This window comes from Ylistrum balloti, unplaced genomic scaffold (genome assembly GCF_031769215.1).
Source record: "Ylistrum balloti isolate Yb309-2 unplaced genomic scaffold, AGI_CSIRO_Ybal_v1 Utg370346, whole genome shotgun sequence".
Lineage (NCBI taxonomy): Eukaryota > Metazoa > Mollusca > Bivalvia > Pectinida > Pectinidae > Ylistrum > Ylistrum balloti.
In genome coordinates, this window is record NW_026782248.1 from 214,491 (window position 1) to 322,500 (window position 108,010).

At 34.8% G+C, this 108,010-nt stretch overlaps 3 protein-coding genes across 4 annotated transcripts; 2 read left to right on the forward strand and 1 right to left on the reverse strand.

Moving 5' to 3' along the window:
- The first annotated feature begins 2,358 nt into the window (after nt 1-2,358).
- Nucleotides 2,359-50,351, forward strand: LOC132553745 (E3 ubiquitin-protein ligase TTC3-like). 2 transcript variants are annotated; one of them, XM_060218017.1, is made up of 37 exons: nt 2,359-2,422; nt 7,700-7,837; nt 9,781-9,949; nt 10,956-11,043; nt 11,498-11,625; nt 12,649-12,728; nt 13,586-13,662; nt 15,137-15,240; nt 16,055-16,117; nt 16,430-16,484; nt 17,478-17,788; nt 19,878-19,935; nt 20,297-20,371; nt 21,863-21,925; nt 22,226-22,402; nt 22,998-23,078; nt 24,322-24,431; nt 24,899-25,022; nt 25,867-25,989; nt 26,643-26,750; nt 27,486-27,575; nt 28,252-28,322; nt 28,723-28,886; nt 29,912-30,015; nt 31,236-31,387; nt 33,375-33,491; nt 35,420-37,319; nt 37,648-37,787; nt 39,582-39,650; nt 40,210-40,315; nt 40,922-41,025; nt 41,513-41,615; nt 41,993-42,154; nt 42,572-42,957; nt 45,025-45,169; nt 45,687-45,881; nt 47,715-50,351. In XM_060218017.1, exons 2-37 carry the CDS (start codon nt 7,750-7,752, stop codon nt 47,802-47,804), a joined length of 6,180 nt encoding a protein of 2,059 aa, XP_060074000.1. In that variant the 5' UTR covers nt 2,359-2,422; nt 7,700-7,749; the 3' UTR covers nt 47,805-50,351. The 2 variants fall into 2 exon arrangements, with proteins under 2 accessions (XP_060074000.1, XP_060074001.1); XM_060218018.1 differs by having other exon boundaries at nt 41,993-42,112.
- Nucleotides 50,352-52,658: 2,307 nt separating this feature from the next.
- LOC132553734 (retinoblastoma-binding protein 5-like) lies at nt 52,659-76,849 on the reverse strand. Its single transcript, XM_060218006.1, has 15 exons — nt 76,802-76,849; nt 76,508-76,533; nt 75,225-75,397; nt 73,908-74,048; nt 71,433-71,520; nt 70,022-70,093; nt 69,473-69,585; nt 67,862-67,981; nt 64,391-64,544; nt 63,472-63,543; nt 62,161-62,278; nt 59,733-59,791; nt 55,942-56,065; nt 54,676-54,797; nt 52,659-52,984 (listed from the first exon to the last, which is right to left on the reverse strand). Exons 1-15 carry the CDS (start codon nt 76,818-76,820, stop codon nt 52,979-52,981), a joined length of 1,407 nt encoding a protein of 468 aa, XP_060073989.1. The 5' UTR covers nt 76,821-76,849; the 3' UTR covers nt 52,659-52,978.
- Nucleotides 76,850-80,149: 3,300 nt separating this feature from the next.
- Nucleotides 80,150-94,363, forward strand: LOC132553752 (cytochrome P450 4F6-like). The gene is made up of 13 exons (XM_060218024.1): nt 80,150-80,311; nt 81,019-81,223; nt 83,367-83,494; nt 84,027-84,151; nt 84,842-84,904; nt 85,757-85,883; nt 86,048-86,183; nt 87,135-87,258; nt 88,998-89,168; nt 90,517-90,599; nt 91,119-91,184; nt 91,512-91,569; nt 94,315-94,363. The coding sequence occupies exons 1-11, from the start codon at nt 80,150-80,152 to the stop codon at nt 91,145-91,147; spliced, it is 1,353 nt and encodes a 450-aa protein (XP_060074007.1). The 3' UTR covers nt 91,148-91,184; nt 91,512-91,569; nt 94,315-94,363.
- Nucleotides 94,364-108,010: the final 13,647 nt, after the last annotated feature.

Below are 108,010 nucleotides of genomic sequence, written 5' to 3' on the forward strand. Positions count from 1 at the left end.
CCCTGATTGTCCATATCCTTGACAGAAGAGATGACACTTTGTTCGGTGGTAGATATAATGACTTTGCCTTGTGAATTGCATCCAGTGCAACTTTGGGCTAGAAACCTAAACAGTTCTTTCTTGTTTACAACATTCCGAAGAAAACCTGGCCAATTCGTTGGTATCCTTGTATCAGTATAAACACGGCGTCGTGTGTCTTCATCCCTTGTCTGCGCCTTGAGACTTTCGTGGAGATACACATCACATACGATGTCCACTCGTGAGGTACCAGGACTGTTAAGTTCACGCATGACATAAGGTAGAAACACTTCACTAGCATACTGTCCAAACGTTGTGGCTGTTCCTGGTGGGAGGAAATGGGCAACTGCAGGACCATCAAATACCTTGGCACTCAGTGGAGGAGCTTTTTCCGGAATTGAAACATCCTTCTCCATGCATTCAAGGAGGTGGGATTTATCACCTTGTTTAATGTTACCTTTGTCAGAAAGGGATGGAGGTGCAGGCTGGTTTTCATGGCGAAAAAAATTTGCAAGGTCCCCTTCCCGTCGCTGACTTGCAATGTCTAATCTAGAAAACAAAGCTCGGTCATTCTTCTGTTCAGACACTTTTCCAGTTAGCTTACTTTACTCATTTCCAAGTCTGCTGAACAAGGGCATTTTATTCCGTGGAATTGTGGCATTGATCGATTTTGAGCTTGTTTTGGGACGCCCCTCGATGTAAGAATCATACTGAGATTTTCCAAGATCCTGTATTTTCCTGACTGTACTGATTACCTTCTCAGGCACTATCACCTTGGAATTCAAATTCAGCAAGTCTTTTCTCTCCTCTTTAAATGGATTTCCCATTTGGTCAATGGTTGTTACTAGTGAGCGTAGATCTTTGGAAAATTGCTCTTGGATACTTTTAGTCTACTCGTGGTGCCATCCAGGAACCTTTGTTTTTGTATCAAACCCACTCTCGAACTTGGAACATTAGATTTTGTCACATAGTACTAATTAGATAAATGGTTATTTGGCACCCCATAGACATCACCAGTAAGGGCCAAAGGTCTATAATCTACCGAGAATGTAGGCTTATCCTTATATCATGAATTATTTTGAGGTTTATGAAAGAACTGTTCTTATTGTTTTAGTCCAATTTGATTTGTTTCAAAGTGGAAATCATTTACATATGGGGGGCTGAAGCAGACAATATTTATACACTAATCCTATGCAACTGTGTCATTTGGAGGTAAATGTGATTAAAATATGGTTAACGGAAGCCAGGAAATAACTGACATTTATTTATAACGTGACAGTATGATAAAGTGGCCATCTTGAAATTCAAGATGACCGACACTATTGCGTCTCAATAATTATCTCCTGTTAAATGTACCTGCACACATACGGAGAAATCAAAATCTTGAAATACAAGATAGCGGACACAACAGGGAGTCATGAGTAGTTTAATATGATTCTCTGGCCATGAAAACATGGGGTAGCCATTGAATATATGCCTGTATTTGCCTTAATAACGGAGTAATTGAAGAATACATACACCAGTTTGCCGCCATATTGAATTCCAAGATGGCCGCCACCAGGGGGTGTTTCTGAAGTGGGTCCTAATCGAAAATGACTTGTATTAGGATGTACTACCCACAAAAAAAGTTTCATGCTTTCCCCACAAAGTGAAGTATTGCTTGAAATATGGCTCTAAACCGCTGGACTATATGTGCCTAACTTTATATTAAAATCAATCGCCGAGAATTAGGTTTTTTTTTTTTTTTTTAGCGCGCGAGCGTCGAAAAGCGTAAATCCGATAAATATCTAAGGTGTTAAAATGTGCACCGGATGGAAAGGGGAAGAAGACTCGGGAAATGTCTATATGTTTTAGCAGAGACGTATATATCACATGTGATATATACGTCTCTGGTTTTAGTTATGACAAAGTTGTCAACTCGAAGATGAAACCCTAAAGATATATGCTTGCATTATTTACAGAAAATTGAACTCACCGAAAGGATGGCTATTATCTGGTGGGAAGATCGCCCAGTACACTCTACATAAGTAACGGACAGTACATCCGCCGTCCAAAGGTTGAAAGTGAGTTGCCTTTTCTGATTTCAAACAAATTTACTGATATCCTAACTTTGACATGCAGCTAGGCTACCATTCACAATTTACTTGAAGTTTTAAGATTGAAATCTAGGGGAAGGTACTCATCCAACACCATACTTTTGTGATAACATAACCCAGTACCTATATTTTGTAATTTTAAATTCCGCGCGAATTTCCTTCGTCACTTCAAAACGAGGCTTATATCTACTTCCTCAACAATAAACCGAAGTCGCCATTTTGTATTTCCAAGAAGAGCATGTGCACACAGGCGAAAGATATGCGGTGATTTGCATATATGACGAAGAGAGGCATCCATCCATAAATAGGTAAGCTGTCGGAAGTATATTTCTAAAACAATGGCCATTGTTTGAGAAATGTTTCACCGTTTTGCTGCCATGAACAAAGTTCGTAACCAAGGTGGGTGCACTTTTCTACCAAAGCAAAGCCGAAGTGTTGTGAAAATTGATGTCGTGAATGTGATTTCTTAGGACCGTACACGTTGAGAGGGAAATGTGACAGCTTCTTATTACCACAATTCCAATATTATAACATCGATTTCTTTTTGTTTACACGTCGGCTAACCGCCCGTAACCTTTGCAAATCGGATTATTAGGTGAATTCTTTGGTTGGTAATCTCACGAAAGGAAGATTAGACCTCCAGCTTAAATTACAGAAAACATTTGCTGAACCAGAATGAACGCTCGTCTTAGTAAAAATATATAGAAATACCCTTACTACATGGTAAAAATAGGGTATTTTCAAAGATTGAACAACAAAACCACAGGAATCTGAGGTAGGATTCCCGCTAATCTATATAAGTTTGTTATACCTTTATTTCGTATCGAGCATCAGATTCATGTGATAAAACAAGTATGCATGGATCCTAATACCATTAAAGATAGAACAGTATAGATTATTTTTTTGTAAATGAATGATCATGTGAGGGATATTTGAGTTATATTGTTTTCTGTAAAAAAAAATATATAAAAAAAATTATCAAGTGTGCAATGACACTTTAATATACATAGCAATAACAAGGATGCCAACAGATTACTGTAGCCTTCTGATTCATAGATATGAGGAGGGATGTGACTTGTTGAAAATGCTGGGTGGTTAGATGGGGCGGGATAACTGATAGGCTTGTCATGGTATTTTAGGAAGTAAGAAGTTATTGTAGATTATGTTAAGTTGATGACTTATAAGGAGGATTTTAAACTGGTGTTTCAGATGGTAATGTTATGAGCTATACACATCATCTTTAATGTGACCTTGAAATTCTAAAAAATCGTCTTATCTGATTTAATTGATCTCTATCAAAATAAAAAAAAAATAATTGTAAGTTTTGTCATAAATATGTACCAATTATTGAGATACAGAAAAGTTTTCTTCCCTGTATAGATCTGCATTGGTTTCTTCATTTTATTTTTACTCAGATTATTATAGATAATAAAAAAAGTAAAAACATTACATATCCTTAGTCTTATATTCCTGAGTTACAAATATTCTCTAGTGACTCAGTGATCAGTTAAAAAAATATTATCCAAACCCAAATAAGTGTTTCTTTCCCAAAATCTAGCAAAACTTTAGAATTATTTCCCATTTTTTTTTTTTTTTTTTTAGAAAATCCTTCTATATGTTCCCAATCAAGGAAGAGAATGATAGACAGTACAATAGATAGAATGTGAACTTTTTAGTGTTGCATCCTTCATTTGTAGTATTCTAGTACAGCTTGCATTCTATGCCTACAAGGAGGTAAAAAATAATTTATGTAAATGCACATTTCAGGGCTCACCCTGAACCAAAATTATCAGTAGCCAAAAAAAATAGTCAAGTGTGATTTTTAGTAGCCAATTTTGTCAGAGAGTAGCCTTGGCATATTGGCGCGTAACGTTTGATTAACGTTTGAAATTGAATCAACTATATCTAATTAATCTTACATTATGGAAAAATTTTAATTTTAAACTTCTTTATTACAAAGCACCAATGAATAATACTTTACAATACATAACCAATATAAATAACAAAACAATTTTACTTTAATTAATTACACTCTCATTCAATAAGTTACACTTTTCTGTATTGACACTTGTTTGAAATACACTATCTGTCCTTGAATTCATTTCTATATTGCATTGTTCTTGTACAGAAATCACTAGAGTTACTGTTTAGTATTGTAAACGAATGTCACTGTAGTACACCTGTCAAAGTAAAAATGTAGCCCGTCATGTTTACATTGCGTACTGTCTGCTGGTAGTAGATAGGCCTACTCACTACGTAATGAAACAACACGCTTGCTTTCGGATAATTAGTAAGGCTGTGATTTCTAACACCGTCATTACCCACAAAAGTCGAAAGCCGATCGTTTTTATCTGTTGTGACACCAGAAACAATCATCCTATTGTAGACTTCCTCGCCATGCTTGTGTCATTCTGAATCATTAAAGCGCTTTTTCAGGTTGGCTGAATACACATATTCAAGCGTTTAAGTGACATGTGAATGTGGGGAATCCCCACTCGGTTTTAACACGGACCGATGGCCATGGGTTATCCAATTATCTCAGCCATAACAAGTTTAACACTCGTATAATAATATGTACTGTCGTTTGAAACTTCCAGTAATTAGTCTAACAAAGACATGATCGGATGCGCTCAACTGTGAAAGCACTGCCTCTGCCACAGGGCCCCCGGATTATGTAAGCGTGTCAGCTAGTAGGCCTACAATACACACGTGGACACGAAAGTACACCGACTTCACGAAGCGAATTTGTTGGCTTTATTATCGTATTGTTAGAGGTTTTTTTTTCAGAAAAAAAAAACACAGTAGCCAATTTAGTAGCCACTTTGTATTTTGAGTTGCCAATTGTAAATAAAAGCAGTCAATGGCTACTTTGGCTACCGACAACGTGAGCCCTGCATTTGTGTACATTTGTTGGTAGGTGTTGACTGGAAATCCCATTCTATTTTCTATAGTGGGGATTCCCCTTTGGAAATTTTCAACTGTATTACATTGTGCCTGGTATGATATATGGTGTAGGATTAACTCCTTGGCTGCAGACTTTGAACTTATGTTGCACACTTTAAAGGTTTGAGACATGTTGAGAGCTTTGATATCATTTCATAAAATAAAGCACATTGTTCTTATTTCAAGCTTTTCTGAATTAAGTAAGTTATTCAATTAATTGACTTTTTTAAAACAAATTTTACAGCTTGCATCAATTTAAAATTTTAAAAATTGAATCTTGAAGAAGGATTGATATTTATATATATAATGTATTTGTAGCTTCTTAAATTTTGTTGGGGAGTTTTGAGGGTCAGATCTAGGAAACTATATATTATTTGACTCATGATGCAAAGGCTTAAGCTTGACTCATGATGCAAGTTTTTAAGCTTGGGAATTGAAACTTATGTATATCCTGGAATAATAAACACAAAGATAAGATTAGATGTCTGCAGTATTCAGTATTTTGTAGCAACATTTCCAAAATTTAGATGAGTGCAGATACAAAAAGATAAGTGGGCTCTGAAAATTTGAACGAGTCGTACAGGAAAATCATGAATCCAGGATTCGTTTATTTGAGTCCGAAAAATCACAAAGTATTGTTGTATAAAGTATAGTTTTCTTCTTCATCCTTTGTTAGCTTTCATACATTAATGATAGTTTTCGTTTATTTAGAAATTTAGCTACCATGATAAATGATCTAATTTTAAAAAAGTGATCTTTTTCTTATTTAGAAATTTAAAATGTCCCAATGCCATGTTATAGGAGATGGTTGTTGATAGTACTAAGTTGTATTTGATGCAGTGTTCCAGGTAGAATGTGACAGCAGGGTGTAGAGCGATGCCCTCATTTTCTAAAATTAAAATTTTGCCCTGCCCTCTTTCTGGGTGCCCTGTCATACATCTGTAAGCCTTGGTGCACGTTCTGACCAACCTGTCATATTTTGGCTGATATTTCTTTAGATGTAGCAAGTGTACAGAACTTAATGCTGGTATATCTACTATAATAAAGGTCTGTATTTGACTATCACTTTTATATTAGGCGGGTGCTGTCATCATTATAATTCAAACAATGGGTTGTTAGTTGGAGGTGACAATTACCTTCCACTGGTGGGCTCTGCTGACACAGCATCATTCATTCTCATTGAAGAAGGCACTGGTAGTTGATAATTAGTTGATATGTGTTGACAAGAGACATGTTAAACATTTGGAAAAAAGGTATTTTCCTTTCTCCCACTTGTTGAGAAAACATGACTGCAGTAATGTTATGATGGTAGATATAGTCAGTGCTTGCTTTACCTGTGTAGTTCTCCCACCTGTTTACCTGTGTAGTTCTCACACCTGTTTACCTGTGTAGTTCTCCCACATGTTTACATGTGTTGACACCTGTTTACATGTGTTGATCTCCCATCTGTTTACCTGTGTAGTTCTCACACCTGTTTACCTGTGTAGTTCTCCCACATGTTTACATGTGTTGATCTCCCACCTGTTTACATGTGTAGTTCTCACACCTGTTTACCATTGTTGTTCTCCCACCTGTTTACTTGTGATGTTCTCCCACATGTTTACCAGTGTAGTTCTCACACCTGTTTACCTGTATAGTTCTCCCACCTGTTTACCTGTGTTGTTCTCACACCTGTTTACATGTGTTGATCTCCCACCTGTTTACCTGTGTAGTTCTCACGCCTGTTTACCTGTGTTGTTCTCACACCTGTTTACCTGTGTTGTTCTCCCACCTGTTTACTTGTGATGTTCTCCCACATGTTTACCAGTGTAGTTCTCACACCTGTTTACCTGTGTAGTTCTGCCACATGTTTACATGTGTTGTTCTCCCACCTGTTTACCTGTGTAGTTCTCACGCCTGTTTACCTGTGTTGTTCTCCCACCTGTTTACATGTGTTGATCTCCCACATGTTTACCAGTGTAGTTCTCACACCTGTTTACCTGTGTGTTCTCCCACCAGTTTACCTGTGTTGTTCTCCCACCTGTTTACATGTGTTGATCTCCCACCTGTTTACCTGTGTAGTTCTCACGCCTGTTTACCTGTGCTGTTCTCACACCTGTTTACCAATATTCTCACACAATACCTGGATTACACTTTCACATATAGTATATTTTCTTCAATTTAAAACTGATTTTTCTATAACATTTACTGTTTTCATCAGCAAGATCAATAGAAAATAGCAATGTCACATTGACAAAGATGTATATAATATTGTAGAATGCGATGGTTGGAATAATTATTTTTGTAAAAGAAAATATTAAAAAAAAACAATAGTAATGTCTAATATTGTTTACATTATTTTGCTTGATATATGTAATGACAGCGTGGTGTTCACTGCTGGCTGCCATTTTGTTTTTGTCTGTAAGAACATTGCAAAATATGGACCAGAAACAAGTTAGCTTAGTCAGATTTTATGTCAGGAATATTTGTTTCAACACACAAATGTTTAGAAATATCACTTAAGTTATAAAAAATGTAATTAAATCAATTAATTAAAAGCTGAAAGCTGACTTAGTAAATGAAGATTATGAGATATTACTCAATTGAATAGATTGAAATATACTGGACACTTATTAATTGATAAGATTGCATTTATTTTTTAGCAAGTGGGCTCCCCTTCATCTCAACACATTACCCAGATGATAAGAAAATCATGACAGACTCCGACAGTGACGGCATCCCTGAATTGGTGGACTCCTCAGATGAGGATGCTATTCCAAACACACCAGAAAAAACCCTCAGTAAGTCACATACACTCAGTCTGACAGTTTTAATGTTTTCACAGAAAATTTTCTTATTTCATCTGTTAAAGAAGAATGTTAGACAGTGATTTACTGATAATAAGCTGATTACTTTTCATTATTAGTAAACCAGTGGAAAAATATGATTATCAAAACTATTCATATATGAGTTATTACAGAAAATTTCTGCTTGGAAATGCTTGATAGTTATTATTCCCTTTAAACTAAACACATGATTCGTAAATAAATCCCTTCATATTCATATTTGGTTTCTTGTCTTTTACTTTGAAGCAAATGATCGATTAAATTGTATGAGTACTACCTCTAAAATAAGACCTGGAGTCGTAGGATTAGATTACTTGAATTGTCCTTACTTTTTAGGTCACCTGAGCCAAAGGTTCTTCTCAAGAACCACTGAATGGATTTTGACCAAACTTGGCACAAAGCATCCTCATGGGAGGGGGGGGGGGAGGGGTAAAATTAGGTAAATCTTTAAAAATCTTCTTCTCCTGAACCAACAGTCAGATTAAATTCATATTTGATATTTAGGGTCCTTACGGCAAGGTCTACAAAGTTTGCAAATGAAAAAAAAGGGTAATGACGGCCCCATTACGGGGCGCTCAAAAGGGTCAAAAATTCAACTTTGACCGATTTCAACCAAATTTGGTAGACAGCATCCCTTAATGAAGGACATATGAAATTAAGTTGAAAAAAGTGATAATGTCCCCTTTGGGGCCAAAAAGGGGTGTAAAAGGGGCCATATAAAAAAACCTTCTTTAAATGACATTTTCTCAAGAACCAGTGGATGGATTTTGACCAAACTTCGCACAAAGCATTCCCATGGGAAGCCGCTTCAAGTGTGCGAAGAAAAAGGACATGGCCCCAATAGGGGCCCAAGGAGGGGGGAAAAGGGGGTAAAGTTAGGTAAATATTTAAAAATCTTCTTCTCATGAACCAACAGTCAGATTAACTACTGGGTTGATCATGTCTAAACTTGATATGAATGTTCTACACAAGGTCCTGGCAAGTGTTTTAACTATTTGGGGCGATTCAAAATCCAAGATGGCCACCCTGGCCTCTGTTTGGCTAAGACATTTTGGACTTTCTCTCAAGAACCACTGTTTGGATCATGTTCAAACTTGGTACAGATGTTTTACACATGGTCCTGCACAAGTGTTGTTACATTTTTGCAACATTTTAAAATCCCCAGATTTTTGACATATATTCCTCAGGTGACTGTTAAGGCCCCTTGGGCCTCTTGTTATAACAATTTATTTTTGTTGGTAAACCAACAGTTTATATCAATGTTTAATGATCTGTTAGTGTAATTTTTTGAGACAGGTATGCAAAATCAAGTGCCCCAGAAATAGAGTTTTTTAGGATAAACCATAAAATTTAAGACTCACAAAAAATAGGATTTTACACCATATTAAACTGCTTTTAGTCAACATTTATACTGTAAATTAACATGCTTTTGCTTGCAATTTACTTTCGCAAATTTTGCAATGAGAACAAATTTGTGGAAGTTAAACACAAAACTGAATTGAGGTGATAATCAACAGTTACATCATAGCATGTAATGTAGTCTGTTTCATGAAAGATATAAGATATAGTTTGTTTCATGAAAGTTATCATAAAATATAGTCTGTTTCATGAAATTAAATAAATCACCACACACTTGTTCTAAAATGCCTAATTCGTACAAGTTAGTTGCCACTAAAAATAAGTGGTTTACAACAACGTGCAGGTATACAAACTTAATTTATCTCTTTCAATTTTCATCTTGTTAAAAGGAAAGCCGACCTTAATTTGTTTGTGTTATTTACAATACTCCTATGCTGATGGCAGTTCATATCATAGTAATACACAACAGACAATGGTAAGGTTAGTCAATGGTGAATATAACATAATGTCGGATGAACCTTTATCGTTTTACCCCACAGATGATTATGCTGACATTTGGTTGAGGAAGAGTGCCAAGTTTCTAGAGAAACAGGAAAGCAATATTCGGATATTTGCCATGGGACCCTTCCTGTTTGCAGTTAATAATATAGTTCCTGCATCATGGATGGAACTGGTCAGGAGCTCAGGACTGATCAAATACAAAAAAAGGTTGGTTTCTAACACACCAAACAAATTGTGTTAGTAAAAGTACAGAGAGAGAAAAAGAAAGTCTTTGTAACACCACACAAGGGCTTTCCCAGTTTTGATCAGGATAGAAAATCTGAAAATAAAGTTTCCTAATTACACACATCAGAGTTATGATTACTTAGGAGGGTCAACCTTATACATGTTGCAAATAGTTAACGTAAAGGTATCGGGTGGTACTTTCAGGAATCCCTTTGCACCCTCAGGTTGTACTTTCAGGAATCCCTTTGCCCCCTCAGGTTGTACTTTCAGGAAGCCCTTTGCACCCTCAGGTTGTACTTTCAGGAAGCCTATTGCACCCTTAGGTTGTACCTTCAGGAAGCCCTTGGCCCCCTCAGGTTGTTCTTTCAGGAAGCCCTTCGTCCCCTCAGGTTGCACTTTCAGGAAGCCCTTTGCACACTCAGGTTGTACTTTCAGGAAGCCCTTGGCCCCCTCAGGTTGGTTTTTAAGGAAACCCTTGGCCCCCTCAGGTTGTACTTTCTGGAAGCCCATTGCACCCTCAGGTTGTACTTTAAGGAAGCACTTTGCACCCTCAGGTTGTACTTTCAGGAAGTCCTTCGTCCCCCTCAGGTTGTACTTTCAGGAATCCCTTCACCCCCTCAGGTTGTACTTTCAGGAATCCCTTCACCCCCTCAGGTTTTACTTTCAGGAATCCCTTCACCCCCTCAGGTTGTACTTTCAGGAAGCCCTGGGCCCCCTCAGGTTGTACTTTCAGGAAGCCCTTCGTCCCCTCAGGTTGTACTTTCAGGAATCCCTTCACCCCCTCAGGTTTTACTTTCAGGAATCCCTTCACCCCCTCAGGTTTTACTTTCAGGAATCGCTTCGTCCCCTCAGATTGTACCATTTGTCACTGAAGGTTGAGGTTTCTTTGTCATACATTCAAGGTTGGAATCAGTGTGTCAAATCCAATGCATATTTTAGTTTCTAAGAGACTTTTGAGTACTGTAGCTCTTGTTGATATCTTTTACAGAGAAATTGAACTTTCCAGCCTTGACTGGGAGGAATGGGCAATAGCAGATTTGGTGGAGGCTGTTACAGCGTTCATGATAAAAAAATTGGTAGGTAGTGTTGAAATTATGTCACTAACACTCTCTAAGCTTGCCCTTTTCCAAAATATTACTGATAGAATTTTCCTTTTACAAATATTACTAATAGAATTTCTGTAGTATCTTCATATCTTAAGAATGATTCTGGAATAATGAGTGATGTTGCTTGTAACATAAACATCTAGAAATACCAACATGTCAACATAATCATAATCCAAATTCAAGGAAATTAAGGCAAAATATGAACAAAAGAAAGATTTACACTAGGACCCTGTAAAGGTACCTGGTATTTTTGAAAGTAAGTGTCTTCTGCTATATCGACAACACCTGCTACGTAAATATTGGTAAATCCAAGTAAGTAATGTCACATTCCCAAATTAGGTATGTTTGAAAAGAAAAAAATTCCAGAAGCAGAAAGGAGAGTTTGTAATAATCATATGCAAATGTAAACATGCTACTGTTACAGAGGAAGAAGAATTTCCTGATGCAGATTCTTGAGGTTATAAGTGAGATAGACAACAAGAAATCAGAAGCTCTTTCATGTAGTATCTGTTTATCAAGTGCAGAGAGATATGACCTCATCATCAAACTCTGGTAAGTTTCACAAACAGTATCTGTTTATTTTGTACAGATACGTCCTCATCATCAAACTTTAGTAAGTGACACAAACAGTATCTGTTTATCAAGTGCAGAGAGATATGACCTCATCATCAAACTTTAGTAAGTGACACAAACAGTATCTGTTTATCCTGTTCAGACCTCATCATCAAACTTTAGTAAGTGACACAAACAGTATCTGTTTATCAAGTGCAGAGAGATATGACCTCATCATCAAACAGAGAGATATGACCTCATCATCAAACAGTATTGTAGTAGTATCTGTTTAGTGACATCAAACAGTAAGTGACACAAACAGTATCTGTTTATCCTGTTCAGACCTCATCATCAAACTTTAGTAAGTTTGAATTGATATTTGTATTGATCATTGATATTTGTGAGCTGAAATGTTATTGGTCAGGAATATCAATAACTAGTTAGTCAATGAATTTGTTGTTTTAATATTCAGTAAAACATCAACTCCAGTCCCAGGTTCCTGGTTTTGTTGAGGGCTACCACCCATAGATTTAATTATTCTTCTCGAAGGGAAGGCATATAGTTGCCACTTTGTCTGTCAGGAATATAACACAAAAACTATATAAGGGGTATTAACATAAACATCTATAGGTAGATAGATCGCATTAAGAAGTGCAAAGGAACCATAACTCTCTTTTGCATAATATAGAAGTTATTGCCTTTTTCATACTTAATTTTTGTTCCATACGGGGAGCATAACCCCTCTTTGATGACCCTTTTTGATGATTTGCTTAGAAGAAGTCTGCAGTATACAGAAAACTAAACCCAGGACAAACGACTGATAAGCCGTGGATAGAAGTGATTTATTTTGGAGTTTACCGTTTGATGGCCCTAAGGAACTTTTTTGTGTTGATGGGCTGTTAAAAATGGAATAATAATAATAATAATTTTGGAGTCTTTGGGTCAAGTACTGTAAATCTTGTACGGGAATAATCATGTGATTGAATGATTTACTATTAAATACAATATCAATTGCTTTTTCAGGGTTAGAGCTTTAAAAGTGCCACCTAGTAAAATGAGAGAGAAGGAAGCTAAATGTGCTGTTCTGTATGTCGCCAAGCTATGTAAGTGTCACACACTGTAATGATATCTCTGTTGTTATAAAGCTTTCTCCAAGTACCTGGAAATACTGTAGTTACAAATTACGATGTGGATGTTCTCCTTACTACCAGTGGTTCTAGTGATAATCAAGATTTGAAATGTTTAATTCAGTTTATATAAACTTTATTTATTTTACAACAATTGTGAAACAAGTTATGTCAACTTATACTAATCACTCTTGTTGGCCCGGATGTAAGCGCACGAGGGGTCTTATTGTGGGAGGAAACAGGAGTACCCGGGGAAAACCCACATGGTTGGGCAGGTGACCCCTTACCTTTTCACGTCCGTTCCTGGAATGGAGCCCTGGTCGACTAGGTGAAAGGCGAGTGCATTACCACTGCGCCACCCGACCACCCAAATTTAATTAGATATCGAGGTGCACAACAATAACCAATACATGATAAATAATTCATTTCTTTTTGTCAATAAGGTATATCAAACAAGACCTCCTGTACATAAAATGATGTACAATAATATTTCTCCGTAATAAATCTCTTAAAATGAAACTTTCTAGTGACTAGGTTGCTATACACAGGTTTGTATGTAATCGTCTATAGCTTGCCTACCCTTTGATCAATTTAATGAAAGTTGGTCAATGGCATGATTGATAAAAACGTATAATTTGACACATCAAGTGTTTCCAGAACCATGTATGGAGGGTTCTGATTGGTTGAAATTGAAATGTAATCTGCTTTTAATGAGAACTGAATTATAAGGGTTTTACACTTTAACTAAATTTGCACTAAAACAGTATGAAATGAATGGATTAATGTTTTAACTAATACTATTTTTTGTTCACACTTTTATTTGTTACATTCAGATGAAATGGTGGTGATGTGCTTGGCCAAGGAATCAAAAGATTTCTCAGAAGAGATTAAAAAAAATATTCACTCCAGGGTTTGTAATCATTTTCATTTTATTTCATGTTTAGTTGATTTCACAAGATATTAGATGTGTGATGGCTGTATTAAAGTCACTTCATTTGGTAAATTTAGATCTTTTTTGGATCAACGAGCACGTCTTTAGTCATTGCAATCACATCAACAGATATTATGGTCACATCGAAAGATACTGTGGTCACATCCACAGATACTGTGATCACATCCACAGATATTGTGATCACATCTACAGATACTGTGGTCACATCAACAGATATTGTGATCAAATCCACAGATACTGTGATCACATCCACAGATACTGTTATCAATCAACAGATATTGTGGTCACATCCACAGGTACTGTGATCACATCCACAGATACTGTGATCACATCCACAGATACTGTGATCACATCAACAGATATTGTGATCAAATCCACAGATACTGTGATCACATCCACAGATACTGTGATCACATCAACAGATATTGTGGTCACATCAACAGACATCAACAGATATTGAGATCACATCATCAGATACTGTGATCACATCCACAGATACTGTGGTCACATCCACAGATACTGTGGTCACATCAACAGATATTGTGATCACATCCACAGATACTGTGATCACATCCACAGATATTGTGATCACATCCACAGATACTGTGATCACATCCACAGATACTGTGATCACATCAACAGATATTGTGATCACATCCACAGGTACTGCGATCACATCCACAGATATTGTGATCACATCCACAGATACTGTGATCACATCAACAGATATTGTGATCACATCCACAGGTACTGCGATCACATCCACAGATATTGTGTTCACATCAACATATACTGTGATCACATCCACAGATACTGTGATCACATCCACAGATACTGTGATCACATCAACAGATATTGAGATCACATCAACAGATATTGTGATCACATCCACAGATATTTTGTTCACATCAACATATGCTGTGATCACATCAACATATGCTGTGATCACATCCACAGATATTGTGTTCACATCCACAGATATTGTGTTCACATCAACAGATACTGTGATCACATCCACAGATATTGTGACGTTAACCAACTACAGAAACTGCAATTAGAGCAGTCAGGTTTTAGTACAATATGTTCAGCATGAAAAGTGTGATAATAAAATTTCTCATCATCATAATCCATAGATTTTGCCTGATTAAGTTGTCGGTGTGTAGGTACCAAAATGTCACAAATAACTTTTTGTAACTGTATAAAGAAAGTATTGAAAATTACAGACAGATATTTCAGTGACTTTTTAAAGGTTTTGAATCTTGATGAATTTGGGTGCCAAAATCAGCCTCAACTATTCCTTTCTAGATAGTAGTTGTGTTGTACAAATACCTATATTCATACATATGATATAACTAACATGAAGGCAACATTTCATTATATTGGAATTATATTATTTACATGAAAAGAATTATGAGAATTTTAATCATTTCAGGATGGGACTGACCCAATGAAGTTCAAGGATGCTGGTAACGAGCAATACCAACATGGAAAGTTTGAGACGGCTATTGACTACTACACTAAGGCCGCTAAAGCAGAGTGAGTTGTAGGGACAGGTCTCATAGGCTGTCATTTCAGTTGTATTATCTTAGACTCATCATAAGTATCATGAAATATTTTGTTCTCTTAAACTGTGATGATATCTCTGTTGTTATAAAGATTTCTCCAAATACCTGGAAATGTGCTGTAGTTACAAATTACGATGTGGATGTTCTCCTTACTACCAGTGATTCTAGTGATAATCAAGATTTGAAATGTTTAATTCAATATATATAAACTTTATTTATTTTACAACAATTGCAAAACAAGTTATGTCAACTTATACTAATCACTCTTGTTGGCACGGATGTAAGCGTGCGAGGGGTCTTATTGTGTGGGAGGAAACCGGAGTACCTGGGGGAAACCCATGTGGTCGGGCAGGTGACCCCTTACCTTTTCACGTCGGCTAGGTGAAAGGCGAGTGCGTTACCACTGTGCCACTCAACCACCCCAAAATATTTTGTTTGTTCACTGGATTTATCACTTTAAACCAATGTGGTCATTTGAGGCAGACTCTAGAAGTAGCCAGTGGCTATCTCATGGAGCAACATAAAGGAGTTAATCCTAAAGAAATTTGGGTAAAGTGTCCTCATAAGTGCACAGCAGAGAAAGATCAGTTTCACAACTTTTTCTGACATAGAAATTACCCTTAGTAGGAGTTGTCAAAACTAAGTCAAATCATCCCCTTTAGTCACAAATTGCAGCCCAGATAATGGGATGGGGTCACCTGTTTTGAAAATCCTAGTCCCGTTCCAAAATATGTATATTTCGAATAGCCTTCAAAGAAAATCATAGGTTTGTGTTCCTTTTTCAGCCCTTTCAACCACATCTTTTTTGGTAACCGAGCTCAGACCTACAATCGACTGAAAAAGTTCAGGTGAGGGACAAGGAAGTCTTAAACATATGTATTATAAAACATGTAATTTGTTCGATATCTTGAAGCCGGACACTTGATGTGAATAGCTACCTAAAACAAACAATCAGTATTGGATATTAATGATATGCTTTAAGTGAACATTTGCTTATTGTCTATATAACTACTTTATGTATTTTTTTGGTGTATTAATAAGTTAGATAGGTTAAAAACTATATATTTCTTTGCTAGAAATTTTCCTGAGATCGAATTTTCCGTGTATTATTCTCCAGTGAATCATTTGTTAATGGTACCTCTGTGTCTTGTATTTTTTAGGGATGCATTGGCTGATGGTAGAAGAGCTGTTACACTTAAACCTGACTGGCCAAAGGTAGCTTTTCCTTTCCTGTGGATTCATCAATAAGATTTCATTCAACCTTTTTTATACGCCTCTGGAGGCGGTCGTATATTGGCGTCATCTTCTCCGTCTGTCTGTCCGTCCGTCCGTTCATTTGTGAACGCAGCTTCTCCTAAACTAATCATCAGATTTTCACGAAACTTGCTCAATGTCACTACTACAATGGGTAGATGTGCATGAATGGGCAATTTTGTTGTTCGTTGATTTTTGTAAGATTTATGCCATTTTCGACTTTGTAGCTTGCTCATAGTGGAGCCTTGCGAATGCAACTCCTCCTAAAATAATCATCAGATTTTCATGAAACTTGCTCAATGTCTTTACTACAATGGGTAGATTTTTTGGTTCCTTGATTTTTTATAAGATTTATGCCATTTTCAACTTTGTATCTGTAGCTTTCTCTTAGTGGATCTTTATATTTTGTGGCGGCGTATATTGTGTCCACAGCACTCTTGTTGCAGAGGGGTGTAAGGTCTAAGGTCGAAGTATATGGCCTCATTAATGCCCACTCCACCCATCCTCACCCTAACTCATCCCTGCAGTGGGGTGACTTGGGTGTTTGGTTGCATGGGATTTCAAAGAACCTTGGTAGTATTGTCAAAATGTAGAAGTTCCTCTAAGAAATTTATCATTCATGGAGCAAGAATTTGTTCGGTTTGTGATGCGGATGATTTTTTTTTCCAATTAGTTTCTGTTGAGAGACTCATCACAGTGGGTTTACAGTAGCCTGTGTACTCATAAATTGAAAGAATATAGCAGGGTTTCCTGCAAAGTTGGGGAAAATATTCCTGGAATTTGCTTAATTTTGAGAAAATAACACATTTGGCAAAAGATTTTGGTATAACAGCTAAAACAATCAATGCTACAGGTAAAGTATGCAAATAATAAAATACTAATTGTAACATAGGAACTTGTAGTAATCTTAATAAGATTTGAAGCTTTATTTTTTAAGTTTATTTTTGTTTGCAGGGACACTACAGATTTGCTCAAGCTTTTAATGAGCTTGGAAGACTGGACCAAGCTATAACCATAAACAAAAAGGGTCTGGAAATTTGTAAAAATAACAAACAGGCCTCCGACAGTAATATACGTGACCTGGAGCTTCAGGGCAAAGATTTTCGACAGGAGAAGGAAAAGAAATTGACTGATGAGAAACTCCGAAAAGTTTTGGAGGAAAATGCCTTTGGTGATGAAGATGAGGCAAACTTGCCTCCTCAGATCAGGAATCTTCCAGGAGAGAAGCGCATTATTAATCTCTCACGAGCTTTTAAAGCCATGGAGTAAGAACTTCACTATTGTCTTTTGTCTAGGAATGTCTGCTCTTTCATTGCCTTAATATTAAGTTCTGATGTTAGACTTCATTCTCGATTGTATACTTTAAAAATGCATAGTTTGTGATGCTCAATTTTTGTAAAAAAAAAAAAAACAGATCAAAATGCTGTTTCTTGGACACCTTATTTTGTGGAAAAGTATAGCTCAGTAATACTATTTTTGCTGTTTCTATTAATTCAGCAATTTTTTCAAAATGGCTTAGAAAAATTCTGGTTGTGCATGACCTTAATAATACATTGTGGGATAGAATTATTTTTTGATGTAAATGTAATGCAAAATTCCACTCAAATTTCAATATTTATTATGGTGTTTGGGAAAAAATATTTAGAATTCCAATCTGTTGAAAAGTAATCCTGCTAGTTTCAATTAATATATGAATGAACTGATTCCTTAATGTTCAAGTATTCTTGAGTCTAAATATGAATTATGAATTGAGATATAAATTAAGAGTTTAGAAAGATACAAATGAATAGTGAAGATATAAATGTATAGTGAAGATATGAATTATGCATTTAGATAGATATAAATAAAAAAAAGTTAATATGTATGTTATTAGATTACCAAAAAAAACACATTGGTACATTGAAAATACTTTGGAAAAGTAATAGTGTATGTGAACTACCAAATTAATTTATTTCAATGCCCACCAGATTTGATATTTTACTGCAGTTTGTCAGAAACATATTAATAGAAACGACAATTAAGATGATGCAGACTAAGAAAAAACAAATTAAATTTGATTTTAATCATTTTAATGATGAATGTTATTGGTGTATTCAAGTTAATATTTAAAAACTCTTAGAAACATTGCAAAATATGTTGTAGTGGTTTAAAAAATATCGCTATACCAACTCTTGGTTGTGTTTGACATTACCCATATTCTGATATTTCCTGTTTGATATATGACTGTTTACATGATATTTCCTGTTTGATACGCGACTGTTTACATGATATTTCCTGTTTGATATGCGACTGTTTACATATTTCCTGTTTGATACGTGACTGTTTACATGATATTTCCTGTTTGATATGCGACTGTTTACATGATATTTCCTGTTTGATATGCGACTGTTTACATGATATTTCCTGTTTGATATGCGACTGTTTACATGATATTTCCTGTTTGATATGCGACTGTTTACATGATATTTCCTGTTTGATATGCGACTGTTTACATGATATTTCCTGTTTGATATGCTGTTTGATATGACTGTTTACATGATATTTCCTGTTTGACATGATATTTTCCTGTTTGATATGCGACTGTTTACTTATTTCCTGTTTGAGATGTGACTGTTTACATGATATTTCCTGTTTGATATGCGTTTACATATTTCCTGTTTACATATATTTCCTGTTTGATATGCGACTGTTTACATGATATTTCCTGTTTGATATGCGACTGTTTACATGATATTTCCTGTTTGATATGCGACTGTTTACATATTTCCATATTTCCTGTTTGATATGCGACTGTTTACATGATATTTCCTGTTTGATATGCGACTGTTTATGTGATATTTCCTGTTTGATATGCGACTGTTTATGTGATATTTCCTGTTTGATATGCGACTGTTTACATGATATTTCCTGTTTGATATGCGACTGTTTACATGATATTTCCTGTTTGATATGCAACTGTTTACATGATATTTCCTGTTTGATATGCGACTGTTTACATGATATTTCCTGTTTGATATGCGACTGTTTACATGATATTTCCTGTTTGATATGCGACTGTTTACATATTTCCTGTTTGACATGTGACTGTTTACATGATATTTCCTGTTTGATATGCGACTGTTTACATATTTCCTGTTTGATATGCGACTGTTTACATGATATTTCCTGTTTGATATGCGACTGTTTATGTGATATTTCCTGTTTGATATGCGACTGTTTACATGATAATTCCTGTTTGATATGCGACTGTTTATGTGATATTTCCTGTTTGATATGCGACTGTTTACATGATAATTCCTGTTTGATATGCGACTGTTTACACCATCACTTTAACATGTTACTATGACTTTCCAGTGAGGAGTTGGATCAGCTGCCGACAGACTACATGTCAGAAGATACTTCCTCAGATGAGGTAAACCAACATATAATGCTGAATAGTACTGCATGTTATGTTACCAAATATATAATGCTATTTTTACCCCACAGCCCGAAAGGGTGTTTTGGGTATTGCGATCATGCACGGCGTCTGTCTGTCTGTCTGTCCGTCCGTCCACAATTGCATACCGCTTATTATCTCAAAAACTACATCACCGGTCATCACCATTTTCACTGGGGATGTTGGGCCCATGGACCTACACAACCCATTCTTGAGATAACTAAGTACAGTAGTAAATGAATGTTCTGACACTGAAGATGTAGGCTCTTGGTAATTAGTCTAGACCTTGCCAACATATCTGTTCTGATGATATATTCTGTGTTTTATTGTTTTCCAGGATCCTCCAGATTTAGTAGATGACGACGACGATGATGATGACGATGATGAGGAAGTAGTGATGGTGAAATCGAAGGTTAATACTTTGAACCATTGTATCTAACTTGTTGAAGTTTCATCTCCTTTAGACAGCAAATTGTATCATAGCTATCCTGTGATAGTTCCTTGACTCAAAGTCAGCAGTAGGATTAATTGAGAATAGTGTGAAAAGTGTAGTTAGTAATTCTATTAAATTGGTGTAAATATAGAATAGAATTTCTTATAACACAACCTGTAGAAGATTAGAGTGTGATGTTTCGATGACTACATGGTCACCTTCATCTTATAACACAACCAGTAGAAGATAAGAGTGTGATGTTTCGATGACTACACGGTAACCTTCATCTTATAACACAACCAGTAGAAGATTAGAGTGTGACGTTTCGACGACTACACAGTCACATTAATCTTATAACACAGCAGTAGAAGATTAGAGTGTGACGTTTTGATGACTACACGGTCACCTTCATCTTATAACACAACCATTAGAAGATTAGAGTGTGACGTTTCGATGACTACACGGTCACCTTCATCTTATAACACAACCATTAGAAGATTAGAGTGTGACGTTTCGATGACTACACAGTCACCTTCATCAGACAAATGACCCTTGTGCACTGCCATATGTAGTGTATGAGATGGTATGGAATCTACCGACTTTTTCATCTGCACTTTAATCCTGTGTACGCTAAGGTTGATATTAGTATGACAAGATGGTAAACAGATTGTTGTTGTGAATATGTGTGAGTTTGATACCAGACTTTGACCAAGACTCTGATGAGTATGGTACTTGTGAGTGAGCTACACACAAAATCAGGGCTTATTTCCTACTTATTACAGAATATCTCAGTTATAGCCCTTTGATGGCAGTTTTTGTTTTTAAAATGTATATATGCTGGAAATGTACTCAACTTAGTGGAGACAAATTTTTTGCATTATCCGTTTTTGGCAATGATGAGATTGAGCATCCGCAATAATGCAATGTAAACGACATACTGAAACTGTGATCAATTCTCAAAACTTTCTGTGCTTAAATAAGATTACTGTGTAGAATATTCAGGCTTATTAAAATTGTTGTCACGGTGTTTTGTTCCTCAATAGACATTTAGTGATAATCTAAAGAAGGTGTCAAAATGAAAAATTTTATGCCATGTAGATAGAAGTTTTCTGACATGTATAAAAAAAATTTCATCACTCAAAGACAAAAAATATGGGACATGTGTAAGACTTCAGATAGAAAAAATTTTATCACATGAAACTGAAATTATTTGATATGTATATAGCTTTGCTGTGAAAAAATTTATCACAGAAATACAGGACTGTCAGACATGTATAGTACTTCCGATATCAAAATCACACAAAGACAGAAATTATCAGACATGTATAGGTCTTCTGTCTTTATCACAAAAAGACTGAAATTATCGGACTTATACAGAAATATTTTATCAAACTCAGCACTGTTTATGTTTTTAATGTTCTGTAAGAGCTTATAACACCTTGTTGTTAATACTGCTGTCTACTCTATTAGTTCCCTCGACCAGAAGAAGTGTTGATACCAGATGTGAAACGGAATGGACACACTTCACCAAAGGTATGTACCAATAGTAAAATGGATCAGACACCCTTGATAGATGAAATATAAACACGGGGAAAAAGAAGACTTATATGGCTAGTAATTGTTTTGTATCAAACTATACTTATATGCTGTATTGAGTAATTAGATTCGCAAATTTAACATAAAAAGGGTTTGTTCACCTGCTCTCACAACCATGTTGATAGGTGCAGGTACAGCGAATGATCAATGTCCATAACTAGAATCCAAATCAGCTTTCACTCATTCATGACTATTGCTTTTCGAGACCCCTGGTTAAGAAGACTTTTGGTATTTCAGGTACAGCAAAAGACCAACGTTAAGAAAAAACCTGAGGTTCCTGTCAAGGCAACTGAAGTCCTTGAACTACAGAAGTTTCTAGAGGACGGAAACAATGCATCGTCACGTGGCATTCCCAAAAAAGCAGTTATGAATTATGAGAAAGCACTAGAACTTGTAACCCAGTACAGACCAAAGGTAAATTTATCATAACATTTTAGATGTAGAAGAAGTTGCTATTATATTTACCCAATAATTTCCTATAGCTGTTGATTCACCCATCCATGTTTTATTGTGTTCAGTAGAGACGCTATCACCACATTTCCCTGATTTATCTCATTATCCTGTTGTCATCTTGAGACTTAGAGTTAGATATTGTATGTTTGCTTGCTGGTCTTATTGCAAAGTATAACAATTACTTAAATGTTTGATTTCTTAAAAGTACAAACTTTGATATAACTGTTTTATCATATTTCAAAATGGCTAACAAATGTTTATCTCAAACATTGAAATCTGCAATAATGGGCAAAAGGAGGGTACTGAAAAATGTCCTACCTTTTGAATATAGATTTTAAAAAGACAAACTGAAGGTACAACAAAAGATGTATAAATGTTGAAACCATGTTCTTTGAAAAAGTTTAAAAAAAAAAAAAAAATTTTTTTTGACTAGACACAAATTTTTCTAAACAGAATTTTCAATAAATTATCGATTCCAAACAGTGTGTTTATATCATGATTTGCAAGGACTGCAGCTAGGCATTGTTATTAATTTTTGTGCATACTATTGTTGCAGCACTTTAACATGGATATCCATGATGTGGTCGCTCTTAAGTATGCTTACGCGGAATCTGCTGTGTCTACAGGTATATACAAGGTGAGTTGTTCCCCTTTGATATGTATCTGTTAGAAAATCACTCAGAGGATTAAGTATTTATATTGTAAGATGTGAGTGCACAATTTTGTGTTGGTGCCTTGTGAAATACATGAAATGCTGTTTTCCTTCTCCCAAATGTTAGAAATTCATGAGGGAACTTAAATGTATAAATATTGATGAATGATGACACTAAATCATTTTAAGAGGATATATTATAGTCTGGAGAGAGCATAGAATATTTCGGTGATTTCATAATATGTTTAAAGAATTGTTTCAGAAGTGTCATATGTAGGTGTATGTTGTTCTTTTCCTTTGGTATCTGTGGAAAAGTCGGTGATTAACCTGACATAAAAAGTGATTAAATTGGTGTCTTTAAGATCTACTTTCATTTGACTGTTTTAATTATACCCCCCTGCAACAAAGTCATGCAGAGTATACTGGAAGCAGCATTTCTGTCTGTCTGTCCTTTGAAAAATTTTGTCCAGACAACTTATCCTAAACTAAAAATTTGCCTTTATAAGAAATTTGGGTTGCCATGGTAACCAGGTTACTAAAAAGAGATTTTTATGTACTCTCCGTAACTTATCAATCCTTTGATCAATTTTGGTCATATGGTGTAACTTATCAATGCCTGTAATTTGGCTCATCTGGTGTTTCTAGAACTGTTACTATGGAAACATGATGGAGGCTTCTGATTGGCCTAAATCAAGATATTGTCTGGTTGTGCTGAAAATTGAAATAATTTGAATAAGGAATTTGGGGGAAGACATTTACAGTGGTACCATTTGTAAAAAACACCTGATGTCATTTGGTTGCTATGGTAACCAGATCACTATACTTAAGTTTTCAAATAAAGTGCCATAAGACTTTGCCCTTTAATTGGTTCTTTAATTTTGTTTAAACTTGATCAGTTGCTAAAGCTAGTTATAGCCTATGATTTGACATAGGTGTTCCAAAACCATTACCATGGAAACACATTGTGGCTTATGATTGGTCAAAATAATATATATTCTGATTAAGTAAAAAATTGATATAAAAAGGTTTAGGGCGATGAGAAATAAAATGATAAAAAATGGCTGCCACTTAGTTGCCATGGTGACGAAATGAAGAGGTGCCTTGGAGGAATCTTGTTGAGACGACCCTTCTAAAACTAATTGGGCAGCGGGTGAAGTGGGTATTATTTGGCTATCCGGGTGAAAGTTCTAGTTTTAATTTAAATGGTTCTACTCTTATTTGACCGCAGTTTATTATGGATGGTATGGAGAAGTTTGAGGACATTCTTACTAACCATCAGGAGACAAAGTTCCCTCTTGCCCATTATGGTAGAGCTAAAGCATTTGTTGCTCTGAACAGGTATGTGTACATTTTTAGCCAGGGCTCACAATATCAGTTATTCACTACATCTAGCTACAGTAGATTGTAAAATATTCTTGTCCAGCTTTGTTCTTGTATATCCTAAGTAGCCTTTCATAGGCAAAAGTGTTTCCCAGCTGGTTTTGATGGACAATTTGTGTTAAACAAATAAGTAGACAAAGAGTTCAGCTGGATAGAATTTCATCTGAAGAGAGTAAAAACTTTGTATCATACGTTTATGCCAGTTAAGAATATAGTGTTAAACGGAAATATTTTAAGTATCATAATTACTTTTTGAACACTGACTAATAGATTCTGTCTTATGTCTCAGCCAGTCCTAACACAAAATCTACAGGGGTCATGCCAGTTATGTTATATAGATTTGTTGATATTTTCAGGAACATATTAAAAGGGTTGATGGTTAGGAAATATATAGCTGACAACGATGTGACATTTACTTTTTGTAGATATTCCGAAGCGAAGGCGCCATTGACTGATGCCTGGAAAATAACTAATAATACCAAACTCACACATGTCACTTGGCCTGGCACCAAGAACAAGATTGAGGAGAACACCTACAACGTTCTTAAGGTAAAACAATGGAAGGTGTCTCAACGGAATTATGGCTGCATTGGCACTTGTATAGGGACCTGAAAGATCCTAAGGTATAAAAGGTCATTATTTATTTCAATGCCTCTACTAAGAGTTTAAGCTGAGACTTCTGGAATACTATTCCCATAACCAACCAATTGAGCTAAAAAGAAGTTCTCTCGAGCTGAGTGATATTTTTCCACCAATATATTACCAGGGTTTCATACTTCCACTCCAGGAAATATCTCGTCCTGGAGATTCCAGGAGTTACATCTATATTTGTTGGGTATAGCTAAGTATTATTCTTGAGGCCCTACATGGGCACCAATTTACAGAAATACCTCTGCTTAAACTCAAACCTGGAACCTCTGGATTATTAGTCAAATGCTCAATTTATCACACTAAAGAGAAGTTCTCTTTCAAGCTGAGCAGTATTTTGCAGCTAATTAGGCAGTATTAACAAAAAATATCAGACTTTATTTTACTAATTACTGACTTGGTAAATGTTGCTATATTAGAGGGCTCGAAGTTTTTGCCATAACACCACAAAAAAATAGATGTTTAGAAAATGTAATAAATGTAGAAAAACATACACTGCTTAACATTTTCTTGAATGATGCACTGTTTTTGCTTAAAGATTTTGATAAAGCCACAGAATTTGAACAATAAAAAATAACTAGCCAAAGTTTAATGTGCAAAAAGAAATTCCACAATTGTGGTTTGATAACAGAAATTTGGTCCATTCTATAAGCTATGATTATGAATGAGAAAATTTTGGCTCATTATTTATCACCAATAAAACTTCTCTCAATAAATTCTGGTGATAAAAATTTTTCTTTTCTAGAAACGCATCGAGGAGTTGAAATTGCGATGTAAATACCCACCTCCAGCAGATGCACGCTGTCGTTACCATAGTGATGATGAGGACAAACGGACAGTCATTTACTTCTTGGATCCAGACTTTAAGGTAAAATTGTTTCTTTCTTTATTTGTGATGCATCATAATGAAGTTTTTTATTTTGTGTTTCATTCCTTATGCAGTTTTTTTAAAATAGAAAAATTGGGTAAGATAATCCTACATTATTTTGTCAACAAAGTGATACTTGTGTAAAACATCTTATTGCAGCAAGAAATATTTCTGACAAATAAATAGATTGAATTAAAAAGCATTCTTAGATAGTGGTTGAAAAAGAAAGATATCAAACTTGATACATAAAATAGAATCTTAGATGTTTGAAAGATTACTCTTGGAGGTTAAAAAAAATACATCTGGAAGTTAGGGGACTGGAGATCTAGAAGTTGATCAATTTTGTTTTCTTTCCAGAAAATCCAATTTTCTTGTGACAATTTGTAGATACAGTAATTCCACTCGGAGCATAAAATCCAACTAAGAATTGGAGTTTTGTTGAATGAAGATTTTTGTAGGGAAACCATTTGGTAGAAGAGCAGTTTTAATGGGTTAGTTGTTCATTAATGAAATAGAACTGACTTTTCGGATATTTTGTAGTAAGAGAAGACTTGACAGTTCTTAAGACCTGTATTGACTTTTCCATGTCTGTCAGGATATACATCAAAATTTGTTGTGTTGTTTAAATCAAGCCTAGTTTTTTTTGTCTGCAGGGATTTGTGCGGATCCGCTGTGATTCCAAGTGTGTAATCGAGTTTCACACCCAATGCTGGAAGGTTTACAAATGTCAATTTGGAGACATGGATCGTGTTGCAGATAAGGTAAATTTCTATTTGAAGACATTTTAATGGAAAATTGGAAAACCACCTTTGGCAGTGACTTAATTTTGTGTTTTCAGTATTGTGTAACAGCTTTGTTACAATGTTACAGTCATAAATCCAGGTATTTAGGGCTCTTTCATTTTAAAGTAAGTAAATAAAGTGGTGTTATTCCTTTGTGTAAATTATCTTTCATTATACAACAGTCTTCCATTGGTTGGTTAGAAACATAAGCACGAGTATACATGTGAAAAGTCTACTGTACCTGCGATTGAAACTATTTCTCTGCGATTACTTTTTACACGCCGGTCAAAAGATGGATGTATTGTGGTATGTCGCTGTCCGTCTGTCCGGCGTCTGTCGTAAACTTTTATTTGTCCGGAGATCTCCTACATTTTTCAGCCGATCTTTATGAAACTTGGGAGGCTTAATCACCATGATATGAAGTTGTGTTTTCCTGAACGTGGTTTTGATTAGATGATTTGAATAAGAATTACGCCCCTTTGCTGTTTTGGATATTCACAGGTGTATTTTGTTCCGCTTTGCGGTACTCTTGTTAGCAAAATAATAATCGCCCACCAAATATGTGATAATTGATTGCACACAAAAATAAGTTCCCTTGTCTCTAATGCTGTATTTCTGATACATCCTATTATTTCAAGACATGCCTGTTTAGGATTATTCCTGTTAATATTTTTGAGTCCTTATTTGACAATTATTTGTCATTGTTGATTTCAGGAGATGCTAGACAAGAACTGTCCTACTCCACAATGTCAGGCTGTCATTATTAAAATCATTATTTTCAAGCAAGACAAAACAACAAAGGAGGTAGGCATGCTCCTTTAATGTAGTATACAGTGACAAGTTAATCAGAAATTGAAATGAGTGCCAAACTCTCTCTGACCACCTGAAATGTCTGGTGAAAATCTGTTTGGTCTGGTAAAAATATCCCAAAGTTTTAGAAATACAAAAGGTATGATAATATGAGAATTTTCCTTTTTAGTTTGGTAAGCCTTTAAAAAGTTTGCAAATACTGAAATCACTTTTCCATCAAAACTGATGTAAAGTCATAAATATTTTCATTTTGCAATTATTTGAAGACATGTAAGATAATAACCCTCATACTTGACTAGGAATAGATATACCATGTATATTATCATCTATATCTATTTTAATATACATCACTAGGCTGTTTTTCTCTGGTTTGGAATGAGGCATTTTTAGTTCAATCTGGGAAGAGAATCAATGCAATGGAGGGAAATTTTCAAGGATTAAATTGCAAATTTTGGGAGTTTAGATTCAATATGAATTTATCTGAGTAGGGAATGGGGTCTTATATGGTTCAAATAAACACTCTTTATGTTAATAGCCCTGCACTGAATGACTGAGACCATGATGGACCAGTGCTGACATTTTTTTTATCCTTCAATGACAATTATATCAGAAATAAACAGTTATATTCTATGAAAGAGATATGTGATTCTGTTTGTTTGAAAATTTCCAGATTGATTCTGACAAACCTCACAAACCTCCAGTGAAACCAAGGATTCCTCCCAAAAAACTACCAGCATCCAGGTATAGTGCCGTTTACAGGATTTTAAAGAATTTCTCACCCAGACCAAATATTGATAGTTGTGGAAAGTAAAGACTTCATAGTAAAACAGCTTTCATTACTTCCTCCAATTTGTGTAGGGGAAGTGATAGCTGTTGTGACACTCTACAAGGAGCTGAAGTGATTCTAAGATGTTGGTTTTCTTTGACTTATATTAGCATATACACGCCCTTAAACATTTGTGATTGATAGTTAAAAACGTTTCGGATCCAAGCGATCCGTCATCAATTGGATCCGAAACATGTTAACAACTCTCAGCACGAATAAATCGTAGATTGGACCGGAACTGTTTCGTGTTGTGCCTACTTCTGACGTCTATTCTACTTATTTATAAGATTTATCAAACCGTTTGTTTCGTTACAGTGAATATAAAATCAAGCGTAAGATGGAGAGAAAAGATTTGAGGAGGAAGAGGAAAAGAGAAGTAAAGGAGGAGAGAGATGATTTAATGGAGGATATTGATTCTATATTAGAAGGCGACAGAAAAACGAAGGAAACAGAGGTTAAACCAAAACCAGCTGGGGCAGGTACGGTGAAATATTTCAATTATTTAGAGCACTTTCCTCGAATGAAGTCTGTGTTTATGTATTGTATGTGTCACTTTTAAGACCACTTTTGCAATTTAGACAGGTTTTAAAAAGTCCTTTTTTTATTTCACTTTGCTCATCAGACTTGCTGACTAGTCACATTTTTACCTTGGTGTATCCTTTGGTGTACATTTACCATATGTCAGCACAGTTAGCTATATTTAGGTGTCAACTGGTTAAATCTGTGTACTGTGGTGTACGTCAGCCATGTGTCCGCACAGTTAGCTATATTTAGGTGTCAACTGGTTATATCTGTGTACTGTGGTGTACGTCAGCCATGTGTCAGCACAGTTAGCTATATTTAGGTGTCAACTGGTTATATCTGTGTTCTGTGGTGTACGTCGGCCATGTGTCTGCACAGTTAGCTATATTTAGGTGTCAACTGGTTATATCTGTGTTCTGTGGTGTACGTCGGCCATGTGTCTGCACAGTTAGCTATATTTAGGTGTCAACTGGTTATATCTGTGTACTCTGGTGTACGTCTGCCATGTGTCAGCACAGTTAGCTATATTTAGGTGTCAACTGGTTATATCTGTGTACTGTGGTGTACGTCTGCCATGTGTCAGCACAGTTAACTATATTTAGGTATCAACTGGTTATATCTGTATACTCTGGTGTACGTCGGCCATGTGTCCGCACTGTTAGCTATATTTAAGTGTCAACTGGTTATATCTGTGTACTGTGGTGTACGTCAGCCATGTGTCAGCACAGTTAGCTATATTTAAGTGTCAACTGGTTATATCTGTGTTCTGTGGTGTACGTCGGCCATGTGTCTGCACAGTTAGTTATATTAGGTGTCAACTGGTTATATCTGTGTTCTGTGGTGTATGTCGGCCATGTGTCCACACAGTTAGCTATATTTAGGACAACTGATAACCAATTGAAACATTGACATTTGTATCTGCGGGTGATTCAGGTATATGATTTGATCAGTGTTAATTCACAATTTTTATTGACATTTTTAGAGGCTATAGATAAAGAGGAAAGTAAAAGTGAAGAAGCAGAGAATAATCCAAAACCAACTGCAGTGCTACGCCGAGATGAAGACAACAATCTAGATAAATACAAGGTTAACATTTATTAAGTCTTTATTGATATTGATGTAAACTGTTAGATTTATCCCATTTATTTTCTTTTGTCTCACCATACAAGTAGTGTGGAAGAATTGCTTTCCCTTGAAAGTCTAGTTTTTATGGAAGGATGGTGCAATCACCCTTCACATGAGTTCAAGTTCAATTCTTTATGGAGTCTTGAATAGGAATGAGGTAACGCTATGTACTGTATCCTCCATTAGTACAGTAAATTCTTGTTTAGATTTTACCTACATTCTGTACATTTCTGTACATCAGATTACAAAGTAAAGTTTCCCCTTATTCTTGGCCTCATTAGTACTGTAAATCCTTGTTTAGATTTTACCTACATTCTGTACATCAGATTACAAAGTAAAGTTTCCCCTTATTCTTGGCCTCATTAGTACTGTAAATCCTTGTTTAGATTTTACCTACATTCTGTACATTTCTGTACATCAGATTACAAAGTTAAGTTTCCCCTTATTCTTGGCCTCATCAGTACTGTAAATTCTTGTTTAGATTTTACCTACATTCTGTACATTTCTGTACATCAGATTACAAAGTTAAATTTCCCCTTATTCTTGGCCTCATCAGTACTGTAAATTCTTGTTTAGATTTTACCTACATTCTGTACATTTCTGTACATCAGATTACAAAGTTAAGTTTCCCCTTATTCTTGGCCTCATCAGTACTGTAAATTCTTGTTTAGATTTTACCTACATTCTGTACATTTCTGTACATCAGATTACAAAGTTAAGTTTCCCCTTATTCTTGGCCTAATTAGTACAGTAAATCCTTGTTAAGATTTTACCTACATTCTGTACATTTCTGTACATCAGATTACAAAGTTAAGTTTCCCCTTATTCTTGGCCTCATCAGTACTGTAAATTCTTGTTCAGATTTCACCTACTTTCTGTACATTTCTGTACATCAGATTACAAAGTTAAGTTTCCCCTTATTCTTGGCCTCATCAGTACTGTAAATTCTTGTTTAGATTTTACCTACATTCTGTACATTTCTGTACATCAGATTACAAAGTTAAGTTTCCCCTTATTCTTGGCCTCATTAGTACTGTAAATTCTTGTTAAGATTTTACCTACATTCTGTACATTTCTGTACATCAGATTACAAACTTAAATTTCCCCTTATTCTTGGCCTCATCAGTACTGTAAATTCTTGTTCCGATTTTACCTACTTTCTGTACATTTCTGTACATCAGATTACAAAGAAAGCAAAGCCGAAGAAGAAAAAGGAGCGTGAGAGAACAAAACCTACACGGCTTTCCTTGGAAGTTAACTTCTCAGATGATCATGAGAAACAGCTGTTTGGAGAGCATAATGCTGACCAGGAGGAGGAGGCTCAACATAGAAGGTCAGAGGTCAAGGCTATCAGTTATGTCAGGGTTCAAGGTTTTCAGTTGAATATACTCAAGGGATAAAGAAACAGTGGGTAATATTTGAATATGGTTCTAGGCAAGATGTTGAGTATAATGTTCAATATTTTTAAGTAAGAATGAAGATAAATTCATAAAGAACAATTGATTTGTAACTAGTAAGTGATTTAGGAGTGATTGAAGGGAATTGAAAGAGAACTTTGTTATCTGAAATGGAATTGGACTGATTATGGGAGCTGGCTAGTCAATACTGGGTATGTCCCGCATTCGCTCTCTCCTGGGCATGGAGTATGAGTGAGTTTATCCTCCTCATTGGGATGTTGGCCCATTCTTCCAAGAGAGCTGCTCTCAGGTGGGCCAGAGTAACAGGGAGAGACTGGCGTCGTAGAACCTGAACCCATGAGTAGTCAATAGAGGATAAGTCGGTGCTGTAAAGTGGCCAGTCCAGTGGATGGATATTGATGTTAGTGAGAAAGTTGCGAAAGCTCCTCACTACATGGGGCCAAGCATTATCCTGCTGGAATTTGAGGTTGTTATGCCGCAACAATTGGACAACATGGGGTCAGAGGATCTCATCTCAATACCGAGCAGCAGTAAAATTACCTGCTACCACAACCAGTGGTAATTTAATTCAATGTGAGATTCCTCCCCGCACCTTAACAGATCCACCCCCAAGCCTGTCCGTCTCTACTATGCAGCAGTCAGCAAAATGTTCTCCACAACATCAGTACATGACATCGAACGTCAGCTAGAAACAGGGTTAACTGAAACACATCAGTAAACAAGACCCGACTTATATGCCTCAGTGGAAATATTTCCATATAATTCCAAGCCAGATATCTAACTAGGTGTTTTATAGTGAAAATATGGACACCAAAATATCTGGCAACCTGTATTTGCGTTGGACCGTGCATAATCATTGTATTGGCTTTACACCCCTGAACTTTTGTCAGCCGTGCCATTGTTTAAATTAATCAAAAAATAGAAAAATGATGTGTCTCTATGAAGACTACCTAATGGTATGAAAAGCAATGTAACTGACTCTATGAAGACTACCTAATGGTATGAAAAGCAATGTAACTGAACGTCACAACACTGATGTCAACGAGGTATTCCCCGCTTCATGCTCTCCCCAGAAGACATTGTCACGCAATACAATAATGCAACATTCGATTCAGGACCACATGCATGGTAACTTAGAAAGTTTCTTGACCGATTTTCATTGTTTTTGATCAACGCTTGCAAGATATTGCAAATAATGTAACCCTGTGTTTCTTTATCCCTTGAGTATAGTCCATGGGTCAATATTATAGTTTTTGTTGGTTGGGGGGAAAGTCAGCTGCTAGTACATCGAAAGTCAAGGTTATCAGTTATATAGGCTAGATGTCTAGTATATCAGTTATGTAGTTCAGGGGTCAAGGTCTTGAGTTACATAGGTCAGGGGTCAAGGTTATCAGTGAGACAGGTCATGGTCATAATGACAGAATAGTTCAAATATAGTGTTATCAGTTATATAGGCTAGATGTCTAGTATATCAGTTATGTAGTTCAGGGGTCAAGGTCTTGAGTTACACAGGTCAGGGGTCAAGGTTATCGGTGATACAGGTCATGGTCATAATGACAGAATAGTTCAAATATAAAGTCTTTACTGAAGAACATTTTCAACCAAATTTATAAAATTGTGGTTATGTAAAATCTCCACATAAGAAAATTAGTCTTTCATCAACCTTTGTTCATCCGTATCATTGAATGTGTTTACCTTAGCTACAGTATAATCAAAACGTTTGTAAGGACTTATCAAATCATTTGATTAAAAAAGATGTGACTACTGTAAATCACGTCGTTTCCATTACTTCCAAACTTTGAAATTTATTGTCATGTTCAGACAAACATTAGTTACACATACAACGTCAGTGATCAATCTGCATTTCATTTTTGTTGAGTCTTTGTGTTACAATATCTACAGAGGTGGCCGAGAACCGTTTTCTGTACCTAACAACCTGGAAAACTCTGTAACTGCCTTTGAGCGCTCCTACCACAAGCTTGACGTTCCTTATGATGATATTACAGAAAACCTTTTTGTGTAAGTTAACATTTACCTGTGGTTCTCTCATTGTGACTTATTCATAGACAGCAGTGTCAACATTTGTGTGTAACTCAAAGTTGTTCAATTCGGTATCAACATGATATTTTTCTGTTTCCTACCAATGTTGTTTGCAGTGAAGATTTTAACAAATTTGACTATTAGTTTGACTTTGTTAATCAATAGTTCTGTGTTGAATTTTTTTGTTTATTTTAAGATTGAATAATTTCTTGTTAAGTACATAAGTTTTCAACAAAAACTGGAATGTACTTATTTCTACATATAAGTATCCAAATACACAACTCAGATTCAGAATTTCACGTGAAGATTACTGTGATTTGAACTGTATTATTTGATTGGTCTGTGTTGAAGATTTTCATTCATCTGCGTATTGAGCTTTATAAGCCCACCATCTAATAGATGGTGGCTTATTCAAATGGCCATGCGTCCGTGGTCCGTGGTCCGTCTGTCCGTCTAGGCATCCGTCCGTCCATAAACAATTCTTGTTACCGCTATTTCTGGAAAAGTACTGGATGGATCTTTCTCAAATTTCATATGCAGGTTCCCCTTGGTCCCTAGTTGTGCATTGTACCTTTTTTGAACTGATTCGCATTGTCGGCCATCTTGGATTTTGGAAGTAAAAGTTTGTTACCGCTATTTCTGGAAAAGTACTGGATGGATTTTTCTCAAATTTCATATGCAGTTTCCCCTTGGTCCCTAGTTGTGCATTGTACCTTTTTTGGACTGATTTCATATGCAATTCAAGATGGCCGACAGGCAGCCATCTTGGATTTTGGAAGTAAAAGTTTGTTACTGCTATTTCTTGGAAAGTACTGAATGGATCTTACTCAAATTTCATATGCAGTTTCTCCTTGGTCCCTAGTTGTGCATTGTACCTTTTTTGGACTGATTCAAATTCAAAATGGCCGACAGGCAGCCATCGTGGATTTTGGAAGTAAAAGTTTGTTACTGCTATTTCTTGGAGAGTACTGGATGGATCTTTCTCAAATTTCATATGCAGTTTCCCCTTGGTCCCTAGTTGTGCATTGTACCTTTTTTGGACTGATTCGAATTCAAGATGGCCGACAGGCAGCCATCTTGGATTTTTGAAGTAAAAGTTTGTTACTGCTATTTCTTGGAGAGTACTGGATGGATCTTTCTCAAATTTCATATGCAGTTTCCCCTTGGTCCCTAGTTGTGCATTGTACAGGATGCCGACAGGCAGCCATCTTGGATTTTGAAAGTAAAAGTTTGTTACTGCTATTTCTTGGAAAGTACTGGATGGATCTTTCTCAAATTTCATATGCAGGTTCCCTTTGGTTCCAAGTTGTGCATTATACCTTTTTGGACTGATCCGAAATCAAGATGGCTGAAAGGCAGCCATCTTGGATTTTGAGAGTAAAATCTTGTTACTGCTATATCTGAGGAAGTCCTGGATGGATCCTTATGATATTTCATAGATATTGGTTTCCCTTGGTCCCTAGTTGTGCATTGTACCTTTTTTGGACTGATTTGAGATCAAGGTGGCCCACAGGCAGCCATCTTGGATGTCGACAGTAATACAGCACAAGCATATTGTCCATTATCCACCTGTAACTGACTGCTATCTAATAATACTTTGGGATCTTTTTCAAATGATATTTGCTAATAAGTCCTTAATAAAAATATCTTGTGCCATCATTGAGTACATTCAATGAAGACCAGTTCATGAACATTTACAACACCTGTAACAAACAAAAAAAAATAAACAAATGTTCAAGAACTGAAAACAGATCCTCAAATGGTGGGCGCCAAGATCCCTCTCTGATCTCTTGTTTCTCTTTAAATCTTTGTCAAAACCAAACTTGAAATACATTTTCAGATTCTTATTTTCACCTATAGTTTACATGGATAACATAATGATATACAAATTCATGCTTTTGTTTTAGGTTCTTTGAAGATTTGCTGCGGGCTCATGGACCACTTCATATTGAGGATACTAAAATAACCTCCATGTTTGAAGATTTCCCACCGGAAGCAAAGGAACGTGTAACAAAAGTTGGAGGACTGAGTTCGTTTTTACAGCAATCAAAGAAATTTGCTATGATCGACAAGATTGTGTGTCTGTTGGTGGACGCTGGTAAAGCACGTTCTATCTCTCTGGCTCGTGACAAATCAAAGAGCGCTGTGTTTAGTGGGGGAAAGAATGAAACTTTAAATCCAAATGCTACAGAATTTGAACCTAAACAGAGACAAAATGCATGGAATATCAAGAGAGGGAATAACTCGGATGATATAAGCCTTGCAATTAAAAGTGAAAATGAATTTGGTGTTAAAATGAATGAGACTGCAAGTGAGCGTTTGTTTCCAAACAAGGCAACCTCATATAAGAAAGGTGGAGGTATAGATTCATTGGATGATTTTAATTTAAGTAGTCCTGTGAAACATGCGAAACCTGAAACAAGATTTAATATTCTGGATAGTCTTGATTCTATTGACGATATTGATATTTTTAAACGACCAAAGGGTAAAAACTCTATGGATACATGTGAGGACTTTCGCTGGGCATCGGAAAATGATAATGAGAGTGTGAAAAGCAGTATATCAGACCGGGAAAGTGTAAGTAGTCGCGGAGACTTGTTTGAGGGGAGGGGGTTAGAGGAACGACAGGAACTGCCTAGTAAGGTTCTAGGTTTGGATAGCAAACTGGACCTGATGAGTCGAAGCAGCTCCAGGTCAGATGTGAGCGATATATCAGAGCTAATGACTAAGTCGTATAAAAGTTTCAGTTCCATTGATAAATCAGATGTATCCGAATTAATGGCCAATACTTATAGTGCGCATAGTGATGTGTCATCTCCTCGTATGTCACCTGGTCCAAGTTCCTGGCTGCCATCAGGATCTCCTGTTGTGAAGCAAGGATTTGGCCCCATCGGATCTCCAGTGCTCTCATCTATTGACAGTACATCTGGTTCTGTTGTCATAAACAGACCAGCGCCTATAGGGTCACCTCTGGCTAATGTTCCTAGACGCACTGATGTCTCACCATCAGCATCACCAGGACTGATTCGTCCTCCTCCCATTGGGAATCATTTAGGTCACACACTCAAGGAAGAAGTCACTTTAGCTACACAGAAAGAATGTCAGCGAATGGACAATAAATTTGTGAAGGACTTGGCAAATGAAACAGTGGAGGAACTGGTGATGAATGGCTTTATCCATGAGAATGATCGTTCAAAGACTATAGAGAATGTCAGCCAAGATATATGGCAACATATGAGTGCACAGAAGAACACGTGCCTGCCTCCAGAGAAAACCAAAAAATTTATGATGGATCAATATAAGAGAAATCATTATGACAAAAAGAAAAACTATTCATTGAACATGACTAGCTTTCCATCGGTGACAACCAGCAGTATTTGGTCTACTGGTGACGATTCTGTCAAGAACTCCAACATGTCTTTTTCCTCCTATCCCCCACCACCTATTGAGATGCCACCATCTTTGTCCCAATATGCACCCTACTCACCCCAATCCTTTAGTATGGGTCAGACCAGTTCCCCATCTTCAAGCATATTTACACAGCCCCCACCTCTGTCTCACAACTGCCCTGTCACCAAACCTACCCTTCAACCCTTTACAACACGTACTGTGACAGTTACTGCAGCTGTTCAAGCTTCAGTAGAAACAAAAACAACAAGTACGCTCACTGACCCTTTTGAGCCCTTTAAGAATGACCTGATTCGTGCCTTTGGAGAGAGAGATCATCTCCAGGGGGAGCTACAGGTTGCTACAAAACAACTACAGGAACTAACAGTGTTGCTGCAACAGCGAAATCATGATTATAAAGTAAGTTATCATTTTGTACTAAGAGTGTTCAAAATATTGAATTTACCATGGTATTTTTCATTACTGTACTCAGTCATTTCTAGGGTGGTAGATTTATGACTCCAACAAAGGACGTGGGGGAGTGGGGGGTATTTTTGCAATCAATATATCTGTACATATTCAATGTATACTTTAATTTGTATGTAATACTCTCCTGAAATATGAAGGTGGAAATCTCTGTGGCCAAATGACTTCAGTTCCGTGTATGTGAATTTCTTTGTTTACTGTATAAGGATAGAAAGAAGTATTGTCCTGCTGAATTCAAAACCTCACTTTATTGCTTTGACAGAACATGGAAATCGACCTGAACAACAGGAGCGAAATATTTGAAAAGAACCAGAAAATGTTTGAGGAGAAATTTAACGCAATGATTGGAGAGTTGAGTCATCTCCAGCAGAAGTTGGGTCAGAGCAAGGAGGAAATTGCCAAGTGAGTTTATAATTCTGTGTATGTGGGTAAAACTACATCGCAAATGTTTGAGTCAAACTTGTCGAATCTGCCCAAGATGAATGGAAGCACAAATCAGAACTGTGGTTGATATGGAAAGGAGAAAAATATGGTGCCTCATTGCCTCATTTTCACACAGAAAATTTTTTCAATTTGAAAAGATGCAATTTTAAAGAATAAAAATTTCCTGATTTGGATGAAATGGACATTTAATAGACAGGTGTCTCAATAATTCACATTGTAAATTGTTGCAATCCGCAAAACAATGAAAATGATGTCCTGTGAAAATAACCAGGCTATACAGTAACTTCATGCAGTCCCGAAAAATCTCATTTGTTACTCAAGTGCACTTGGATAAGGTTCTAAGCTTATAGGGACACCATCACCAGATAATAGTATATTTAAATAGGCCTTGTAATCTGTCATTAACCAATTCTTTATTATTATTATTCCTCGATATTTACAGGATAGAAATGAAACAGCTTCCCTTAGTACCTACTCGTGCCTCCTTAATAATGCTCCTCGAAGTCAGAGCATGTAGTGGTTGCTTTGTCTGTTTGTCCGTCTGTGTGTCATGATTTTGTCTGGAGCAAAACTCGAAAACTATTAGAGGTATCAACATAAATCTTCATATGGAGATAGATCACAACAAGGAGAACTGCAGTGCACTAGTACCATTACACTCCTTTGTATAATTTAGGAGTTATTGCCCTTTGCTTTTTTTCATACTTCAAATTTTGTGTGGAGCATTACACTTAAACTGTAAGAGGTATCAACATGAAACGTCCTAGGTAGATTGGTCTCAACAAGTAGGAGGGCAGTGCACAAGAATCATAAATCTCTTATTGCCCTATGTTATCTTTCATACTTAAACTTTGTCCCAGGCAGGGAACATAACCTGTCTCTGATGGCCCTTGTTTTGCTGGATTTTTTTACTGCTGAAATTGGTTATAGCATATATTTAAAATACTTTGGCATTTTTTCCTCAAATCTTGAATGAAGATATCCCCATTCCACAGCAGATCTCAGTCATGTCCATGCAGAAATTCTGGTAAGGAATGAAAATCACCATCTTGACCAGTTTCTAGTGTTGCTAGTTGAACTTCTATTGGAAAACCTGATATTGGTCATGATATAAATGCTGTACTCCGGAAAAAACGTGCTAGGGTCAACTGAGATTTCTTCAATTTTGATCAGAATTCATATATTTCAGAGTCAATTTTTGAAGACATATTAATTGTATTATAACATAGAATGTCTTAAAAATACATACAGATGTGATAGCTATACAATACATACAGATGTGATAGCTATACAATACATACAGATGTGATAACTATATATTACATACAGATGTGATAACTATACAATACATACAGGTGTGATAACTATACAATACATACAGGTGTGATAACTATACAATACCTACAGATGTGATAACTATACAATACATACAGATGTGATAACTATACAATACATACAGATGTGATAACAATACAATACATACAGATGTGATAACTATACAATACATACAGGTGTGATAGCTATACAATACATACAGATGTGATTACTATACAACACATACAGATGTGATTACTATACAATACATACAGATGTGATAACTATACAATACATACAGGTGTGATAACTAATGTTACTTTCAGTTTTGAACAGCTATGAATATATATCACACATGGATGTAGATTTACAACACATCGTTTTTCTTGTAGCCAGACTTTCCTACAGTTATTAAGCAGAGTCTAATGTTTATTTCAGATACCAGAGCAAACTTGAAGAAGCTGAAAAGAAAATGGGCTTGTCTGATAAAATTCATAAAGAGAACAAGTGAGTTTTTCAAGTTGTGAATTGTTTGCTTATAAGTACTTTGTATCATCCACTTTAGATGTAAAATAAAATTTCTGTGTTCAGCTTTAATATACTAACCAACAGCAATTAATTTCAAGAGAAATGTTAATAATGATTACAGGTAGTCTGTTCAGACAACCTATTAAATTGATATCTATTTCTGTAAAGTATATCGTGTTTAGCTGATTGACTTTCCAGCTGCTTTGTGAGCACACTTCCTGTAGAGGTTCTGTAGCATTACTGAAAGAGTGAGAAAAGTGTTCTTTCATTCTTTAAAATGGTACATTTAAAAGTGATACTAGTTTATAAAATTATTAGAATTAGAAGATGAAGCATTGTTTTTGAGACTGAAAAAAATTGCCTTTTTAAAATTTTATTTAGTGGTGGGAAGGATTTAATTCTTGATCTTTCGTTTGATTTCTTTTATTTCTATTTACCAGAGTTACGTCCCTTAGACAATACTTAATATGTGAACAATGAGCATTACTTTGTCATCTTTACCTGGCTCTGTAGAATTAATGATTGTTTTTTGTTATAGAGAACAGATTCTGAAAATTTCAGCAGAGAAGGAAGAAGCTGTAACAAAGGTTGGAAAGTTAATGAAATCACACGAGCATGATTCAGTTCGAGCTAGTGGTGCAGAGGTAAGCTTTTCACTGTTATACTAAATATACTGTGTCCAGATTCCGTCTTTGTTAATGAATAACAAAAACTAAATAACGATCAAAAGGCAAGCAGTATTGAGGTTTTTCAATGGTTATACATCATTAAATTAATTAATTTTATACATCATTAAATTAAACATATTGTTCTATAGAAATTACAAAAATAGTATAGAAATTCAAAATTTTTGTGTGGTTCTAATTAATTATAATAAATAATTGAATTTAGAAAAATGTTGTAACATGATGTTTAAAGAATGTTGAAATTTAGAAAATTTTAAGTGTAATTCAAATTGAATATTAGAATTGTAAAAACATTCTGTGAAGAATGTATGACATGTTCAAAATTTGTGTTTTATATATGACTTAAAATAAAATAGAAAATGTTTCGTTAAAGAAGTTTCTCTAATGTGTTCAGATTGAAATGGATGGATCGTATGACTGATCAAAACCAAATATTGTTTAGATGTGGTTTTGTCATTTTTCTTAATGTTATGTTACCAAATTTTTGATTTTATTGTGGTAATTCTTTTCCGTAGGTTTTGTAAGAAAATTTTACTAATTTGTCATTGAAAACTGTCGTTCCAGATTGAGGTTTTGAAGCTGAGAAAGCAGATTACAGTATCTATGTTGGAAGGAAGTAAGAAGGAAGCTGTTTTCCACCAACGACGGCTTGGCTCAATGATACAGAAGTAAGGAGATGAATAGTATCATTTCTAGACGTGAATACAATATTGTTGATATTTTATATAAGTTATCAGACATAACTATACTGAATCAGTGGTCAGAATGGGAGGCAGGTTGAGAGATCCACCAAAACCTGACATATTTGACCATTTTATCATTCCTTACTCTCCTCAATAGATATGGAATGCTACTAAAACAATTCAAATATACCTAAAGGTTTGTTCCTGTAAGACCTGTCATGCTTTGGGAAAGGAATGGGGTTAACATGTAAGGAATTATAATGAAACTTTCACATGTGTTCTTTACTGGGCTTCAGTTTAGGTTCCTCCCAAACTCGTGTGGAATCACCCTGAGGTTTCAGTATTTTTCTTCTAAGTGCTACAAGTTCATGAAGAAAGATTCTTCAGTTACTAAACAGGATGATTACATGTTTGAAATGAAATGTGCCATAGGTGAAAAAAAAATGTCAATATTCTGTTTGTCTTTTCAAAGAATGGCAGACCAGCACCAAACAATTCCAAAACATTTCCAGCAAGTGATGGATCATTATAAGAAGATCACTCCGAAGTGTGAGGATACCATTGTCAGACTAACGGTAAGCTAATTAGGTCTTTCTTTGCTGTAGTGTCTGTTAAAATCTCTATTTTGCATGATAGTGCAGATTTTTTTCCCGGTTTTTGACGATTATCTATTCCAGACTTCTAACTTAACAACCATTTTGTCCAAAGTTTTTAATATCTTTTCCAATTTGATACATACTAATTTTTTTTTTGAAATACTGATGCCAATTTTTCACTGTCACAGTTATCCACTGTGTGTTCTCATCTTAGTCTAGAATTGTTGAGTTACTTTTTCCATAATGATGAAATCCAAACCTCAGTGTACATATCTATATAAACATTCTTTCTAATTACAGTGATGGAAAGATGTTGGCTATTGGTTGATATTACTTTATGAAATTTTGTTTTTCAGCGTGAATTTGATGAGCAGATACAGCAGATTAGGAATGGACAGTGTCTGTCAGACTTACCAGAGATCCATATTCCACCTCCACCCCCAGCTCCACCTATCCTACAACCACCACAGCTGTCGGTAAGGGGGACTACTAGACAGATTTTTCAAATAGATAATGAGGTATTTAAAATGAGGAAAGAAAACATTACTATTGAATGACAAAAAAGAGCTACATATTAATCTATTTCTAAAAAAGTTTTAAGGTTTGAGTGGGAACTGAAAATATTTTATTTCACTTTTTAGTGGTTTTGACAAGTTCTTAACAATTATTTGTGTTTTGATGTGTTGCTTTCGAAACTGATGACTGTCCAAATTTTAGAAAAAATTTAAATCAGTTGGAATCAATAGATGTTTACCAAATGTAATACAACAACTTATAAAGTATTAACGTTAACAATTTCTGAATCCAATTTCATAGATATGTTTTGTCTTTAGAATCATGCATGTATATCGTTATTGTAGTGCTGTCTATTAAAATCATGAAGTGTTGTAAAATTGAGTTTGGAAGATTATTAAGTTATGGTGCGTAATTAACAGGGAAATACAACATCAGGCTCAACACTGTCGTTGATGGGCATAAGAGCAGGGGGAGACAACTCACCAGATGGAGACAGTCTGTCATCATTTACAATGCCATCTGTCCATGATTACACTATGGAACCAGGAGCTGTCAAATCCAAGTCAATTGAGAAACCTTTGCCACCGAAGCCCCTGGCTACTCCCAGCAGTCATCAGCCACGTCCCCTTGCACCGCCCACAAGGACACCAGGATTCCTTCCTCCCCGTCCCTTAGGACCACGGCCTCCACTTACAGTGGGAACACGTCCTACGCTTAGGCCAGGACTTTCTGTCACGCAGCCGAAACAGAACAGCTTTGAGAAACTCATAGCTAAACTACAAGTAACAGTTCCCAAGTATAACAGGTAAGTGGTGATTGGACCAGAAATGTTAAAGCACAAAAGTTGTTGACTCAGAAATATTTTGTTGTTAGTGCTAATAAGTATAGATACACAGATGTGAGGTCATCAGGTACATTTTTTTTATTTGTATATACATGCTCTATGTTTTGCACATGACAATGGCTGAATAATCGTATTTATTATCAAAATATTTTACACAATGTAAAGACACAAGTTTATTGCAGATCTTTGTTTGGCATACAAATATGATGGGATATGATACTTTAATATGATGTAGAGAAAAAACTGTACTCAAGGACCAGATTTTTTGAGGTTGTACTCAAGCTTTGCCAGGTGCTGAATCTCAAAAATCTTATACCAGAGTTTGAGAAGTTTCTGTCTTTGTCACAAAGGAAAGATATAGATATACTTTTGTAATCCTATGTCCTCAAAATATAGATATGCCTATGCTGTCTTTAGAGAGATTTGGCTAAATTCATTATTGCACGAATAAACCAAATTCAAAACTCCTACTGAGTGTGGGAGGATATTTAGCAAATATCAAAATTTTGCCTGAACCTTAAGCCTTTTTTATACGCCCATCGAAAGACAGGACGTATTATGTTTTCATGCGGGTGGGCCAAGGGCAGGCGGCTGCACATAAGTTTCTGTTCGATAACTAGAGTAATTTTTTAAGTCGCCTGAGCCGAAGGCTCATGGTGACCTATTACCATCATGATTTGTCTGTCGTCGTACGTCGTTAACTTTTCACATATTCGACTTCTTCTCAAGAATCACTGAATGGATTTTGACCAAACTTGGCACAAAGCATCCCCATGGGAAGCTGCTTCAAGTTTGCAAAGAAAAAAGGCATGGCCCCAATAGGGGCCACGGGAGGGGGAAAAAGGGGTAAAATTAGGTAAATCTTTAAAAATCTTCTTCTCATGAACCAACAGTCAGATTAAATTCATATTTGATATTTAGGGTCCTTATGGCAAAGTCTACAAAGTTTGCGAATGAAAAAAAAATCGGGTCGAAAACGGCCCCACAAGGTGGCACTCAAAAGGGTTGAAAATTCAACTTTGACCGATTTCAACCAATTTGGTAAAAAGCATCCCTTAGTGAAGCACATATGAAATTATGTTGAAAAAAGTGATTATGTCCCCTTTGGGGCCCATAAGGGGTGTAAAAGGGGCCATATGTAAAAACCTTCATTAAATGACTTCTTCTCAAGAACTATTGGATGGATTTTGACCAAACTTGGCACAAAGCATCCCCATGTGAAGCCGCTTCAAGTGTGCGAAGAAAAAGGATGTGGGCCCAATAGGGGCCGCAGGAGGGGGGAAAAGGGGGTAAAGTTAGGTAAATATTTAAAAATCTTCTTCTCATGAACCAACAGTCAGATTAAATTCATATTTGATATTTAGGGTCCTTATAGCAAGGTCTACAAAGTTTGCGAATGCAGGAGGGGGGAGAAGGGGAAACTTGATACGAATGTTCTACACAAGGTCCTGGGAAGTGTTTTAACTTTTTGGGGCGATTCAAAATCCAAGATGGCCACCCTGGCCTCGGTTTGGCTAAGACATTATGGACTTCCTCTCAAGAACCATTGGGTGGGTCATGTTCAAACTTGATACAGATGTTTTACACTTGGTCCTGCACAAGTGTTGTTACATTTTTGCAATATTTTAAAATCCCCAGATTATTGACATATATTCCTCAGGTGACCGTTAAGGCCCCTTGGGCCTCTTGTTTACAGATGAATTTGAAACTTCACATGAAGGTTTATTACCATAAAAGCCAGGTCAAGTTCCATAACCAAAATTTTTCGCCCATTAATTACAGAGTTATGGCCCTTGGTACATTTGCAAAATAGGTTTCCCCTCAATAACTTGAGTAATTTTTCATTTATTAATTTGAAACTTCATATGAAGGTTTATTACAGAAAAGTTGCTGCAAAATAACTTGCTTAATAACAGTTAAATGGAATTATCTGCCTGAAATTCATCCAATTATGGTTGGTAAACTTAGGACGAGCGGATCGTGTAACACTTGCGAAACTCTTGTTTAACTTAGTGCTACTTCTTCCAGGCCAGTGTTTGTAAGACTGATCCAGGAGCTCAGGCAAGCCAAGGGAGGGTCGTTGTCAGGGACAACAATGGATGAGATTGTGAATCAGATTGTTGAACTCATTCAGACTTATGAACAAAGACAACAACAAAATACTTCCTCACAGGTAGAGAATTTTTTCATTGCTTTTTTTGCTATATTCTCATGACTGGATGTGTTGTCAGGACAATATATATATAGTGTTGTCAGAGTGTTTACAGAGTTGTTAGAGGCACTTTCAAATGTAACGATTTATTTTGTTAACCTTTTAACAAATCACTACAGGAAAGTATGCTGACCTAGCATGTAACATTTTAGAAGTTCTTACACTCATGTCGATGTGATGTGGAATTTTTTTAATGGGGATTGTCAAATTTTGAATTATTCTACAAGTTCGTAAATTCCATACTACATTAGTAAGAGTGTAAGATTCTCTTTATCATCTAACCCTTATTTCTGAAAAGTAAGAGAAAACTCAAGACAGGACTTTATGGGACATGGTCATTACGTTTTTCACTAGCGAGACAATCATGCGACATCATCAAGCCACAACTTACGATGTCTTTACTATCTGTGACATGACACAACAGGCCAGTTATGTGATAAGATAACTATATTGAAAGTTTTCCTAATTTTGTTGAAAGGCATCATCACAAAGACCTACACCACCAAAGCCAATTGCACCACCTCCTGGGTTAGCAACCAGCTGGGCCTTCTCAGCATCTGATGGTGCAAATGAAGTGTTTGAAGAAGATGAGGATCCTTGTGTGATTTGCCATGAAGAGATGACACCTACAACTACACGTACACTGGACTGTAGTCATAGATTTCATGATGAGGTACCCATTATAACAAACATACTCTAATTTTCTTGAAGTTGTAAGTCAAAAAGATCTGAAATATAGGTATCATACATATATATATCACCTGCAGCTGGTATAGGCAGGCTTGTGAGAAAACTTAAGTATCATATATATCACCTGCAGTTAGTGTTGGCAGGCTTGTGAGAAAATTGAAATTTAGGTATCATATATATCACCTACAATTAGTGTAGGCAGGCTTGTGAGAAAACTGAAATTTAGGTATTATATATATCAACTGCAGTTAGTGTTGGCAGGCTTGTGAGAAAACTGAAATTTAGGTATCATATATATCAACTGCAGTTAGTGTTGGCAGGCTTGTGAGAAAGAGGGTTTCCTACACTACTGCCAGATTACAGTCATGAAAAAGCTATTTCTTTGTACGTCTCTTGAAGTAATGGCCAAACCCATTACTTTCCCATTAAAGAAATAGCCATTTCAAAGTAATTGGCTTATTACTAGTTGCAATTGTAATGGGCATCAAGTATTTTCTGCTCTAGTGTAATGGGCATCAAACATTTTCTTCTCTAGTGTAATGGGCATCAAACATTCTCTGCTCTAGTTTAATGAGCATCAAACATTTTCTGCTCTAGTGTAATGGGCATCAAACATTCTCTGCTCTAGTTTAATGAGCATCAAACATTCTCTGCTCTAGTTTAATGAGCATCAAACATTTTCTGCTCTAGTGTAATGGGCATCAAACATTTTCTGCTCTAGTGTAATGGGCATCAAACATTTTCTTCTCTAGTGTAATGGGCATCAAACATTCTCTGCTCTTGTTTAATGAGCATCAAACATTCTCTGCTCTAGTTTAATGAGCATCAAACATTTTCTGCTCTAGTGTAATGGGCATCAAACATTTTCTGCTCTTGTGTAATGGGCATCAAACATTTTCTTCTCTAGTGTAATGGGCATCAAACATTCTCTGCTCTAGTGTAATGGGCATCAAACATTCTCTGCTCTAGTGTAATGGCATCAAACATTTTCTGCTCTAGTGTAATGGGTATCAGTGTTTATAGCAAACAATGTTGTTATGGCCATTAAAGGTGTATGAAATTAATAGACAATTACAATAAAATACATTCTGATGGGTCATTATTGTTCTTAAAATAATGGCTGAGGATGGTCAAAGGTTACCTGAGACATGGAAGGGCTACTACCTAGGATGTTCTAACATTTCCTTGCAGCATGGGAGGTATTCTGCATTGTTAAAAAATTAGTTGAAGCAAGAAAAGGCTTCTTCGAATGTTCAGATATATCTGATGCATTGGATGACTTGCTTCAAAGTAAAAATATTTATCAAAGGCATGAGAGGACTTTCGAGGATGATCAAACAGTTAATCCTGGAAGGGGAGGATTTTCAGTGATGTATGTGTATTTTCACAGAATATTACATACAGATTTGGCATGAATGTTGGTTTTTTAATTTGCCAGAAACAGTATCTAATAGATTTAAAAAAAACAATGTTAAGTCCATAAGATCATACAAACATGAAATAAAGTTTTAGAATATAGATCACTTGTTGTTTTTATCAATAATAGTAATCTGTCCTGATATTGCGTCTCCAGATAATTTGAAATTTGACACCTCAAACTGTTCTGGTAGAAAGTCTAGTTTGGGTAAATACTGGAAAATTAAAGATTTTATTGGTTGTGTCCTGCCTTCACTGCTAATAATAATGTTAATAATAACATTCGCCTTAAACAAAGCGGGGGAGAGACAAAATGATTTATGGGATTTATCAGCTCGTAACTTTGTAATGAATATTATTTTGGATTATTTTTATCCCACACTGCCTTCTTTAATTACAGTGTATCCGTAAATGGTTTAAGGAACAGAGCACCTGCCCAAACTGTAGGATCCATGCACTCCTGCCAGATGAGTTTCCATCTCTGAAATGAGCTTACGTCACTTGATTGTTTTCGGAAAGAGAGCTTTTCTTCACAAACTACAGAGAAATTATTTATTGCAGGAGGGACAATGAAATAGCTTATATCATTATAACTGAACTGCAATTGACCAGCCTAACTGCAGGCATGGGCTTATTGACAGATTAATTTGTCTCGCAAGACGCCTTCATGACTAAAGGATATCATGATCCTCGAATTATTTTTCATTTGATCTCTTTTAACCTCTATTAATGCTTTTTCACATTTAAGAAACTTGGGAGAAAATCCAAATGGATTTTTTTTTCACTGTTAGATTTAATATTTATTGATTTATGCTACTTTTAAGTTTTCCCATTTTGTAATTGTTCGGTAGTTTTACAATTGCTGTACTCTATTTATATTTTAATATTTGATTTGTTTTTATTATGATCCATGTCTTTTATCAATTTGTATTATATTTGTTGTTCAATTTCAGAAAGAACATCCATTACACAGATTATAGTAGGGACTTCTGATTCTCTTCACTTCAGATTTAGTTTAAGTCGTAAAATCGGGCACTGTCATTATATATTTTGAATCAAAAATTAACATGGAAAATCGGAAGAGGGCATGAATGTAACTGTCTTGGCATTTTGTTTAAAAAAACCAACAAAGTCAATTTACTTTATGATCAAGGGTGTTATTGTGATGCATGCAATCTTGTTGGACATTGGGAGGGGTGTGTGGTAAACTTAATTATTAGGAATCAGTAAACTTCTCATTTTAGAAAGTTTCAAGAAATCAGAAAAATAATACATCAGTATTCCTAAGACAGTTGTTCTGTCTTGTCTCAGACCTTCATTGATCTATAGCATAATTTTTCTAGATGTTATCAGAATCATAATGGAATTTTCATACAAAATAAAAGTTTAAATGTTGTATTAATTTGCTCTTTGTACTTCTAACAGAGGACCATGGTTTCTTTATTTTAAAGTGAATGACTGATAATCCCATTAGAATATCTTCATGAGAAGTAAAAAGTTAATGTCCTATTACTGTATTTATCTGCAAATTAGCCCCTATCCAAAAAATAAGCTCCCTTATTCAGTTTTCAAGAGTATTGATTGTGGAATAGTAACTAAAAGTTAACTGACAAAAATAAGCCCTACCCAAACATTTATACTAAACTTCACAGTTGGGGAGGGGGCTTTATTGAGGATGAATAGAGTATGTTTTATCTAATTTTTTTTTTTTTTTTTTTAACTCGTCCTTCAAAGTTCTGTTGGTTAATATTTAAAGACATTAATCTCGGATTCAGAGAGATAGTGTGTTCACTGGTTTCATGGCTCTGTGAAGGCCCAGAGTCATTTTGAGGGTGGATCTCCTTGTAGTAATGTGGTTGCTATCTTGCAGAACATAATGAGAGAGCCCGTCACATTATCCATAACAATTTAGATGGTGTCTTGCCCTTGGAGAAGGTGGTATGAATTAATTCTTGGAACCTTTTTAAGCTCCCCAAACATTTTCGGGGAGCATGTAGTACTCGCCTTGTTTTTCAGATTCTGAATTAGAGGTTTTGGAAGGAAAAGGAGATTTTTAAAAGGTACATAATTTGGTAGATCCATATTGTTTCGCTGCACTTTCTGTCAATGGCTGATTTAGTTGAGTAGCTGCCTTTGTCAATTAAAATTTTTCATATCAGAAACTAATTAAATCCAGAGTTTTCTTTATCAGATGCAAAATGTATACATAACCGAATTCGAGAGGATTTTGAAAAAATGTCTCAATAAGACTTTATATCGGTTAAAGAATTGTGCACCAATGTGTTGAGACGTTTCTGAAATATTATTTATCTTGTTACAAAATTTTAATGTTGCCCATATTTGTACTACTTAATTTATTCATATTGATTATATATATACATATATCATGACAAATTACACTCTTTGATCATTCTTCTTGTTTACCAGTACAACATAATATTGAAAATTCAGATTTTGATAAAAGTTTATATACAATACTGTATAACCTTTTATTTTCAGGGAACAACATTTTGGCTTTTTCACGGTACATTCATGTGACCACTAAAACTAAATCTGTGAATTAATGATGTGTTTTCAATGTCCTTTTTAAATCTAAATCGCAAAGTTTTTAATTGTTTCGAAAGTAAATGGCGAAAACTTTGACCATCTTTAAGGTAATTCCTTTATCCCTTTTGTTTTATCCATAGCTTATTTAGCACGACATTATCTTGCTGCTGTGTTGACAATTTTTTCAAAACAAATGATGAAAAGAAGATAAGATGTTGTGTGATGTCCATTTAAAATTCTGATCACATTATTATGTACTGCTTGTCTCATCCTGTGTAATTGGTCTCTTGATTTCTATATTCATGTTTTATTAAATCTATGTAATTGATATTCTCCGCAAGGTTAAATGTTATGTTGTAATGTACACTGTTACTGGAGACCTATGGATCTCTGTATTATACAATCATTTGTGTTTGTAGTAAATGTCCTCAGAATGTAATTTAACACATTACTGATTATACATTGTACGGTAATAAATGTTCTCAAATGATTGATAATTGTTGTTAATTTACACACATTTATAACAAGAGGTCTAGTGCCCTTAGCTTGACGGTTACCGGAGGTAAACAATATTGAACATAAAGGTTAAAGGGTAGTTAGCAAGTGCCGTGAGACAGAAATTGTGACACCGAATACTAAGCCAGTGTCAATACATGCATATCATCAAAACTGTCATTCTTTACTGATAATTATTATAAATTTATTTCCAGTGGGAAATAACCAATGTTATACTTAAAAATACAATTTTTCTATGAAAGTTACAGTAAAGTCTAAAAAAAATATTCCTCCCTAGGAAGAAATGTGAAACTCATTTTTGTTATTTAAGCACCTTAAAATGCTTCCATTTATGAAAAGCATTTGATTCTACCTTATCATCATAAAATTTCATTGTGACCTATTCTAATACCCTTCATGCAGCATATTGTGTCTAAACAATTGAACACTTTTGACTTCTTTCACTTCTTTATATGATGCAACATATGTGGTATGGGCGTTGTCCATCCATCAAACTTTCATTTGTACGGAGATATCCCTTATGTCACCATGACATCAAGTTATGCTTTCTCAAGTAAAATGGCAGTTTAATACAACTGTGTAGATCTCATCCGTCAGTTTTCATCTGATCATTTTCAAACTTGGTAGGCTTAATCACCAAGACATTGTGCTTTCCTGAACAGCAGTTCATTTGGAAGAGTTACTTCCCCTTGTTGTTTTCATGATATTAATCTTGTCTACAGACCTCTCTTTTTTTTTTTCCTTGGATTAGGCTTAATCATTGTGACATGAAATGGTGCTTTCCTACGCAGAAGTTTGATTCAACAATTGTGTAAGGATTAATTGCCTGGTTTTTTTTTTGCAGTTTTATTTTCTATAGATATCTGCTCCCTCACTTTTCACCAATTTCATGAAAATGTGTATTCCTCAATGGAAAGTGATTTTACAATTTTGTGAGTTATTGCCCATTGTTTTTTAGCACTTTCATCTTTTCTAAATATTTCCTTTCCCAGCTTTTAACCAATTTCCTCAAAACTTAGTAAGCATAAAAATTACAAATTGAGATTGTGTCCTCTTTAACAGTTTTTAGATTCCACAATATTTCCAACAGTTATTGCCCTTTGTTCTTTTTGGCATTTTAATCTTGTTTAGATATTCTTTTCAATTTTCCTCACATCCTGGCTGCTTTTGCATAACCCGGTTGAAACGGTTCAGGTGCTCTGGAATTATTCCACTATACGCAAATGCACTTATGCCAGATGTTGGACTTCATATATGTAAAGTTGAAAATGCATTGCTTTGGAATTTTCAAGCATAAATCAATTAACTGAAATTAGGATACCATCCATTTCACTCGTACATTATAGCACAATGATCCTGGAAATATGTGAGTGCACCCATTCTAACTTTTATGCTGAAATTCCGAAAACGAATGATTTTCAGCAAATTAGTTTCGTACTGGTAAGACTTGACCTCTCAAACTTCACATGCCAATTATACAAAGTCCAGCCTGGGTCCCAATCTGTACCTGGCTTTTTTCTTACAAGTTCAACTGCTTAGGTGAAAGTGCCCCCAATTTATCAGTAAAATGTATATCTTTCTTGACAATATGACTGATTATTGCCATTTGCATATATGTATTGGTTTTTGATGCAACAAATCCCGAATATTTCTTGGGCATAGGACAGGTGTATACGGTTTCGTTTCCACAATACTCTTGTTGTTCATAATTATACACAATTTGGAAATTCCTCTCAAATTGATAAAGATCTTTAACTTCAAGATGACTGCCTGTCTGCCATTTTGTTTTTCTGATCAGTCCTAAAATCAACAGGGCACAACTATTGACCAAAGGGAACATATACATGAAATCCATCTAGTGTTTCCCAAGAATAGAGATAAAATTTCATTGTCAAAATCCAAGATGACTGCCTGTCAGCCATTTTGTTTTTCTGATCAGTCCTAAAATCAACAGGGTACAACTATTGACCAAAGGGAACCTTCACATAAAATCTGAGTAAGACCCATCCAGTACTTCCCAAGAATAGAGATAAAATTTTATTGTCAAAATCCAAGATGGCTGCCTGTCAGCCATTTTTTTCTGATTGGCTCCAAAATCAAACCGCAACACTAGGGAATGAGGGAAACCTACATATGAAATTTGAGAAAGATCCATCTAGAATGTCACAAGATGTAATGGTAACAAAAATTGTTTGAGGAAGGGTAACAGATGGACGAATGCAGGGTAACATTAGTGTTTGGCTAATAAAAGAATGTACATTTACCAAATATAGAAAGAAAATTGATATTTACAATATTTATTGGATTTGCATATTACATACATCAAATGTACACAAATATACACCAGTATCTGTACATATGGAACAACAGCTATACAACTATGACATTCATAGCTAATCAAGTGCAAGCAAGAACAGTTTGGTATAGACTTTGACTGTGAAAACTTCTCCACGAGACCACTGATGTTGTATGTTTGGCTGCCTTCCTCAATGGGCCCGTTTCTTCTGAATCATTTGGACCTGAAGGCCACCTGCTGTGTCCATGTTCGATAGGCGATGACTGGTACTTATCTACATATTTCCAGCACACAACATCTTCATCTCAGAACTGAAACAAGATAAAGCAAAGTTAAATTACACAGACTTACCTTGTAGCAGTGTAAGCCCAGATACTACCAACATCTGAGTGTAAACAGGAGTCGAGTTTGAACTCAAGTACACATACAAGTTATAAGGAGTTGAGGTAAAACTTCACTTCAGTTAAATTTTTACTTCAGTTGTTGGTGTTATCAGGCCGAGCTAGTTCTCTGATCTCAAAAATATGTTTGATCTATACATATGTGTCACTGAATTGTTGAATAGAAATTAACTGAGAAAAGAAAGAAATTCACGACACACGACACATTTATGACATTAGTTAGGTAAAACAAAAGTGCTGTCGATGTTGAACTGAACATTAACACAATTAATGCTAGAAACTTTTTTATTCATTGTATAATCCCACAAATTATTGGACATAATAGCTCTCAAAAGTGTGAGGTCAAAGCATATAACTTTCACAAAAGATATACACCCTAGAGACCTGGGCCTGTATTCATGAAACCATTCTCATGCTCAAGCATAGATTTTGTGCTCAAGCAAACTTTTTTATAATTCACATAAATCATATAAAATAATACAAATGTCAAATATAAACATTGAATATAACTTTGACTTGAAGTCCTTTCAAAATTAAATTTTTTTTTTTTTGCAAAATTATTTATTAATTTTTAACTTAAACAAGACATAAGGTTTGAGCATGAGAATGGTTTCATGAATTTCAGATGTTCAGCAAAGGTCAAGAAGAGGTCACAGTGATCTATTTCAGTATTTGACACACCATCTTGTCACTAAATTTTAAGGATTTGTCTAACAAAGCCTAGCATATAATGCATTGCTTTTTTTACAATATACTGACCTAATTAAGCTGATGGATGTGAATAATCATATGGGAATTCTTTCACATACAATTCATTCATATCAAATTGGTGATTCAAGATGTATTTGGGAAGTTAATCATTGCAAATTCGAAACCATGATCAACAAACATTGATTCTAAATTCTTTTTTTTTATAAATAATGATACCAGAAAATCTAACTGATGTGCAGTTTATAATAACACAATAACAGTGTTAACAGCTATATACAAGTCTATTCAAACTTTCATTTGATGAAGCTGTATGTCTTAATAGGCATTTAACTTTTATTAAGTCTCATTTTTAATCTGTCTCAAATAATTCATCACTGAATGGCTCATTTAACCAACCTTCTATTTTATGTATATTGTACATCTTATATGTAAATTAGTTGAGACGTAATTATAATAAATTGCAATGTTAGTGAAATTTCAGATGTTCTGTTCCATGGAGAAGTCGTTAACTGACCCCTGTCACTGAAGCAGTACTGAAATACTTCCTGTCTAGGCCAAATCATCGACATGAAAATGAGCTAATTTCTTGCTGATTAGGAAGATTGTGCACTTTGATCCGGTGGTTTTGAATTCAAGAAAGTAAACTACTGCAAAATTGCTGTGTTGCTGGAATTATGAAAGATCTGGTAACCTGTATTTCACAAAATTTACGTCAGAGGGCCAGAACTGATGTCAGTTACTCCTTTTACAGGAATGAAATACCAGGCAATTTCATCACACTCCAGGAATTTTCAAGATGGTTGCACCAAGATCAAAATTTTCAAATGCAGCAAATATTTGTTGAATAGAAGTTTTGAAGCACATCTTAAAAAGAAATGAAAAATACTTACAAAATCTTCCTTTAACTTCTCCTTGTGTTTAGATTTTTCTTTTGGAGGTCTTTGCTTGGGACGAGATTTCTTTCCTGCATTCTTTTCATTTGGTTTTTTGACATTCAACAAGGGATGTATTTCTGAAAGATACAAAGAATTAAAATGGACAGTTAAAGGTTAAGGACATGCTTTGCTACCCGATATCATTGTTGTATTAATGATTAAAAGTACACTGACAATAACAGACGTCTAAAACAGTTAAGAAATCAGAGATTTAATCCAAGGAGGAAAAACATGTACGTCAACATAAATGTAATATTTCAGGCAAAAAACAGAATGGTTCTGCAAAAATTGATACAGGCCTTGTAAGGTTTGTCAATGCTAGACAGAATGAATTTCAAGATTAATAGGTCCATTTGAATTTCATAAACATTGTCAAGGCTAGACAGAATGAATTTCAAGTTTAAAAGGTCCATTTGAATTTCATAAACATTGTCAAGGCTAGACAGAATGAATTTCAAGTTTAAAAGGTCCATTTGAATTTCATAAACATTGTCAAGGCTAGACAGAATGAATTTCAAGTTTAAAAGGTCCATTTGAATTTCATAAACATTGTCAAAGACAGAATGAATTTCAAGTTTAAAAGGTCCATTTGAATTTCATAAACATTGTCAAGGCTAGACAGAATGAATTTCAAGTTTAAAAGGTCCATTTGAATTTCATAAACATTGTCAAGGCTAGACAGAATGAATTTCAAGATTAATAGGTCCATTTGAATTTCATAAACAAACAGCTTTGGTCCAACTGTTCAAAGTGATAAACAAAAGCTGTCTGGTTGATCTTGACTTTTCATACAGTGCTGTAAATCACTTAGATTTCGTGAATACATTATTTTGTGAAATTGCCTCCTCAGACATGTTCACGAATTCATGATTTCATGAACAGTGATCTAGAAATGACTTTAAATTCAAGAATAATGGGTTATTAGACATACAGACTCAAGTATCAGTGACACATCAGCAAGGATATCAGGAATTTGAAATAGTGATTAATTCTTTTAATATGAAAATAAATCCCAAGTGAAATGGAAGTGATTTACAGTAATTAACATGACCTTCACCTCTGACCAAGCGTTACCATGACTATGATAAATATGCAAGAAGGACTTTTTTCTTTTTCAAAACGCTGAACGCATGATCAAAAAGTATGATTGAACTGACTCAAGTTTCTAGTCAAGTATTGTAGATAAAGCCCAATATTTTGATTAGATTTCTCCAAACTTACCATCCATTGGAGCATTAGGGAGATCTACATCTACAGATTTGAATTTCTTTTTCTTTGGTGATGGTGCATGATCGGAAGCTGGGGCAAGGCGTTTCTTCTCCGCTGGTGGAGGCTCTTCTAAAATCTGGAGTTGACAAGAAATGAATGAACGATTTTGTCTTGTGATGGTTTCATAAACATAAATATTCGGTTATGGGGGATTAAATTTTCATACATGTTGTATACCTGACAAACAATAAATTTTCTGAGAATCACAGAGATAATATTTGCTAGGTATGTTAATTTCCTGCTACCCTTAACTACAACAAATATAATGATATCAAATCCCTGGTGATATTTAAGGGACATGACAGTAAAAATATGATTTTGTCATTGATTGTAAGTGTTTTTCTTATACAATTCCATTTGTTTCTATGCTATGCTGATATTCACAGTAGAATTCTAATATCCAGCTTGACCACTCCTTTGGTTCGGGAAACCCCTCCCAAATTATGTGCTGATAACATTACATAATAGTTTTGAAAATGAGGGAGTTCATTTTTTTTGTAAAACCTTCATTGTATATTTACCCCCTCTACGTTCCTAGAACAATAGAGATCTCTGAATATTTACCCCCTCTACCTTCCTAGAACAATAGAGATCTCTGAATATTTACCCCCTCTACCTTCCTAGAACAATAGAGATATCTGAATATTTACCCCTCTACCTTCCTAGAACAATAGAGATCTCTGAATATTTACCCCCTCTACCTTCCTAGAACAATAGAGATCTCTGAATATTTACCCCCTCTACCTTCCTAGAACAATAGAGATCTCTGAATATTTACCCCCTCTACCTTCCTAGAACAATAGAGATCTCTGAATATTTACCCCCTCTACCTTCCTAGAACAATAGAGATCTCTGAATATTTACCCCCTCTACCTTCCTAGAACAATAGAGATATCTGAATATTTACCCCCTCTACCTTCCTAGAACAATAGAGATCTCTGAATATTTACCCCCTCTACCTTCCTAGAACAATAGAGATCTCTGAATATTTACCCCCTCTACCTTCCTAGAACAATAGAGATCTCTGAATATTTACCCCCTCTACCTTCCTAGAACAATAGAGATCTCTGAATATTTACCCCTCTACGTTCCTAGAACACTAGAGATCTCTGAACATTTAACCCCCTTCCATCTTCCTAGAACAATAGAGATATCTGAATATTAACCCCCTCTACCTTCCTAGAACAATAGAGATCTCTGAATATTTACCCCCTCTACCTTCCTAGAACAATAGAGATCTCTGAATATTTACCCCCTCTACCTTCCTAGAACAATAGAGATCTCTGAATATTTACCCCCTCTACCTTCCTAGAACAATAGAGATATCTGAATATTTACCCCCTCTACCTTCCTAGAACAATAGAGATCTCTGAATATTTACCCCCTCTACCTTCCTAGAACAATAGAGATCTCTGAATATTTTCCCCCTCTACCTTCCTAAAACAATAGAGATCTCTGAATATTTACCCCCTCTACGTTCCTAGAACACTAGAGATATCTGAATATTTACCCCTCTACCTTCCTAGAACACTAGAGATCTACCTTCCTAGATCTCTGAATATTTACCCCCTCTACCTTCCTAGAACAATAGAGATCTCTGAATATTTACCCCCTCTACCTTCCTAGAACAATAGAGATCTCTGAATATTTACCCCCTCTATCTTCCTAGAACAATAGAGATCTCTGAATATTTACCCCCTCTACCTTCCTAGAACAATAGAGATCTCTGAATATTTACCCCTCTACCTTCCTAGAACAATAGAGATATCTGAATATTTACCCCCTCTACCTTCCTAGAACAATAGAGATATCTGAATATTAACCCCCTCTACCTTCCTAGAACAATAGAGATCTCTGAATATTTACCCCCTCTACGTTCCTAGAACACTAGAGATCTCTGAATATTTACCCCCTCTACCTTCCTAGAACAATAGAGATCTCTGAATATTTACCCCCTCTACCTTCCTAGAACAATAGAGATCTCTGAATATTTACCCCCTCTACCTTCCTAGAACAATAGAGATCTCTGAATATTTACCCCCTCATACCTTCCTAGAACGTTAACAAACACTTGTATGGGTTTTGTAGTGGTGATTTACCTGTTAACAAACACATGTATAGGTTCTGTAGTGGTGATTAACCTGTTAACAAATACTTGTATGGGTTCTGTAGTGGTAATTTACCTGTTAACAAACACTTGTCTATGTTCTGTAGTGGTGATTTACCTGTTAACAAATACTTGTATGGGTTCTGTAGTGGTGATTTACCTGTTAACAAACACTTGTATGGGTTCTGTAGTGGTGATTTACCTGTTAACAAACACTTGCATGGGTTATGTAGTGGTGATTTACCTGTTAACAAACACTTGTATATATTCTGTAGTGGTGATTTACCTGTTAACAAACACTTGTATGGGTTTTGTAGTGGTGATTTACCTGTTAACAAATACTTGTATGGGTTTTGTAGTGGTGATTTACCTGTTAACAAATACTTGTATGGGTTCTGTAGTGGTAATTTACCTGTTAACAAACACTTGTATGGGTTCTGTAGTGGTGATTTACCTGTTAACAAACACTTGTATGGGTTTTGTAGTGGTGATTTACCTGTTAACAAATACTTGTATGGGTTTTGTAGTGGTGATTTACCTGTTAACAAATACTTGTATGGGTTCTGTAGTGGTAATTTACCTGTTAACAAACACTTGTATGGGTTCTGTAGTGGTAATTTACCTGTTAACAAACACTTGTATATATTCTGTAGTGGTGATTTACCTGTTAACAAATACTTGTATGGGTTCTGTAGTGGTAATTTACCTGTTAACAAACACTTGTATGGGTTCTGTAGTGGTAATTTACCTGTTAACAAACACTTGTATATGTTCTGTAGTGGTGATTTACCTGTTAACAAACACTTGTATGGGTTCTGTAGTGGTAATTTACCTGTTAACAAACACTTGTATATATTCTGTAGTGGTGATTTACCTGTTAACAAACACTTGTATGGGTTTTGTAGTGGTGATTTACCTGTTAACAAATACTTGTATGGGTTCTGTAGTGGTAATTTACCTGTTAACAAACACTTGTATGGGTTCTGTAGTGGTAATTATCTGTTAACAAACATTTGTCTATGTTCTGTAGTGGTGATTTACCTGTTAACAAATACTTGTATGGGTTCTGTAGTGGTGATTTACCTGTTAACAAACACTTGTATGGGTTCTGTAGTGGTAATTTACCTGTTAACAAATACTTGTATGGGTTCTGTAGTGGTAATTTACCTGTTAACAAACACTTGTATGGGTTCTGTAGTGGTGATTTACCTGTTAACAAATACTTGTATGGGTTCTGTAGTGGTAATTATCTGTTAACAAACACTTGTATATATTCTGTAGTGGTGATTTACCTGTTAACAAACACTTGTATGGGTTCTGTAGTGGTGATTTACCTGTTAACAAACACTTGTATGGGTTCTGTAGTGGTAATTTACCTGTTAACAAATACTTGTATGGGTTCTGTAGTGGTGATTTACCTGTTAACAAACACTTGTATGGGTTTTGTAGTGGTGATTTACCTGTTAACAAATACTTGTATGGGTTCTGTATTGGCGATTTACCTGTTAACAAACACTTGTATGGGTTCTATAGCGGTGATTAACCTGTTAACAAACATTTGTCTATGTTCTGTAGTGGTGATTTACCTGTTAACAAACACTTGTATATGTTCTGTAGTGGTAATTTACCTGCTAACAAACACTTGTATCGGTTCTATAGTGGTGACGTCGACTTCAATGTCCTCTTCATCAGGCCCTGGTACGACAAAGACAACTTGTTACACAAATTTTAAAATTTAGAAAACCCGAAAAAAATTCACACAGCATACATCATAATATGGTTTGATCTTGTTTTTGAAAATAATTACACCAACTTTTCAAAGAATGAATGGAATGCATTAAAATGAAGTGACAAAAGCTTGATAGGACAGTGAGATGTACCAATGTGTTAGGCTATCAAAAATTTTTTTTAAGTATTTCTACGTCTCCCTCATCCATAGAAAACTTAGTATCAAAAGCTTACAAACAATCAGACATCTTTATAGGCAGGTCTATTCCTGTCAAACATCTTGCTGACCCCAGGACTACTAAATAAATCATCTTTATTCATGGTTAGGATTGTCAGTTTAGATCCTATGGGCTGTACCGCTAAACTAACTTTCTAGGGTAAGATATATGTTTGATTGGCATTTTGTGGCCTGGTACCTCTAAACAAACCCAGGAGTCCAATGGGGGGATACATGGTTTACTGGATTAGCCCTAAACAAACCCAGGAGTCCAATGGGGGGATACATGGTTTACTGGATTAGCCCTAAACAAACCCAGGAGTCCAATGGGGGGATACATGGTTTACTGGATTAGCCCTAAACAAACCCAGGAGTCCAATGGGGGGATACATGGTTTACTGGATTAGCCCTAAACAAACCCAGGAGTCCAATGAGGGGATACATGGTTTACTGAATTAGCCCTTAACAAACCCAGGAGTCCAATGGGGGGATACATGGTTTACTGGATTAGTCCTAAACAAACCCAGGAGTCCAATGGGGGGATACATGGTTTACTGGATTAGCCCTTAACAAACCCAGGAGTCCAATGGGGGGATACATGGTTTACTGGATTAGCCCTTAACAAACCCAGGAGTCCAATGGGGGGATACATGGTTTACTGGATTAGCCCTTAACAAACCCAGGAGTCCAATGGGGGGATACATGGTTTACTGGATTAGTCCTAAACAAAACCTGGAGTCCTGGGGTGGGAAGGTGTTTTACTGGATTAGCCCTGAACAAAACCCAGAGTCCTGGGGTGGGTAGGTGTTTTACTGGATTAGTCCTAAACAAAACCCAGAGTCCTGGGGTGGGTAGGTGTTTTACTGGATTAGCCCTGAACAAAACCCAGAGTCCTGGGGTGGGTAGGTGTTTTACTGGAATAGCCCTGAACAAAACCCAGAGTCCTGGGGTGGGAAGGTGTTTTACTGGATTAGCCCTGAACAAAACCCAGAGTCCTGGGGTGGGTAGGTGTTTTACTGGATTAGCCCTGAACAAAATCCAGAGTCCTGGGGTGGGTAGGTGTTTTACTGGATTAGCCCTGAACAAAACCCAGAGTCCTGGGGTGGGTAGGTGTTTTACTGGATTAGCCCTGAACAAAACCCAGAGTCCTGGGGTGGGTAGGTGTTTTACTGGATTAGCCCTGAACAAAACCCAGAGTCCTGGGGTGGGTAGGTGTTTTACTGGATTAGCCCTGAACAAAACCCAGAGTCCTGGGGTGGGTAGGTGTTTTACTGGATTAGCCCTGAACAAAACCCAGAGTCCTGGGGTGGGTAGGTGTTTTACTGGATTAGCCCTGAACAAAACCCAGAGTCCTGGGGTGGGTAGGTGTTTTACTGGAGGAATGTGATTATTAAGGATTACCTCATTTTAAGTCATTTCCCTTTGTGTATTGTAAAAACTGGCAATCTGACTATATTGAGATTATGAAGAGAGCAATCATGAGGCATGCCAGGTATTTGCAAATTAATCATCACCTCCCTAGGATTGAGTTCCCCATTTTACCATAACGGGGTGAAAGGTCATGACCCTGTTACAATTATGAAGTTACTATCGCAATGCTTTGCATTGTTCACATAAAGTCTGGGTTATAAATGCAACATCCCCCAGTCGACCTTTGGGTGAGACAAGGAAATTCCAGGCAGTAAAAGCATACCTGTATATGGTAAGAGAGAAGTCAGTGTTATGTCAATGCACATTTGTTGCACTAGTCATTTATCTGATAAATGTGACTGAGTAGTCATTGGGACACCACACAAAGTCACTAACTGCTTGTTATAAGAGAGTGGGAGGGGCATGTGATGGGCCTTCCATATGTTGTTCAATGAAGTAACCAGGAGAAGGAGACCTTGCTTTAAAAGGACCCTGGCTTTTGAGTGACAATAATCCCACCGAACAAACCATTTATATGTAAACTAACCTGAAGAAAATATTGTAAAATATTTTAAATATTGGCATGTTTAGATATTCATTCTGTGACCATACTCATGAAATAAAAGACAAAAACAATGTAAGCGTAGTAAATGATCATTCACTATACAGAAGTTGTGTGACAACATTATTATCATTTTTCCAGTCTTACCTTTTGCTTCCTCCTTTTCTTTATCCTCATCTTCAATATCAAATTCTGACTCTCTCTCTTCATACTCAACATTCTCATCAAGTTCCTTAAAATCAGGGGCGAAGGCGCTCCAGTTTTCCTTAATGACATTCAGTGTAAACATTCAGTATGGCATTTAATAGAATCAATTAACCTATTAGTCTTGAGAAAATCAATCCCATCTCTAAATCACCAAATACAGTCCCAAAACCTCAAGATCAAGATCCCCTGCCAATGTTCATTTGTAAAATATATACATTTAAATTGAGCAATATGGAAACTGGAAAAGATATCAGCCAATCAGGTTAAAGCAGTCCCATAAAAAATGCACAGAATTTGCTGATAATCGAACCTGAACAAGCAATTAAGGTAATAAGACTACAAAGCAAGTTTCCTAAAAATCTGATCATTCCTTCATAAGATAATATGCAGAAAGATTTCCCATAGAGTGACTAATGAAATCAGTCAATCAGGTCACAGCAGCCTCATTAAATATGCACAGAATTCACCATAAACTAAACTTGGGCAAGGGATTGAGGCAACAAGTGTACCAACCCAAGTTTCATTAAAATCCTACCAGTCCTTCAAAAGATATCATGCGGAAAACAGCACCAAAAAGTGATTAAAGATATCAGCTAAATTTTGGTGGGTGGGGGATTTAAAGCACATCTTTATCAGATAGTTTGGAATTCACAACCCTGCTCCAAAATATATCAGGCCGTCGAGAAGGTCAGGAAACCCTTTCCCATATTGCTGTATTTAACAAGCCAAAAATCAAACCCAAGCTCTCAAATATATCAGACAGTCTTGAAACACCATCAAGCATTGTAAATGACCAAGACACTGCAGAATTCAAAGTCAAACTCTCAAATATATCACAGTCCAGAAACCCCATCAAACATTGTAAATATAAATATGACACTTCAGAAATCAAAGCCCAGTTCTCAAATATATTACAGTTCAGGAATCCCATCAAACATTGTAAATATAAATATGACACTTCGGAAATCAAAGCCCAGTTCTCAAATATATCACAGTTCAGGAATCCTATCAAACATTGTAAATAGGTCAGTTTGGAAATCCTAAACCCTGCTCCTATATACATCAGGCAGTCTTGGAACCTCAACCTCTAATATATAGAGAACAAAGTGCACAGTATACATCATACTTAAGAGACATCTGCATGCAATTTAGTGGTGAAGTTAAAAAAATTTAACATTTTAAACAAAGATAAGAATTTCGTACAGTGAGTTGAAAACCTGTCAGTATTGAAGAGGCTGGTCTGATACCTACCACTTGATTCTGAGCCCATATTGACACAAGTCCACTAGATATGGATGCAATGATAGGACGCACAGGATGCCACTGAAACAATACATCACAATTAATGTTACTTATACAATAAAATCATTATTTTTGCATGGTTTTTATATCTGTTGATTTTACAAACTTTTAATCCTGATATTCTTGTATTCAAGAAGTATGCAAGAAAGAGTATTTGTAAGGAAAACTAAAAAGACCCCTGATAGAAAAGTGATTTTACAGTAAAAACAAGAGTACCTTGGACACAATATACGCAGTGACACAAGATATAAAGATCAAGATTGGTCCTTTTAATTATCGCTTTTAACATGTCTGTATCATAAATCTTGCAAAAATCAATGAACCGTAAAATCTCCCCTTCATGCACATCGAACCATTGTATTAGTAACAATGAGCAAGTTTTATGAAAATCTTATCATTAGTTTAGGAGTTGCGTTCACAAAGCTCCACTATGAGCAAGCTACAGATACAAAGTTGAAAATGGCATAAATCTTACAAAAATCAAAGAACCGAAAAATTGCCCCTTCATGCACATCTATCCATTGTAGTATTGACATTGAGCAAGTTTCATGAAAATCTGATGATTACTTTAGGAGTTGCGTTAACAAGAAATGGACGTACGGACGGACGGACGGAGAAGATGACGCCAATATACGACCGCCTCCGGTGGCGTATAAAAAGACAAAGTATTTAGATTTTGGAAAAATGGGAACAGAATATGGGTTAAACTAGTCCTACATATCCCTCAGCTTAACATATCAAACAATTAAATTTGGAACAAATAGAAAATGCAAAGACTAGGCTATACCAGTTCTTTTGTGACTATGAAATTGATTACAAGTTTTCTATGAGAAAAACTTAAATTAAGAATTTAAAAGAGATAGCATACCACCACATCAAGAAGCAGTTCGCCTTTTGTTCCGTGGAGAATTTTGACAAGATTGCCTACACTTTTTTCCCATATGTATAAAGAATGCTGTCGTGCTGATCCAGCCACAATGTATTCGCCATCGCCTGAGAAACAGCATTTCTTCCATAAGGTTCTGTAACAACATTTAAGGAGTCAGACTCAAAAACGTTTCCAAATATCTAACTTGAATCAGACAATATTACAAATACCTAACTCTGACTCAGAAAAGTTTATCAATACTAAACTTTGACTCAGAAAAGTTTATCAATACCAAACTTTGACTCAGAAAAGTTTATCAATACCAAACTTTGACTCAGAAAAGTTTATCAATACCAAACTTTGACTCAGAAAAGTTTATCAATACCAAACTCTGACTCAGAAAAGTTTATCAATACCAAACTTTGACTCAGAAAAGTTTATCAATACCAAACTTTGACTCAAAAGTTTATCAATACCAAACTTTGACTCAGTTATGAGACAAGAAATTTACTTGTTTATGAGACTTAAAACTTACTTGTTCATAAGACTAAAAACTTGTTTATGAGACACAAAACTTGTTTATGAGACACAAAACTTACTTGTTTATGAGACGCAAAACTTGTTTATGAGACACAAAACTTACTTGTTTATGAGACTTAAAACTTACTTGTTCATAAGACTAAAAACTTGTTCATAAGACTAAAAACTTGTTTATGAGACACAAAACTTGTTTATGAGACAAAAAACTTACTTGTTTATGAGACACAAAACTTACTTGTTTATGAGACTCAAAACTTGTTTATGAGACACAAAACTTACTTGTTCATAAGACACAAAACTTACTTGTTTATGAGACTCAAAACTTACTTGTTCATAAGACACAAAACTTACTTGTTTATGAGACTCAAAACTTGTTTATGAGACACAAAACTTACTTGTTTATGAGACTCAAAACTTACTTGTTCATAAGACACAAAACTTACTTGTTTATGAGACTCAAAACTTGTTTATGAGACACAAAACTTACTTGTTCATAAGACACAAAACTTGTTTATGAGACACAAAACTTACTTGTTTATGAGACACAAAACTTACTTGTTCATAAGACACAAAAACTTGTTTATGAGACACACAAAACTTACTTGTTTATGAGACACAAAACTTACTTGTTTATGAGACACAAAACTTACTTGTTTATACTTGTTGAGACTTGTTTATGAGACAAAACTGAGACACAAAACTTACTTGTTTATGAGACACAAAACTTACTTGTTTATGAGACACAAAACTTACTTGTTTATGAGACACAAAACTTACTTGTTTATGAGACACAAAACTTGTTTATGAGACACAAAACTTACTTGTTTATGAGACTCAAATCTTACTTGTTTATGAGACACAAAACTTGTTTATGAGACACAAAACTTACTTGTTTATGAGACACAAAAAACTTGTTTATGAGACACAAAACTTACTTGTTTATGAGACACAAAAAATGAGACACAAAACTTACTTGTTTATGAGACACAAAACTTGTTTATGAGACACAAAACTTACTTGTTTATGAGACACAAAACTTACTTGTTTATGAGACACAAAACTTACTTGTTTATGAGACTCAAAACTTGTTCATGAGACACAAAACTTACTTGTTTATGAGACACAAAACTTACTTGTTTATGAGACACAAAACTTACTTGTTTATGAGACTCAAAACTTGTTTATGAGACACAAAAAACTTGTTTATGAGACAAAACCCTTACTTGTTCATAAGACACAAAACTTCCTTGTTTATGAGACTCAAAACTTGTTTATGAGACACAAAACTTGTTTATGAGACACAAAACTTGTTTATGAGACACAAAACTTGTTTATGAGACACAAAACTTACTTGTTTATGAGACGCAAAACTTGTTTATGAGACACAAAACTTACTTGTTTATGAGACACAAAACTTACTTGTTTATGAGACGCAAAACTTGTTTATGAGACACAAAACTTACTTGTTTATGAGACACAAAACTTGTTTATGAGACACAAAACTTGTTTATGAGACACAAAACTTACTTGTTTATGAGACACAAAACTTACTTGTTTATGAGACACAAAACTTACTTGTTTATGAGACACAAAACTTGTTTATGAGACACAAAACTTACTTGTTTATGAGACACAAAACTTACTTGTTCATAAGACACAAAACTTGTTTATGAGACACAAAACTTACTTGTTTATGAGACACAAAACTTACTTGTTTATGAGACAAAATACTTACTTGTTCATAAGACACAAAACTTACTTGTTTATGAGACACAAAATTTACTTGTTTATAAGACACAAAATTTACTTGTTTATGAGACACAAAATGAGACACAAAACACAAGACACAAAACTTACTTGTTTATGAGACACAAAACTTACTTGTTTATGAGACACAAAACTTACTTGTTTATGAGACTCTAAACTTGTTTATGAGACACAAAACTTACTTGTTTATGAGACACAAAACTTACTTGTTTATGAGACACAAAACTTACTTGTTTATGAGACACAAAACTTACTTGTTTATGAGACACAAAACTTACTTGTTTATGAGACACAAAACTTACTTGTTTATGAGACACAAAAACTTACTTGTTTATGAGACACAAAAAAACTTGTTTTCTTGTTTATGAGACAAAACCCTTACTTGTTTATGAGACACAAAACTTACTTGTTTATGAGACACAAAACTTACTTGTTCATAAGACACAAAACTTACTTGTTTATGAGACTCAAAACTTACTTGTTTATGAGACACAAAACTTGTTTATGAGACACAAAACTTGTTTATGAGACACAAAACTTACTTGTTTATGAGACACAAAACTTACTTGTTCATAAGACACAAAACTTACTTGTTTATGAGACTCAAAACTTGTTTATGAGACACAAAACTTACTTGTTTATGAGACACAAAACTTGTTTATGAGACACAAAACTTACTTGTTTATGAGACACAAAACTTACTTGTTCATAAGACACAAAACTTACTTGTTTATGAGATTCAAAACTTGTTTATGAGACTCAAAACTTACTTGTTCATAAGACACAAAACTTACTTGTTTATGAGACACAAAACTTGTTTATGAGACACAAAACTTACTTGTTTATGAGACACAAAACTTGTTTATGAGACACAAAACTTGTTTATGAGACACAAAATTTACTTGTTTATGAGACACAAAACTTACACAAAAACTTGTTTATACTTGTTTATGAGACACAAAAAAACTTGTTTATGAGACACACTTGTTTATGAGACACAAAACTTGTTTATGAGACACAAAACTTACTTGTTTATGAGACACAAAACTTGTTTATGAGACACAAAACTTACTTGTTTATGAGACACAAAACTTGTTTATGAGACACAAAACTTACTTGTTTATGAGACACAAAATTTACTTGTTTATGAGACACAAAACTTACTTGTTTACAAGATCCTGTAGTTTCTGTATTGGTTCAGGTTCTCCATCTTTTCCGAAAGTCAGGACCTCTCGACTCTCATAGACACGGATGATACGGTCTGCAGAGTTGACTAGAAAACATCTACAAATCAAGACTTCACTTAATATGGTAACAGCTGATGTTCATGTTTTTACACTGTTACTCTCCACTTCGCATCTACAATGTGGTCATATGGTAAAATTTACATCTTCTGAGGACATTGCTAGTCACCTTTTAAAAACAATCTTCTACAAAAACTACCACAGTCAGTACACAGTATATAACTCCAATCCCTGGAAAAAACTCAATTACACCTCACAGAAGCACAATAGGGAGTTATATATTATATACAGTTGAAACTTGTTGTCTCAAAATCAAAATTTCGTTTTAGTTGAAATAATTTCCAACACCCTATTTTTTTTCCATCTTTTAATAATAAATATAATTTTAGTTCAGATGAACCATGATTTGAATTCTATTGAGTCAAAATTTTGTTTGAGTTGAAGTGATTTTTCAGCCCCTTCAATAAAGGGAAAAGTTATTCCTTGTCTCAAAATTAATTTTTGTCAAAGCAGTGGCACGTCTTCTGAAGAAATCAGTCAATACATACACAGAGTAGAAAGTCACCACTGCATAACAGAAGGCTAATTACAGTGTATTGGTCCTTTGGACACATGTATATGGTAATTAATTACCAGTTTAAATATCTTCTTAATTAGTGTCACCATCCTGTAGCAGTGACTTACCTGTACGTTAAACAAATAGCACCTTTACACAAGACATGAAAATATTTAGCTTCAAGAACAATAAAAACGAAAACGTCAAACCGGTACGTGGGTTTTGATGAAATCTTATCCCCACAAATTTTGCGAGAGAACTGTGACCGGCTATTGTGTTCGATTAAGTGCTTTGACAATGAAGTGCTGAAAGTATTTTTCATTGATACAGTCTATATCTGTGTGTGATTTGTCAAGTCTAGTGCTTGTACCATGTTTTCTATAACAGGTAAAGAATTTATTCATAGTTAAGTCATGTTAATATGATCTGTAGCTTCATACATTGTTTCTAGTAGCATTTCAAAAGCAAATTTTATTTTCGTTTTATTTTCGTTTTAATTTCATTCCGTAAAACATATAATCTATATGTGCTTTGTCAGTGATGTGAGTACAAATGTAGATCATTGGTATCGTAATTACATGTTTTGTTATTTGGATGAATAAACAAAACTATCTGACATTTCAAATCATAAATTAAATTACGCTGTTTGTACCACAGTGTACTGTGCTATTGTAGCCTGTACTCCATTCAACCGTATTCAACGTCAAGAAACTGATATTGTCAACTTTATTCGGACACTTTTAGTTGTAATTCGGAAAAGTCATAAATTTTTTCCACAGTCCCCTGACCGAGCAGACTTTATAGATCTGATGGCTGTTGTATACTCACTCTCAACTCCAAGAAAACTCTATAGATGTGACAGCTGTTGTATACTCACTCTCAACTCCGAGAAAACTCTATAGATGTGACAGCTGTTGTATACTCACTCTCAACTCCGAGAAAACTCTATAGATTTGACAGCTGTTGTATACTCACTCTCCCCTGCGGGCAAACTCTATAGATTTGATGGCTGTGGTATTTAATGTTCCTGTTGTTACACGGAAAGAAGCCACCATCTTGCTGAGATCTTTAATTGGAAAAACAAGCACCTGAAAAACAGAAATATATTCTTAATTCTTTTCTAAACTTGTTAAAGTTTCATTTTTTAGTTGTTTTGTTTACATTAAGATACATTGTAATGATAAAACTCAAACCAGCACAAGACAAATCTAACAAATTTAACATTTGTAGTATCCATTGTAACTCCATATTTTCCACAGTGTTAAAATCTTCAAATACCCAAAAAATACTTTTTTATGTACAAAGGAATTTGTATATAAGATTTATTTTATTTCATTTTAAATAAAATGTTCATATTCTAAAGTTTTTCAAAACATGATAATAACTTTGTAAATCAGTCTTAAATGTATTTCTAAATTAAAATCCTATCATTGACTTCTGAATTTTTGGAAAGAAAATATAAAATCATATTTTTGAATTTTAATAACAAAATTTTTCAGATAATTTTTTCTATTTCACACATACCCGTCCTTTGGCATTGCCTGTGTAAATATGTTTTCCACGTCGGTCAAAGGCTGCCACAATATTCAGATCAGACTGAAAAACAATTCAATATTTTGTAATTAGTATTATGATACAAATGTGCTTACAATCTTAAAATATCAGTTGAATTTTATTCTACAGAATATCATTTAAGATACTGTATATGCACTAATTGGAGTACAGGACACATTTATTTAAGCCCTTATCAAAGACTTTTTTGGCAAATTTCTGAAACACACTATAAGATAGAGCAAGTACAAGGTAGTTTTCTGAAACACACTATAATATAGAGCAAGTACAAGGTAGTTTTCTGAAACACACTATAAGACAGAGCAAGTACAAGGTAGTTTTCTGAAGCACACTATAAGACAGAGCAAGTACAAGGTAGTTTTCTGAAGCACACTATAAGACAGAGCAAGTACAAGGTAGTTTTCTGAAGCACACTATAAGACAGAGCAAGTACAAGGTAGTTTTCAGTACAACAAAGTATAAACAAAACTGTGCAAAAACTGCTATAAGATCAGATATTTTTGTGGTTTTCCATAAAAATACTTTTTTGTGGATTCTTGATTCCATAGATCAATACAGCTGGATAAATCTGTTTAAATTAGTTTTAATACTGAATGGACATATGAATTTGTTGTTTAAAAGTAGCCAGGAGATGAACAAAAATACAACCATGAAAATTAATTAATTCTCGGTATATATACAGGAATTTTCCCTTGAAATTACAACTCAATAAATCTGCTTGAATTCATTCTAATACTTAATGGACATATAAATTAGTTGTTAAAAATTGCCATGAAATTAACAAAAATAAAACCCATGAAAATTAATTATTTCACAGTATATATATACAGGAATTTTCCCTTAAAAATGTTTGATGCTATACATTCTATTTATAGATAGATGATGTTTTTTTTCACTATTCACACATACGAATACAGGTCCATCTTAATAGGTCAAATAGCTTATTTCAGTAAATATTTGACATTTTTTCGAAATTTCATTAACAGGACTGAAATGTTTAATAATTTCCATCTTATTTTCATTCAACAATTTTGAACAATTAAGCTCTGCTTGTGTTTATTGGTAGAGAATCTAACCTAACAATGATATTACCATGCTGGGAATATTGATGACTTTATTCAATTACTTAAAACATGTCTTGAAAAATATTTCCAAACTCAAATCATTTACAATTCCAGTTATATTTTCTTTTGTTTGAAATCAAACACAATTTTAAAAAATTAATTTCTATTGTGACTTATTCATGACAATATTCACGATTAAAATTTTGATTTATCCAAAATGTTTTCATTTGCTGTATATATAATCATGGGTATATAGACATCAAAAGCAAATAAAGTTAAATCACAGGTTGTGGTCTTACATCATCATCCATCTGTATAGTCGAATGGGTTCCGTCAATAGACATCATGACAGCAGGGTGTTTCATAGGACAAACAAGGAATTTTTTGCTGCAACAAAACAAAAAATCTAATAGCTTATACAAGAAATTTCATCAACTAATTATTTAGTACACAATGTAAAATCTGAGAACATTGAGACAGGTATGGTCCAATTCATTGAAATAGTATTGCTGTCGGATTTTTTCTTATAAAAATTTGTAGGAATACTTTGTTTTAATCTTGGGATTTTTAATGCTAATTTCAGTTATATATTTCACTCCGAAATGTTACAGGGTCAAACTAATGACTCTGGGCCTATTGTTTATTAAGAAGAAGTTTTTTTTAAGATTTTAACACAGCTGATTTCTGTTCATTTCAGGGCTGTGAATCAGTTGAGTGTTGGGCTACATGCACTCTGGTAAAAATCTGAGACACATGGATTGAAGAGTTTTTTTTCTTATGAAGATGAGAAACAAACCAGTTTGTGTTGTCATTGCATTGTTGTACAAGACACTTTGTGTTGTTATTGTGTTGTTGTACAAGACACTTTGTGTTGTTATTGTGTTGTTGTACAAGACACTTTGTGTTGTTATTGCGTTGTTGTACAAGACACTTTGTGTTGTTATTGCGTTGTTGTACAAGACACTTTGTGTTGTTATTGCGTTGTTGTACAAGACACTTTGTGTTGTTATTGCGTTGTTGTACAAGACACTTTGTGTTGTTATAGTGTTGTTGTACAAGACACTTTGTGTTGTTATTGTGTTGTTGTACAAGACACTTTGTGTTGTTATTGTGTTGTTGTACAAGACACTTTGTGTTGTTATTGTGTTGTTGTACAAGACACAAATTGCTTTGGATTGATTATGTTGGGCCTTCCATATGTTGGTCAGCAAGTTATCCACCAGCTACTACAAGAAGACCTGCTTCAAACTGACCCTGGCTGTTCATGGGGTGATAAACCTAACAAACTAATTGTAAACTTTCAATCCACAGAACTCGTTGTTAAAAGAAAGGGAAGTGTAAGGATAGTGGTATGTTTTCCATATTCCTGCTTCAAATTTTCTTATTACACTCTTTAAGTCAAACAGAACTCCATTACATGAAATGTCACCAAATAAAACAGAAATTGATCAAATTTGTAATATTGCAAAAATCTAAACCCATCCTGAATGATACACTTAATGACTTTTATAATTCTTAAAATCATGTTTTATACTTCAAGTCATCATTAATCTGTCATCAGAGAATTGTACCTGTTCCTGTCGTGGTACTATAAACTGAATATAGGGGAATGTTGACTTAAACTATTTCTGTGGTGGAACTGTAAATTGAAAATAGGGGATGTGGACTTTACCCGTTTTAGGGGTGGAACTGTAAAATGAATATATGGGATGCAGAACATACCTGTTTCTGGAGTGAAACTGTATATTCAGTATAGGAGTTGGGAACTGTACCTGTTTCTGGGGTGAAAATATATATTCAATATAGGAGTTGGGAACTGTATCTGTTTCTGGGGTGAAACTGTATATTCAGTATAGGACTTGGGAACTGTACCTGTTTCTGGGGTGAAACTGTATATTCAGTGTAGGAGTAGGGAACTGTACCTGTTTCTGGGGTGAAACTGTATATTCAGTGTAGGAGTAGGGAACTGTACCTGTTTCTGGGGTGAAACTGTATATTCAGTATAAAAGTAGGGAACTGTACCTGTTTCTGGGGTGAAACTATATATTCAGTATAGGAGTTGGGAACTGTATCTGTTTCTGGAGTGAAACTGTATATTCAGTATAAAAGTAGGGAACTGTACCTGTTTCTGGGGTGAAACTGTATATTCAGTATAGGACTTGGGAACTGTATCTGTTTCTGGAGTGAAAATATATATTCAATATAGGAGTAGGGAACTGTACCTGTTTCTGGGGTGAAACTGTATATTCAGTACAGGAGTAGGGAACTGTACCTGTTTCTGGGGTGAAACTGTATATTCAGTATAGGAGTAGGGAACTGTACCTGTTTCTGGGGTGAAACTGTATATTCAGTATAAAAGTAGGGAACTGTACCTGTTTCTGGGGTGAAACTATATATTCAGTATAGGAGTTGGGAACTGTATCTGTTTCTGGAGTGAAACTGTATATTCAGTATAAAAGTAGGGAACTGTACCTGTTTCTGGGGTGAAACTGTATATTCAGTATAGGACTTGGGAACTGTATCTGTTTCTGGAGTGAAACTGTATATTCAGTATAAAAGTAGGGAACCGTACCTGTTTCTGGAGTGAAACTGTATATTCAGTATAAACGTAGGGAACTGTACCTGTTTCTGGGGTGAAACTGTATATTCAGTATAGGAGTTGGGAACTGTATCTGTTTCTGAGGTGAAAGTGTATATATTCAGTATAGGAGTGGGGAACCGTACCTGTTTCTGGGGTGAAACTGTATATTCAGTATAGGAGTTGGGAACTCTACCTGTTTCTGGGGTGAAACTGCACTTTCAATATAGGAGAAGGGAAACGGAAGGTCTTGTCACATTCTCCAGCCATCACATCCCATACTGACACTGTGTTATCTGTAGCAGCACTGAGTAACTTGTGTCCATTCCGACTCCAGCTAGTAATGATATATTCAACAATAACACATTCTGACAAGGTTTCTTTCATTTTAGATAAAATGTACTTACGTTTTATTCAGTCTACCTGAGAAATTATGAAATTCAAAATCTTAGCTGAAATATACAAAGAATCAAGTTACAAAAAACCTAATTAAACACTTTATTTAAACATTTCTATAATTTTTTTTGACTATCAGGCTGAAACATATCAGCATATTTTGGAAATCTGGCCTCAGGGGTTGCGTTTCTTTCTTATTCCTTGATTTCTTTCCTTCTACTTAATAGTTAGAAAAACAAGAAGCCAAGGGGCTTAAAATATCACCTGAGTGAACTAACACACTGAAACGATTGAAATCAATGAAAATAAGAAATGCTATTTGTACAGGGATAGAAGTTTTACTTTCCGAAACCCATCCACCCATGTGATATTTGGGTATTGAAATTTTAGTCATTTTTTTTATCCTATTTGGTCTTGCCCATCAGCCCCTGGGGATTGGTCACTGAAAAGCACATAAAGATGCTTCCATCCATGAAGAGCATTTGATTCTACCATATTTGGGTATTGAGAACAAGAATTTAAAAATTTAAGACATTTAAGTTTAAAAATTTGTCCCCTTTTCCACAAGTTTAATTGAAATTAGTTCAAGGATAAATTCTTGGATACTGATTATGAGGACTCAGAATTTTGGATGGAATTTATTACAGGATATAACTTATCCTGAGAATTTCAATGAGATTTTCACTCAAAAATGGCCAAAAATCTCTTCATCTTGCCCAAGAGCACTCCCTGGCATGACCAACAGACCATCCAAAGTAATTTCCATCCTTGATACTCGAGAGGTTATGCGACACCTTGAGGATTAAGCAGGAAGACCAGTTTGATCATTTGACGTACATCAAATGAATCTCAAGGTCGCACCCCCATTACCCTTTTTGTCCATGAATAGGGAGGGCAAATTAAAGATGGCAGTGAAAATTTGTTACCTATATACAACCCCTTCAAAAAATCAACAAAGGGCGCAATGAACATGAGGTAAATATGTGTATTATGGTACAAAGTCGAAAATAAAGTGGAGCCAAAATACCAAATCCATTTATGCCAATCAAACAATGGGTTTGTGTAAGATGTAATGCATTAGCCCTTGGGCTGATTAAAGGATATTAAGTACAATTACCTTAGAGAACACACTGGATGGACATGAGCATTAATGATTTTGGCAATTCCTCTTGTCAGGAAATCCCAGATGACAATCCTTCCATCATTACAACCAACAGAGAGTAGTGTCCCCTGTCTATTGTAGGCACAAGTGATAGCAATACTCACACAGTCCAAAGTGCCATCAAAATCCTGCAGCAGAAAATTGTTATTAGATTTTAATTATATAGGCACAAACATCAACACCATATGTACTTATCATAATAATTTGAATCAGGAAGTATCATATTCTTCAATGAACCACACAAAAAATATCTGTATTGATTAAAATTTAAAATAATGATTACTGGGATTTATACTACAGAGGGATAAGAAATTAGTCCCAGTGGTGACCTCTCAGACTTTAGCTTTTGTTCACCAAGTCGTGCAGACACCAAAGTCACATATTCTTAATGTTGTTATCTAAACTTATCTATTTCTATCCCATTCACTTCTTTTGCTGTAGCTTAGCTAGTGTGAACTTACCACTGACCGACCTAACCAAAGTCATTTTGTTGGCATGTGAGAAGTGAATATCATTTTCGTAACAAAAATTAAACTTATAAGTTAAAGTGATGTATCACAAAACTTATATTAGTCAATTGGAAAAGTATACAACTTTTTAATACAATTCTGACCACACAGAGGGCAGTCAATTCTGACCACATGTATGAGAGTGTTTGAGAGTATTTTCCTTTTTTTTGTACATTTTGCAATATTCATTTCAACAATAGAAAGAATCACAGTTATGTCTTGAGTGAGCCTTTACCAAGAACTAAAGGATAAAACTGGAGTTTGACGTTCTTTCTGCAAGAATCCAAAATTTACTGTTGAAATGAGACTTACTTGGAAGTTGAAGTTTGATTGGAATTCCAGGTAGGTCTCATTTAATTTATATTTATGCACTGAAAAAATAAGAACTTAAAACGCAAACTTGACACTCAAAATTATCAATTTGACCTGTCTCAACAATTCTATAGCTGTGAAATCAAAAATGTAATCGTAATTTTGTTTTATTGACATATGAAAATTTTCACTAACCACTAACTAGTATTAGAACATCTCGAGTGCAGGGGCCAACTGACCAAACCAACAAGCTGGTATTAAGGGGAGCGGGGGAACCACCTTTTTCTGGCGGTTGGGGGAGGGGGTTGGGGTGGGGATTGGCGAAACACCCTCGCATGCCCCTGGTATAACTGTAAACACACAGGTGACAATTGCGGTAAGATTTGACAGTGTAGTCCACGGTTATCAGTATGTTACCTCTGGGAAATTCTGCCCAAACGATTCTGAAAAGAGAGAAAAATATCTTTAATTACCTATACACTGTTATCAAAACATGACGAAACTGAAAAGAAGTTGAGCTGCATTAACTGATAATCCCTCATCAATAACAAACGACCGATCCGTTATTGATTCAGCAGTAGGCAGGGACGCGGAGGCGACGGTGACCGCTTGATCACTGGTATCATTTAAACAAAAGGTTAATTAAATCCAAATTGTCAATAAAATAATATCTATAAGAAAAACATGACAGCAGACATCATAAAAACTTACCCAGAAGCTCTAAATTCATCTTTCTGGCGCCACTGACCAGTTAGAAATCACAGCGGAAGTCATTAATGGGACTATAAAAATGACAAAGAAAAACGACTGTAAACTATATCCGGATCTTTTAGTTAAATCTCGAGTTATCTTTAACAGATACAAACCTTTCGAAAATCTGTTTGAGTTTTTAAAGTTATGTTTGATATACATGTATAAAATATCAGAGTCCATTAAAAATTTTACAAATGATTTTTTTTCTAGAACCTAGATAAGCATGTTCCTTGATGGAGAGAATGCGAATATTTCTTTCAAGTTGAATATCGTCCATTACGTAGTGTATGTAAGTAGAATGACATTTAATTATTGATTGAAATGTTGTTTAAAGTAATTCACTAAGATAAAAAAAAAGACAACCGGAAGCACCGACCTAAATATTAATCGGTGGTAGGTTAGCTTGGATTATTTAGAGTAGGTCACAAACTTGTGTTCCTAACTTGTACTTTTCTGGCATAAAATAGTCACGGTAAGTCAATAATATATGTGATCATGTGTCAGAAAACATCATTTCATGGCACAGGAGATTTTCCATTGACAGGTATAGGGTATACAGTGTAGCTCTAGAAGTACAAAGGTTTTCGTGATGCACGTACAGGCATAATTTCTTTTGTAAGTCTAAACTAAATGTAGGGGAGATAACTCTTATTTACACGATATTATCACCAAGTTGTTGTGAGCAGGATATTTTGGTCCGAACTACGTTTTTGTTACAGACGAAACTTAGCATGAATATTCAAAACAATATATTTTCCAAATTTTACATCTGTGCGTCGATTTGAATTAAATATTTTTTTTGTTAATTCATCATATGAAATTACGAAATACATAGATAGGCAACATGATGCAATAGACATAACTATGACACAAGTTGAAATACACTTTCCATAAGATATCACTTTTTTCACCAGTTGCACTGTAAGACAGAGAGAGGTGTCGAGTGAAACAGGGACGTGACTCTACAACCAATGAGAGGTAAATGCTCTTTAGATTTATTTCTAATTCAGAGAGCTGATTCAAATTGCCTTACTACTACTAATGAGTGTATTCAATCAACATTTTAGGCCAAACAAACTGTTTTTTGTTTCCTGACCGTCCCCATTTTCTGGCTATCGACCCTGTTTTTTTGTTTGTTTTTTTTTCAAAATTTAGACAAAAAAAAAAAACGCGTTGCTTTGGCTAATGTTTTGTTTGATAGCGATCTTCAGCAGTAATATTCTGAGGCAAATATACAGTCCCGGACATCGGATGTCGATCATTTTCTCGCCATTGTGATTAGGAAGTTGTAGCGGTCGCCGGTATATATATGTGTGTGTGTTTTATATTTTACCTGTAAACATCATGGATTTTCACAAAAAATTGACAGATGATACAGACAAGTTGCTATCTTTTATGACTCTCCTCTGAATGTGGTAACTCTTAACAGACATTGACTGAAATAATTTCAAGTTTCATTCGCTTGTTTACGTCGCTCATGTTTTAACAAAAAAGATGTACATGGGGGCTATCATATGGGAGAAAGCAAAGTACGAATTGTAAACCAACGTGGTAAAAGACATGTTTGCTATCTTAACACGACTTAATACTGGAGCGGATATCTGCAAATTACAGCCGAAATGTGAACGTTTTTGAGTGAAATGTACAACGACGTAATTAACTGTATTACGAAATACAGGCAACGTAAATAATGCAAACAGCCTTTAATTTATTTTTTTTTAATTAGGGACCGTCAACGTTTTGGTGAAAATGAAAGTATTATTTAAATATTGCGACATTATACGTATCTGCATTGAATTGTAGACTCTTTAAGCTACTATATCAAAGCTAAAAAATATGAAACCAAGGAAGGACATCTATACCGCCCCTCCCCCCAACTCCCCCTTAAGATTTTGCACTTTTTAAGTGTATGAGGTATGATGAGAATCCTTCAAGGAATAAAGCTGCTAGAGTACTGGCAATGATTTTCTTAAAATAGTAACTTTAACCTTGACATTGACTTAACAACCCTGAAACTCGAACTTTTCCAAGAAATTGAGGTCGTTTGTAAGGTTTGATTAAAATCCCATTAGGAATGAAACCGTTAGAGGAGTGCTGACAAACATTGCTATTACGTACGTACACAGACGGACGGCGAGACGGACGGAGAAGAAAATACAGACTCTCCCGGTTTTATCGGTAGGGGAACACTAAGCAATATATCTTTCACATAATCGAATGTAAAAGACCCAACACTATGACCGTATTTACCGTCCGTTTTCTGACGCAACATCGGTCTTTTTGAAAAAGAAAGTTTAACAGAAGCAGGATTTTAGTAAGTTTAATGGAAGCACTATTTCTTTTACTCACACAAATTCTATGAATATCTAAATTTCCAGCCTTTAAGCAAAACTCGATCTTTGCAGATGGGCATAACTTCTTTTCAGTGCCTTGTATACACTTCCTGCTTCTCAAACAATACGTTAGATGTAACCAACAGATTGGCGATGCCTTATGACGCACGTCCGGATTCTGACAGAATCATCTCGTATATCATCGAGAGTAAAGGTCGACAACTGTAGATGAGATTGCGAAGCAATATCTCACTTTCGAGGAAGTTTGTGAATGCCCCGTGTTACACTTCCGGTTTCCCAATGTGACTATTAACATGAAGGTTGTTAGTGACATGTAATACACTGTTTTCTAAAAGAATAATACTCTCGTTTAAACGACAAACACCCACTTAAAACATCTCGTACAAAAGAAGTCAAATGTCATCTTCTGTGGGGTACGAAAGTTTTTTTCAAAGTCAATTTTGGTATATCTAATCTTACAAGACGGAACGATACCATTTCCATGGAACATGACACATGAAACGATGACGTAGTTCACATGTAATCTTTGCACACCCAAGTCATTGACCATCATTGACATAAACAAACACGTTGAAATTTTAAATAGTAAATGTTGTAGCCTATCAGCCAGCAAGTGACTCCCTAGGTTAATGATGGTTTCATATGAAAAGGTATCAGCAAAATATTTGTATCGAGTTCGTTTGGATTGTCAGAAAAATATATCACCCAACCAATGACATTTTTACTTACGTGAACTGTATCTTCTTCGCTAATACTGCGAAAGGTTCTGATATTCAAAATATTATTTATATTTCAGTTCTTCCCGATTGCACTGGAGAAGAAGTTGGGCATAAGTTTCAGACAAATTTGATCTCAAAGGCGCAAAATTTCTGGAAGTGAAAGGTGACGACGAGTTTGATTCACTTTGATAAGTACAGACTGATTAGCGTTTTGATTTGTTTCATCTCGAGCGATGGATAACTTAATACAGTTCATACTCACCCTGGTGGTGGGATACCTGTTGTGGGTTATCGTTACTGCTTTGTGGAGATACAGCGTCCTCTGCCGGACAGTAAGAGACTTTGCTCAATTCCGCCCGCCTCATTGGTTTTGGGGACATATGAAAACGGATTTCGTAAGTGAAACTTTATTAATCTGTTTTTTTTTTAAAATATATTCAATAAAACATCGTTTTAACGGAAGTAGGTAAACGGCACAAAGAAAAATCTAGAACTGCACCCAAGTAAGCAAACATATCTTTACTTTTTACCGTTTTAATCAAAGTCACTTCGGGCGATACTGTTACCCAATCACACGTAACTTCATGCAGTTGTATGGATTTGCGATTCTTGTAAACAATATTTGATAATATTTTTGGTTACATCTTCGGTTTAGAAGGAATTGCGATCTTTTTTAAAAACAATGGTTGCCAATATTTTCAGTTCACTTTGGGTTTCTGAGGAAGACCAGTCTTTATAAACGAATTTTGCCTATTGTAACAATTCCGGTTTCTGAGGAATTGCCATCTTTGTAAACGAAGTTTGCCAATGTCTTGAAGTTCACATCTGGTTTGTGAGAAATGACGATCTAAATGTTCACCAATATTTTGTAATTTATTTCAATTTTTTAAGGAATGCTGTTTTTTTTTGTAAATTAAGTTAGTAAATATATTTCTAGGCATTTCCGTTTTTACAGTCTTTGTAAGTGTCTTGTGATATACTTAAGATTAAATCTACAACTTTTTAAATGAGTTCCAGTTTCAGTACTTATTTAATCGATTTAAGTGCTTCATTCTCACAAAAATATTCAAAATCTACGACGCGTGAAATCGTAACGTTGCAGATGACTGATTTGAGGTTGATTATGAACATGCCGAAAGACGAAAATAACCACATTCTTCATAACAAAAAGTGGACAATATTCTGGATGTGTTTCATACCAATAATCCAAGCCAACCATCCGGACAGTGTAAAAGCCGTGCTAAAGCTGTCTGATCCCAAACCCAGGGGGAGAGGAGAAGTTTATAGTATTATTACGGAGTTCATGGGTAAGTACATATTTTGATATTCCTATATTTTGTATTAACGCATTTGAAGGAAATATTTGTTTTTGAGGTTTTCTCCCTTTTTTATTTCTGAAAGAAAATGTCCTTGGCACACGTATTTCCTACATGAGACAGGAAGCTAATGCTTTCCCTTAATAGAGCGTTGTCTTTGTCCGAACACGGCAATTTTAGTAGATACAGTATATTTTGATTCATGGGCCGAAATGATAATTAAATATGTTTATTCACCAACAATGATCAATTTCATTCATGAATCTCAATATCATGTAGATGGAATATTGCGTATGATCCGGCGATGCTGACATGTGGTATGGGTGCACTGTACCATTGGTATAATAAAACAGACTGGATTGTGATTTCATTGCTTCCGTTTATTTGCACGGCATGGCCACTACAATTTGAACTACTTCTGGTTCATAAAAAAAAAATCCCAACACAATATTGTTATTAAGTGCAAAAAGACGAAACGAAGTATAGAACGTCATGCATTATTGAGTGACATAGAAGGCGAAAATTTTCCATTAGCGCGTGTGATGAATAATTATCTTTGGCTGTTGTTGTTGATGTTGTTGATGTTGTTGTTGTTGTTGTTGTTGTTGTTGTTGTTGCTGTTGTTGTTGTTGTTGTTGTTGTTTTTGTTGTTGATGTCGATATTGTTGTTGTTGTTGTTGTTGTTGTTGTAGTCGATGTTTTCATTGTTGTTGTTGTTGTTATTGTTGTTGTGTGAGGCGTCAAATGTAGAAGTTTCTGCAGAATCATGAATACCTTCTGGGGTGTTTTCTGTTTCGGGACGTCGGAACCTCTTAGAAAAAGACTAGTTCCAGCTACATGTTATTGTAAATATGATGTAAACGAATCTCCTGCAGACCAGAGACAGTTTGTTTCTATTTATGTAAAACAAAAAATTTTCGTGGTGGTTTAGTTTTGGTTTAATTCCTGGTTATTATCAATCTATGAGTTCATATGTCTACGAAACAACAAGATCTGAGGGTTTTTTTTTACTTGAATATTTACTTAAGTAGGACTTCGTGAGTTTTATTTCATTGTGAAATCAATTCCCACGAAATGCTATTTTTTAGCAAAACCACGAAGTTTGAGCCCTACGGAAAGACATGATTTTACAGTACTTGATGGATCTAGAATGTTTCTCTCGTTCTCATGCCTACTCGTATAATTGTACAAAAGACACATTAAAATTACACATTTCAATTCAAGTTCAGAACTAGATACAGTAGGACAAAATAATTAATCAAAGCATCAAATATTTATTTCATCCTTCTAGGGTTTGTCAGTGAATTATTTAATCTTTGCACACGACCGGAAAAATCCTTTATCAGAGTAAATGGAAACATCTGGATTGGGAGGTGTATAAGTATATATATAAACTTTATTTATTTTACAACAATTGCGAAACAAGTTATTTCAACTTATACTCTTGTTGGCCCGGATGTAAGCGCGCGAGGGGTTTTATTGTGGGAGGAAACGGGTGTACCCGGGGATAACCCACTTGGCTGGGCAGGTGACCCCTTTACCTTTTCACGTCCACGTTACCACTGCGCCAATCGAATAAGTTCTTATTGCAATAAATTTATAATCTACATGATGATTTTGAAAAAAATAGTATCAAATACGAGTAACGACAAAACCCGCGGAGAACAGTGTCTACCGCCTGCAATACCTTATGAGTTATTTCCCTTACCATGTTAATTCCGGATATTTCATTCCGTATCCTTTTTCATTTAATTATAATGTACTTTTCCGGATATTTGATTTCTTATATTATGTAATCTTTGTCATAAAGAAGTTTGAAAAATATAGAAGTTTGAGAAGCTTTGTTTTTGAATGTTTTCCTGTACTGCACAGAAGGCAAATTTCATTAAATATTCAGAATTAGATACTGAGAAGCCGAATGATGAAGTAATCTTCATCATACAACTGTTCGTCCTGTTAGTTATACTAAGGACCGAAAGAGTTGAAATGTAGGACCGCAGAATTGAATTCAACACTTTTTACCAAGTGTTTGAGTATATACTTGTATATCGATACGAGGACCTGAAATCGCATCAAAAGATAAACATGCCCTCAACGAGGTAATACTGAGAATGTATAATTTTTCGTCTTCCAGGTGACGGTTTGGTCACAAGCAATGGGAAAAAATGGGAAAGGAACCGGAAGTTGCTTACTCCAGCTTTCCACTTTGATGTGTTGAGGCCGTATGTTAAGATTTACAACGACGCGGCTGATATTGTCTTGGTACGGAAAGGTTGTAACAAACAAAATTAGTTCATGTTTTTTTCCGGATTTCTTTTACTCAATGCTAATGGGTATATTGTTAATATCTTGCATTGCGTAAAATGACTAAAGGGCGAACATTTGATTGAAAAGGGAGTGGTGGGATTGGGCGGGGGAGGAGGGGGTGGGGTTGTATTCTGAAATGGATTGGTATTACTTCAAATACAGTGTTTTGTATTGGTTGTACAACTGACAAATTTACAAACACATTCAATTAAAAATTAAATCTGACCTACTATTCAACACTCCGGACAAGAGAAGTCGGGGGGGGGGGGGGGGGATTATCGTTAATTGTTAGATATTACTCGCCCTCATGAGATTATTGACAAGTACTCAAAGACCTTTACATCACAATGGCCTGCTTTATCATTATCAACAACAGAACTATATATTTTTACCGCACTTCTATCTCTTTTAAATAATTACAGATTAACACAGTGAACTATGTACACACTGTTACACATCTACAAAGGTAGTTTTTTTTTCGTGTTAGGAAAAGTTTGCCCGACTAATGAAAGAAACTTCGAAAAGTGTGGAAATCGGCGATGTTCTTAACCTTGCCACGCTGGACGTGATCCTCAGATGTGCGCTGTCTTACGAAGGCAACATTCAACTATCGTAAGTAGGTGCAGGGCCTACTGTTATTTCATTGTGATTTTCAAGGCAGACGTATGGGGTGATTTTAATAACAATACTTTATCATGCAAGACTTGTTGTTTTCGAGGTTGAATGCTTTCAGCCATTTTTGTAGAATGAATAAAGGTAAAAAATTATGAAAACACGAAAATAAAAAAATCATTTGTTCATTTTATATGAAAAATGCATCTTAATTTTGACAGCAAGTGTAAAACCGCGCCCATTTCAACCATTAACAAAATCTTTTCAAATAGGATAAACACATGTCAGGTGTTCTCACATATGCACACACATGTTTTGATCTCACTTATTACATACACACATATGTGGTGTTCTCACATATGATAAACACACGTTTTGATTTCACATATAATATACACACACGTGTTGTGCAAATAGTATTGTAGAAAGCTGAACGTGTGTGATGTTCGTTCGTATGACAGGTATTGTCATTAACCTTGTTCTTATTTAGGAACATGACATTATTTACTTGATGGGTGTCGTCGATGAAACAGAGGACGCTAACCCTTCCGTAATACTGGTCCCGGTCTTGAATTTATCTCACGAGTTGTGTAAATTTATCTGTTGTTTATGCTTTTACCAAGGTTAGTATGATTTTAGTTTTAATTACGGTCATATTAACATAGCGGTATTTTCTATTTTTTTTTACAGTGAGAAACATCCTTATGCCACAGCTGTCCAAAGAATAGGGTTTCTTTGGATGAAAAGAATGATGTATGTATATTGCTATACTTAAAGTTGATTTCTACCACTCAATGTTGCACCTCTTACGAAAAGGAGTTTATTTTTATATTCTAGCTAGCAATAACAATAATTAATAAATAACCCCTACGGAATTATCATTTTAATGACTACAGCCATTTCTTCATGGACATATCAAAATATTTTCTGGTAAACCTTGATTTCATACGGAAACTGAGAGATGCGTCTTTTATTTTGACTGTTATCGAAGCTCTGCTTCCTATAAATTGTTTTACGAAAATATACTGTTTACAATGTAAAGATTTAAAAAGAATTATTTTATACCCTTGTATCATTAAGAAAGCGATGTGAACACTAAAGAGTTTTTATTATCTCCCTTTGTTTGTTTGAATGGTTTTTGTATTGTCTACTTCCGATTACTTCCCTTGTTAATATTTTATACAGTCGTTATATCTACTTAATATATGCAAGCTCTGTCTATTTATAGAACGTAAACGAGCCATGCTCTGCTCAGTATATCCTTTTATTATTTTCCTCGTTATTCTATTGGTTTTTTTTTCTTTTAAACTATTATTAAATTTTGTAACCTTGCCGATGAACGAATGAAATCATTTTCATACATCTATGTATATCTTGTATTGCTTGTCCGGAGTATATTCTCCTCCTTGTTTATGTTGTTAGTTTTTACGATGCTGATGACCCGTAGTATGTTTCACATTTGACGATGCCAGACTGCTTGTTATCACCAGTATATAATTTTTTCAGTTATTTGTACGACGAATCATTGCTAGGTATATATTCTGCTTTAGAGGATATATGTGGAGTCTATTTATGGCGTTTGAATAATTTAGTTATTGTTGCTAGGTATCCGTGGCAGTTTCTGTTCTGGACAATTTACATGATGTCAGGGGATGGTAAAGAGTATAAAGGACATCTAGACTACATCCACGGATTTGCTGATGATCTGATAGCAAAACGAAAGAAAGCTTTGGTAAAGTAAAACTAAAGCAAAGAGTACAAATCCCTTATTTATGGACTATGCAAAGTTAAACATCTGAAACGAACGCTTTGACAAATGAAATATCTTAAATTCAATTGTTTGCTTTAGTAGCTGCAATATGAACTGCAGTTTATCTACCGAGTTTACAATTCCAGGCTGAAAATCCATCCTTGTTAGTGGGCAAACACCGACTTGATTTTCTCGACATCCTTATGACAGCTAAAGACGAGTCAGGAGCCGGATTGTCGGACAAGGAAATCCGGGACGAGGTGGATACGTTTATGTTTGCTGGTGAAATATCTCGAAGAGTGCTTTTCGGAACCCACCAGAGTTTATTCAGTGCACCGTAAGGAGCTTTGGTTGCGTTTAATGTTGCTTTATGCCCTATCAACAGCCAGGATAATTAAAGATGGAGGGAAAAGACCGGAGTTCCGAGGGAAAAATCACCGACATGCGGTCAGTATTTGGTATAAACAGCATATGCCTGCTGTATTTATCTGAAGGCCTTACTACCGCACCACGTTACTAATTGTAGGACCCCTTGCAGGCCCAGGTGGTTTCTCTGATGTCTTCTCTTAAGGGGACATTTGAGAGCCCAAAATAGGGTCAGCTGTATTTCAGTTAATCTGAGAGCCTAAAATAGGGTCTGCTGTATTCACCTTTGTCTGAGAACCCACGTCTAGGATCTGCTGTATTCAACTTTATCTGAGAGCCTAAAATAGGGTCTGCTGTATTCACTTTTGTCTGAGAACCCACGTCTAGGATCTGCTGTATTCAACTTTATCTGAGAGCCTAAAATAGGGTCTGCTGTATTCACTTTTGTCTGAGAACCCACGTCTAGGGTCTGCTGTATTCAACTTTATCTGAGAACTCACGTCTAGGGTCTGCTGTATTCACCTTTGTCTGAGAATCCACGTCTAGGGTCTGCTGTATTAAGTTTTATCTGAGATCCCACGTCTAGGGTCTGTTGTATTCAGTTTTATCTGAGAACTCACGTCTAGGGTCTGCTGTATTCCATTTTATCTGAGAGACCAAATATAGGATCATCTGTATTCTACTTCACTTGAGAGGCCAAGTATAGGTTTTTTTGTATCTCGCTATGAAATCATCATGATAGCTTCCCCTTGATTTTCATCAAAGCTAACAGATACAACTTGTTAGTTACATCCTGATGACACGGATACGCGGAATACACGCGAGATATAAAATCTGTCATAATTCTTATTTGTTTGCTGTTTTTAGGACACGAAACCACGTTTACTGCACTGAGATGGGCCCTGTATAATTTCGGAAGGTACCCGGATGAGCAAGAAAAAGTTTACCAGGAGGTGTGCAACGTCACAGGAGACCGAACACACATTCAATGGTGAAAATTATTCATCAAATTCTGTTAGAATTATTTCGTTCAACAGTGTGGCTGGTATGATCAATATTTTTCTCTTGAGTAGAACTCAAATATTATTTCAACATCAAAAAAGGCTAGACAAAGATTTGGTGATCTGATATTCAATGAGTTTCTCTTTCAATGTTTCGAGGGATTCATTGTCGCTATCATGAGAATATTTTCATTAAGAAATATTCTCTTTCCGTATGAGGTGTGAAGTTTGATTTCGTCGATACCTTTCGCAATGCATGGCTATTTCATTGTTATTAATATAGTCTTTCTTCAGATCACCTGATCGGAATCTTTTTATACTTTTTAAAAGCCGTCTTGAAGGGCATCGAGTTTGTCTCGTAATTTTAGAGTTCATCTCTTATATCTTTATTCTTTTCAAACCGACGTATGTTCCCAATATTCATTCTAGGTTTTTTCTACATCAGTCGTTTACCTCGAGCGTTTTATAAAACGAAAACAACTTGGACAGCAATTACTCAGCTGTATGATCGATGTGGCTATTTCAATTTCCCTATTGTGAATTTTCCGTTTATGGACAGCAACCATGCATCCCCAGCAAGAAGTCGACGGATAAATTCGTAACACAAGGGTTCAAAAAATACAGATTAATGATAATTAGCAAGAAGTTTAACGTTTGTCATTCTCATTGAGAAATATTCTTTTTTTTTTTTTTTTTTTGTGCGTTTTGAAACTGGAAGTGTTTGCTGTCCCTAATTTGCCTGTTGGTTCAGTTGTTGTAGACATTATTCTCATTTAATTGGATTGACCAAGAATTACATAGCGGGTGTCGTCGATGAAGTAGAAGGCGCTTACTTTTCCGGAACACCTGATCTGATTCGTCATGTGTTATTTTTCAGAGGTCTTCATGTAAATCTTTCTTTGGTTCATGTTTTGCCCAAAATTTATTGAACTTGAGTTTTGTGTTATTGTTTAGTGTTGTGTGTTATTTAGTTTTGTGTGTTATTGTTTAGTTTTGTGTTATTGTTTTGTGTGTTATTGTTTAGTTTTGTGTTATTGTTTTGTGTGTTATTGTTTAGTGTTGTGTGTTATTTAGTTTTGTGTGTTATTGTTTAGTTTTGTGTTATTGTTTTGTGTGTTATTGTTTAGTTTTGTGTTATTGTTTTGTGTGTTATTGTTTAGTTTTGTGTTATTGTTTTGTGTGTTATTGTTTAGTTTTGTGTTATTGTTTTGTGTGTTATTGTTTAGTTTTGTGTTATTGTTTTGTGTGTTATTGTTTAGTTTTGTGTTATTGTTTTGTGTGTTATTGTTTAGTTTTGTGTTATTGTTTTGTGTGTTATTGTTTAGTTTTGTGTTATTTAGTTTTGTGTGTTATTGTTTAGTTTTGTGTGTTATTGTTTTGTGTGTTATTCAGTTTTGTGTGTTATTGTTTAGTTTTGTGTTATTGTTTAGTTTTGTGTTATTGTTTAGTGTTGTGTTGTTTAGTCATTTGTTGTAATGGAAGGTATCGTGTTTTATTGGGTGTTATCGAAAATTATTGGAAGGTTTGGTGTTTTATTGGGTAATGTTGGGTAGGATTTCGTTACATTCGGTAGCATTGATGTGGATTGATTGAAGTAATCAACGCGCCTTGTATTGCAATTGATTTTTTCTCAGATTGACCTGAATTTACATGTCGGGTGCCATAGAAGTAACTGACCCAACTGGTAAAAGTCATACTCTCTTTTGTTCTTCTTTCAAATCGTCGTTAGGGAGGATCTAGGAAAATTACAGAAACTGACGATGTTTATGAAAGAGAATATGAGGATGTACCCGCCAGTGCTAAACTCTTCAAGGGTTATCAGAAAGTCCATGGAGGTTGGAGGTGTCTACTTTCCGGCAGGAACTTCTCTTGCGGTATCAACATCTTTCCTAATGCCAATGTAAGACACAAGTTAAAGAAAATATCATCGATATTTTTGGTGTTCATCGAAATGAAGACGTTTTCATAATTTTGCCGATCGACCATTGGTACAAAAACGAACATCGTAACACAAGTTTTCAAAAGATACAAATTGATTAAAATTATGGGGAAGTTTTATGACCGTCAATGAGAAATGTTTTATTTGTTTGTGATATGCTTTGTTTCTTTAGACGATTACAGTTAAATATTCTGTTTATATCTTTGTTCATTGTACGAAACCTGACGACTCTGTAAAATGAACTGAGTTCTCTTTTCAAGCGACACATGTGATGAGGGAAGATATCAAAATTAATGGCACACATGTTGACAAGAAATATCGACCTTTATATGGTAACACGTTGACGTGTTATATGTGGTAAATGGTAAAAGTTTTAATGGAATCGAGATGAGTAACGTCATGACAGAGGCATTATCTAGTGCCAGAGATTTCTGAACTATCGGGACTACCTAGTTCACTGTCAAGGTCGGTCTTAAGATATTCCCATCAATGATGAAGTGGGTATGCAATAATCGTTCCCCAACAGTAGGTGCCAACATTGAACTTCATTCGTCAGTGACAAATTAGCGTTCCCGATTTGCCTATGGCGAAATTGAAATACGTCGAAAACCGTATCGGGAGATGAACTACCAGAAAAAGAAACGAAAGTGAAATGTGTATTGAATGACGTTACCCTTCTAAGCTCTTATAAGCTTCCTAACATTTACACAACTTATTGTGGACTAGTCGGGAAAGCCATCGGAATATACTTACTGATTTATTGACGTCATCAACTATTTACTGGAAAAGGGTTTTACTGAGGTTTTCATTCAATTTCTTTACAACTGAGAATTGAATGTTTTAACTTTTCATTACAAATTGATACACTGCTGTACTTCATGATGACATCTCTATTATCGTAGAACCAGTTATTTTCGCGAGGGTAATATTTATTCGAGGTACAATAACGCTAAAATCTTTAATCAGTAAAATAACGAGACACGTGTTTCAGATATTCTCTCAAATAGCAATCTTTTCAGTCGATATTTAATTCGGAAAAAAATACCGTATGTATACATATTACATATTATAACACAAATGTCATTAAAAGACGCTGGTTGCTAGGAGAAATCTCATGATAGTTTGATTTAACAAAAAAAAGTGAATTCTTTACATGTACTGATATTTATAATGCATTTTTTGATAAGATCTAGAAATGCCTGATTCCAATCAGTCATCTTCTTACCCTGATATTTTCATTACATGTTGCCGTCACCCAATGATTTTTAATTGATTTAATCATCAATAAGTGGTTTGGTTTCTGTTTAAGGAGTTTCGACCTGAGCGTTTCCTTCCGGAGAATTCCGAGAACCGGGATCCCTACGCTTTCATACCATTCTCTGCCGGTCCCAGGTAATATTTAACAAAACAGTTTTCAAAACTGGTTAGTTTTGTTTTTGATAATTTAATTTTTGCATGTTTCTTAACTATATTTATATACATACACATTGATTGCAAGAAGAACAAGGAATATTTATATATAATTAAATAGATGTGAATGGAGGTAGCCACTTGTCAAGAACTCAGTGATGTCAAATGTTCTAGTTACACAAAGCGATTAGGTTCGTGTCATATCATTTATTAACATTACAGAATATAGCTTTCGTATCTGTTTACATTTTTAGCATTGAAAAGCTTCCATTTGACATTCATAGTCTTATGATTTCAATTTGACAAATACATTGTATATTTTTAATATTTTTGATTAAAATTGTCAACTGTTTGTCATTCTTGGATATAGTCTGGCGTGATTCCTAAACAAATATCTAAATATTGCTATAAACGTCCAAAAGATTAAGGAAAGGCAATGATTAAAACCCAGATATAATAAAAAGAACCACAGCTGTCTGATAAATTCTGATTTCACTCCAGGAATTGCATTGGTCAACATTTCTCGATGAATGAACAGAAAGTAATTTTATCCAGAATACTGAAAAGGTAACAATACTAAGCGTTTCACTAAATATTATGAAAAATAACAACAGTACATGAAAATTAATCTTATTTAGTAACTTTTGGATACCTTCTGATCGTGTTTTTGAAAAGAGCACTGCCTGAACCGGTGTATACTGAGAAGTATATATCTATTTTTAGTAACATTCATCGCTTTCGTTTTAAACATATCGTTTTGCTTTTGTTTGAAATCATTAGAATTTTCTCGATTCTGATTGGTTGTTGTCTGCTGTAATTAATACCACTTATCGCTTTATAATTTCGAAAAACAAATTGAAAATTCAATTTTATTTTATTTGTATGTACTTTCAGATTCAAGATTGTGTTAGACGAGGATCATGACGTTATTCCAGTGGCAGAAGTATTTCTGGTACCAAAAAATGGCATCAAAATGCGTTTTGAAGACAGAGAATGAAAATTGAAAGTCACTTAATGATTGACAATTTGATTTATATCAAATTTAATTTCCTGAATACAACAGTTGCCTGCACTTTGAGTATTTTTTTGAAAAGAGAAGTATACAGATTCAATAAAATGTTAACTACCTTCGATATGAGGAAAGAAAATGTCGCAATTCGTTCGATCAGAAATCGATTTCATTAGAACGCCTCAAAATATTCAGCTGTCGATTTTTTTTATTTTACACAATTGGTTTAGATCATAGTCCATAATGACGTTGAATGAAGAGTTTCAATCATACATCTTCTGATTACTAATTTCCCTGAAAATTGAAATTTTGTGTTGCAGACATACAGCAGTAGATTATAACATTTCATCAAAGCGTTGATTGAAATGAACTGAAAATCTTATACATCATTAATGTATGTTACTTATTTGTAAAGTTTTCAAAATTGTTTTGAAGTTGATTTTCAGCAATATATTTTGAAGATGTCTTATACCATATGTATATCTGTGTTACATATTGCAAATTTCCTTGCCGTTTATGCATGCTATCCTACAGATTGTAATTGTGATTTTGAATTCCTGTCCATCGATATGGATGACCACTGACAAATAAGCGCACGAAGTTCCTTTTCTGTGAAAGAAGCCGATTTGATAAAGCTTATGACAATATTGCTTGTTACTGAGCTACCAACACAGAATTCTGACTTTTAATTCATTGCCTTCTCTCAAATCAATCTTGTTGAACTTCCATTGTTTTTCTTGTCGTTAAATGTGTTACTATCAAAAAACAAATATTCTGTTTCTGATAACGCGGAGAGTGAAATTCTCGGTATACCAGAATTTTTTTTAAACCCTGTTATAAACACTCGTGGAAAAGCCATGGGAAATATTAATTTAATGCTTTCAATTTGTGTTCATTTAAACTTACATTGCTTCGCTTAAATGTAATACCATAAGCTATCAACTGTACCATTGATACTTACATACGTTTATTTTGAGTTCCATTTAATTCAAACAGACCAAAAATATCATACAAATATATATATACATAATATTAAAATGTTATTATGTTGTCGGGCGACATTCTTGTAATCGCAGTTTCCGTCGCCATGGCGACATCCTTGTAGTTGAAGTTTTTGTCGGCATGACGTCGTACTTGTAGCCGTAATTTCTGTTACCATGTCAACATATGTGTAATTATCACTTCATGATTACAAAGCTGTAATTTGTGATAACCTCATGCCTAATATTATGTGCCAAAAATAAATGTTTAGCCAAACCAATAATGAAACCAAGATTGCCATTTTTTAAAAATGTTTGTCTTGATAAGTACTTAATTCTTATGACTGACATTCTCTGTATGTTCGGCATAAGAATCGTACCTCTGTCCAACTGAATGACCCTAAAAGTTGACTGAATGTGGAGTATGATTATTTATCTTCTTTCTAAACTACATGCTATTTTGTTTTTCATAATTTCTTTCTTAACTTTGCATAACTGGGTTCGCCCCTTTAAGGAAGACATCAGTTTCAGTCCCAGCCAAACGGATGGGTTCGTATGAACAAGGTATGTTTCAGAACAAAATTTTTAATACTCACTAACCAAATGTTCCTTCGAACTAAATTTGGCCAAGACCAAGCGTTTATATATAATTGATTTACCTTCACCAAAGAATGCTTCATATCGTGTTTAAACTGAGTCCATTCTATGGAAGAAAAGGGTTTTGAATTATTTGCAATTTTTCGTTTTTGTGGCTCGATCCGCAGGCCCCAGAGGGGGCAAGACCAACCGTTTATACAAATTTGATTACCCTTCCCTGAGGGATGTTTCAGAATTTCGAATGAAATCTTACCATTTTTGCTGGAGAAGTGGATTATAATGATTTTGCTTGATATTACCAATTGGTCGCCATCCTTTTGCCAAGATAGCCGAGACCCATTTGTTACATAAAACACATCCTCATCAAAAATCCATGCCTCCAACCAAGTTTAAACATGATTCCGATAGACTGCTTCAGACCCACGTTTTATTCGAAATCTAAAGAAGACTAAATAGGGACAAAATTCTGGAACTTCCACATCATCAGGATTCTAAATAATTTCCCCTTTTTCTTTCTTTGGGACTCTCCAATTTCGCCCATATAGGACCGAAAACGAACGTTTATACAAAACTATTTCCCCATCACCCAAGTGTGATTTAGACTCAATTTGGACAAAATACAATCATTCCCACAGAAGGAGTAGAAACTTGAGAAATTTGTTCTATATCCCTTATTTGTCCCCACCCTCTCAGGGAGCCGAAACACACTGTTTATACATTGATTCCCCTTCACCAACGCAAGCTACATACCAAATTTGGGCAATACCAAAACATTCCAACAAGAGGCATAGGATTTTAAAAAAATTGATCTATTTCCTCTATTGAGCCCCGCCCCTCCCGGTCCAAGGGCGGGGGCCAAACTATTTTACAGTACTGAATTCATTTCAACTAAGGGTCAGATATATTGGTTACGTTTTGTACCGATTAACCAAACCACAATTCAATGTTTCTACTGTAACAATAAAACCTTAATCGGAAAACGCAGAAGAGTACATTCTCAAAGAACGTCAAGGAATTACCAAAATGGCAACATAATCCATACCTTATTGAATATTTGTTTGGATTATGACTGTGTTGACAAGTTGGAATTTTCTTTTCCTTTTCTCACTAGTTCAAAAAGAACGAGCGTTCTTTGCTTCGAGCCATAAGTTGGTGCGACAGATGGAAGAAAGAACATCGGTACTAAGAGACCAATTTTCGGGCAACAATGAATTCGGGAAAGGTACTACTAGTGACAATGTCATCTTCCGATACGGTTCTAGTTCTGAAGTAATTCAGAAGTGTTTAATTTGGGTAGGTTTTTTTGTTTGATTTTTTTGGTTTTTTTTTTTTTTTTTTTGTTGGTATTTTTTTTATAATTTCCGGGCAAATCACTCATTTTATAATCAATGTATATGTAAAACTTCATTGTAAGTACCATTTATCAATCAAATGAATTAAATTGTTGAACTGAACTCTGTCCTTTGTTTCAATGATTAAGTTTGATACAAAGTCTTACTTAAAAATGTAACACGACTCTGAGATTGAGGTGTCAAACATAATATTACATAAAAAAAGTTTCCGCTCTGTAATTTTTTTTTTTTTTTTTTGCAAAAGATTAACTTTTTGAAAACTATGAATACTTCATAACGGACATTAGAGTAGATTCTAACATCAGTTGGAGATCTAACTGACCAGTCAAACTAGATAAGTGATTTACATACTAACTGGTATTTATTTATCATAGATGTATTACACAACTAGAAAGTGTTCAGATGTTTGTAGGTACATCAGCTATCTATATATATATATATATTACACAACTAGAAAGTGTTCAGATGTTTGTAGGAACATCAGCTATCTATATATATATATATTACACAACTAGAAAGTGTTCAGATGTTTGTAGGTACATCAGCTATCTATATATATATATATATTACACAACTAGAAAGAGTTCAGATGTTTGTAGGTACATCAGCTATATATATATATATATTACACAACTAGAAAGTGTTCAGATGTTTGTAGGTACATCAGCTATCTATATATATATATATATTACACAACTAGAAAGTGTTCAGATGTTTGTAGGTACATCAGCTATCTATATATATATTACACAACTAGAAAGTGTTCAGATGTTTGTAGGTACATCAGCTATCTATATATATATATATTACACAACTAGAAAGTGTTCAGATGTTTGTAGGTACATCAGCTATCTATATATATATATATTACACAACTAGAAAGTGTTCAGATGTTTGTAGGTACATCAGCTATCTATATATATATTACACAACTAGAAAGTGTTCAGATGTTTGTAGGTACATCAGCTATCTATATATATATATATATATATTACACAACTAGAAAGTGTTCAGATGTTTGTAGGTACATCAGCTATCTATCTATATATTACACAACTAGAAAGTGTTCAGATGTTTGTAGGTACATCAGCTATCTATATATATATATATATTACACAACTAGAAAGTGTTCAGATGTTTGTAGGTACATCAGCTATCTATCTATATATTACACAACTAGAAAGTGTTCAGGTCTTTGTAGGTACATCAGCTATCTATCTATATATTACACAACTAGAAAGTGTTCAGATGTTTGTAGGTACATTAGCTATCTATATATATATTACACAACTAGAAAGTGTTCAGATGTTTGTAGGTACATCAGCTATCTATCTATATATTACACAACTAGAAAGTGTTCAGATGTTTGTAGGTACATCAGCTATCTATCTATATATTACACAACTAGAAAGTGTTCAAATGTTTGTAGGTACATCAGCTATCTATATATATATATATTACACAACTAGAAAGTGTTCAGATGTTTGTAGGTACATCAGCTATCTATATATATATATATATTACACAACTAGAAAGTGTTCAGATGTTTGTAGGTACATCAGCTATCTATATATATATTACACAACTAGAAAGTGTTCAGATGTTTGTAGGTACATCAGCTATCTATATATATATATATTACACAACTAGAAAGTGTTCAGATGTTTGTAGGTACATCAGCTATCTATATATATATTACACAACTAGAAAGTATTCAGATGTTTGTAGGTACATCAGCTATCTATATATATATATATTACACAACTAGAAAGTGTTCAGATGTTTGTAGGTACATCAGCTATCTATCTATATATTACACAACTAGAAAGTGTTCAGATGTTTGTAGGTACATCAGCTATCTATATATATGTATATTACACAACTAGAAAGTGTTCAGATGTTTGTAGGTACATCAGCTATCTATATATATATTACACAACTAGAAAGTGTTCAGATGTTTGTAGGTACATCAGCTATCTATATATATATTACACAACTAGAAAGTGTTCAGATGTTTGTAGGTACATCAGCTATCTATCTATATATTACACAACTAGAAAGTGTTCAGATGTTTGTAGGTACATCAGCTATCTATATATATATTACACAACTAGAAAGTGTTCAGATGTTTGTAGGTACATCAGCTATCTATCTATATATTACACAACTAGAAAGTGTTCAGATGTTTGTAGGTACATCAGCTATCTATATATATATTACACAACTAGAAAGTGTTCAGATCTTTGTAGGTACATCAGCTATCTATCTATATATTACACAACTAGAAAGTGTTCAGATGTTTGTAGGTACATCAGCTATCTATCTATATATTACACAACTAGAAAGTGTTCAGATGTTTGTAGGTATATCAGTTATCTATATATATATATTACACAACTAGAAAGTGTTCAGATGTTTGTAGGTACATCAGCTATCTATATATATATATATTACACAACTAGAAAGTGTTCAGATGTTTGTAGGTACATCAGCTATCTATCTATATATTACACAACTAGGAAGTGTTCAGATCTTTGTAGGTACATCAGCTATCTATCTATATATTACACAACTAGAAAGTGTTCAGATGTTTGTAGGTACATCAGCTATCTATCTATATATTACAAAACTAGAAAGTGTTCAGATGTTTGTAGGTATATCAGCTATCTATATATATATATATATTACAAAACTAGAAAGTGTTCAGATGTTTGTAGGTATATCAGCTATCTATATATATATATATATTACACAACTAGAAAGTGTTCAGATGTTTGTAGGTATATCAGCTATCTATATATATATATATATTACACAACTAGAAAGTGTTCAGATGTTTGTAGGTTCATCAGCTATCTATATATATATATATATTACACAACTAGAAAGTGTTCAGATGTTTGTAGGTACATCAGCTTTCTATATATATATATATTACACAACTAGAAAGTGTTCAGATGTTTGTAGGTACATCAGCTATCTATATATATATATATATATATATATATATATATATATATATATATTACACAACTAGAAAGTGTTCAGATGTCTGTAGGTACATCAGCTATCTATCTATATATTACACAACTAGAAAGTGTTCAGATGTTTGTAGGTACATCAGCTATCTATCTATATATTACACAACTAGAAAGTGTTCAGATGTTTGTAGGTACATCAGCTATCTATCTATATATTACACAACTAGAAAGTGTTCAGATGTTTGTAGGTACATCAGCTATCTATCTATATATTACACAACTAGAAAGTGTTCAGATGTTTGTAGGTACATTAGCTATCTATATATATGTATATTACACAACTAGAAAGTGTTCAGATGTTTGTAGGTACATCAGCTATCTATATATATATTACACAACTAGAAAGTGTTCAGATGTTTGTAGGTACATCAGCTATCTATATATATATTACACAACTAGAAAGTGTTCAGATGTTTGTAGGTACATCAGCTATCTATCTATATATTACACAACTAGAAAGTGTTCAGATGTTTGTAGGTACATTAGCTATCTATATATATATATATATTACACAACTAGAAAGTGTTCAGATGTTTGTAGGTACATCAGCTATCTATCTATATATTACACAACTAGAAAGTGTTCAGATGTTTGTCGGTACATCAGCTATATATATATATATATATTACACAACTAGAAAGTGTTCAGATGTTTGTAGGTACATCAGCTTTCTATATATATATATATTACACAACTAGAAAGTGTTCAGATGTTTGTAGGTACATCAGCTATCTATATATATATATATATATATATATATATTACACAACTAGAAAGTGTTCAGATGTCTGTAGGTACATCAGCTATCTATCTATATATTACACAACTAGAAAGTGTTCAGATGTTTGTAGGTACATCAGCTATCTATCTATATATTACACAACTAGAAAGTGTTCAGATGTTTGTAGGTACATCAGCTATCTATCTATATATTACACAACTAGAAAGTGTTCAGATGTTTGTAGGTACATCAGCTATATATATATATATATATTACACAACTAGAAAGTGTTCAGATGTTTGTAGGTACATCAGCTATCTATATATATATTACACAACTAGAAAGTGTTCAGATGTTTGTAGGTACATCAGCTATCTATCTATATATTACACAACTAGAAAGTGTTCAGATGTTTGTAGGTACATCAGCTATCTATCTATATATTACACAACTAGAAAGTGTTCAGATGTTTGTAGGTACATCAGCTATATATATATATATTACACAACTAGAAAGTGTTCAGATGTTTGTAGGTACATCAGCTATCTATATATATATATATATATATTACACAACTAGAAAGTGTTCAGATGTTTGTAGGTACATCAGCTATCTATATATATATTACACAACTAGAAAGTGATCAGATGTTTGTAGGTACATCAGCTATCTATATATATATATATTACACAACTAGAAAGTGTTCAGAAGTTTGTAGGTACTTCAGCTATCTATATATATATATATATATATTACACAACTAGAAAGTGTTCAGATGTTTGTAGGTACATCAGCTATCTATCTATATATTACACAACTAGAAAGTGTTCAGATGTTTGTAGGTACATCAGCTATCTATCGATATGTATTGCACAACTAGAAAGTGTTTCGATTTTTGAAAGGGTCGCTAAAATTCGCAAAAATGAGATACCTTCAAAAAAAAACCCCGATATACGGTATTTGGATAACTGCGTTCGCTACGTACGTTGGACACGCCTCCATGAATGCGTATGTTGTGTTTACAGTAGAAATATAGTTCCAATGTGAACAACCACGTGTTTTAGTGTCAATGAAGATTCACCCACAAGATATGTCATCTAATACTATTACCCTTGTACATTGCTATATTTGCCCCCGTTTCCTCGATTTTGTTCTTGAATAACGATTCTATGTATGTCGGTTTGTTTTTGGGTTTTTGTGGTTTGTTTTTGTCTTTTATTTTTCTTTCTTTTATTGAACATTTTTAGAATAGGTAGGAGACATTGGAATATCTGTAATCCTGAAAGAATTTTCTCTGAACGATGTACAGATATGTTTTTTTTAAAACAACGACATATTCACAATTATCCGACCATGATGCAAACTACATTTGTAGACAGGAAAATGAGATAAATGTGTCTAATGTGTTTGCAATCCAATCAATCACACACTGCAATGAGCAGCCAAAGAATGTACTCACCTGTGTTTTTTCTGACAAACGTTTTCATTGATGTGAATTGGAAGATTAAATAGTGGTTTGGATAATCAATTTATGTTGAAAGTATATTTTCGAAATGTTTATTTGCATCTGATACTTACCAGGTACGTTTAATGAGAAAATGTCATTTTTTGTCTGCTTATTAGAAAGTTTATGTCTTACCTGTACATTTTGTCTCCGCTTATAAGGAATTTTTATCCTCTGTTATAGAAGAACGCGCTTTACGTTAAGTGCATATTGCAAATAGAAGAACGTTCCATGGTCTGACTGAGGAAATTAGTGGATGACTCACTGCATTAATATTTCGGTTACTGCATGTCAAGGTATGCCACATTCGTAAGAACATGAAATAACTCCAATTATTTCCAAATATAATTTTTGTAATTGTCAAGATTTGCTACAACATAAGAACATTAAATGATGCCAATTGTTAGAATATATAATATTTGTATTTGTCAAGGTATACCACAAAGTGAGAACATTAAATAAAATAACTCCAATTAATTAATATTATATTAATTATAATTAATGTCAAGGTATACCACAAAACAAGAACATAACATATTTGAAATCATTAAATTATTTTTGCAATTGTCAAGATTTACCACGACGTAAGAAAATTAAATGACGCCAATTATTATAATAAATAATAATTATGATACGAATATAGTGTCTGCGACGTAACATCATCCTGTGGACATTTTTCCACATATTTTACCATTTCATGACAATACTAAATAATCAGAGATAGCAGAGAATAATAGTTAAAATATGATATTAACTGCATATTACACAGGAGTCGTCTGTGAAGCTAAAAGCCTAATTTTGAAGTCAAGGGGGCGATTGAGGTTAATCTAGAGTGACTGAAACGTTAAAAACTAGACGGGGAGGTGCATTAGTCTCATAACTAAATGAATTAGATAAAACACGTATGTGTTCTGAACCGTGCCATTATGCAGTTTACATATCATATTAATTTACATACATTTTTTTTCAGCGACCTTTCCCTTGAAAGAATATGCAACCAAAATGATTCTTATATATTCTGATATATCAGATCACGAGACTTTGGGGGTATATCACTTATCAACACCGTTATAATTAGTTGTCTTATACTACTATTAGATTTGTTCCTTTAGAGTAGTCTTACTACAGGAAATTACTGTTGATGATATTAGCACCACCATGGTGTTGTTACATACAGATATTACACTGGAGTGGACGATTCTGTCTGTGATACTGGTACCACCATGGTGTTGTTACATACAGATATTACACTGGAGTGGACGATTCTGTCTGTGATACTGGTACCACCATGGTGTTGTTGCATACAGATATTACACTGGAGTGGACGATTCTGTCTGTGATACTGGTACCACTGTGGTGTTGTTACCTACAGATATTACACTGGAGTGGACGATTCTGTCTGTGATACTGGTACCACTGTGGTGTTGTTACCTACAGATATAACACTGGAGTGGACGATTCTGTCTGTGATACTGGTACCACCGTGGTGTTGTTGCATACAGATATTACACTGGAGTGGACGATTCTGTCTGTGATACTGGTACCACTGTGGTGTTGTTACCTACAGATATTACACTGGAGTGGACGATTCTGTCTGTGATACTGGTACCACTGTGGTGTTGTTACCTACAGATATTACACTGGAGTGGACGATTCTGTCTGTGATACTGGTACCACCATGGTGTTGTTACATACAGATATAACACTGGAGTGGACGATTCTGTCTGTGATAATGACACCACCATGATGTTTGCTACAGACATTGCACTAGGGTGGACGATTCTGTCTGTAACACTGGTACCACCGTGGTGTTGTTACCTACAGACATATCTAGTTTGATAGATAGTATGACTTCTTCACCTCAACGAGAATATCTTGTGGCATATTATATTGCAAAGTTATTTATAAGATGACGATTCTGTCTGTGATACTGGTACCACAATGGTGTTATTACCTACAGACATATCTAGTTTGATAGATAGTATGACTTCTTCACCTCAACGAGAAAATCTTGTAGCATATTATATTTCAAAGTTATGTTTAACATGACAATGCATACTCAATACAAAAGGCCGGAAAGACAAAAAGGAAACGTGGGTCTTTCTCCGTTCTGCGTGTCCAGGAAACAACGATAGACATGGAAAACTTAATTATGGATCAATGTCGCCTTGGAAAACTCCCCTGATATCATAATAAATATTGACTGAACAGTGTGATATCACCATCTATCAGATCGTCTTTAATATTGTTCTCAATGCTTTCTGTCTATAATTACAGTTTCCGTGATCGTGGTAATTCCTGCTGGGGAAGGTCAAGGTCAGGTAAAAGGGACAAGAACTCAGCCTTTATAAATTGGTCTCACCTGTTACATTACGGTCAGTGTAATAGCTCATAGCACCAGGTTGTTACCTACAGATATTACACTGGAGTGGACGATTCTGTCTGTGATACTGGTACCACCGTGGTGTTGTTACCTACAGATATTACACTGGAGTTGACGATTCTGTCTGTGATACTGGTATCACCGTGGTGTTGTTACCTACAGATATAACACTGGAGTGGACGATTCTGTCTGTGATACTGGTACCATCATGTTACCTACAGATATCACACTGGTGTGGACGATTCTGTCTGTGATACTGGTATCACCGTGGTGTTGTTACCTACAGATATAACACTAGAGGGGGCGATTCTGTCTGTGATACTGGTACCATCATGTTACCTACAGATATCACACTGGTGTGGACGATTCTGTCTGTGATACTGGCACCATCATGTTACCTACAGATATCACACTGGTGTGGACGATTCTGTCTGTGATACTGGCACCATCATGTTACCTACAGATATCACACTGGAGTGGACAATTCTCTCTGTGATACTGGTACCACGGTGGTGTTGTTACCTACAGATATAACACTGGAGTGGACGATCCTGTCTGTGATACTGGCACCATCATGTTACCTACAGATATAACACTGGAGTGGACGATTCTGTTTGTAGTAGTGGTACCCATCACTGCTGTGGTATGCATAGTGACTAATGTCATCTTGATTGTAGCGATCAAGACTCGTGGTGGTTGGGATACGACAGATATAATTTTCTTCGCGTTGAGCATCTCGGATTGTCTTTTCGGGATATTCTCCCTTGTTGGAGCTTTTACAAGAATTCTGATATTCTTTGACCGTTCAACCAGCGAGGTTTTGTTTCCAATCATGATGTCAACATTTTATTACTTTTTATTTACCTTGCCACCGTTATACTCAAAATCTCTGTTCGCAATGCTCGCAGTAGAAAGGACAATCGCTGTTTACATTCCTGCGAAGTTTAAAACGATCTGGTCAAAACGTCGAGTGTTAGTCACGGTGTGCTGTATAGTGATTTTGGTTACATTGTCGGGAATTCCAAGAATTTTTCAAGTTAGAGGAGAAATCAATTATAACGACACGACTTCGTCAGCGTTCATCATAACAATCACTAATATTCTTTTACAATATTGCCTGCCAGAACATATTTGGCACAGTGCCAATAATTCTGGTATTCGTTCTAAATCTGGCCACTATAGTTGGTTTCCATAAGCATAACAAACGGATTGCTCCCAAACGAAAAGGCAATAAAGTTATCTGTATTCCCGATAACAATAAAATACAAAAAAAATTGTTCAAAAGACACAAGGGAAAAACACAGTCCTCTGAAGATTTGACTTTAAAACAATCTCATAACAAGATTTACTGTTGCCGAGTCGGCAACCATGACAAACCCTTGGAGGCAGGAATTTCTTGTATCTGTGGCCGGCAAACAAGTATCAGAAAGCAGGAGGACTCTGGTACTGGATTGTCCTCTAAAAGTCAACATGAGTCTGTGTCGGCAGGTATGACTCAACAAGCCTGCTTCTTACCAGCATCGGGTAACCATGGTGACCATGACGTCACAACAAATCCAACCACACCCACAGATTCTTCACGAAACGACGAAGAGAACATCCCTATTTCTACAAACAAACTTGGGACAATTAACAAACATAACGATCAAAAACATCTGAAACCATCATCCAATGGTATGACAGCCACGCAAAGAAGAATCACCATCACTCTCATATCCATAGCTACTGTTTTTGTTATTCTCAGTCTACCGGGAGAAATAGTTGAGCCGTTGTACGTTCAGAGTAAACAATCATTGACAAAATTAATTTTTCTGACCATCGACTTCTATTTCGAAATCGGTAAGTACATGGAGCTGGTTAATTCAATTATAAATTCTGTTATTTATCTCATGTGCAGCCGGAAGTACAGGGCAATTGTGTGCAATATATTTAAATGTTGTAAATGAATTCAAAACAAAATTGCATCTTTTGCTTAAAAAATAGCCTAACTGATGAACGAAATATCAAAAGAACGTTTCACGAGCATTCGCCTCGCATATAAAGAGAGGTCGTCGTTAGATGGCTACGGTTGTTGATAGGACCTTAAACTTTTTATATGATGATAGCTATAGACGCACCTGTTGATTTATAAATAACAACAAATTAATTATGAATAGTCAGTAGTCACATATTACCAAAATCGTTTATGTACAAAGATAGCGTATTCCCCAATGGGATCATAAACCATAGTTTTCCTCGAAATTATTGTCTTGAAACTACATTTTCCCTTCAGATTTGAACAATTATTATCAATTTGAAAATTAGGAACATGCATAAATCGCTGAAGAAAATGTATTCAATCAGACCGTCAAATACTGTACAAAGAGCACATACGTCATAAGCACATTCAATACAAATGAGAGACAGATGTAGAGCCAAACAGTGAATTGAACTATATCATACAGTTGTTTCGTTCTTCTAGGACTCGTCAGTTATGTTACATCACACAGTTGTTTCGTCCTTCTAGGACTCGTCAGTGATGCTACATCATACAGCTGTTTCGTCCTTCTAGGACTCGCAGTTATGCTACATCACACAGTTGTTTCGTCCATCTAGGACTCGTCAGTCATGCTATGGCCCTCAATTTTGAAGTTTTGGGGTGACTGAAGCAAACCCGATGATTTAAGAGTAGTCTAGATGTGAATTTGCACAGTCTCCGAGATTCAATATACCGGGTAAAATCAAATGAAAATTCGACTCATCTCTTTAATGGATTCTTTCCAGCACACAGTAAATATGATTCTCTTTGATGTTTCAGTAAGGTTATGTTATTATTGATAATAATGTAATAAACTTTATTTATTTTACAACAATTACGGAGCAAGTTTTTCCAACTATATTAATCACACTTGATGGCTCGGATGGAAGAGCGCAAGGGGTCTTACTGTGGGAGGAAACCGCAGTACCTGAGGAAAACCCACGTGGTCGGGCAGGTGACCCTATGCCTTTTCACATCCATTCCGGGAATCGAACCCCGGACGGCGAGGTGGAAAGCCATTATTTATCATTGATAAAATGAATCGTCTACTAAAACCAAACTGTTGCAACGCCTTGGCATTTTTATTTTTATTTTTTTTTTAAAATCCAAGTCCTTAATCAGCACGAGATTGTTCTGGGAAAGCTGAAAATAAATACGAATGAACTACTTAATTTATCACGTATAATAGATACCATTGCAAACAATTGTAAAACAGTACACCAACATAAATTCTAAACGGGCAATATTTCACTGTAAATCTTTTCCTTTGGTGACGTCATAATGCATATGACGTCATGATGAAAGAATTGGAACCGTCATCCAATCGCAATTATCGTATATAATACATGAGTAACAACAAACATGTATGAAATGGATGGCATGACATTGATTAAAGGTATTTATGTGATATGAATCATTTGATCAAATCTTTTGAAAATGACGCATTACATTAACTTAAACGGACGATCCGTCTTTTCTATAACCTTATCAAAGGTTTCATAAAACGTTTCATCTTTATATTACATTTTATCAAACATTTCATGTTTAGATCACATTTTATCAAACGTTTCACGTTTATATTACATTTTATCAAAGGTTTCATGTTTGTAGTACATTTTATCAAACTTTTCATGTTTATATTACATTTTATCAAACGTTTCATGTTTATATTACATTTTATCAAAGGTTTCATGTTTACAGTACATTTTATCAAATGTTTCATGTTTATATTACATTTTATCAAACGTTTCACGTTTATATTACATTTTATCAAAGGTTTCATGTTTGTAGTACATTTTATCAAACTTTTCATGTTTATATTACATTTTATCAAACGTTTCATGTTTATAGTACATTTTATCAAAGGTTTCATGTTTACAGTACATTTTATCAAATGTTTCATGTTTATATTACATTTTATCAAACGTTTCACGTTTATATTACATTTTATCAAAGGTTTCATGTTTGTAGTACATTTTATCAAACTTTTCATGTTTATATTACATTTTATCAAACGTTTCACGTTTATATTACATTTTATCAAACGTTTCATGTTTATATTACATTTTATCAAAGGTTTCATGTTTACAGTACATTTTATCAAAGGTTTCATATTTGTAGTACATTTTATCAAAGGTTTCATGTTTATATTACATTTTATCAAACATTTCACGTTTATATTACATTTTATCAAACGTTTCATGTTTATATTACATTTTATCAAACGTTTCACGTTTATATTACATTTTATCAAACATTTCACGTTTATATTACATTTTATCAAACGTTTCATGTTTATATTACATTTTATCAAACGTTTCATGTTTATATTACATTTTATCAAAGGTTTCATGTTTATATTACATTTTATCAAACATTTCACGTTTATATTACATTTTATCAAAGGTTTCATGTTTGTAGTACATTTTATCAAAGGTTTCATGTTTGTAGTACATTTTATCAAAGGTTTCATGTTTATATTACATTTTATCAAACGTTTCATGTTTATATTACATTTTATCAAACGTTTCATGTTTATATTACATTTTATCAAACGTTTCATGTTTATATTACATTTTATCAAACTTTTCATGTTTATATTACATTTTATCAAACGTTTCACGTTTATATTACATTTTATCAAACATTTCACGTTTATATTACATTTTATCAAACGTTTCATGTTTGTAGTACATTTTATCAAAGGTTTCATGTTTGTAGTACATTTTATCAAAGGTTTCATGTTTATATTACATTTTATCAAAGGTTTCATGTTTATATTACATTTTATCAAACGTTTCATGTTTATATTACATTTTATCAAACATTTCACGTTTATATTACATTTTATCAAAGGTTTCATGTTTGTAGTACATTTTATCAAAGGTTTCATGTTTGTAGTACATTTTATCAAAGGTTTCATGTTTATATTACATTTTATCAAACGTTTCATGTTTATATTACATTTTATCAAAGGTTTCATGTTTATATTACATTTTATCAAAGGTTTCATGTTTATATTACATTTTATCAAAGGTTTCATGTTTACAGTACATTTTATCAAATGTTTCATGTTTATATTACATTTTATCAAATGTTTCATGTTTATATTACATTTTATCAAAGGTTTCATGTTTATAGTACATTTTATCAAACGTGTCAGTATTATTCAGTAAGTACAATGAATCAACTGTTACAGGCTTTGTGAAATTGGTGTGAATATATCATATTTGCTATTTCATTACAATAAACATCGTTGTCCAATTTCACTAATGATTTTTTATTTGATAAAGATCATTTCTACTTCAGCAATACACACGAATTCACTAGACCTAAATAACTCTTTCGATCATCATCAATTATATTCACAGTTCAAATAAACAAAGTTGGAATGATTTTAACAATAAAAACACCATTATATAACTCTCTGACAACATCACCTTTCTTGAATGAAACAATGATGGAAAAATATTTCAGAACATGATTACAAATTCGGAAACATTACATCATAATTAAAATGACACTGGGAAAAACAATTTTCTATCATAACTTCAACTAGATTACAAACAATGGCTGAAAACTGCGGGGTACTGTGCGCGCAATGGCATTTTATGGTTATAAAGAAAAAGAGACGTGGAAGGGAACCTTTGGACAATAAAAGCTTGGGCATGCACAACGGCTCATCCAAACTAAAACATCTAAAATCGAAAACCTCTTTTTGCAATTTAAATATTTTAAAATTGTATACCTGTAAGGTTAAGTTTTAATTGATACCTACTTTTTTCTGTT

What these genes read in the sequence shown, in the direction of transcription:
- LOC132553745 (XM_060218017.1), top strand. Translation starts at nt 7,750, where the DNA reads ATGACAGACTCCGACAGTGACGGCATCCCTGAATTGGTGGACTCCTCA. An exon ending in GAGGAGGCTCAACATAGAAG is followed by an intron (nt 31,388 to 33,374) that starts GTCAGAGGTCAA and finishes CAATATCTACAG; the next exon opens with AGGTGGCCGAGAACCGTTTT. An exon ending in AGCAAGGAGGAAATTGCCAA is followed by an intron (nt 37,788 to 39,581) that starts GTGAGTTTATAA and finishes TGTTTATTTCAG; the next exon opens with ATACCAGAGCAAACTTGAAG.
- LOC132553734 (XM_060218006.1), bottom strand. An exon ending in CAGGCAATGCCAAAGGACGG is followed by an intron (nt 69,586 to 70,021) that starts GTATGTGTGAAA and finishes TCTGTTTTTCAG; the next exon opens with GTGCTTGTTTTTCCAATTAA. An exon ending in CTACAGGATCTTGTAAACAA is followed by an intron (nt 64,545 to 67,861) that starts GTAAGTTTTGTG and finishes ATGTTGTTACAG; the next exon opens with AACCTTATGGAAGAAATGCT.
- LOC132553752 (XM_060218024.1), top strand. Translation starts at nt 80,150, where the DNA reads ATGGATAACTTAATACAGTTCATACTCACCCTGGTGGTGGGATACCTG. An exon ending in GGATACGTTTATGTTTGCTG is followed by an intron (nt 86,184 to 87,134) that starts GTGAAATATCTC and finishes TGCTGTTTTTAG; the next exon opens with GACACGAAACCACGTTTACT. An exon ending in GACCGAACACACATTCAATG is followed by an intron (nt 87,259 to 88,997) that starts GTGAAAATTATT and finishes AATCGTCGTTAG; the next exon opens with GGAGGATCTAGGAAAATTAC.